This window comes from Rhinoraja longicauda, chromosome 8, assembly GCF_053455715.1.
Source record: "Rhinoraja longicauda isolate Sanriku21f chromosome 8, sRhiLon1.1, whole genome shotgun sequence".
In the NCBI taxonomy this organism is placed as follows: domain Eukaryota; kingdom Metazoa; phylum Chordata; class Chondrichthyes; order Rajiformes; family Arhynchobatidae; genus Rhinoraja; species Rhinoraja longicauda.
Window position 1 is genome coordinate 53,725,890 of NC_135960.1, and position 144,179 is coordinate 53,870,068.

The window sequence follows — 144,179 nt, forward strand, 5'->3', positions numbered from 1 at the left end:
TTCATTATTTACTTGAAAGAAACAAATCTATTTAATTAATTGCTCATTTGGTTCCATCAGAAACAATATTCAAAAGAAGTTATTGATCATCTTTAATTTCACTTGCAAATATCACAGCCAAAAATAGGAAACACTTTTCAGTCTATTTCATTGTAATGTGTTTCTTCCATCTGCATTAAACGCTGATGAAATTATTAATAAACTCACTTAATTCCTTCCCCAAGTCAAACGTTGTGCTTTGGTTCCAGTGTACACAGATCACTCCGTCCAGCTCGTTCACAGAAACTCGGGCCATTGGCTCATTGGGTTATGAAGATTTTACCGTTTTATTTAGTGGAAAGCAATAAATGCTTCCCAAAAATATTAAACTCCCCCTCAGAAAAAAAAGGGAGTGCGTTGTTTAGTGTTCTTGGCAATAAACAGCAGCTCTCCAGGAACCCTTAAGCAAACGGTCACGTGACAGCAAAATCAGTCATCATATTTCATGTTTATATTGACAAGTAGCTGGTATATTTACAACCACTATTTCCGTTTATTTTACAAACGTGATGGCTATAAAAGCGCAATTGCAAATGAAAAGGAAGGCTAATTTTGGAAATGGAAACAAGGTTCTAGCAAATAAGGAGTTATGCTGAAAGACTCGCAGCTAACTCTGGATGCAAGGCTGTCAGTGGGGCATTGTTAAGAGTTCATCAATCATGAAATCTACACTTTTCCCTCGACAGCAGTTCCTCCTACTTTAAAGCAAGCCAAGGCCAGCTGGGATCCCTCCAGCAACCGCTGCCAAAGCGGACAAATGCGAAAACGAATAACACTCCAGTCTAATCACACCACAGACGAAACCTTCTGTACGGCCAGTCTTCGGCAAATCTGGATCCCTCGTTACTGCTCGTTAAAGAGGGTAAAGCATTTCAAGGACACCAACAATACTGACTTGGATGCGAAAGCTATGTGTGCTTAAATTATTTTCATGTATGACTGCTTTGGTGGTATTGGGTCATTTGCATTAACCTCTTAAAATGTGGCATTGTAGGTTGAAGGAATCCCTAATGTATAAAAACTCACTATATTTTATTTACAACCTTGCGTTTTCTCTTGTCGATTCACAGTACAGTTAATGGAAAACTAGTATAATTGTCATTTCTGACGGGGATTGAAAGAGAATCCAGACTTCTATTTTTGGTGCTGAATAAATGAACTTAACTTGGAAAAATAGAATGCGTGACATGATTCTTGATTAGCATGGGTGTCAGGGGTTGGGGGTGGGGTGGGAGGCAGGAGAATGGCGTTGAGAGGGATAGATAGATCTGATGGGCCAAATTGGTGGGACTTGATGGGTGGAATGCCTAATTCTGTTCGGAGAACTTATGAACATTATTTCAATTGCCGCGAACGATAAAGTGAAAGCTAAACTAGTTGAGGGGCAGTCCTGGAATTCCTGATGGGTAACAAAAAGCAAAGCAATTAGCCCGAACGGTTATGTTTCCAAACTGATCCTTTCATCTCCAGATGTCGAAGTGGCCCACCACGTCTCCCCCCCCTCCCCCCCCCCCCCTTCACTCCAACTCCGCCCCATGTGATTACAGCATTAAGATTGAGGCTAGCCTCCTACGTATCCAGGTTTTTATTGGAAAGCGTGGGAAAATTTCTGACATGGTTAGCTTATTTCACAAACCCCGAACCAACTCCGAGTAATCTGCACCAGGAAAACTTTTATCTCCAAATGGTCGGTTAAATACTGGCAGAAAATTCACATCCTCTGCGTTAGTTGCTTTAACTGTGTTAGTATCAAGTAAAACGATATGATTAATCGGCGTCACATGAAAAATGCGCCATTCTTTGAATCTAGATTCAGACTTTAATTTGGGCATAGTCCCACATAATTTAGTGGAGTGAACACAATCTGTGATTTTTTTTTAAAGTGTATCATCCACTTCTGATATGTCACGCAATGCATGGGTCAGTCAATTTCGCCCAATACTATCCAAATAAAAGGATCTGTTTCAGGATTTATTCCAACTATTTGCGGGAGAGATCATAGACGGGTTGACAGTATTGCAAGTAAGACTAGTTGCCTGTGTGTTTAAGTAACTAAGCACGTGGCTCTGATACTGCTCCTTCATTTAAAAAAAAAGTAAAGTTGCGATTACATTAAATAAATATTGAAGGGTTTCCTACTCATTCAAATAATCAATCAAAACCTTTTGGCAGACTTGCGTGCAGCGGTTAAAAGAAAACAATATCGCAAAAGTTTCAACATTATTTGGATGTGGAATGCATAGGTTTTTGAAGCTTTGGGAATCGGAGTTTACTTTTTGCATTTGCAAATCACATTATTGTCGGTAAGATAAACGATTCGAAACTATACAGTGTTAAATTATGCAAAAGGTGTTCTGAAGTGAGCGTCTTTATATCGCTGGCTGCTAAACATACAGACGTGTACTAATACCCTGATATCAGCACAAATGAATAGGCACTTGCTGTGAATCCCTATTCCATGCACTTGGAAAGTTGCATATCAAAGTAAATCTAAATATATCGAAATAAAGAAAATTATCGTGATTGCACCGCATATATAGTTCTGAAAAAACAACAATATGGAAAGGGAGTATTTTAATATATAATTTAAACAAGGCACACTGTGTCAATGTAACTTATCTGTGACTATACTTCAAAAGTATTTCACTGGCGTTGAAACATTTAGGGGCATCCTGAATGGGACCAGAAAGGCGCTATATAAATGCAAGTCTTCAAAACATTGACTTATGATGTTTTTCTTTTTTTTAACTTTGGAATGCTGCGTATATCCTTCACAAAACACGGAAGAAGCATATTAGCAAAAGACAAATGTGAAGTGAATGAGAATGCGCATATGCTGAATTGTGTATGCAGGAATTTAGTCATTTGCAAATCCCGTGGCAACTGTATGCTTTCAAAGCTTTCAAACTCACTTCCCTCTGAATTATGCATAACAGGTTTTTTTTAAAGATCTGGCCGCAACGTGGTCTGGAAAAGCTTTTCCACGATGAACCTTTTAAGGTAAAACCGCAAAATAGCAATGAGAAACTTTATTACTACTCAGACCCTCAGGGACATCCGATTGCGAGGGGGCACGAGAGCAGAAAGTAAGGGAACGACTCGGATGGCCGACTTTGAACATTCAGGCAGAGGGATTACAATTCACTTGTAGATCGGTACAGACAAGAAAAATAGCAGAAATGTGGACACAGGGCAAACACACTAAGCTGCAGTTCTTTTTTAATTCAGAACCCTATATATCGATCATTCACACTCTTTTTATATGATTAAAGAAGTTTATTTCAAACAAAAACAATTGTATCCATTAACACAAACAGGCTTCAGACACTGTGCCAACAAGCTAGCGAAATGAATAAGAATGCATACTGCCCCTGGCGATTAAAAAGAACAATTGCCAGAAAGTGCTTTGCCAGGTCAAAGGCTTCTTACTCAGTTTCTACCACGGAAATGTCCCAGGACAGAATTATATGTGCACCCATTTGCCAAATGAATCACAATATTAATTTGTAGTATCGATTTCTCTGAACAAATTTAATTAGTTAATTATGCAGTCGGGAAAACATTCTGTTTTTGTTTTTAAAACGTTACTATCTAAAAAGTGAATATGATAACCATCATAATATCATCTAAATATGAATCTATATATTAAAATTCATATTTATCACTATTGAAATATATAATCCTTGTGTCACAAAACGATATATGTAGCAGGTGGAGATAGCAGAGTGTAAGTATTCAGATTCAGCAACGGGTCATACCCTTCTCGCCTCTGAGGTCCCCCACCTCCCCGCCTGCTCACCCACCCCCCTCCCGCTCATTCAGTCCGGATGAATGGCCCCAACCTGAAACGTCGACTATCGATTTCGTCCCACATATGCTGTCTGGCCCGTTGAGTTCCTCCAACGATTTGCTTTTGCTTAATACTGTCCAGGCGGATGAGCAAAAAGGAAGTTCTTATCCTGCTTCAGTCTCTTATTTATATATTACATATTATACTTATTTCAGGTTTGATGCAATTTTGCATCTTTTAGAGCCATTAATAAACATTGACAAGTTTCGGTTTGGAAAGAAAAGGACATCTACTTATTTTTTATATCTCCAGTAATAGAGTTAATTGTTTAGTAGGCCCCGGCGTTAGCAATCAAAACTCGCGAACTCGGGATTTCCGACATAATTTGGTCGTTTTTAACCGTTTTTAACTACTCCCTAAAATCATTTCTAAATAAATCTGACCATGATGTTGTTTGGCAATACTCTGAAGTAAAACAGCGCCTACCAGAGAAAAAGGCTTTAAAAAATAAGATCTATTTGCATCGCGTTGCAGAACGGGACCCTGCCAGGAAAACCTGAAACTGTTTAAACGGCCTTTAGACGTATTCTGTCATTCATTTGTTGGTGATGTAACTATAGTAACTCAGTCCGTGACTCTGTCATGATTGCACCCCCTATCTTGATGATCACCCTGCCATAAAACAAGTGCTGGCAGCAAAGGAAGGGAGTGCCTTGCGCCACCATCGCCCTCTCCTTGCTGTGTATCGGTAACACGCGTCCCCGACCCCAGTAACAGCGAGCGCTTACCTCTCGGAGCATCGACTGCTGCATGGGCTTTGCACCGCGGACGCCTCTGCGCGCTGTGCTGATGATGTGATCCTAATGGAAGATGAGCGCAATGAAAAGTCCACTCCTTTCGGAGATAAGCGGGGTCCTCCGACCGCCATGGAATAGCGCTGCTAGTGGTTGCTGTGATTGGGCGGGCGTGGTAACGTGACTTCCCTGCTCTATATTAGGAATATTTACTTCCTCTACATTGGAAGTGAAGCATCTGTTATGTTGTTCGGGAATAGACAGTAATCAACCCACGCCAAGCATCCCATTCTCCTACAGCCCGTCATTGGAAGAATGAACTCTTATTTAGAATATATCCCGGGTGCAGATATTCTGACGTTTTCTCCAAAGTTCTATCGCAGCGATTCCCCATGTGTCCCGTTGAAGCAGTGCTCCGGAGAAGGTCGGTATGGAGCAATTGGACCGGAAGGTAATTCATCTCTCAGCCATCATCACCTCAATCATCTCCATCAAGCCGTGCCTGCTTGTTTCGAACTTAATTACAACTACAACTCCTCTCCAACTGCCGATGTTAACGTCTTAGCTCAAAGTCACCAGGGCTGTGACTTTCCTTACACTGATAACCAAGAGCCGGATGACACTGGTGGACTTATCTCCTACACCACCTCTGTTTACTCAGGAGGCACCTCTTTGCCGTTCAGTGCGCGCCGGCATGAGTACAGTGTATTTGGTGATCAGGAGGAGGAACAATACCAAACTTATGGCAAAGAGTTCCCAAACTTTTACTCCGGGCAATACCAGAGTCTATCCCCTTCTCAGGACCTTTACCAAAGTCCGGAGTCTCCCAAAGCAGTACAAATCCCCACAGCGAACACCTTCGAATGGATGAAAGTGAAGAGAAATCCTCCCAAAACAGGTCAGTTTAACCTATAGGTGAGAATGCTTAACCTCTTCATCTCACGCATCTGCGTTCGCGTGGGTGCCGTCTGCGTTCAAAACAATAATGTATGTTAACCCTTTCTGGACAGCCTCATTACACCGAGAAAATGTAATCGGTGAAAGGTAAGGTTCTTGGTGTACGTTTTCACTTCCCACGTTCATATTAATGGCATTAATGTTGTTTTAGAACACTAGAATAGTGAAGTGGAAAAGTGCCAGTGGTGAAATGTGCAGACGATAACTCGTTTCTGCTTCAAACGAAACAGTACTTAACTCTCCTCTATGTGTTTTGTAGCCAAACCAACAGACCAGGGAGTCGTCAGCCCCCTCAACAGTGTGCGCACAAATTTCACCACCAAACAACTGACAGAATTGGAGAAGGAATTCCACTTCAATAAATACTTAACGCGGGGCAGGCGTGTGGAAATAGCAAACGCTCTACAGCTCAGTGAAACCCAGGTGAAAATTTGGTTCCAGAACAGAAGGATGAAACAAAAGAAGAGAGAACGAGAAGGCCTCGGCAGTCTAGTCTGCTTCGGCGGTAGTCAGGACTCACCGCTCACAGAAACTTCTGAAAAATCGGACTCTTGCTCGCCATTGCCTTCCCCACCGACAAAGAGCATATCAGAAACTCCCAACCTCGCTGGATTGAAATAACTGTTGCAAAAAAAAAAGGAAGACTTGGTTTTGAAGCCACGTAATTTAGACAAAGTATCTGCCTCAATGCATTGTTCTCACTTCGCACATGACAATGTTTTTCACATTTATTGTACAGCTGCCAGAAGGTGAAGCGTTTGTATATATTGGTTTGAAATGATTTTAAATGCTCTAGTTATTCAATTGGGCACAATGAGGTTTGCTCAGTATTTTCACTTTGATCTGCAATGTACGTCAAAATATACTATTAAAAGTTAGGAGCAATTGTGAAATCATATCTGTGGTATAACTCTAGTTGTGATAGTTAAACGTTCTTTACTCGTTTACACAAGCAGCAGGTCCGTTGTTGTAAGTGAAGTCTGACCGTGTGAGGCTGCTACAGATTTACTGGTTTATTTCTCTATATACTGCCTTGCTGAGATTGTTACTTTTGTGAAGTAAATTGTTTACATGTATGTTTTTTATTGATTTATGTGTGATGACAATGAGAATGTAACCTAGCATGTTGGACACAGAACCACAATGAGTGGAATTTGCACAATTTATGCCTCAGGTTAAAAGGTTGTGGTTGCTGCTATGTAACACTGTGCCTATCTACAATTTCTTTACGAGTGAATATACTACATAGCCACTCTACCTCGGTTATACCATTGTAAATTTAAAAAAAGACAAAGATCAGGTTTATTACATGCAAGACTTAAAATGCCTGTAATTTTTAATCTGTGACAAGTAATCATTTTTCAGCTTTAGTAATTGTTATTGTACAAAACAATAACCAAAGCTAAGAACATTAAAAATAACATGAGCTTGGAAAACAATGTGCTTGAAATAAAATCTTTCAAATTGTAAACTAACTGGTCCAATCATCTCAATTAATTCTCCCTATGTATTGTACTCCTATGGGGCAAATCGACAGAGAAGGTATTTTCTTTGATCTGAATGTACTTCAAGGAAGAAAACCTCCAACGGTTCAATGCATAACTCAACTGTTTAACACACTGCCAACTAGAATAATCAAGAGGACTGCAACTTGTAGGTGATATATGGATGGTCTCCATAAATTGAAATGACTGCCATTTACCTTTTATTGTCATTGATACCCTAATGTTTGTGCAGTCAAAATATTTGATGGATATAGAGCATTCTCTTTCTGTATGAGGGGAGGAAAAGGAAGCAAGCTTCTGCATTATTAACAAGTTATAATGAGTTAACTTGGATAGAACATCTTTGCTCAGCAAATGTCTACCCAATGATCAATATATTAAAAGGGAGAAAACATTCAACGACTTCCTGTTCAATTTAACAATATACATTTGTTTGTTTTTTTAGATCTCTGTATCCTGTGCTATTAAGCCCACCAGGACTTGCCTATATCACCCAGTTATAAACATAAGCTTTCCATAGTTGCCGAGAGTCAGGAGAATGTGTCAATGGGTGGTGACAGCATACATTTATTTTTCAAAAGGAAAGATCAACTCAAGATAGTATAAAAAGGCATAACATGTAAAAATGAACAGTTTTGCTCTAAATAAGAAATAGCAGTTGTATAATTTGTCAAAATTACACACAATTTCTTAATTGATATTTCTCACGTTTATTCTTGGACAGCTGTATTTGTATGACAACATATGCTGGCATCTTACTGTTGATACGTTGTCATTCGGCGTTTATTTTGCAGCTCTAACTACATTTAAAGCACAGCTATATGTAGCCAGCAATCCATGTTACAAATTACGGTTGATTTTATAGATGCTGATGGTAATGATGACAATAATAATTTTGCGCAGTTATTTGCTAATCCTCGATATGCTTGACATAACATTAACTAAGCATACAGAGCATCGATGCAAAACAAGTTGCGATAAGCAAAATAACATTCTTTTACACTACGCCTTTAGCTGGACCTCTGCACTCCGCCATGTAGTACTTTTGAAATATAAGAACGATGACAAAGTATTTACACTTCCACGCATGTCATAACCTTTCAAGGAAGCTTGTGATTAACGGTATATTCAGTACCCCCAAAAACTTTATTTGGGTTCAATTTGAAGGTGTATTTTAAACATTTGGCTATTTTTAAAAAAGACGAGTAAAACTGACCATTTTCAACATGAATTGCTTACAATGTGATATCCCATTAGGTTTTAATTGTCTGATTTTCTGCATAATTCAAATAAGAAAATCGCAAATCAAAACAGGTTTTGAATAAAGCTAGTAAATGCGAAGAACGCAATCAGCATGCCGATATTTTACATCCAAATGTTTCGACCATTTGGTTCTGTTGGCTCAGTGTTAATTACAGTTCCACTGAAATAACATACAACAGTCTCCAAGAAGCGGCATTTCAAAGAATGGCTGAAGCCGTAAATTGTACATTGACCTCCTTGGGAATCAATTCGGAGATCTTTGATATGAATTCCACGATCCTTTGATGATGACTTGTAGTGGACAGTGGTTGTATTTTTCTACGCACAGGGAAATGCTTCCTTCAGAACTTTATTGTACATCTTATTTATTTTATTTTTAGGTAACGACATATGTTAGACCCAGACAGGGAGAGTGGTTTATAAACGTGGTACTTTTTGGAGAGCATAAATATGTGATGCTAGGTTACGCCTCGGGAGATGGCATATCCTGGTGCGATTGCATGTTATAAACTTGCAGGTCTTTTGTTTTGTCCGTTGCTGTTCGGCGCCTATTGTTCGCTTTTATGTTATCATACCTCTGATCCCAGTCGTGATTACTCCCCAAAGTTCCCGAAGACGTGGGGGATGCGAGGGATTTTAAGAGCACAATGCTAAAACTGTTCGTTACTGTGCCTTGTATTGTAAGGGCCACAATACTCGTTTGCACTTGTTTGATATCCCGTTTTACTCCTGCTCACAGCGGAAGAACTATTCAATATTTACTCTGCCTGAATGGGGTTGTGGAAGGGTGAACCATAGCAGGCATCCCACCGACCCCACCCCCAGAACCAGGTTCACTGAAAGTTCACGGGAAAAAAAAAGAACCAAATCGATCCTCAGTCTTCTTTGGTTCCCATTCTGATCACAGTCTCTGCCCTTTCTTTCTTTCAAAAATAACCAGCACGAAATATAATCGTGTATTTATCTAATCGAAAAAAATATTTTAATATTCGGGAACATCTTTAAATGAAGGTGACGCGCGCTTCTTATCTTTCAATAGACTCAAGGGTCAGAGTTCACTGTGGCACTGCATAAATGAATATTTAACCTTACTTTATGGCTGACGCACAATTAATATGCCGGCAATTCGTTGCGTTCGTGGAAATGTCAGCCATGGACTATTCGCTGATATCGATTAATTTTGAGCATTATGCCCCACGATAACACATTTATCTAAATGACAGTACATGCTGTACCTCTAAAACAAAAAACAGATCAGTATATTGAAAGTGTGATTTCCGATGCTGGACATTGAGGGGCTGAGTCCGATGGGGTCACCCCTCAAACAAGGGAATGCTTTTCACCCGAAGATGGACACAAAAGGCTGGAATAACAGCAGGACGGGCAGCATCTCTGGAGAGACGGAATGGGTGACGTTTCGGATCAGGTGTCGTTCGGGTTCGGGTGACGTTCATATCACCCTCTGGGGCCACATGAGCGGCAAGCGTGGATCTGCTTACAGATAGGTGCGAACACTACTGAGTATGAAGAAGGGTCTCGACCCGAAAAGTCACCTTTCTTTTTCTCCAGAGATGCTGCCTGACCCGCTGGGTTACTCCAGCACTTTGTGTCTATCTTGGTATAAACCAGCATCTGCAGAGTATGCAGACACTACTGAGTATGATACTACTGAATGCACGGACACTGAGAATGTATGAAGAGTTTTTTTGTACAATTTTTCTTTGGTATATTAAAAAAAATTCGGAATAAATTTTATTTTGGGGTGAAAAAGATAATATTAAGTTTGTTGCAACTGCCTCCTATCACATAAAGATATGAAGAACGTGTTTCAGTCAGCGCTGCAGGGAAACCAATGTTTCTGCGAAATTTACTACTGACAAAACTAATGCAATAAAGAAGCCCTTCGGCACAGACAAGATTGCTGCGGCGATGATAACATCATTCCGTGGCAGCCCTGCTCCGTTTTGTGTCGAATTTATCACTTTGCCCTGGAAACATGTAATGAATATAAAGATGATCCGCAAATTCAATGGTCCATCTTTTGTCATTTCTGCCACCCACAGCACTGGGACAAAAAGTACATCTGATGATGATGATTGTCAGTGAAATGCTTTATTTCTCTTCCTCGACCTTCGGTATACCGAAGGGACCTTTCCCTCAACAGCCCCAGTGTCCGTTCTTGATGCACCTGGCCTTCCCGTGGCACTAACCCTTACATATGCAGGAGATGGAACACCTGCCATCTTACATCCTGATTTTCCATCGTCAGTACTAAACATTACTGCAAAGTGATCAACGTTTCTCCGCAGCCTGTAGCTCCTTCCTGGCTTCGTGTATTTTGCCCTTGATGTGATCAGGAAGAATAAACACCAGATTACCTCCAACCCTTTGCTACAACACTACACCAAGCTCTCTACAACCGCGTACACTGTTCGCACGAAACTGAATTTAAGTGCCATGGGATAATACAGAAAAGAAACGGCCCCTTCGGTTCCTCGTGTCCATGCGGGCCATCAAGTACCCGTCTGCACTAATCCAATTATCCGGTGCTCGGCACAGAGTCTTCTATGCTTTTATGCCACGGCATTTCCAGTGGTTATCTAAATATTTCGTGAATGCTATGAGACTATCTGCCCCCAACATTGCAACTCGCCCTACTCCCCCGCCTCGGGCACTGCATTCCCAGATTTCAATGCTCGCTCGGCGAAAAGAAAACTTCATCTAAATCTCATCCCGACCTAAACTTTTACCTTCCGATTTTAAGGGGGAGAGGGAGAGGACTCCTAATTTTGGACAACCCAATTATTTCCCCGCACAGCTTTTTACGCTGCAAGGAATATAAATCCCGCCAAACTAAATTCCCTTCAAAGTTGGAATCGTGCATCCCAGATGTAACTTCTTCAAGCACAGCACTTCACATTTGAATTAGACACTTCTGCACTATTCAATGAATGTAACCTTTCGGGTTAACAACTACATATATTGTTCTTTAGCTAATAATAACTAGAGATTATTCCGCTTTCAATTCACCTTTCGTCTCTTTAACTTTTTCCTTTGACTGACCCTTTAAAAAAATCTGCCTTCTCTTTATAATTTTTTCAATGTTATCCTTCCTAGCGTCCTCACTTGCTTAAAGATTATTACATCTATTACAGTATCCAGTTCTGACGAAAAGCCATTAACCAGAACAAGAACATTAATTTTGTTTCCCCTTCCAAGACACTGGCTGACCGCTGGACATTAAGAGCATTGTCTGTATTTGCATTTTATGAACACAGCAACAAATGAAACCAATGTGTAGGAAGGAAAGGCTGGTTTCCACCGAAAATAGCCACTAAATGCTGGAGTATCTCAGCGGGACAGGGGTTTGAAGAAAGGTCTCGACCCGAAACGTCACCCATTCCTTCTCTCCAGAGATGCTGCCTGTCCCACTGAGTTACTCCAGCGTTTTGTGTGTATCTAAAAATGAAAGCAATTGCTTGTTCTGGTAGCACCCCATAACTTACTCAGAGAACGAAGAATCGGATTTTCTTGAGTGCATGTTGTTTTAACATGTAAATTATCCACGTGACACTTGTAGGCGAATAACGCTCGCCATTGGCTTGGCCTGATATTTATCTGAGTATAATTATTAGATTAAGGTGCTCCATGAATAATTATTTCTTTAACTGTTGCTCCTTCACGACTTATTTCACTCACCGTCACTTTTACAAGAACGACAGGAAAGTCAACTTGTTGATACAGGAAATAAATCCTAAACACAGTTCCAAAATGTTATATGTAGGAAGGAACTACAGATGCTGATTTTCTATTTAAATGTAAATAGTTTAGAAGTTATTTGACATTGATACTTATTGACCTGGTAAGAGGCAAGCCCAGTAAATACAGAATTGTATATCCATTACTCCATGTGTATGGCCCGCTGTTCTTAATGGAACGATGTAACATTAATTATTCGAGCAGTCTTACTGCATAGATATTGAATCTATGCGACAAAAATCGTGGTAACATTGTCCTACAATGAACTTCAGAACAAAGCGAAGAGACAAATATAAACTGTATCTTCTGCATGGTTCCTTCGTTAAATATGCTTGAAGTTATTGAGATCTGGAAAACAAGTCGCGCAATCTTGGACACATTTGCGTTGAAATTAAGATTAGTGAAGAAACAATAGTTTCTTAGGAAATAATTTAAATTTAGATCTTATGTTTTGTTTGCTCATTGCATTATATTTTGTTTGCTCATTGCTCATTGTTTTGTAGCATTGCATTGAAATTTGAGATCCTTTCGTGTAAAATCTTCAAGCCATGTTTAGATATGGGGCATCATTTACGAACGAGCATTGGTGAGTTAACATAGTATAAACGATTCCCAAATTTGTTGGGATAGAGATCCAGCAGTTACAATTGAAAAAAATAACTTAATATAGGTATGACCATTCCCTTTAGCGAGACAAGTTGCGAAGTGTTTACGTAAAGATAGACACATAAAGCTGGAGTAACTCAGCGAGCCAAACAGCATCTCTGGAGAGAAGGAATGGGTGACGTTCCGGGTCGAGACCCAGTGTTTCGCTACGCGTGTTCCTTTTATCCTTCGTAGCATAGTTATGTGCAAATGCATGTGAGACTTTACTGGCTGTGAGAAAAACCGTTAATTGTAAGGGTCCAAGCGAAGAGCATAATTTTTTTCCTTTTCTAAAGTATTTCGGAAACAAAAGCCACCGCCAATAATTGCAGCCGATTGTGGAAATCAGCCAGGAAGGCCCCAACCTTCATCGGTTACGCTGCTTTGAAGCAAACGAATAAAAATAAAATTGGCAATGTCTGTTTTAAGATTTAGTTAAAGCTATGAAAAGGTTTAGACAAAATGACAATGACTTCTATCTTTACATCACTATTCTGTTCAGGCACCAAGAAGGATGAACAGACAAATTGAAACGAATCAATTCGCTTTTGTACGTTTTGGTTAAAAACTGGTCATTGAGGATTAATTGGGTCAATATGTAAACACAACATATTTAATAACACTTTTAATTGATAAATATCATAACATATGTATCATAAAACTTGTTAGTATAGTAAAAGTGCTAGAAATTGATTGAAAATTGTAACTGTGGAACTGTCAAATTTTGTGTAACGATATTGTGTGAGTAATATTGTCTGATTTACACGTGGAAATATTATACTGAATCTGATACTGAGTTATGCAACAAGTTATCCGAATTGAATTGTTTCAGTGTGCTTATTCCATTTGATTACCTCACAATATTAATAGCAGTTAAATGCAAAGCGACGTCCCACACTTCCATGCTTGTTATTCTGAAGGGTATGTCAATTTTCGATATCTCCTAAATGCATTAGTGTAAATCTCATTATTGATAAGTTTGGAATAGACAAGGAAATGAGAAAACTCGCTGTATACTTGTTGTACATACTGATATTAATAGATATCTTACGTATATACCCATCGTTGTTTTGTGTTCCCAGCCAATTTATGTATGTGAATCGGAATCCGATCCAGCCTACAGCAAAATAATACAATAGATTTTCAGTAGAAATGGCGGCTATCTAATCGTGAATCCCAGTGCACTGATAAGAAGATTTTGCGATCAATACATTTCATATTTTCTTGAACAAATTATTTATTTGGAGAATCGAAAGCATCAACATTATTCGGAGCAAAGAAGACTGAAGATCCATTCTACTTGCCATTTTATAATAGGATTTAAATCACTTTTCACTTTCTTTTGTGCGAAAGAGGATTTCATGTTTGAGTACATATATTTCCCTGGAATATTGATCTACAAATAACCAGGAAACCAGGATTTATGCTTATTTGACTCGACAGCTATTAAAATTGGCCCACAAATTATTTTGAATTATGTTCCCTGTCATTAACGAGGTGCAATACTAAACATTATCAAACTATGTCGGGGAAGCCTATATTTGGCGAGAATGTAATCGAGCTGTCTTTTAAAGGCATGTTTAGCACTTACTAGTTAAATAGGCAAGATGCATTAACCATCAATTCTCATTTCACTTTTCATCTCTGAGAACGGTAATTTTTTTGTGGAGAAGAGGACTGGTTGACGCACTTGGCTAGAGACTGACCTACCGCCTCTGACAGTCTTGTTGAAATTCAGTGCTGACAGAATAAATGAATTTGTCAGTGTCAGCGCCCGAGGTGAGTTTGGTCAGTCTGCATCGGGTAACTAGTTAACGTGGGCCTGCGGCACAGAACTCTCCAGTTCGGTACGAATCGACAGCTTCTCTCGGAGAAGCCACATATCTGGTGTGATATCCACATATTGGAAAACAAATCACGTCAGCGTAACAACGCACGATGTTGGGACCAAATAGAACTGAGCTTTCTACACGACCTGGAAGTGTTTGACGATGACACCGGACGCCTGAAGTGAAATCAATTCAATATCCCAGCAATGAGGTGCAATTCCAAGATCCTATTGATATCTGCGTTTGTTAATGGCAGAAAAAAAAGTAATTTTTCGGAGCTTACATTTTATTTATTGATTTAAATACGCGCTTTTTAAGCTGTTCATCAAATAAGAGTGTTCCAATTCTAGCTATGATTTGAACACCACTTTTCATTATTATCGCCAATAAATCCCTTTAGAATTTTCCAAATCGGTCCCAGCTATTAATTATAATTTCTTTATAATGCTCCTAACTGCTCTTTCATTTTATATCCACGATGAATCAAAAGCTTGGTGAAATGTACGAGTTGTAAGACGGTTCATGGAAATTATAGAATTAAATATGATGTGTTACAGACTAGCCAATGCGTGTTTTCGTGGTCGAGTAGGTTGTTATTGCGAGTAGGTTGTCCAAGTTATTGCGAGTAGTTTGTCCAAGAACCTGGCAGACTGGTGCTCAGTTAACAACATGTCCCTAAACACCTCCAAGACCAAGGAGCTGATCATCAACTTCCGTAGATCACACAAGGGGGAATACGCTCCGATCTTCACCCATGGGGACAGTGTGGAGAGAGTGTCCAGCTTCAAGTTTCTGGGCACTCACATTTCGGAGGATCTCACATTGTCCACTAACACCGCTGCGCTGGTCAAGAAGGCGCAGCAACGACTGTTCTACCTGAGAACATTGAATAAGTCTGGTCTGCCCCAACAGCTGCTGACGACCTTCTACCGCTGCACCATAGACAGCATCCAAACGCATGGCATCCCTGTGTGGCACCTCAGCTGCACGGAGGCAGAGAGAAGAGCTCTTCAGCGGGTAGTGCAGGGAGCTCAGAAGACTATCGGAACACAGCTACCAGCCTTGGAGGACATCTACAACATACGATGCCTCAGAAAAGCCTCCAGCATTCACAAAGATTCCTCACACCCCTGCAATAGTCTGTTTGAAATTCTACCATCGGGCAGACGCTACAAGGCCTTCTACACCCGCACCTCCAGACTCAGGAACAGCTTCATCCCCAGGGCCATAGCTGCTATGAACCGGTCCTGCTGAGTCGGATGGTCACATCGCACAGTGAACCGGCACTGACCTACTTGAACTTTATACTGTCTTAAAACTGTTTCTAATTTTGTTTCACTGGGTTGTATAAATTTATACTGATTAGCTAATTAATTTATTGCATCGTATGGAAGGCGCATTCCCAATCTCGTTGTACCCCTGTACAATGACAATGAAGATATATTGTCTTGTATTTTATTGTTAGTTCTACATTGAATCATTTTTACATCAGAGCTTCACGGATTTGAAGATAGGCACAAAGTGCTGGAGTAACTCAGCGGGACAGGTAGCATCTCTGGAGATAGGGAATGGGTGACGTTTCGGGTCGAGACCCTTCTTCAGACTATTTGCCGGGACCCGCCCCCCTCCCCACGTTTTCTTTTCTCAATCACGAGGGATAAGAGATCTTCCACAAAAAAATGCGGCTGAGGCTGTCGTGACTGAATTGAATCCTTCATCTGAAACTCTGTTCCTCCCCCCCCCATAATGGACGCTTGTGGTCATGTATTGGTCGTAATAGTTTTAGGGAGTGGGTCTGTCAACTGTTTGATGGGGTGATGGGGTAACTCAGCGGATCTGGCACGATCTCTGGAAAAAAAGAATGGGTGACGGATGCTTCGGGTCGGGACCAGTCTTCAGAACCGAAACGCCACCCGTTCTTTTTCTCCAGAGATGCTGGCTGACTCGCTGAGTTACTCCAGCACTTTGTGTCTATCTGTGGTATGAACCAGCATCTGCAGTCTTTTTTCTACAGCTTATCAATTGTTTGATACGTTGGGTTTAAATATTCTATCTTATAAAAGATTGACACAAAATGCTGGAGTAATTTAGCGGGTCAGACAGCATCTCTGGAGAAAAGGAATAGGTGACGTTTTGGGTCGAGACCCTTTTTACAATCTCCATTAAAAACATTTTTTTTCAGTAGCTGTCAATTCCCGATGACTGAATTGTTACAACATCTGAGAGGGGGCCAATCAGCGACGCCGCTCTACCAGAGCAACTTTCGAGATCCACCTCGGCTCTTTCTCCGTTGTCTTGCAAACTTTTCTGCACTGTTTTCTGTCCAATTCCCCCTGAAGGTGTAAAGTGGAAACTATCAGATCTGCAGGCAACGCATTGTAGCTGCCAATGATCTCACGCGGCTTAACCACCCCCCCATCCCCTCTTTCGCAAATAACTATCAATTCTCTACCACTTTATTTCGTACTCAGAACACCGACGTCTCGATTCCCCCACCAACGGGAAAGCCTCTGTGCAGACCTTTCTTCATACGGTACACATCTAAATCATCTCCCCACAGACAACTTTCCCGAGGGAATAGTCCCAGGCTCTCCGATCTATCCTTGTAACATCCCTTCGTTCCAGGAATCTTTCTCAAAACTTTTCTGGACGCTTTTTAAGCTTTCACATATTTCCAATCGGAAGCGATCGTTAACATTTCTGTTTGCAGCATCTTTCCAAGAGCCCTCTGGACGTAATGGGGTGGGGGTCAGAGTAACTCTCTATGGAGGACCAGCGCGCATATGGGTTACAGAAGTGAAGGGCGAAGGATTACTCGCCATACATTCGATTGGTTAAAAGATTAGGAGGCACAATTTCAATGAATAAAAGTCTTCTCTCGCACATTTAAAACACAATTTTGGCGCATTCACCTAATTATTAAACGTTAGCGTCAGAATTACAACATGTATTTCAGAGAAGTGGCAGAAAACGCGAACTAAACAAGGTCGTGCTATTATTTCTCGAATCCCACAGAGGGCAAATTCGCTGTTGACGATATTACATTCAACGGGGAATATATATCATTCGGCTGAAAAACATTTAAACTGTACGAGGGCAGTAAAATACTTTGCATAGGTGCACGTTGATGGTTCTTTTTTAATATTCTGTATTGGATTGGACATAGAAAAAAAAAAAAAGTATAGGTAAATGAGTTATATTAATTTGCAATGGCTATTTCAAATAGGCCATTCATTATGTAAAAACGCTTTTTCCGGAACATTTTTCGTGACATTCATCCTGAATAGGACAGGTTTGATGGACCGCAGTTTGTTTTCCTATCTACTGCTGATGAAAACCTGTCCCTAAAGGTTTGATATTAATTTGCTCTCTTTAGATTATTCACTTCGAATTGCGGTGTTTACTTAGAAGTTTGGCAATCGGTCGTCTGTCTTGGCTCTCCAAAAACAAAACCGACGCACAATTATTTTTATCGCATCCATAGCTTTTACCGTCGGTGTCTGCAGTAATTAAACAACGTCGGTCCCATGAACTGCTCACTCCCACGAAATCCAGATCACTTTCCAATTGTGCAGAATCAAATTTTAAACCACGCGAGTCGAGTTACAATCAGTGCTTCGATAATCACAGCACGCAAAAAGGCCAGCCAGCCCAAGTCATCCATGCCGATCAAGAAGCCCAATCTAAGCTAGTCTCATTTGTCCCCAGTTGGTCCATATCCCTCTAAACCTTTCCTATACATGTACCTGTCCAAATGTATTTTAAATGTTGTTATTGTACCTTCCTCGACTACCTCCTCTGGCAGCTTGTTCCATGTACTCATCCTGAGTGAAAAAGTTGCCCTTCAGGTTTGTATTCAATCTTTCCACTGTCACTTTAAACCTATATCCTCTGGTTCCTGATGCCCCTACCCTGGGTAAACGACCCTCATGGTCTGAGAAACCATATGCAGGATGATGGGGTTAATTTAAATTGGCATCATAGTCATCTTGGGCTCAAGGGGCCGTCCTGGTTTGCACTGTTCCATGTTCACTGTAAGAAAGACATGGTAGCATTTTTATTAGTAACTTTATTAAACACAACTGGTGTTTTTCTTTCATTCGGTAGCGGATATAAGCTAATTTGAGTTTGTGTATGTCGTAAGGTTAGAAATAGTAAGATCTACTTGAGTCTTGAAAATATATTTGAGTATGCCCCAGCATATCCATAACAGTCAAGCTGAGAGATCAACTCTGGTTCAAAGAGAAATAGGAAGGGCATGAAGGAAGAGCACAGAGATACCCAAAATTGAGTTGTCAACCTAATGAATTTGCAATAAGAAATGATGTGCTCTATAAACAGTGAAGGCAACATGCAAACCCACCCTACAATTCACTGATCAGATCAAAACTCTGCACTTGTCACATCTAATTATGAATAGTAAAGGACACTTAGACCATCCACAGGAAGAGAAGAATGCTCCCTGAGTATCCCCATTTTTAAAGACAATGCTGAAGAACCATGTTCAGCCAGAAGTGCTGACTGAATGATCCATCTCAGCTTCCTCCTGGCATACCTAGGTTCACACAAATCAGTTTGCGGAGTATTATCATCAATAAATTACTGAGAACAGAAGGTACAAGAAAGGCAATGGGACCAGAGAACATCTCAACCGAACTGCAAGACCTACTCTGCAGAACTAACCATACTTCTAGGCAATTTGTTCCACTACAACCACGTTCTGGCAATTACATACAAAGATAGGGGTGGCACAGTGGCACAGCGCTAGAGTTGCTGCCTAACAGCGCCAGAGACTCGGGTTCGATCCTGACTATGGGTGCTGTTTGTGCAGAGCTTGTACATTCTTCCTGTGACCACGTGGGTTTTCTCTGGGTGCTCTTGTTTCTGACTACATTCCAAAGATATGCAGGTTTGAAGGTTAATTGGCTTTAGTAAAAATTGTAAATTGTTCCTAGTGTGTAGGATAGTGCTAGTGAACAGGGTGATCGCTAGTCTCCGTGGACTCGGTGGGCCGAAGGTCCTGTTTCCGCGCAGTATCTCCAAAGTCTAAAGTCTAAACGTATCTGCCTTTTTGGACTCACTTAAAATAACTTCTGACACTATTTAGGTGTATTGTCCTAGTTCTTAATCATCCATTATCAGAATTTAAAGATATATTTCAGAGAAAAGGCAGCAAAAGCAAGAGGTTCATTGAATTAATTCAGGCTAATTACTGCCCAATCAGTTAGCAAAGTGATAAAAGTTTTCGTGAAACTATGCAATTAGGTGGAAATATCCAACCATTAGCTTACTGATGCACACTTTGAGTTTTGCCAGGACCAAATCTCATCACAGCCTTTAACCGAGCATGGACCAAAGAGTTAAATTTCAGATTTGATATATAATGATGATGATGCTGATACTTTATTGTCTCATGTACCCATGTACCTAGGTACAGTGAAAAAGTTTTGTCTTGCATAAAACCCAGTAAAATCATACCATAGATAAGCACAATCATAGATCAGTACAAAAGTGCAACGATTATACTGTAAAAGTAGACTTTACCAAGACAGTACACAAAGAGACGTCACGTTTGTGGCATCCACAAAGTTTAAAAGTTCTTAAGAGTGCAGTCTTATCTTAGCCTTAAAGGCCCGTAGTCCTGGCGACATCCCGATCCTCTACCCTGTCCGCTGCCATCTTGAAAACAGCCCTTTGTCCAGCGTTTGCCACCTTTGCCAACTCCCTCCACCCTCCTCCCCAGCCTTGGATGACTCCAGGTGGGTTTCTGGTTCCACGGCAGGGGAGCCAGGCCTGCTGTCTCGGTATAGCTGCCCCTCGCTGGGAGCTTCTGCCGCCCCGAGTCTCGACCCAAAACGTCTCCAGAGATGCTGCCTGACCTGAGAGTGATGGTCCTTGATATTACGGTAGCATTTGACCAAGTGTGCCATCAGGAAACTCCTACAAACTAGTCATCAATTGATATCAATAGAATGCAATGACTGGAGTCATAGATGGTTGTGCTCATTGAAGGTTAATCATTCCCAGAACATCACTGCAGGAGGTCCTCAGAACAGTCTCTTAATCCCAACTATCTTCAGCTGCTTCGTCGATTATCTTCCTATCAACACAAGGTCAGAAGCAGGGATGATTCCATAATGTGTGATTTTATTTGCATGCTCTTCATGCAAAAGCAGACAAGCAGAAAACCTGGGCAATATATTTAGGCTGATAAGCAGTAAGAAACATTTATTACACAGAAGTGCCAGCCATCAAGAGAAATTCTAATATCCTTCCCCTGACATTCAGTGGTATTACCAATGTGACGACCCAACCAACAATGTTCTGGTGGTCACTTTTGATCAGAACCTTAATTGTATCAGCACATAAATAGGGTGTTTACAACAGAAGATGAGAGTCTGGATCTTCAGGGATGGCACAGTGGTGCAGCAGTAGAGTTCCTTCCACCATTTGCTGCAATGTGTACCAATTACAAAGTGAATTGCAGTAATTTGCCTACGCTACATCAATAGCACCCGAGGCATGAAAACAGCAGCAAACATTCCTCTGTTGGATCATCCTGACTTGGAAGTATAGCACTGTTCCTTCATCATAACAAGTTCAAATCCTGCAATTCCCTACAAATGGATTGTAGTGATAAGATGCTGGCATGTTCTCAATGGAGATGGGCAATATAGACTTTGCTGGTGATATCCAGATGTTGAAAACTAAAATTGGGAATAAATAAAATTTAAGAGATTACAGCTGATCTCAAAGAGTAGATTAAAAGATATGCTTTTTAAAAAATTGCTGCCATCTAATCTAACTTATTTTAGGTTCAGATGTTTTGTCAGAAATAACTATTTGCTCTCGAGTCAGGGTAGTGAATAACACTTCAGCATATTCAGTTCAAAGTAGCTCAAATGCATGATTAATAACAAACCAGATGACCTTCACTATCTCATCCCAAGCTATTTTCTCCCTTCTGACAGCTAATGATCAGGCAATGGTAGAATCAAAGGGAAAACAGAAATTGACAATTACATTATGGTTATATTCTGCTTGCAAAACAATATAATCTCATTACCATCTGCTCTACATTAGTGCTGCGATCTGACTGAATTGTGCACAAAGGCTGGAATGTGAAAAATTAGTCTCTTTGATTCATAAATCAGGAAAATCTGATAACTTATAGAAAACAAAGTTGGACACATGCATGGATGAATTTTTCAGGTTGACCTTTTTAGATCACCTGTACTTTGCTTTTTCATTAGTATTCAATAACATGGGAATATTAGTTCTTAACTGTGTCTCTGTAATCCATCAGCAGTAATTACAAACAAATTCTAGCTTTAATTATTTCTTTAACAAAATCTTCATTTTCTTTTAATCCTAGGAACACTGTTTCTTGCTCCATTTCTGTCTTTGCTTTTTCATTACTATCATGTTATTGACTTGCATATCCAAGCAAATGGAACTGGCAATCATGAGCATTTTAAAAGACTACTTAAAATAAAATGAATAAAAACATGACTTCTACATAGTTAATATCTTACTCATTCATTTATTTTCAAGATGTGGACATCACTGGTAATACCAGTATATAATATGCAGGTCTAATTGTCTTTGAGAAAGTACTGAGAAGTACCATGAACCAAAAGTTGGTAAACTGTGCCTGAGTAAGGAGGAAACATTGGCAGGGATCACAGTGCTCCTGATGGGAAAATTAGTTTATGAAAGTATAAGAAAATAACTGCAGATGCTGGTACAAATCGAAGGTATTTATTCACAAAATGCTGGAGTAACTCAGCAGGTCAGGCAGCATCTCGGGAGAGAAGGAATGGGTGACGTTTCGGGTCGAGACCCTTCTTCAGACTGAATTAGTTTAGATCAGTTCAGAAATTCAGCATGGAAACAGTCCCTTCAACTCATTGTCTACACTAACCATTGATCACTCGTTCATACTAGTTCTAAGTTATCCCATTTTTATCCATTCCCTACAAACTAGGGGCAATTTACAGAGGACAATTAATATGCATGTCTTTATTGGATAAAAGTACATTTATTGACAGCATGGAGTTTCATCAGTTAAGAAAATTTAAAATTGCAGATAAGCTTCCAGGCTTTTCCACAGTGATTTTGTTGGTTAAACTGATAATTCATTTGTATTTTCTTCTTCAGGCAATAGTCATCATTTGTGCAAACCCTCCACTCACTCCCACCCCATCGGTAATGTGTGATTGGCAGGAAAGAGTAAGGAAGGTTAAGTCGAGTGGAGTCTTGACGTAATGCATGGAGCAGAATATTGTCATGACAAACACCTTGTTTCATCACAATAACAAGCAAAGATTTCATGGTAGCATAGCTTGTGCAAGCATTGGCATCTGTGATATCAGTGACCATATTTAAAAAGTAGACAATCTGAGTAGAGCTAACCTCAGAACTAATGGAAGACCGGTCAACGTACATTGACTGCATGACTGAACTAGGTTCACCTGAACCTGCAGTTCCTTTGAGTCATCATAGGGTCATAGAGTGATACAGTGTGGAAACAGGCTCTTCGACCCAACTCACCCACACCGGCCAACAATGTCCGAGCTGCCCAAGTCCCACTTGCCTGTGCTTGGTCCATATCCCTCCAAATCCATCCTATCCAGGTACCTGTCCAACTGTTTCTTAAACAATGGGAAAGTCCCAGCCTCAATTACCTCCTCTGGCAGCTTGTTCCATACACTCACCACCCTATGTGTGAAAAAGCTACCCCTCGGATTCCTATTAAATCTTCACCTTGAACCTATGGCCTATGTCCTATGGTCCTCGATTCCTCTACTCTGGGCAAAAGACTGTGCATCTACCTGATCTATTCATCTCATGATTTTGTATATCTCTATAAGATCGCCCCTCATCCTCGCACTCAATGGAATTGAGACCCAACCTACTCAACCTCTCCCAAAAGCTCACACCCTCTAGTCCTGACAAATTCCTCGTAAATCTTTTCTGAACCCTTTCAAGCTTGACAATATCTTTAACATATGGTGCCCAGATAACATGGTGCCCAGAACTGAACACAATATTCTAAATGTGGTCTCACCAATGTCTTATACAACTGTAACATGACCTCCCAACTTCTATATTCAATTCTCTGACTGATGGCCAAAATGCTAAAAGCCTTTTTGACCACCTTATCTACCTGCGACTCAATCTTCAAGGAACTATGCACCTGTACTCCTAGATCCCTCTGCTCTACAACACTACTCAGAGGCCTACCATTTACTGTGTAGGTCCTGCCCTTGTTCGCCGTTCCAAAATGCAACAGCTCACACTTCTCTGTATTAAATTCCATCAACCATTCCTCTGCCCACCTGACCAATTGATCCAGATCCTGCTGCAATCGTTCACAACCATCTTCACTATCTGCAAAACCACTAACTTTTGTATCATCGGCAAACCTGCTAATCTTATATGTTCTCATCCAAATCATTGATGTAGATGACAAACAGTAACGGGCCCAGCACCGAACCCTGAGGCACACAGGCCTCCAGTCTGAGAAACAATCTTCCACCATCACCCTCTGCTTCCTTCCATGGAGCCAATTTTCTATCCATTCGGCTACCTCTCCTTGGATCCCATGCGATCTAACCTTCCAGAGCAGCCTACCATCCAGAACCTTGTCGAACACCTTACTGAAATTCATGTACACAACATCTACAGCTCTGCCCTCATCAACCTTTTGGTAATGTCTTCAAAAAAATCAATCAAATTTGTGAGACACGACCACCCACATACAAAACCATGCTGACTGACACAAATCAGCCCTTGCCCATCCAAATGCCTGTATATCCTATCCCTCAGAATACTCTCCCCAGCAACTTACCAACTATAGATGTTAAGCTCACCGTCCTAGAGTTCCCAGCATTTTTCCTGCAGCCCTTCTTGAAAAGTGGCACAACATTTGCCACCCTCCAGTCTTCCGGCACCTCTCCTGTATTTAAGGACGACCCGTAAATATCAACCAGGGCTCCCACAATTTCCTCTCTAGTTTCCCGCAAAGTCCTCGGATAGATCTGATCAGGGCCTGGAGATTTGTCTACCATGAAACACGACAGTACCTTCAGTACTTCTTTGATGGTAACCCTGACTGCTCTCAAGACATTTCGAGTGACTGCTCCAATTTCCTCCGTCCCACTGTCTTTCTCCTTAGTAAATACAGACTAGAAATACTCATTTAGGACCTTGCCCATCTCCTGTGGCTCCACTCAGAGGTGATCGCTTTGATTCCTGAGAGGTTCCACTCTCTCTCTAGTTGCCCTTTTCCCCCTAATGTATTTGTAAAATATTTTGGGATTGTCCTTGATGATACCCTCCATAGCTATCTCCTGGTCCCTTTTTGCCTTTCTGATATCCTTTTTTAGTTTACTCCTTAGTTCCCGAAACTCCTCCAGGGATGCACTTGATCCCAGCTGCCTACACCTGTCCCATGCATCCTTCTTGTTTTTGACAGACGTCTCAATTTCCCTCGTCAGCCAAGCTTCCTTACGTTTGCCTGCTTTGGCCTTCACTCTAACGGGGACGTACACATCCTGAGCTTTCTTCAGTACACTTTTAAAAACATCCCACTTGGCCTGTTCCTTTCCCCTTAAATAACCTGCTCCAGTCAACTTGAGGGAGACCTTCTCTCATACCCTCAAGGTTGGCCTTACCCCAGTTGAGCATTTTAACATGTGGACCCTCTCTATCCCTATCCATAACTATCTTTAACCTAATCGAACTGTGGTCACTGGTCCCAAATATTTTCCGTTTCACTGCCATATTTTCCGTTTTACTGCCTATCTAGCTTTGAAAGGTTCACGTTGGTTCTTGGCTCTTAATAAATTTGGGGCCTGGGTGTTTGGGCCATAAGTGGACTGAAGAATCTCTGAAAACCTTACTTGTCAGTATGCTCTTGGACTTCCTACATTCTTTTCATCTATCATTTGTTTTTTTCAGGTTTTCTGTTGGTCTATTGGCACCCGAAGGCGGAGCTGTGCACTTATGGTTAATTAACACCTGGGTCTACTAATCATTCTCATCATGACAGTCGTAATGCTTTCTGGTGGGGAAGCTAAGAGCATCTTCACGGGTGCTAATTATGGTTTTCAGCATTGTCTTTGGTGCACCAGCACAGCCTCTGGCCAACTGAGGAAAAACATATTTATTTTCAAGACTTTAAACCTGGTACAGAACTTATGGTCTACTCAATAGCAATGATCCTTGCCTTCCAACATGGTCTGAGACTTTATTTACAGCAGATATTTCAAAGCAATGGAGAGGTACCATTGATGAATTATTTTCCACATAACCTTATATTGTCAGATTAAGTGAACCAGATCACCATCCTTTCCTGCTATCCCAATATTTTTGACAAACCACGTAATCTCCAGTGCAGAAACAAACTTTGTAACCAGTGGATTTTCACAGGGATCTCTGTTATTTGTGATATATATAAACAACTTGGACAAAAATGTAGATGGGTTGGTTATTAAGTTTACAGATGACACCAATGTTGGTGGAATTGTGGATGGTGAGGATGGCTGTCAAAATATATAGCGGGATATAAATCAGCTACAGAAATGATTGGAGAAATGGCAGATGGAGTTTAATCTGAGCAATTGTGAGGTGCTGCATTTTGGGAAGTCCTATGTAAGGTGCAAGTATACAGCTAATGGCAAGATCCTTAAAAGCATTGACATACAGAGGGTATGGGGGGATGGCAGGAACGGGGTACTGATTGTGAATGATCAGTCATATATATATATATACAGCCGGAAACAGGCCTTTTCGGCCCTCCAAGTCCGTGCCGCCCAGCGATCCCCGCACATTAACACTATCTACACCCACTAGGGACAATTTTTTACATTTACCCAGCCAATTAACCTACATACCCTGTACGTCTTTGGAGTGTGGGGGGAAACTGAAGATCTCGGAGAAAACCCACGCAGGTCACGGGGAGAACGTACAAACTCCTTACAGTGCAGCACCCGTAGTCAGGATCGAACCTGAGTCTCCGGCGCTGCATTCGCTGTAAAGCAGCAACTCTACCGCTGCGCTACCGTGCCGCCCTGATCACAGTGAATGGCGGTGCTGGCTCAAAGGGCCGAATGGCCTACTCCTTCACATATTGTCTATTGGCTTTTAGGGTCAAAGTCTACAGCTCCCTGAAAATGGCAGCACATGTAGATAGATTGGTATTGAAGGTATATCGTACACCAAAGATAGATATAAAAAGCCAAAGTAACTCAGCAGGTTAGGCAGCATCTCTGGAGAAAATAAATAGGTGACGTTTGGGTCAAGACCCTTCTTTAGACAATTATCAGCATTTATTTTGCCTGAAACATCAGACATTGAGGGGAGACCTGATAGAAGTATATAAAATTATGAGATGTAGATAGGTAGACAGCCACAACCGTTTTCTCAGGGTATAAATTTAAACAACAGTGAAATTCTTACTTGCAGCAGCACAACAGTTGATGGATGTATGGAACAAACTGCCAGAGGAGGTAGCTGAGGCAGGGACTATCCCAACATTTAAGAAACAGTTAGACAGGTACATGGATAGGACAGGTTTGGAGGGATATGGACCAAATGCTGGCAGGTGGGACTAGTGTGGGCAAGTTGAACCGAAGGGCATGTTTCCACACGGTATCAGTCTGTACCAGACAAGTGGACGCCATAACAAACATAAAGTCCATTATGGAACACTATCCGAGCTTATGGACGTACCGTTAACAGAGGGAAAGACATGTCCTCCTGCATAGTTACCGAGAGCATCTTTTATGAACTGAGAGACAACCGGCGTTGGTCACGGGGTCGACGTGCTGTCGTCAGCAGCCGCCGCTGCCGGCCAGCGAGTGCACTGCGCAGGCGCGCCTGCCCGCTCCTTGCCGGCAGGAAGTGGTGCCGCTGCGGCGGCGGAAGTGGGCGTGCGGCGCCGGTGACATTGTGCGTGTGTGCGAGCCGTTATTGCCGCTCTCAGCCGGCTCAAAGTTGGCGAGTAGCGACATGTCAATGGCGGCGGATGCCTTCGTTAGCCAGATGGCAGGTAATGACTTCGGAGCCGCTTATGATCGTGAGGGGGAGTCAGAGTAGCTGCGGCGGGTTGTTGGGCCCGGACCGAGGGTGCAACAGGTGGACTCGGAGCAGCGCTGGTTGCGCCGCCTCCGCCATCACCTCCTCCTCCGCCGCTCGCGAGAACAGCTACTGTGTGCGGTGTCGTTCATTCTCCAACAAGAGTGCAAACCCCAAGGATAGAGTCAGGGTGTCAATGCTTTAAGGAGTCACAAGAGATGCTGGAATTTAGAGCAAAACTGCTGTAGGAACTCAGCGGGCCGAGCCCCACAAGTAAAGGGATACTCGACGTTTGGACTCCAGGCTCTACATCACCCACCAACTTGCACCTGCCTATCGAGTCCACACTGTGCCTACTGGTTCTCCTGACCTCTCTCCAACTGCCCATCATATACGGTTTTGCTTAGCATCGTCCTTGTCCGATTCTAGCCTCTGCAGTCTCTTCTGTTTCCACTTATCATCTTCTGGACTGTCTGCCTCCACCCTCCCCTACTGCATTTGCACCCTCTTTTTCTGTTTCCACCAGCCTCTAAATCCCAACATGATGCTGTGGACAGAAATAATTCACGTGGACTCTGGGGTTTATCATCAGAAAAAATCCTTTATTACAAGTTGGCCTATTTGGGCGAACCTGTCCCAAGGGCCAGGCAGAGCTCTTTGATCTAGAGCGTATTTTATTTTTATGCATTTCTTTATTCTCTTTCCATTATCGCTACCCTGTGTTAGCTATGAGTACATATGATGAGCTGAATTTGTTTTGCTGTTCTATGCTCTAAAACACATGGGACTACGTAAGTTGTGTGTAGTCCAGTTTTTACCAGGTAGGCACAATGATAAATTCTTCCATGGAGTCTGATTAATGGTTGCTATGCATGGATTCACTTTAGTTCACTTTTACCTTAATGTTGATTGAGACTGATATCCAGTTTCAACCAGTTTTCATTGATCCTTATCGCCCAGTCTTGTGAATCATCCCACTCTCTTCCTTATCCCATTGTGTCCCCATAAAAATCCCTCCAGCTCCCCCACTTGGCTCAATACAATAAAGTATTCATTCATTCATATACTTCTCACCTGCCAGTCCTTGCATCACTCACCCTCTCACCTTTCAACACTGGCTATCTCCCATCCACGCCTCAATCCTGGCAAAGGGTCATGACCTGAAATGATCACTATCCCTTGGCCTCCAGAGTTCCTGCTTGACCTTTTGAGTTCTTCCAGCAGTTTGTTTTTTGAAGTTTAGGTTTATTATTGCCACGTCCACCGAAAAGTTTTGTTTTGTATGCTATCCAAACAGATCAGGTAATACTATACATAAATACAATCAAGTCAAACTCAAGCACAGTACATGGAGCAAAGGGAAAATACAGAGTGCAGCAAATAGTTCTCATCACGCGTCGTAACAGTTCCATAGATAAAGTCCAATGTCTGCAATGGGGTACATGTGAATCAGTCAGTACTCTGGCTAATGGAACCACTGCTCAGAAGTCAGGTAACAGGGAAAGAAGCTGTTCCTGCATCTGGTGGTGCACGCATTCAAGCTTCTGTATCTTCTGCTGGACAGGAGGAGGGAGAGGAAGGAATTACCTTTGTCAGTTCCTTAAGTTTGTTATTTACCATCTGCTTTCCTTTGGGCAGTAGATTCTATTGAGCATTCTTGCTTGTGCTTTGCTTTAAAAAAAATATTTGTGGCAAAGCTAAGTACTTGCAGATTTGTACAATGAAATAAGTGTTTGAAGTTTTCATCAGCTGAGGGAGCAACAGTGGCAAAACTGATTTCGGGTCAATCACATTTCATCACAATGTCTTCAGCATTTTCAAAGGTTTTAAAGGAAGGTTTCAAAGGTCTTTTATTGTCACGTGTACCAATTAAGGTACAGCGATATTTGTATTATCATACAGCCATACTAAAAAAAGCAACAAAACACACAACTACATAAAAGTTAACATAAACATCCACCACAGCAGATTCCACATTCCTCACTGTGATGGGAGGCAATAAAGTCTAATCATCTTCCCTTATTTTTTTGCTTCTAATATTGTTTCATGTGGAAAACAAAAAAAATTGCAAATGTTGGAAATCTGAAATGAAAAAGAAACTATGAAATAACAGGTCGGGCAGTATCGGTGGAAAGAGAAACAGCTAACGCTTCAGTTCGAAGATCTCTTGTCAGAGTTGACATAACAAGTAGAGAAATTGAGGGTCTCAGACATGAAATGTTAATTTTGTTTCTCTTTCCCACAGATGCTGCTAACCTGATTGTTTCAACCATTTTCTTTTTATTATAAGAAAGAAAACGCGTTTAGCTTGAAGGTGCAGGGAAGGTAGTGGAGGAAATATCTGATTGGATGGAGTTGTGGGCATTAGATGTTGAAGAAGTTATCTGGTCAATTGGACAGTTTATTTTGTGTAAGAAAGAACTGCAGATGCTGATTTAAATCGAAGATAGATGCAAATGCTTTATCTATGGAACTGTTGCAGCGGGACAGGCAGCATCTCTGGAGAGAAGGACTGGGTGATGTTTCGGCGAGACCCTTCAGACTGAAGAGGGGTCTTCACCCGGACAATTTATTTTTATATACATTTGTCAGTGAGTGCTCAGTGCTTCATCAGGCTCCAACTACCAGTAACATTGCTTGAGGTTAACTAAAGTGGTTTTGTTGCACAATTTTACCACTCAATTCAAGGAACCACCTTGATTCTTTGTAATCTTCCTTACTGCCAATGAATAAAATTGCATTATTTTTGTTTTAGACAGAGCCAAGCAAACTAAAATTGATCCTAGTCATGATGTGACTTTATAATTTTAATATTCTAAAATAAAAATCATTTTCCATTAGCATGTGATGTAAACATGACTAACCTTCAAATCACTTCATGATTCAAATTGGTAATCCTAACATTTAGCACTAAATTCCCGTTTAATTTCCAATGATACATTGGTGCAAACAATGGGAATAATCAGCATTATCAGAAATAATCATTCCATAAAAAATTGTAGATATTCTGTATGGTCGCTATTTACAAAATGCTGGAATAACTCAGCAGGTCAGGCAGCATCTCGGGAGAGAAGGGAATGGGCGACGTTTCGGGTTCAGACCCTTCTTCAGACTTTCGCTATCACTTTTGACTGCTGATTTATTTCTGTGCAGAGAAAGTTTAGCTTGCAAATGTGGCAAGATGATCTTTCCGATTAATATGAAGATGTAGAGTGAAAGAACAAAAACAAAATACTGGAATTGCTCAAAATCTAAACAAAGCCCAAAAGTGGAAATGTATAATTTATGCTGAGGCAATATGCATTCTGAGTACAATGAACGAACTTGGATAAAAATCACTTGCCTATAGTAAGAAATGCATCTGACAAAGTATTCTAATGTTAGTAGGGTGTTGTATATTTGACAATATAACAAACTGCATTTACAGGATATTCTGATCAACGACCTTCAGAGGAGTGACAATAGCTTGTGGCACTAACCTATGTTAGTTGTACTGAAACGTTGCCCTTAAAGATTACGGCATTGTTATGTATTAAGTTTTCACAGTGGGAGGCCCAGGATGTTGTCACATTGGAGTAATTGCAATTTCAGTCCTGCAAATTAAAACCAAAGTTCCCTGGATGAATAAGAATTTATAGGGTAAGTTAATACGCAAAAAGGAGATATTACATGCCAAAATGTTAATATAAGCAAGAAATAGGGGTTCAGAGGGAAGTGCAGAAGGAAGTGAACAAAGTGAGAGCATGAGAAAAGACTATAAGAGACACAATTTAAAAAAAACACACTTAAACAGTGAAAGGATTGTAATAGGAGAAGTGGAGTGAGTCAATGAGCAAAAAAAATTTAACCAAGATGCTAAAGAATGACTGCATTAGTTTTCACCCAGGCGTATAATGCTGCTGGTGTGGGATGGCTAAAAGTGGCGAAGTGATAGAAATGATAGTTAGACAATAGACAATAGGTGCAGGAGGAGGCCATTCGGCCCTTCGAGCCAGCACCGCCATTCAATGTGATCATGGCTGATCATTCTCAATCAGTACCCCGTTCCTGCCTTCTCCCCATACCCACTGACTCCGCTATCCTTAAGAGCTCTATCCAGCTCTCTCTTGAATGCATTCAGAGAATTGGCCTCCACTGCCTTCTGAGGCAGAGAATTCCACAGATTCACAACTCTCTGACTGAAAAACTTTTCCTCATCTCAGTTCTAAATGGCCTACCTCTTATTCTTAAACTGTGGCCCCTGGTTCTGGACTCCCCCAACATTGGGAACATGTTTCCTGCCTCTAACGTGTCCAACCCCTTAATAATCTTATACGTTTCGATAAGATCTCCTTTCATCCTTCTAAATTCCAGTGTATACAAGCCTAGTCGCTCCAGTCTTTCAACATACGATAGTCCCGCCATTCCGGGAATTAACCTAGTAAACCTACGCTGCATGCCCTCAATAGCAAGAATATCCTTCCTCAAATTTGGAGACCAAAACTGCACACTACTCCAGGTGCAGTCTCACTAGAGCCCTGTACAACTGCAGAAGGACCTCTTTGCTCCTAGTTCAAAGAGATTAAAGTGGATGGAATCCATCTTGGGTTGCTGAGGGAAGTAAGGGAGGATATTACAGAGTCCACAGCCATAACTTTCCAAACATTCACGAATGTAGGGGTGATGCCTTGGAACTGGAAAACTGCACTGGAAAGCACCTGTTAGATCCTTGCTTAATAAAGGGTATAACCAATCACTGTTAGGTAGTGTCATGGAAACAGTAGTTAGGGGTGCAATAAGCAGTCACTTGAACAAGAATGGGTTGATCGAGATAACCATTATAGATTTGTTAAAGGCAGACTATATTTAACTAACTTGATGGAGCCTTCTAATAAAATAACGAAATTGGTCAATGTATGAACTGACTTTCAAAAGATATTTAACAAAGTGCTACATAATGGGCCTGTCGTTGCGGCGCAAGCCATGGAACAAAAGAGAGTAGCAGCAAGGTTGGAAAATTGGCTGATTGACAGAAACAGAACAAGTAGTGCTAATTTTCAGATTGGAGGGAAGTGGGTGCATGAGCTCCTCGGGAATTGGTACCAGGGCTTCTACTTTTTGTAACATTTATTAATGACGGACTTGATTGTGCAGAATTAGAATTTCCAATTTTCTGATAAGAATCACTTGGAGTCATAACAATCTGAAAGGAGGATAGTGATAGGCTTCAAGCAGATATGGACTGGTTGGTGGAATTGCCAGATAGGTGACAGACGAACTTCAATACTAAGGAATGTGATGTGCCACATTTTAGTAGGAAGAAAGAGAAGCAATATTAACGGAAAGGTTAATTCTAAAAGGGTATAGAAAGGGAACAGAGATCTTGGGGTACATATGTATCTATATACTAAAACTTTCGTTTGTTTGATCCTGAACTACAGCCAAAACGGTACACGATAGGCCCACCTTACTCACCGTGGTCCCTTTGGTGCTAATGGAAGAAGTTTAATTGAAATCGGTGTTATATTTTTAGTTATTCACATTTTAAAGTTTAAATCTATCTCCTAGGGAGGGAGGGGGGAGGAGGGAGGATAAAGGGGGTTGAGGGGGATGGGGGAGAAGAGGGGTGAAGGAAAGGGAGGGTGGGGAGGGAGGGGAAGGGGGTTGGAGAGGGTGCTGCACCAATGCAGGAGAGGTTTGGGCCCAACTTGGTCTAGTAGTTTGTTAAAAGTGGCAAATTGGGTTGAGAAAATGCTTAAGAAAATCTTTGAAATTCTGTGCTGTACAAGTAGAGGCTCAGATGTCCAGAGCAAATAGGTTTGAACAAACCTTCATAAACTTCACTTCATAGTGTACTGATGCAACGGTCATAGCTCAATTCAGCTCCCCTGACATGGAACACCTATTCATAAAATGCCGTCCCTTTTATTTACCATGGGAATTCCGGCTATCATCTTGTTAGCGGACCTACAAACCAAATCAGCCCAAGCTGATGCCAAGGTGGTACTGGACGAATTATACTTTAGAGATGCAGCACCGAAAAAGGCCCTTCAGCCCACCGAGTCTGCAGCGACCTGCGATCCCAGCACATTAACACTATCCTGCACATACTAGGGACAATTTTCACATACCAAGCTAATTAACCTACTAACCTGTACGTCTTTGGAGTGTTAGAGAAAACCCATGTGGTCACGGGGAGAATGTACATGCTCCGTACAGAAAAGCACCCGTAGCCAGTATTGAACCTCGGGTCTCTGGTGCTGAAAATGCTGTAAGGCAGCAACTCTACTGCTGCGCCACCATGCTGTGAAAATACTTGCTCATCAGCACTCTTGAGACATCAAGCGATACCCTGTTCTTTATCGGCAGTGGCTTCAATCAAGCATCTTAAGAAATGTACTCCCAAATACCATCAGTATGTCTCCTGCCCCACACAGGTTGTTAACACCAGAACATTGCTCTACCGCCATCAAGTATGCCTCATTCCATCTGTCATCCTTATTTCAGCCAGTGTGATTGTTTATTGGTGCTGCTCCTGCCAGTTACTGATGGAGATCGAAGTGCTTGGCACCAACAAGGAAAGTAATACGGCAGTAGTCCAGGGAGGATGAGGACTGCCTTGTGTCAACTTAAAAGTGGTTACATACAGCAGCTAACTAGGCTAGAACCATATTTTTAGATACATGGATAGCAAAGATTTAGAGGGATATGGGCCAAATGTGGGCAGGTGGGACTAGCATAGATGGGCATATTGGTTTGCACGGGCAAGTTGGGATGAAGGGCTTGTTTTATGCTGTATGACTGACTAGTTGATCAGGTGAAATTCCTGACAGACCCATCTATGTTACATGTTGATCTTTTGGTTTGAAAGTAATATTAGGGGATGAAGATGCCAAACCATGATGTGACAGATTGTGATTGTTCTGTTGGTGCTCTCGGAGCACCTTATGGATGCTCAGTTTTGAGTTGTGAGAGCTGATCCAAGACTATTATTTAAAACAATTTTAATGATTGTCCACATGATGGAGGTGTCCTTGGTGTGAAGGCAAAATATTGTCTTGCAAATCCTGTGCACTGGTCCTTTCTATTTATGTCTCACGGACAGGTGCACTACAGGTAAATTGGTGAAGATGATATTTAGTAGGTTCACTCACCATCTGCTGCAGACCCATTTCTGACAGCCATCTTCTTGAGGACTGGACCAGCTTGGTCTGTGATGGCGCTACTGAGGCACTCTTGGTAATGGGCATTGAAGTTCCTCACCAAGAGTACAAACTGTGCCCTTGCAACTGTTGCTTAATATGGAGAAGCCCTGATTCATCAGCTGAGAGAGGATGGTAAGTTGTAATAAGGAAGAGGTTTCTTATTGGCCATATTTGACTTTGTTTCATTAGACTTCATGAGGTCTGAAGTTGATGCTAGGCACTACTCCCAAAGTGTGGTTACTTCTGCTGGCTGTTTTGCTGTTGATTCAACCCAGAAATTGTGATGGAAGAATCTGGCACATTGTATTGAGTTACCATTTTATGAGTATGACCATGTTAGTCTATTGCTTGACTGGTCTATGGAGGAGCTGGTCTATGGAGGAGCTCTTAAAATTTAGGCCAAAGTCTGCAGAGGACGATATTGCAAGGCAACAACTTTCCCAGTCCAAATTTAGTGTCTCAGTCAATGCCAGGTGATCTGTCCAGCTGTATTCCTTCTCTGTCTAAAAATAGTGGTATTGGTTCAACCAATTGACTTACTATGTGAATTCAGAGGCCATGTCGACCACACAGGGTAAATCTGGAGTTGCATTTGGATCAGATGAAAAAATGATAATAGATGCTTTTACTCTATAGATAGTAATGAATCAAATGGGTTTTCACAATATTTTGGTAACTTTTCATGGTCACCGTTGCTAAGACTAATTTTTTTGTTTTCATCCAAATAATACAGCAGGTTATGCTAAAAAGCCTATCTGATGGAAATTGGCTTTTTGGTCTTTTGAGCCTGCTCCACCCATTCAATATAATCGTGGCTGACCATCCAAATTCAACACCCTTTCTCCCAATATCTCTATCTCCTTAGCCATTCGTACCATATTTAATTCCTCCAATATATTAATGATTTGGCCAGAATGCCTTCAGTGGTAGATAATTCCTCAGAAATTTCCTCCCATATCCACCCGAAATGTTTTAGCCCATTTATTTGGACTGTGACTTGCGGATATCTACTTCCCCCTCCCTGCCTCTAATCTGTCCAGACCCATCATGATTTTTAAACGTTTTTAGTGAGGTTCTCGTTCATTCTTCTTAGATCTGGTGAAACAAGTTCAAATATCCGTATCTCTCTTCATATGCAAGTCCTGTCATACATGAATAATCCTGGGGCACCTTGCTATCCAGCAAGAACATCCTTCCTTGAATAAGGAATTCAAAACTTGCATAATACTCGGGTCTCGTCAAGGCCTACAATTGCAGCAAGACATGCCTGCTCCTGTATTTGATTTCACTTGCTTTGATGGGTAATATCCTACTTGTCTCAACTGTTTGTTGCACCTGCATTATATTGATTGCACAAGGATATCTAGATCTCACTGGACCTCTCCCTTTATCTCTCACTGGGTGCAGGTAATAATCTCCCTGTTTTTCCCCAAGACCAAAAACATCCAAGACTTCAAACCAAAACATACCTTTCAACTTGGTAATTGAAGTAAGCCTGCAGCAGATGTTTTCTAATTTCCCAGGTCAGTAATTCTAAGCAGCTGTCTTGCTGACAGTTTTACAGGTATCAGTTTTGAAGCTTGGTAAGAAAGATCTCTCCTACTTCATTATTTTTTTAAAAAATTGCATATACATGCAAATTAAGATTTTAAAATGTGTTTTTAATTGCCACAAGAAAACTCTGCTAAAAAAACCCACGTAGACCCAAGAAAATCGAATACATTTGGAAATGCAAGAGAAAGATTAAGGAATTCGGCAGTGAGCTAATGAGGACAATTGGGGACTTAGCTGGGAGAACCTGCACAATGTAAGAAAAGTGATGAGTAATGTAGAAGTCAGTCTCAATATGAGTGACCGTCATCGTCCTTTATGTAGTCCAGGGATCAATGGTGTGTAAGCTAAATAATACTTGTCAGAAATTCACTTGATTCAACAGTAGGGATTGCTACCCTTTCAGATTTTATTGACACCTGTCAACCATAAATCTATAGTTCCAGCAGGAATTGCTGTGCAGAGGTGAAAGACAGTTTGTTTTTATTGTCCAGGAATTCCTTTGGAGCTGATCTGACTCCACACATAAATAAGGTTTCTGCTGCTATTGTAATATTCCAATAGTAGAGGGGAAGCTGTCTTAAGAAAATTCTCACCTTTTGTTATTTTGTACTGTACTATCCCAAGGGTTCCAAAGCCATTTTATTGTAAGTTGGCTTCGAGTGTGAAACTGTAATTTTATAATTACTTCTTGTTGAGAGATTTTTTTACCAGAGGTAAGCAGGGTATTGAGGAATAATGAAATGGAAAAGGATTTTGGACCAGTAAGAGGAGTGTTTAGTCCCTTTGGCAGCAGCTGTGAAATGGCAAAATAAATCAACTCAGAAATTCACTGAACAGTGAAGGCAGAGTTGTTTTAAAAGGGAATTTAACATTCATTTAGGTTAGTATAAGCAGGCAAATGGAAGTTATAAAGAGACAATTTTCTTGTGATCAGGATAGCTTTGTACTGACCCAGTCCATGCTCTGTCAGAAACCTCCTGTAAGGTGCTCTTGATTACACTTTGCAACCATGGTGCTCTGAACATCTTTGCTGCTGAGGCCATTTCCTGAGGCAGAGTGGTTCTTGAGTGGTGACTTGGCTGCGGGTGGCCTCTGCACTGGACCACTCTGATGGCCACCTGTCAGCTTGTAATGTTTGAAGGTTTTTACAGTTTGTAAATGTTCTTCAACTCTTCAAGTTAAAGAACATTTAACAAATTAATTTAGGAATATTTAATTTTATTTAAGGTACCTCAAATTTTAGAAAAGCAACACCTGGAATATTCATTATAACTTTTTCTGCATTTTAAATTCATGTAGAATTTTAGTGAAGGGTGCTGATCCCGTTCAAATGAATGGGGCCACAATACCTACAGCAGGAATGGCTGGCATAAAGGACCAGATCTGGCAGTGAATCTGCTCATCAACTCAGTATTTTAATGAACATCCCAGATTCCTTATTGAAGTAAGGAGTAGAGCAAGGACTTATCTAACTTTTAGAGCATTGTACTGAAGTTTAGAGATACAACATGGAAACAGGCCCTTTGGCCCTCCGAGTCCATCGATCACCTTTTCACACAAGTTCTATGTTATCTCACTTTAGCGTCCACTCCCTGCACACCAAGGGCAATATACAGAGACCAATGACACTACTTTGGAATGTAGGAGGAAACCCGAGCACACGGAGGAAACCCATGCAGTCACAGGGAGAACATGCAAACTCCTCTCAGACAGCACCAGAGATTTGGATCGAGGCCAGCTACGCCACTGTGCCCCCACCAGTCTGGAATATGCCATTTTACCCACTGCAGATGCCCTACAATTTTGTATGTGATTGCTTCCTAGGAACCAGTGCGATCCACTACAATGTCTTGTAATAGAACAGTGTAGAAGGAAGTTTAGGTTTAATAATGAACAGTGGGTCGGAAGGTGCACGAGTATTTAGCTAATTGCAATTGCAACATGACTAGGTATAATATTTGAACGGAAGGGTGATTCACTATTATGGTGAGGCTGACCTCTGTGGAATGAGTAAGAGTAAAAGGCCTGTCCCAGTTACGCGATTTTTAAGGCGACTACCGGCGACTGTCAATTTCGTAGCAGATCGCCAAAAGTTTCTTTTACCCTACGACAATGCTGAGTAAAGTTTTTTGTGAAACTAGCACCTGGCTAAGAGATTACACAATCTTCGGAAACATCGTGAAATTTGCACACTTACCAGACCGTCAAACTGTCGCCTCCAATCTACCTGTCAAATGTCCTGACGGTAAATAAATTGGTTAAACAAAACTATCTTCTAGTATCTTCAAATGCCTTTTCTTAATTTAATATTACGTGCTTCTAAATGCATCTGCGACAAGGGTTTTTCAGTGAACCTCCAGCAGAACCAATGCGTTCCCATGGGAGACTTGGAATCTGGTTTTAACGTGACGTTCGGGACTTTTTCAAAAGACAGCGGGAACCCGAATACCAATACTGTTGACCCCACTGTCTTTGTATCAGCCTCCCAGGTATCAACATCTTTTACTTATCCAGTCCCGCTGAAAATCCCACGGCCACTCTTCCTCCCACTGTTGGGAGATCCGATGCCTCGTAACCTGCTGCAGTCAGGTCGAAGAAAATAGACACTAAAAAGCTGGAGTAACTCAGCGGGACAGGCAGCATCTCTGGAGAGAAGGAATGGGTGACGTTTGGGGTCGAGACCCTTTCTTCAGACTGAGAGTCAGGGGAGAGGGGAAACGAGAGATCGCTGGACGTTGGTAAGGAACAAATGAATGAAGGATGAGTTGCTCCAGCTTTTTGTGTCTATCTTCGGTTTAAATCAGCATCTTAAGGCAGGGTGAAAGTACGAAGGTCCCTGACCAGAGACAACTCTGCTATTCTAATTACTAACGTTAAACCACAAAATAAGCCACTCTACCATCACTCGACAATCCCCTGCCGTTACAGTACGCTCGGCAGTTTATCAGGATATCGGGACAGAATCATTTGACCAAATAGTTATTGACTGAAAGCAGATTTATGTAGTTAAGCATTTGATAATAATCGCTCTATTGTTTAAAATCGACCAATTACTGGTGTCACTAGACTGCAATTTATTCAATTAAAATGGAGGAGAGACCGCATCGCGGTCTCCGCCCCCATTCCACAGCTGGACTTCTGTCAAAACAGGTTTTGACAGTTCCGGTCGGACCTTGTCTTCTCCTGATCCCGGTACCTGTCTCCGGTTGATGTTGGTAGTCGACAATGAAATTCATCCATCCTCAGTACTGGCGACAACCTAACAAACCTGGGGACAACATGCGACAGCGCCCGCAATAAGCTATGATACTTGGCGACAAGCCAGCTGTCGCCGAAAAATTTAGAGCAGGTCACTTTTCCGCGACGCGCCGAGATCCGCTACGACTCATTGAAGACTCCTCACGATCATGCCCGCGACACCCCGGCGAACGTGCGGCGACAGCCTAATCGCCTAACTGGGACAGGCCCTTAAGAGCTGAAAGCTGGGCAGATCTGTCAATGGGAGTTAAATGGGGGGGGGGGGGGGTCAATAAATTTGTGATAAAGAAATGTAGGACACAGCATATCTTGTCAAAATAAACGCTGTGTTAGATTCAACTTTTAACCTGTATATCCAATTATCCAACTGTCCCTGGATCCCAGGTGATCTAACCTTCCAGACTAGCCTACCCTCCCGTAACATTAGTGAATCTGCTTCCCAGGGCATTGATCCCCCTCCAGTTCAGGTGTATCTCGGCCCTCGTGTATGGGTCACAATGATCCAAGAACCTGAATCACTGCAGTGTGCACCATCTTCTCACCCATGCATTCATCTGGCCTACCCTGTTGTTTTTGTCCTCACGAGCACATTGTACTGGGAGTAATTGGAGATTACTGCCCTTGCGGTCCTGCTTTTTAACATTTTACCTCACTCCCTATATTTGTTCTGCAGGACATCATCCCTTTTTCTATCATGTCGTAGGTACCAAGGTGAGCATGACCTTTGGTGACTCTCCCTTGAGAATGTTCTGCAGTCACTCGTGACATCCTTGACATACCATTCAATTGTCCCAATTGTGGTCACAGAATCTCCTGCATATCGTACAACAGATTAAAAAAATTCATAGTATTATGGGAGCTCACGTGTGTAGAGGTGTCCATGAACTGGGTGTTCTTAACAGGAATGGCCTGTATACTTTTTCTGTGAAAATAGCAGTTCTTGCTTGCAAACAGTTTCTTGGCTTTCACCACTTTTTGGTACCACAACCAGCTAGCTGCTGGATATGCCTGAATCAAGGCATTGAATACTTATCCATTGGAAAATCACGTTTTCATTCTTGTCTGTTCTCAACATCCAAGTATTTATATGCCCTGTAATTGTTGCATTTTGATTAGGTTTGGATAAAGAACGGCAAATATATTTTTACTCCTCTTACTAACCTAATGTACTGGGATATTGGAGCACCCCTTGTACTACTAGTTACCTAACTTCGTGATTATTTCTGTCATTTCTTTATAAATAGCAAGCAAATCAGTGGTACTTGAATGATATCTGGCGGGCCTTAATTGTAAATGGACAGATGTGTATATTTGTTATAGTTGTAATTCTCTTTATGGCTGATTAACCTATTGAAAGTTGCTGTTTGAACTCTTATGTGAACAATAGGCACATTTGTGGTGCAGTAAAGGGCCCACTCTGCACGTGCAAAAATATACTTGAGCAAAATGACATTTTCTGCACAAAATAAGAGATATTAGGAGCATTTTTAAAAAAAAGAATAAAACATTAGGTAAAAGGAAAGTCTTGAAATTGTACATTACAAAATCAAATTTTGATATGCTACAGAGACCTCTATTGGTGATGTAAAGACCTTGGGGAAATCTCCTTTTATGCCCTGCTAGATGTGGTGAGCTACAAACTGGAGTCCACATACTCTGGAAATGTACAGTCCAAGAATAAAAGGTTTGATTTTAGTGGAAATTTCTGCATTAAAATGTTGCACACATTCAGCATTTTTAAGATGCATGTTTTGAATAAGGCAGTTATTTTAGCTAAAAAACTATGGCTGCAACTGTCAGCTATGGTATTGATTGGCTTTAAACAATCTGTTAGTCAGAAGACTGGCTGACATTAAACCTTGGAACTATTTTAATGTTAAATCTGTTGTATTATAATAAATAGGAATGTTTTGTATTATTTTCTCCCTGAAATGTAGTGTTGAATTTTATCTATGAATGACACATAAATAACTGATACTAGTTTCAGAATAGTTTATAATACTAAGGGTTAAAATATAATATTTGTTTGGCCATTCCGAAGAACTTCATCGATGCTGACTTCAGATTTGATTTAAAGTTGAATTAAAGACAATATCAGAATGGGATAAATTAATAATTGGGGAAAAATGTGTTTCTTGTTTTTCCTCCATTCACCACCATGAACCTTGCAAGAAGCTAATGGGCTTCACACGGTCATAAAATACCTCAAGTATCATTCAACAGAAATTCAGGTAAAAACATAATAAAAAGAAAAGAAAAGGATGTTTATGTAGCATCTTTCCTGTGTTCAAAGATCCATCTCATTTTGCAATAAGGGAATTACTTCTGTAAATTGGTAGTTGCATTAATCGACGGAAATATCTAAGTAGGGACCCATAAACAAATTGTTTATAAAATTCGTGATGTTAGTAAAGGGTTAAATGTTGCCCAGTTTACTCAGAGGATTTCCTTGGATTTTGAATAGCTGCGGCTTGTCCTGAAGTTTGTATTACATTATCAGTCCAATATAATCTGTAGGCATCAGGTGAAAATCTCACAACAGAGATACACTGTGATTGTAAGAGTACAATTGCCAGCTTCACCATTATTGCCCAGTGCTACTTACTATTATCTCAAATGTTTGTACATGACTTAGGAAGTCAAAGATTCTACTCATGGCTTCACGTCTTACATCCTCCATAAATTGCAGTTCCTCCATAATTTTGCACTTTAATACTTTGATGCCAGTGAGGATCTATTCTGAACTTTCTGAATGGGTTTCAAGACGTTTATTCCCCATTTATATCTTCAAATCCATCCCTCTATCTTATTTGAGCTCTTTTAGCCCTCTCTGCTCCTCCAATACTATTTAGCATCTATTACTTTGATATCGTTCTATGCATCTCCCATGCACCTTGCCTCACCATTATTTTCTCTTATTTTACTATCTTGGTCCTTCATTTTTTCTTTCCAAGACATGCTTTTTGTCCATGTCCCTTAAATACGTCATATAGAAATGAAGGGAAATGTACACATTAATTTATCCAATTCCTATAAAGATCTTTTCAGTGCTGTGATTGAGAAGTGAAAACTGATTTCTAACGTGCACATGCTGTTCGAGACATTATTAAGAATGATACATTTGGTGTCTGGCTTTGGCCAGACATTACACTTAAAAGCAATTTAAAAATTCAGAAGCCATCCTGCTCTTATCTGAAGTGGTCCACACATTACAAACTTGCAAGTTCTTTTATTTAAGTATCTTGCTTTCAATATTTGTTCACTGTCAATCTTTTTGTTTCCATTGTGATCACAACAGTCTGGATTTTTTTTGTTGCTGTGAAGTTAGAACATTAAAAGCAGCAGTGATCTTAGTATTAACACAATCTGTAAGTATCGGGCGAGTTTGCCATGATAGAGGCACATTGTGAGCATAATTGTACAATTGCCACCTTAAAAAATGCCAAAAACTCATTGTTTTCAAGTATAGTGTCATAGTTTCACACAGCACTGAAACAGACCCTTTGGCTCAGCTTAACCATGCCAAATAAGGTGCCCCATCTACACTAGTCCCACTTGCATGTATCTTCCATCTATAAATATTACTAAAACTCTCTGTGTGCATGTGTGCACCATGCCCTTGCGCTTCTACACAGCCAAAATGGTACACGGTAGCGCCACAATTTTTGGCCCACCCTACTCACCATTCCCCTATGGTGTGAATAAAACCACTTTCGGTACTTTTTAAAAACAATTTACCTTATAAACTTTAATAAATCCTTACCCCCCCCCCCGGGTGGAGGACCAGCGGGAGGACCGGCGCCCGTCCCAGTCTGCCCCGTGCCTGACCTTCCTCCCATACTGCAGCGTGCTGCGGAAGCTCTGGCAGAGGGTCCAACAAGATGGCCGTCGCCAGCCGCTCGCAGCAGGAGAAATGCCGCCAAGGTCAGTGCCTTCTCCCTGTCCACTCTCGCCCATCCACGGCCCCAGGAGACGCACCCCGCCCAGCAACGGGTCCATGCCTTCCCTCCTGTTCCCAGCCGCAGATTGCAGCTGAACTGCAGGAGATGCTTCGGCTCCGCAGGAGAAACGGGGCCAACGTCACTGCTTTTCCCCCCTTCCCCCCTTTGCTGGCACACGACCATGGGGGCACTCCCCGCCCGACAATGGCTCCACGGTTGGGCCGAGGGGGGTGGGAGGGGAGGGGTGGAGTGGGAGGCGGGGGCTGGGCGGGGAGGGGGAGGGAATGGGGGTGAGGGTGAGGGAGGGGGGAGGGGTGAAGGGGGTGGGGGTAGGGAAGAGGGGAGGGAGGGGGAAGGGTGAAGGGGATGGGGAGGAGGGGATAGGGGAGAGGGAAGGGGAGGGGGATGGGGAGGGAAGGGGTGAAGGGAATGGGGAGGGGTGAGGGGGAGGGGTCAAGGGGAGGAGTCAAGCGGAGGAGGGTGTGCTGCACCAATGCAGGAGAAGTTTGGTCTAGTATATTATTAAAACTCGTTTTTATTGTGTGTATATGTTTATGTGTGTACCATACTCTCTACAGAGCCAAAACGGTACACAACAGCGCGACAATTTTAGGCCCACCCTACTCATCATTCCCCCCCGTGGTCTGAACAAACCCACTTTTGTTACTTTTTATAAATAATTTACGTAATAAACTTTAATAAATATGCCCCCCCCCCGGAGCACCAGTGGGAGGACCGGCGCCCGCCCCGGCATGCCCCGCGCCTGACCTTCCTCCCATGGTGCAGCGCGCGGCAGGGGATCCACAAGATGGCGTCCCCGCTGATCGCAGCCGAGCAGTAGGAGAGGTTTCGGCTCCATGCCCGGCCCGCAGGAGAAATGGGGCCGAGGTCAGTGCCTTCTCCATGTTCACTCACGGCCCTGGGAGACACTCCCCGCCTGTCAATGGGTCCATGCCATCGCCGCCACTCGCCGCAGATTGCAGCCGAACTGCAGGATTCGCTTCGGCTCCATGCCCGGCTCTCAGGAGAGACCCGCAGGAGAAACGGGGCCTAGGTCAGTGCCTCTTCCCTGTCCCCCCTTGCTCGCCTATGGCCACGGGGGCACTCCCCGCCCGACAACGGGTCCACGGTTGGGCTGAAGGGGGAGGGAAGAGAGGGGGGTGGAGAGGGGAGGGGGGGAGAGGGATGGTGGGAGGGGAGGGAGGGGGGAAGGGTTGAAGGGGGGGAAGAGGGGTGAAGGGGATGGGGAGGGGTGAAGGGGATGGGGATGAGAGTAGTGATGGGGAGGGGAAGGGGTGAAGGGGAGGGGAAGGGGTGAAGGGGAGGGGGGGAAGGGGATAGGGGGTGGGGTGGAGAGGGGGGGAAGAAGGGAGGGGAAGGGGGAGGGTGCTGCACCAATGCAGAAGAGGTTTGGACCCAACGGATCCACTCGGTCTAGTATCCCTCTAAAACTTTCCAGTCCATGTAGAACCAAAGAACTGCAGATGCTGGTTTATATCAAAGATAGAAACAAAGTGCTGGAGTAACTCAGTGGGTCAGGCAGCATCACTGGACGTAAAGGATGATGTTTTGGGTCAGGGCTGAAGAAGGATCCTGACCCGAAATGTTTCCTATCATTTTCCTCCAGAGATGCTCACCCCCTGAGTTACACCAGCACTTTGTGCCTGCCTTTCCTATCCATGTGCCTGTCGATTATAATCCTCTTGCAAATGTGTAAATGCAGTTAAACTCAACCCGAAATGGAAAGTGGCAACCCTAGAAAAATCATTAAATGTAATTTTGGAAACTGTTGTTCCTTAGCTGTGTTTTGTGATCTTGTGGTTTTACCCTTCAAGGGAAACATGCAGCACACCAAGACAGGCAGCCCTCACGCTACTGGGGGTTGGCATTCCTAGAAAATAATTTGGATCGTGATTTTCTGCGTCAATAAAGAAGAGTTGGCCAAAACATTTTTTTTCCCCAATAAATTTAGAGTGAATTTTATTCCTCATTTCAAATGTTTGGATTGTGAATTTTGTAGGGATCATTTTCTGTTACCCCAACGGCCACCTGTATTGAAATCTGTTCTAAATTGCTATGTGGAGAAACTGCAGAGGATGAGGCAGGAAAGGTTGCAAGCTTCTAGATTTACATGCCTCCTCCTCCTCCTCCTCATAGTCACCAATAGGCAGGCATTACCATCTCTTGCTTCCTGACCCCTGTGCTCCAGTCAGAAGGGGACTATCTTTGGCTGGAGACTGAATGCTGTGGAGAAGATGATTCTTCTGGACTCTGGGGCAGTTAAGCCCATCTCGGCTTCATGGTTAATCAGCATAGTATCTTCATACTTTGTGAATACCTTTTCCTGTATGACTTCCTCCCTCATTGAAATAGCCCATTCAACAAAAATCTGTGGGATTTTTTCAGCAAAAACAAAACATGGAGTATTACGGCCCTACTGTATCGCTCCTTATAATTGTAGGTTCAGCTGAGAAAAGCTGCGCAATGCTCTGGGTGTACATATCGAGGAAGAGATTACAGTTGAGAAACCTCTCGCTTTCAGATGGGAATGTACAAGGCATGATTATTAATTTTGCATACAACACTAAAGTAGGTGATATTGTAGATATTGAAGATGGTTATCAAACATTATAGCAGGATCTTGATCAGCTGGGCAAATGAGCTAAGGAATGGTTAATGAAGTTTAATGCAGATAAGTGAGGTGTGCATTTTCGGAAGTCAAAGCAGGGCAGGACCTACACAGTGAATGCAGGGCCCTAGGGAGCAGAGAGATCCAGGTTTTCAGGTACATCGTTCCCTGAAAGTGCGTCACAGTAGATTGGGTGGTTAAGAAGGCATTTGTTTTTTTTATCCCAACTTCTATACTTATTATCCTAATATCACCTAGGACATTGAATATAGAAGTTAGGATTTTATGTTACAATAGCACACGACGTTGATGAGGCAGCATTTGGAGTATTGTTTTCAGTTTTGGTCATCCTGCTGTAGGAACGATGGTGTTAAGCTAGAAAGAGAGCAGAGAAGATTTGAGGATGTTGCCAGGAAGGCCTAAACTATGGGAAGAAGTTGGGCAGGCTAGGATTGCATCTCTTGGAGTGCAGGGGGATGAGGATAATAGATAGGGTGAATGCACTGAATCTTTTGCCCAGAGTAGGGAAATCAAGAACCAGAGGACATAGGTTTACAGTAATGGGAAAAAATGTAATAGGAGCTTAAGGGGCTACTTTTTCACTGAGAGTGGTGGATATATGGAATTAACTGCCAGTGGTAGTAGTTGAGGTAAGTACTATAACAACATGTTAAAAAAAACATTTGGACAGTACATGGACAGGAAAGGTTTACAGGGATACGGCCACACGCAGGCAGGTGGGACTAGTGTAGATGGGGCATCTTGGTCGGCGTAGGCAAGTTGGGACAAAGGGCCTGTTTCCGAGCTGGTCGACTATGACTAGTTTGATGAACCCTGTGGGGAATGTAACGGTGGGAAGACACTCTGGCGATTGCACTGCTAGCACCGGCTCATTTAATAGCATCTCGGGTTGGAGAGGTGTGCGGAAATAGCTGGCATAAGTGCGCTGTATTCAGGTAGGACGAAATAAAATCTTATTCTCTGAATGCTGACTGACTGCACACAATTTGACTGTTCTTGAAGGATCTGGTGTGTTAGGGTAAAGGATATTAGAAACGTACAGTGAAGCACTCAACGCATTATTTGACTTGCCGGACTGATTGCACGAGGTGACAAGGCATGGAAAACTGCATGCCGATGTCTTGCAAGAGGTTCAGTGGACCAGAATTGTTATCGACAATGGATGTGGTGTGCACTTCTATATCAGCCTCTAGTAACCCAGGGTGATGAAGTATGTTTCTGCTTCCCAAAGAGCTCTTCTAAATGTGAGGAGAGGAACAGCATTGGATCATGCTATGGCCATCAAGGAACAGCATCTGTTTTCCAGCAGGTTTTCTCTCCGCTTTGCAGGGTTCTGGAGCCTGCTGTCTTAGTTGTGCACATTGGTACGTAAATATCTGCTGAGTTCCTTGAAGAGTTCCAGTGATGTCCTGTCTTTTCTCAGGATGTCATGGTTTCTCCTCCCTTACAGACAGTGCTGCCTTTTGTCCCCCACAGATAGCTTTTCAAGATTGCAGCCACTCCTGAAAAGTAGTAGAGCTGGTAGAACAAGAGATAGTTATTGTTTTTGGCGTGTATATGTATGGGTTAACTTTGACCTAATTGAAAGATCTTTTATTTTCAGATAATATTTGTTTATATACTGAATAAAGCATTTTTGTTTAACTTTTATACAATGCAATATGGCAACATTTTCCAGAACAATGACTGGGGATTCTCAAGAGGGATGGATTCAGGCGTTGTGCACCACTACCTTCTTGCAGTCTGAAGCACCAGATTCTGTAGGGAGAAGGAAACCTCAGAACTTGTGGTTCATGAGGCAGCAGAGCCATCATCACTAAGACATTTGCAGTCATCACAGCAACAACTACCACTGCATCTGGATATGAGGATAGTGTTATTGATGAGTCGATATCTGTTGATGGGGAGGGATGGAACAATGATTCCACATTAAAAGACAGTTAAGTAATACGGGTTAGGAAATGCAAGCTTTTATCGAGTGGCTTTTAAACACATTGTATCTGACTGTGGAGAATTCCAGCAGGAATAGACTTGCATAATTTATGCTTAATGTGGAATAATGTTGAACAATTTTGAACTAATAAGATTGAAATGTTAAAGCAACAATGAGCTTCCTTACTACTAAAAAAAGATAAGCAACTTGAAGGTGTACTTTAGCAAGGAACATAGAAAAGTGCAGCACAGGAATGGGCAATTCGACCCACCATACCAGTGTTGTACGTGACGACAAGGTGAACTAACCTCATCTTACTGCACATGATTCATATTACTCCATTCCCTGCATATCCAGATGCCTATATAAAAGCCCCTCAAACGGCGTTATCATATCTACCTCCATTATCTCTGGCAGCACATTCCACGCACCCACAGTGTGTAAATGCTCATTTAAACATTGCCCCTCTTACCTTAACCCTATGTTCTTTTGTCTTTGATACTTCACCCTGGGGAAAAGATTTGACTGTTTACCTTACTATTGCTTATATACTTCTTGACAAGAGAATCTGTTTCATGTGGCTCATCTCCCTTTTGAAATCCTGCATATCTGAGAAGTAACAAGATTACAAAAATAAAAACCTGAGAATTAATGGTTCATGAGTCAGCACAGCCATTTCATTTCCAACGCAATGTCATTATTAGCAACGTCTTTGATTGGAATGGTCAGAGATTTGATGCACAGTTCTGATGAAGGGTCGCTGACCTAAAATGCTGCTTTTTTTTTTCTGTTTGTAGCACTTTAGATTTGTGGCTGCTTCTTGGCTGCAAGCAAGAAAATCACAATATTTTGAAGGAATGGTGATGTTTTGATGAGTTTTGGCACTTTGCATCTAAAATAATTAATATTTGTCCATTATGCTGTAATGTTGTAGTTAATCTACCAGCGAAATGATGAATATTATCGCATCACATCTTACTGATTCATCAATTTCCAAAAAGGAACGGTTAGCTTTTATCACATTCATCATGACAGTGTGAACCCTGACACATGATGTGAGAAAATGAAGAGTTGTCTGACTCCTGCGGGATGCCCTATGTTAACCACTGGGAACTTCTGCTTGTTGTCAACAATGACCTGAACATTGAGACAATACCCTTGGGCTTTATAAGGAGTTCTGTATTCTGAATGGGACTCCATAGTGGATAAGTGGACCAGTGGGTGTAGTGTGCGCTGACCTAAACTTTGGGGAAGCCAATAATGTTGCATATCCGCTTTGACTGCACAAAGGGAAAAGTAGGTGGTTATTTCTCTTGGAATATAGAGAAATAGTGACCTTCATAAACAATGCGATATACCATGGATCACTCAGTTGGGGTTTAATGTGAAAATGTGGGCTTGTTGCTTGAGGAGTGGGTAAGCAGTCTATACTCTTGACTTTTGAAGCAATGAGGTGGTCTCATTGAAATGTACAATTCTTTTCAGTGGCTTAACAGCATTGATGTAGAGTTAATATTTTTCTTGGCTAGAGTGAGGGGTTGATGTCTCCAAAATTTAGATTTAACCATTCAGAACAAAGATAACGTTTTTCACATTGAGCATGGAGTATCTTAGGAATTTTCAACTCAAGGGGATAGTGGAGGCTAAATTGTTGAGTATATTCAAGGCTGGTGATACATTTTTAGATGCTGGAGAATAAAATGATGACTATCGTGCAGCAAAGAGGTCAAATGTAGTCATGTTCTTATTCAATGGAGTAAACAGGCAGAAGGGCCTTTTCATGTACCTATTTGTCAAGTAATGTTCTTATTAATGAGTCCAGAATCACAAATGGACAAAGTAAGGATGACTCATATCCTTCCATGAAATACATTAATGAACCAGGTTGGTTTTTAAGGAGTCATTACCATTATTGACACTTTCTTTAAAACTCCATATCTATTTAATTGAATGCTAGTTCCTCAATTGCTGTTGTGGGATTTGCGTTTTTGGCTGAATGATCTAGCATGGAAGGTAGTCCAGGAACATAACCACAATGCAACTTTTTGCCTGCTTTTGTCGCACTTCCTTTTTTCTGAAAGTGGGGTTTCAGTCTCGGGAGCAACTTTTGGAGCTGCATGGCTATTAAGTAGGATGCATTTTTTAGCTCATATGTACTATGATTTTTTTGATAGTTTAGAGAGATAATGTTTTGAACAAGGGATAGGATACCAGTTAGGCAGGCAGCTTTATTTTGGATAATGTTGAACTTCTTGAGTATTATTGGAGTTGCATTCATTCAATCAAGTGTTTATCCCGTAATTTCTACATACCATATCTGCACAGTTGAATCAAAGGTTCTGGGGAAAGAGGAGGAATGAGGACTTGAGATGTGCCGAATCAGTCATGATCCAACTAATCAGCAGAGCTGTCTCAAGGAGCTGGGAGGCCTACTCATATCCCAACTTTTGTGGCCTTCTCTTTCTGAGATGCAAGACTATTTTTGAGAGAGATTTCCCCCCTCAATTCCTCTTACTTGTTGAATCTGGGATTCTTGGTGCCATATTTGGTCAAATGTTCACTTGATACAAAGGGCAGATGTTCTCATCATGCTCTCATTTTATCTCTCACTCATGTCTAGACCACAATAAAGAAAGGAGCAGACAGAACCTAAAATGAATCTTGGTAATGTGACTGGTCTTATGATATTATTTTCCATTAGTTTGCTGATGATTGGGAGGATACTGTCCATTATTTAGCCAGATTCGACGTCCAGCAATTTGTGGACATGACGTAATTGGGCAACTTTCTGCATTATATGTCTGTGTTTTAAAAGAGATGCACTTCTAAAGCACATCTTTGACTCTTAATGCAGCCATTATATTGTTAGGTCCTTAGCCTTTTTTTTATCCAGTACTCTCAGCTATTTCTTGACAATACGTGGAGTGAATTGAATTGGTTTAGACCATAGGAACATAGAAACATAGAAAATAGGTGCAGGAGGAGGCCATTTGGCCCTTCGAGCCAGCACCGCCATTCATTGTGATGATGGCTGATCATCTAGAATCAGTAACCTGTGCCTGCCTTCTCCCCGTATCCATTGATTCCACTAGCCCCTAGAGCTCTATCTAACTCTCTTTTAAATTCATCCAGTGAATTGGCTCCCACTGCCTTCTGTGGCAGAGAATTCCACAAATTCACAACTCTCTAGGTGAAAAAGTTTCTTCACACCTCAGTTTTAAATAGCCTCCCCTTTATTCTTAGACGGTGTCCCCTGATTCTGGACTCCCCCAACATTGAAACATTTTCCCTCCATCTAGCTTGTCCAGAAGTCCTTTTATAATTTTATAAGTCTCTACAAGATCCCCTCTCATCCTTCTAAACTCCAGTGAATACAAGCCTAGTCTTTCCAATCTTTCCTCAAATGACAGTCCCTGAGGAAAGATTGGAAAGACGTGATCCTAATCCTCTGATTTGGGATCATGTAGAAGCTGAGATGGATTGTCCATTTGGCACTTCTGGCTGAAGATGGTTTCAAAAGTGTTGTTTTGTATCTTTACCAGGTTGGCACTTCATTTTTAGGTTTGATTGATGCTGTGCCTGCATGTCCTTCTGCATTCCTCCCGGAACCTTGGTCCCTGCATGATTATGGTGGAGCAGGGAGGTATATACTACACAGGAGTTTACAGGTGGTGATAGAATGCATTTCTTACATTGTGGTGGGACGTAATTATGATACTTTTAATGTAAGGTGTGTGTTCTGAGGGGGAAAATCAGTTCAATGCTGTCCCATTTAGTATAATAGTTGCGATGTGCTATGTCGGTAGATCGTTACTGAACTTGGGTTGTAAATCCACCTATAATGTTCATGGGCAGAAGTTCAAGATTTCCACCACCTTTTATAAGGAAGTGCATTCCATCATTATGTGTTGGCTACCTCAACATTTGTTCTTCCTTCTGGATTTTTCTGAGAGGAAGTAGTTATGTCGATCAATTAGATCACTTAATCAATATTCCAGGAAATTCGGGCCTCATAAATTAACACTTTTGTGGCACAAAACAGTTGTGGTGAATCTGCATGCACCCATATCCTTCTGGTTAATGCCTGAACTGAAAATGGAGCCAGATGGAGTCTAACCAGACTCCGACACAATTCCTCACTCAAGTGGAATAAGAGCCAACTTTTTAACCATTTATATTATTTTGGAAAGCTAACATAATCATTTATGTATTTGGACAGCTAAACCACTCTTCATCCACTAACCATTTAGAAATTATTCTGATTTTTCTTGAGTCCATAGTAGCCTTACCTTTGACCAGTCAATATCAGTTTGCAAATTTTCATTGCCATCTTCACTACTTATTGTGCCTCCTAACTTAAGAGTCATCAGCAAACCGATAACCCAAATAATATTAAAATTGTTCAATCTGTTTATCATTAAAGACTCTTGATGCTTCTATCAACTTCACCAATTTCATGAATGGAATGTAATTGACTATTTCATTTCTGTGGCTGTACCAAATCTGTTAAGACCTAAAAGTGATAATTTAAAACATCAGGAGTTAAATATGTTTTTCTATGTAGGATGTTGTAGAGTTAAGATTTTCTGGTTAGGATGTTGTAATGTCGTGTAATTATTCTTTAAAACAAATCAAATCTTTTTTGTTTCAACATTTAGGATTATCAGCTGACGTTTTCAATGATTGAAATCATGGAATGTAGTGTATAATTAAGATCTGGGAACTAAGTAAATGCAGCTTGTACTGTACCATTTTGTTTCAACAAATATGGACAATTATCCTCGGAAATAGGGTCAACTGTATCAAATTCAGAAATATATTCCGTGCCTGGGCATTTCACTTGCTGTACTAATTCAGTGTATTGTATTTTCACAGCAGCAGAGCCTTGGCCTGAAAATGCAATACTTTTCCAACCATTGAAAGGTAGGTATTGTGTTTTGGAATTAATCCTCTTCTTTCTATTGTGATGCAAGAACAACAAATGATTGCCACCTATTTTTCTTTGTAATTATTATTTAGTAAAAGCTTCAGAATGTTCTGGTAAGTTTTAATATTTGGTACCGTTTCATCTTACCATGAGTTTTTATTGACTCGCCATTTACAGAAAATAAAATCATGAAATCTAGCTCTCATAATTCATTATTGAATTATTATATCAGTTGGTATTATTAGCTGGGTGTAAAATGCTATGATAAACATCTTCTTGTTGGCTTTTCCAACAGTTGAGAAATATGTTGGATTTCTCAGATATTTAAATGTTATGGCAAACATGGCTCTTGTTATAAAAAACTTAAATGCTTCACATTGGCAGAGACAGTTCAGGTTTCCTTTAGCAGCTCTTCATATATCATCAGCTCATGTTATGGCCCCCATTTGGGGCACGCAGCCTGCTCCAGTTGTCAGAAGACTGCAAAGTAATGAAGACTAATAGGTTGCTGCCCCAGTCCTCTAAACCAAGGATTTTTTATTGCAGTGAACTTGTCATCTTTCTTTCTTCTGACAGACTGAAATGTTTTATAATATTAGCTTCAAATAGATTTTAAGAACAATATGAGAGACTTTTCCTGTTTCAAGCAGTGCAAAATAGATTGCGGCGTATTAATGAGCAGATACAGGTGATAAAATTACCTTCCAAATGACTTTTGCCTTCTCATTATCATGCAGGGGAACAGATTTTGCTGTCAGATAATGCTTCATGCCTCGCTGTTCAGGTAAGAAAATATGATGGCGTTCTTGGTATTAAAGATCAATTAACTGGGTGTGATGTAAAATCTCCCCTTCATTGCATGAATTTAAGATAGAAAGAAACCCAAATAGTAGGATAATTCTCAGGAAACATATTAAAGCTTGCTTACATTTAAAAACATGTTCAATTTGTTGAAGAACGGCTGGAAAAAAATGCATTATGTTGTGACTTGGTGTTTAATAAGAACAAACGATAATCCTAAAATGTGAAAATTGTATATAATTTTATAGGGCTTTTTATTAAATATTGTCAATCCTGAAAAGTTGAGGATTTGCAATTACTAAAAAAAAATGTCTATTGCTAGATGGCAGTTAAGTCTTTTAGATATCATTTGTATTAAACCTTTCAGGATATGTTTTCAGTTGGGCTTTACAGCCACATTGAATTTTGGCAAGCTTGTATTTTTTTCTATGTAGGCTTAAAGGGAGCTGAGATTTTTGTTTTGTGTAGTAAATTATTGGGATCTGGATTTCAGTAATTGATAGAAGCAGATTCATTAGCAGCATTCATGGAAATTAGCTCTGTGCCCAAAATGGAAACATTTGCAGAACTATCAGGAAGGAGCAGAGAAGATGACTAATTGAAAAACTCTTTCTAACAGCCAGCACCGGCACAATGATGTAAACAGCATGCTCTCTGCATGATTCTAAATATAACAATGTATTTTAGAAATAATTGCTTATTTATAAAGCTCATAAAATTTATATTGCATACAATTTATCTTGTGCATTTATTGATATAACTCTGGTTTCTTTTGTCGGGGTCTATGTTGTGATACCAATTGTCTTAATTTGTTTTCATTTACATAAGTAATTTTTATAATTAATTTCAATTATGATTATTGCATATTTAAGAGACTGGAGTAGGATAAGCATTGGTCTTGTTCTTTTACAAGATTATCATGAGATATTAGGCCATTCCGCCCATCAAGTGTAAGCCATTCAATCATGGCTGATCTATCTCTTCCTCCTAGCCCCATTCTCCTGCCTTCTCCCCATAACCTCTGACATCCGTACTAACCAAGAATCTATACATCTCTGCCTTAAATATATCCTCTGACTGCCTCCACGGCCTTCTATGGCAAAGAATTCCACAGATTCACCACCCTCTGATTAAAGAAATTCCTCCTCAATTCCTTCTTAAAAGAATGTCCTTTAATTCTGCAGCTCTTACCTCTAGTCCTAGACCTCTCACTGGTGGAAACATCCTCTCCACATCCATTCTGTCCATGCCTTTCACTATTCTGTATGTTTCAATGAGGTTTCCCCTCATTCTTCTAAACTCCAGCGAATATAGGCCCAGTGCCATCAAACGCTCATCATATGTTATTTTTATATAATTTTATAATAAAGATGTACATTAAGTTAGAAGAACTGTAAAATAAAAGAATCCCCAAACCATTCCTTTTATAGGATCTTTTTACGTGTCATCTCTTGAATTCCTTTGAAGGTTAAAAAAACGCATATTCAAAGCTTCTGTAAAAGTTTCTCTTTTTGCAAAGATTTTAAGTTATTAAATGGAAAAAATTCAAAACTCTCAATGAACTTTAAAATAATATGAGATATTTTCAAACTTACCAAACCATTTTATATTAAGAGCATAAACGATAGAATTTAGGAGGAGGCCAGAAGACCTTTTGAAAGCATGCTGCACCATTCAATAAGATAATGAACTCACTGGTCATGACAAATCTACTTCATAAACTTTCCTAACCAATTTCCATATTCCTCAATTCCCATTGGGCTTCTTCCATAATTGATTATACATATAGTAGATGAGAAAAATGGAAGTTAAAAAAAAAAAACACAGGAGAATATAATAATTATGAGATATAAGGTACTTCTTAACCAGAAATAAAAATAGTTGGAAATATTCAGCAGGTCATTCAATGGAAGTGGAAACAGAATCAACGTGAACCAAGGATAAAGAAGCCATTGAATGACTTATTGGATGATATTTTAAGAACCAATGGGGAGCAGCGAGCAAAAGGGAAGGCTTGTAATAGAATAGATTGCCAGATGGATTAAGCAGCAGTAAAAAATGATAGATCATGGACCGATGAGGTATGAAAAAGAGAATCATTATCCATGTTTGCTCAAAATCTGAAATAAAAACAAAATATGTTGGAAATGCTCATTATCCACAATTATTGAAATTCATGTTAAATCCAGAAAGCAGGTGTATGTCTTTTTGTTAAGTGTGATATTAATCGTTAAGCTTCTGTTGAGCTTTGTTGGAGCAGTGTCAGATTGAGGTCAGTTTCATCAGTGTGGGAACATTCAAAAAGGAATTGGATATGCTGTGGAAATGGAAATAATTTCAGGACTAACAGGACAGAGCAAAGAAGTTAATTTATTAAAAAGCTATTTTGAAAAGCCTACACCTGCATGAGTCTAGTACCAGCATATTTTGCAGCTTATTGATTGCTTAAGTAACCCATCAAATATATATTATGCAATTATTTTTCAAATGTAAGGCAATCTGAAGCCTGGGGCTATTTTTGTAAATTAAACAGGGGATGTTCTGCAAAGTGGTCACCCAGTCTATGTTTGATCTTTGTGGTTTACTTAATTGAAAGAAGCCTTTGAATCACTGATTCATCTAGCATGTGCATTTCTGACTCTGCTTGATGAGAAGTTGCACTGTTGGACATCTGACATTTTCTTTTTTTTAAACTTCAGATAATTTTGTTTCTTCCATGCAACTCCTATATATCGGTGCGACCAAGCATAGACTCGGCGATCGTTTTGCCGAATACTTAGGCTCAGTCCGCCTTGGCCTACGTGATCTCCCGGCTGGCAAACATTTTAACTCCCTTTCCCATTCTAATATTGACTTATTTGTCCTGGGCCGCCTCCACTGTCAGAGTGAATCCCCGCTCAAATTGGAGGAACAGCATCTCATTTTTCGCTCGGGCAGCTTACAACCAAGTGGTATGAATGTTGATTTCCCTAATTTCAAGTAACTCCCCCATTCCCTCCCCTCCTCCTCCACCCTATTCATCATACCAGTTCCACTGTTCACATCCTGGTATTGGTCTTGTTATCAGACATTCCCCAGCCCACAATGGGTCATTTATGGGGTCCACCCTTCCTGAGGTCATCTGTGTCGGCCCTGATTTGTTCTGGCCTTTTCTCGTCTCCATTTTAAATGATAGAAAAAGTTTGCACATCCTAAGCTAAATACCTTAAAAGGAATATGATAGCCAGCTGAAGGACTTTGTGGAAGGAGTTTGAAACAGAGTCGAGGATAAGTTAGCAATAGTAGAGTGAAAAGAATGTAAAGCGGAGAATAATTAGATATCGGGAGTGGAGACCGTTTGTAGTAGAAAGTGTTGGAGATTAATCAAGCCAATGGATGGATGGAGGTAAAATTTACTTAGTTCTTTGGGATCTGTAAGCCAGGGTGAAGGGAATGAGTGTACTTAATTTTGTGAGAAAGATGTAAAGTACTGGAGTAAAGCTGCATCTCTGGAGAACACGGATAGGTGACGTTTCGAGTCGGGACCCTTCAGACTTCGAAGGATGGTGCCTGACCTGCTGAGTTATTCCAGCACTTTGTCTTTTTTTGTAAACCAGCATCTGCAGTTTCTTGTTTCTACTTCATGGACTTCGTGTCCTGTAACATGATTTGTATTCTAAATTATTTTAACAGATAGGGTTGGGATGTGTGGAGCATTTCATTGAGAGATTGAGAGAGATTACATCTTGAAATGATTTAAGAGATAGCACTTAAGGATATGTAGAGAACGAAATAACGCATAGGACAGAGTAAACCACTTTAACACGAATATGTGGCAGGAAGTGGTGTTTTGAATTGAACAATATACCATATTTCTTGTGCTCAGATATATCTGGAGGTTATCACCGAGTGAAGTAACTGTGGAGAGGAGGTGTGGGGTTGATGCCAGAGATGATGAGCTGAGATGGCTAATAACATCCAGATAGAGGTGTTTAAATGACAGTCAAAATTGAAAGACAATCTACTAATTTTTCCACCCGAAATACAATGCAAACTATGTTAAATTGTGTATATATGGATTCCCAACTAAAGCCTCAAAATAGCAAAATGCATTCATTATACATTGCATTCCCTGTTGTGTTATATGCAGTATTTAATCTGGATTTGAAAATCTGTTTCACTAAATCAGAATTCTTATGTTTAGGAAATGATAATCTGTACGTATGTACTGTATGAGATGACAAAACAAATATGGTAATCCTAAAATTACTGGTGAATGTACAGTGTCTTAATTTATCATTTCTAGACTTCATTTGTCCAAATACAGAACAGCAAAAAGATTGCATTATATCATTTGTACAGGTCGTGGTGACATAAGCCAGATTGATTTCATATATGATTGTAGCTTGATGGTAAATTACATTCACACGATTGTAGAAATTTGTTACATTATTTAAAATAGTATTTAATGTAATTAGCTTCTTAATTTGTGATAAACTGCAAATACAGCCATTAGACTAACCAGATCAGAAATTTATTCTGACTCAGAAATGAAGAATGATGCAATGCGTTTTTCATTTGTATCCATAAACACATTAGTTTAATTATAGTCCACATTATGGTAAAATCTGAAGTGATGTTTGGAGAACAGCAGATGAATTATTTTTAGTAAGCTAAAACTTTCAAAATTGTGTTTGATTAACTGTTATATGCATACCTATAATAAACTTGAATATAATGTGACATGCATTTTACACCCTGTAGTGTAGAACATATGGTACATGAAAATGACTCCATAGCATTTGGATTTGCTTTGAGTTTCCATTCTGCTGCACTGTTTGAAGCCTCCCAGTGAACATTCAAGACTAATGAGCTTGTTCACCCCAACAGTCCTTTCAGGTTAGGCAGAGGTTCACTTGCACCTACTCCTACCTCATCTACTGTATCCGTTGTTCAAGATGTGGACTCTTATACATCGGCGAGACCAAACGTAGACTGGGCGATCGTTTTGCTGAACACCTTCGCTCAGTCCGCCTCGACCAACCTGATCTCCTTGTAGAATAAAATGACAGTATGATTGGATTGGAGGTGTGTGTCATTAGTTCTTTGGAAGTTCATTATGCTCCCTTGTTCGGGTCTCGACCCGAAACGTCTCCAGAGATGCTGCCTGTCCCGCTGAGTTACTCCAACATTTTTTGTCTACCTTTGATTTAAACCAGCATCTGCAGATCTTTCCTGCACATACCTGATCACCTGGTTGCCAAATTCCCATTCCCATTCCAACATTGAACTTTCTGTCCTAGGCCAAATGGAGATTGTCGGAGTGAGGCTAATTGCAAATTGGAGGAAGAGCATCACATATTTTGCTTGGGCAGCTTACAACCCAGTGGTATGAATATTGATTTCTCTAACTACAATTAATCCCTGCATTCCCTCTCTCTCCATCCTTCCCCCACACAAGTCGCACAAGGTTCCTATTTTCACCTAGCAAACAGCTAACAATGGTCTATTTCCTTTAGCATCGTTACTTTTTTGCATAACTTTCATTCATTTGTTCTACATCCCTCTACATCACTGTCAATATCTCTCTTTTCCCTGACTAGTCTGAAGAAGGGTCTTGACCCGAAACGTCACTCATTCCTTCGCTCCAGAGATGCTGCCTGTCCCGCTGAGTTACTCCAGCATTTTGTGTCTATTTTTGGTTTTCACCAGCATCTGCAGTTCCTTCCTACACATTTTATCCTCCTCTACTTGTTTTACTTTATTCAAATAGAGGCTGTGTGCTAGAGTTTGTTAACGGTGTTGGTAGGGTCAGAAATGCTGTTAGAGCGTGGGGCTATTCTTGTGTTGTCAATTCATTGAGGCTGTTTGTTGAACCTCAAAATTATGGTGCTACTATGCAGTTTCCAGTGGATACTTTTGCCGTCTTCCCTGCAACAGCATGTATTTTGTGAAGTAGTACATTCCAATTTGAGACCTGCATCTAATTTCAAGATTTATGTCCCATTTTCAAATTAATATGAATATGGTAAACAGTGACTTTTAATATTGGAAATTAAGTTTCTCGCTGATGTTCATGATGTTTACTTATTATTGGTGACAACTTTGTTCCTTGTGCAGACAGGTGATTTATTTTATTTAAAGCAAATTTCTGGTGAGAGGTTTTATACATAAGACTTGTTATTATTGTTCTGTTGTTAAATCAGTTGGCTGTGACAAGTTGTGTCGGAAGGAACTGCATGTGCTGGTTCACACTGAAGATAGACACAAAATGCTGGAGTAAATCAGCGGGTCAGGCAGTATCTCTGGAGAAAAGGAATAGGTGGCTTTTTGGGTTGAGACCCAAAACGTCACCTATTTCTTTTCTCCAGAGATGCTGCCTGACCCGCTGAGTTGTTCCAGCATTTTGTCTATCTTCAGCTATGACAACCTGCTTATTTCACATTGTGAGTTTTAGTCAAACTTTTTGTTTTCTACAATGTTTACAAACTCCATTTTCTTTGTGGTGCTGAGTATTTAATAGAATTGTTTTGTTTTCTGGGAAGTGTTTTTCCTTCTCCTGCAATCAGATTTAATTTCCATGTAATTGTAGAAAAATAATAACAGTATTGTTGGATTGGAGGTGTGTGTCATTAGTTCTTTGGAAGTTCATTATGCTCCTCATTTGTGACATTTACAGTGCTGCAAAAGCTTGGTAACTAGTGAAAGCATCTAATCGGCTGATTATGAAGATATATTGAAATTTGTAATGACTGATTTGTGAAGATTATCTTTAGGGAGTGTCACATATCTAATGATTTCTGATTACTTTATGCAAAGATCTGATGTTTTACCATGTAAGAATTATGTTTTAAATTTCAAAATAACTGATAAAACCAAGATTTTTATTGTAAATCTCTACCCAAAGTGCAATTTTAAAGGAATTGCAGATTCTTTAGTATTTAGCCTAGAAAATAAATTTTATTTGGGCCTGGACCATCAGTGCCAAGTATTTCTTTACTCACTTGCTCACACACTTCTCTCTCTGTTTGGAGGTCTGGTTCAAAAACAGCAATGAGGCACGGTGGGGAGAGCTTGTGGACAGATCATGGTGCATGGGCTCATTTCACAAGTTGGTGATTGTAGTGGGGCCAGGTTTGCTGACCTGCCTGAGGAGCCCGACAGTGAGAAATTGTTGCTTGCTTGTTGGGACCGGCATCTGGGGTTGGATTACATAAAGTAGTGAGGCAAGTGTCATAGGAGTGAGAGAGATTGATGTAGTGCTCTTGCCAAACTATCTTCTGGCCAACATTGCATTGTGCCTTTCCATTCACTCCCTGATCCTTACTGAAGCTGATGAATTGAGAGGGACAGTGTTTTTAATAAGAGCAAGAGAGATTATTCGCAAGTATAAAACACAATTAATTGGTATAATAAATTTCTAGTTAGGGTAAATAATCTTGCACTGTACTTTCCCCACCTGAGCATGAAGTGAATGCCGTTGTTTGCAAATAATTTATATTGTCAACAAGTCAATATTAATTTTCTGTCTGTCTGTTGTTTGCAACACAAATGAAGTTCATCCTGCAATTCAGGAGTGGTCTTGCATGAAGGTTGTTACATGAAGAATTTTGATTGTAAATTTCTACTCTGGATATTTTGAAGTGAAAGGGAGAAGAATGAGCAGTTGGCATTATTTAGCTGTACATAATGTTTCAAAAGTAGACTACAATTTTTAACACTACTATCTTGATGGATTCATTTCTGGAGATTTTGTGTAGGTTGGCTTCTGGAATCTGAGATTCACTGGCAAGATCAGTCAGCACATTGCCCATCTCCATTTGAAGCTGCCTGTTTGAACCATTGCAGTTTTCTGAGAAAATAGTTTCTAGATCATTCAAGAACACTGATTAAGAATCTTTCCAAATAACGTGTTAAATACGTGCCTCGGTGGGCATAATGGTCGATGTTGACGAGTTGGGTCGAAGATCCTGCTTCCTATATGGCATTTGTCGCTTCCAGAGTTGGAACAGGTGATGATGACTGAGTCGGAGGGTTATGAGATATTTGCATATCCCATTGGGGCAGTTACTGAGATGCCAGGCTTTTTTCTTGACAACAAAGATCTGCCCATTACCTTCAATTATCCATCAACTCTCTCAGGAGCTTGAGAACAGAAGTATTTCTTTAGCCAGAGGATGGTGAATCTGTGGAATTCATTGCCATAGAGGGTGGTGGAGGTTATTGATTATTTTAAAGACGGAGAATGACAGATTCTTGATTAGTAAGGGTGTCAAGGGTTACGGGGAGAAAGCAGGAGAATGGGGTTGAGAGGGAAAGATAGATCAACCATAATTGAATAGCAGAAGGAGGTCTTGAACCACTGGTCGAAGTGTCTGGAGACCACGCTTTTCGGCATTATCCAAAGACACATTTGCTCTCTCTGGAGTTTGCACGTTCTTCCTGTGACCTTGTGGATTTCCTCCAGGCACTCTGGATTCCTCCCACATCCTAAAAACATGCAGGTTTGTACGTTAATTAACCTCTGTAAAATTGCATGTAATATCTAGGGAGTGGATGAGAAAGTGGGATAACATAGAACACGTGTAAACGTATGATAAATGGTCGGCATGGACTCAGTGGGTCAAAGGGCTGTGTCCATCTAAGTAAACATTTATAATTGGACAGAGTAATAGATTGTTAATGACTATTTGAATTGGTGTTGGACAAAATTATGGGGAAAGCCTTGTACCGTCGTGAAATGGAATAAAAATATGTCCAACTTTTCTCAATGGAGGGCTCTAGAAGGAGGGCTATGTATTTAATACATCAGATGTATGCTTTCCTAATGGATTATGTTTAAATTAGATAGATTTCTTTTTGTTTAAGGTGTTTTGAGAGCTTATTGCAAGAGATTGAGGGAAAGGTGGCTGCAGTAATAACTAATATAAGGAAAAGGAAAAGGAACAAGTAAATTGTTCGGGGGTAAATTCCAGGCTTGAATTTTTTTTAATTTTGAGAGAGAGGTGTGTGTCTGAATGTCTTTAGACAACAATTTGCTTCCAATAGACTAGTGATTTATAATTTATTAAGTTTGGTTGCACCAATTCCACACAATCCCCATTTCACTTACTGCTTGATACTGCAAGAGAAAAGTTACTGCTTGATACTGCAAGAGATACCGGAAGAGAGAATTGACAGACCTCCATTATACAATTCAGTATTAATAAGCAGTAATAAGGTAAACTGTGTTGTGTGTTCTTAAAACAATTATTTCAGAAAGGTGTTAAACTATTTTTTATTGGGGTTAGAATTATTTTTGTCTTATGTTAAAAATGCCTTGTATTGTGCTACCCCTCTTATTTATCAGCTTGTTCAATGATCAACTCAGCAGGAAAGATAAGCCTGAAGTAGAGGTTATTGCCCACGGGCGTTTAAAGTGCAATTTGGGATTTTCCTGCTTGGCAAAATCTATCCATTCGAGGTGCACAGTTTGACAGTTTTGAAACCCAAGGAGGTATTTCTAAAGTGTATGACTAACTTTGTGAAGTTGAAATTTGTAGGTAAGTAAGGTAGCTGCTCTGAGCACTTGAAAAAATCTTCTGGCATTGATTAGTTGGTGGTTAGTTAATTTTTGGCAAGTCTTGAGTGTTTTAGTTTCTATGAAGTGAGAGTTCCTGATTTGATGTTTATTCTACCTATCTATATTTGAGCCACAAGAAACTGCAGATGCTGGAATGGTGCGCAAAGCATGAAGTGTTAGTGAAACAGGTCAGGCAGCATCTGTGGAGGAAATAGCCAAAGAGTGTTTCAACTGATTGGGTAGAGGGTGAAAGCTGGAAAGGGATGGTGTGGGACAAATCCTGGTAAGTGATAGCTGGATACAACTAGGGGAGGGGCAACTGACAGATAGTGACACAAGGTGAAAAGGAGACAAAAATGGTGACAGATAGGGAAAGAAGAGGAGGAGTGAAATATAAAGAGGAAAGGATAAAACGAAGTATTGGGATTAGGAGAAGGGAAAGGGATCGTGGACAGAGTGGGCTGACTGGGATGCATGTGACAAAATTGGAAGGGAGCAAGGGAAAGAGGGTATTACTTGAAAATGGAGAATTCATTGTTCATACACTTGGGTTGTGAGCTACCCAAGCGGAATATGCGATGCTATTCCTCCAGTTTGTGTGTAGCTTCGCTTAGACAATGGGGAGGCCCAGGGCACAGAGGTTGGTATGGGAATGGAAAGAGGAGGGTAAAATGGTTGTCAACTAGGTGCTCCTTGGCGGACTGAGTGCAAGTGCTCAGCAAAACAATTGCCTACTCCATGCTCGGTCTTGCAAATGCAAAGGAGGCCATGCAATAGACACATATGGCCTGACTCTTGCAATGGGGGAACGTGTGACCCCACTGGCAATGGTGAATGTCATGGATAAAGTAACTGAAGACAACTAGCAGGAAGTTCATGCATGCCCACAAGACTGCTTAGTTGTGTGAGGAGTTGGAAGCGGGAACGAGCCAAAGGCAGCATATGGGGAGATCAAAAGTGTAGAGCTGTATAGAAAAATAAGACGTAATATTCATCCCAGTCATCCTGACATTCTGAGCTCCTCCCACAGTTTGTGTTTTGAACTTGATTGGGCCAATATGAATAAATGTGAAAGGCAACTTTCTATGTAATGAGTAAAATTGGAGAGACAAATTTGGTGTACCTCAAGCAATCATTTTGATGGTAATTTTTTTGTTTAATAATACTGTATTGAACATTTAAAAAAACCAGTATCTTGTGTGAAATAAATTAACTGATTTATGTTAGTATAAAAAAAATTGTGATTTATTTTCGTGTGGGAAATAGAGTGTATGCTACTAGATGGCTATGAACAAACTAGTAGCTACTGCATTTCCTGGTCACAAAACATGCCCAGTTTGAAGAGTCCATTACAAGAGTGACTCTGTATTTAGAATGGCTGATACCATGGAATTAGTTATTTTGTGTTTGACCGAGGGTATAGAAACCTTGAAACCTTGAAATAAGATCACTGCACAGTGGTAAATCATTCATTTACAGTATTTTTTTAAAACTTACCATTAATCATATGGCACAAGCATAATCTATGAACAGTAAACCCTCGTTATTACAGACCACTTTACAACAGATTTTGGTTATAGTAGACAGACCTATCAACCTTCCATGCTGACTGACACCACCTCCGGCCCACTCTGCATCTCTGGCCCCTTCCAGGCTGGGCTGTTGACACCATCCCCGACCTGCACCGCTACCCGGGCTTCTTGCAAGCTGGCCCACCATGACAGCCCGGCTGCTTCCATGCTTGACCTGCAGATCATCATTGCCCGGCCGGGCTGCCGATGCCTGTCCACAGCTAGTAAGTATTTACCAATCCTGCACATTTCAGATTTTAGCTGTCATTTGAACTTTTTCCCTCTAGCATGGTTTTCCAAAGCTTTTTCAGCCCTGCAACTAATGGGCAGCATCAATTGCTGGATTTACTAATTAACCATTTCCAGCTTTGGTATCTGTAATAGAAGTGTGGTTCCCTATTCTGTCAAGCTAATTCATGTATTCTGCCTCCTTCAGATTCTGCTTCCTTTCTGATCTAATGCCAATCACCCTAATGACTCTCCCTTATTCCACCGGTCTTTGACTGTAGGCTTTTCTGATACACAGCAAGGGTTTCAAAGCGGCTTGAAAAAGGCGCATAAGGTTCTGCCAAAATTATGTTACCCATACTTTAAGGGTTTATTTTCGTCAAAAGATAATCCCTGCTCTTTCCTTGAAATACTAATGCCTGTTGTCCAATGTTGACCTTGGGTCTGTTCTATATTTCTCAAACATTATTATTGTAATTCTTTTGCCATATAGAAGAGGACCTCTCAGGAAGAATAATCATTCAGCCAGGCTTCAACTCAATTCTATTTATTATTTATTAAAAGTAATAGCAAAATTTGCAGAGCTCGAAATTAGAGCATCAATGTTTGTTAACTTGAACATGAAACTCTCATTCCTGGTCAGATAACTACCTAGGGTATTAAAAAAACGAGTTTGAAATACATTCTTGAAAACAAGGAACATTCTGTGGGGGAAGAAATAGAGTTGTTAGTACTCTGGATTGTCCAAAACTCAGTGAATGTTATGCTACCTTTTACCGTTGCAAAATGCTGTGACATATAGGCACGGTGGTGCAGCGGTAGACTTGCTGCCATACAGTGCCAGAAACCCAGGTTCGATCCTGAGGACGGGTGCTGTCTGTAGGGAATTTGTACGTGTGGCCGTGTGGGTTTTCCCCGGGTGCTCCAGGGTTTTCCCCAGTTTCCTCCCACACTCCAAAGATGTACAGGTTTGTAAGTTAATTGGCTTTGGTAAAGATTGTAAACTGTCCCTAGTGTGTAGGATAGTGCTAGTGTAAGGGGATCGCTGATCGGCCTGGACTCGGTGGGCTGAAGAACTTGTTTCCGCGCTGTATCTCTAAACTAAACTAATATCGTCTCTACTCTTTTTTTTGCTGATTATGAAACAAATGCTTTGTCGATTGTACCTTCTTCACGTTAATTGATCAACGCATTGATTCACGAGGTTAATTCCCAGAATGGCGGGACTGTCGTATGTTGAAAGACTGGAGCGACTGGGCTTGTATACTCTGGAATTTAGAAGGATGAGAGGGGATCTTATTGAAACATATAAGATTATTAAGGGATTTGACACGCTAGAGGCAGGGAACATGTTCCCGATGTTGGGGGAGTCCCGAACCAGGGGCCACAGTTTAAGAATAAGGGGTGGGCCATTTAGAACGGAGATGAGAAAAAACTTTTTCACTCATAGTTGTGATGCAGTGGAACTCTCTGCCTCACAAGGCAGTGGAGGCCAATGCCCTGGATGCTTTCAAGGGAGAGTTAGATAGAGCTCTTAATGATAGCGGAGTCAAGGGATATGGGGAGAAGGTGGGAATGGGGTACTGATTGTGGATGTTCAGCCATGATCACGGTGAATTTTCGGTGCCGGCTCGAAGGGCCGAATGGCGTACCCCTGCATCTAATGTCTATTGTCTATCGATTACTACAGCGTAAGTGCTGATGGTGTTGTGTGTTCCGTTACTATGTTGTTACAAATCTTGACCTGCCAACTTGTAGGCCAGAACTCAAGAAATCAAGCAAATATTCTAGGTATAAGTATAAGTAAAGTTGCAGAGTCCTTTTTCTTTTGTGTTTATTCTTGCAAATGTGAATTAATATAGAGGAGTTTCACTTACTGTATTGCAGAAGAAAAAAAATCTACTCTTTAGAGACAACAAATTGGCATTACATTTATCTTGTAACAATATAAATATCTTGAGAATTCCTTGTTGGCAGTTTAGCACATTTTCCCATCCTCAAGTGTGCCACTCAGGGCCAATGCTGGCTGGCAGCGTAAATACACCAAAGCTCAAACAGTGCTCCTCATACCTGTGGCAAGCAACCCGGTGACATAATTTCAAACTTTACCTCGGGCTAGTTGTGTTGAATACAGTTTGGTTTCATAGTGGTTGGTGGAAAAATTGAGATGTGGTTCAAGATTGGCAGCGTTGCATGCTGAAGCAAAGTGCTAGCAAATTGTTTGTCTCTAACATTATGCTCCTGTGAGTCTTCAGGGAGCACACACAACATGCATGCCAAACAAAATAATGATAAATCTGCTGTGTGTCAAACCTATACATTTTGTTACTTTCCAGTCAGACTTTCCTTTTTCAAGCCTGAAATAATTTAGAATTGCAGTAAGAAGAATTAATGATCCACTGTTTATAGCCCCAGCAATTACGTGGAATTCTCTGAAGCTTTAATAAAAATTATTTTTGGCACCACCTCTAATTATGAAAGTAATTAAACACACGGCAATATTTAAAGTAAAATCTGGCATTGATAACTTTATGAAATATGTGGTTGTATTTTTGTTGTACAATAATTGTAAAAATAACACCATGCAAAACAGTTTTTTTCCAGAACTGTCAAAGGATTTTATCATTGTTATTTTAATTAATCTGCTCATTTTAATTAGTGGCATAATTTTTAATTTCTATATTTGATCCATTAAATTCAAAAAACGCTTCCACACATTTACCCCGATAATCATAAATGAAGCATGTTTTTAGTTATTGATATCCATATGGTGGGCAATGGACAAATATTATCTTGATAACTGAATCTTTTTCAATTGTTGAAACCTCACCTCTGCTAGCTAAAGGTACGTTGATTCTTTTTCTTTGTCTGTATTGTAGTCTGATCATGAATTAATTAAAATCTCTTTCAAAAATGTTTTCCAGGCGTTTCTGCGGATGTGCAATCTGCCAGTCCAGGTGATTTGTAGGGCAAACGCAGAGTACATGTCCCCATCTGGTAAGTCTAGAGCTGACTTAAATTCCTGGAGGGGTTGTTTTGTGAGATGCCATGGCAACATATCTAATCCAGTAGCCTGTAAAAAGCACTGTTCTGGCCATCGGCTTTTCTCCCCCATATAACCTCGTCTTCATTTTCAGCCTCGCTTATTTGAGGAATAAGTGACTTTAAAGGTCACAGCTGATTGTGAATTTTCATTCTGGTCTGTATGTAAACTGGGGTCATTCTGTGCTGATATGGCTTATACATGTAATGCAGTGCAGTGGATTCTTTTACTGCTAACAATTTGTTCAAATATAAGCTCTGGATACCTCCCACACTTATTTTATTAGCAGAGTTCACTGCTAATGGTTATATTTACTCTTCCAAATAAGGAGAGAGCAGATTGTGTGGTTGATTCGTCCAAAATTCCTAAAACTGACATTTGGATCTTGTCTATGTGATGCTCTTGGCCTTTATTGAGGTTTCCTTTGTGCTTGAACAGATATGAATAAAAGCTCAGAGATCACTATGTTCAAAGAGACCTGCAATTCTTTTGTGAAACACTTATCGTATGGATGCAGATGAGGCTTTTGTTCATACATTTCACCTCATCTATTACCCTAAGGCTGCCTGCGAAGGCAATGAAGAATGAATCTATTCAAAAGAAGCATGACGGAGCCTGCTGTTAGTGTGAACTGTATATGAACTGGCCTTAGCAGCAGGTTCCATGCATTTGGGTGACATGCTTTTCCTTATCTTTTTCTTTCCAAGGTATGCAACACAAAATAATTTGCATGCATTTGTGCAAAGGCTTATTAGTAATTTTATTAATATCTAGTTCTATTAAATATGATTTAACTGAATACTTATTCCCACAGCTGTCAAAGAAGAAAAAAAATACAAGCATGCATATATCCTACAACGACCATTGTTCTAAAAAGGAAGAAACAAATTGGAGGATGAAATCATTCTAACCATGCCTCCGTCTCCAAGCTGTTGGTTACTGATTAGAAATTTAAAAAAACAAAGTAAATCAGCTGCTTGCCTCCTTACACAGGGAGATACTGCTTTATAGAAAGGGCTCCAAAGAGTAACTGGTAATATTATGTTATTCTTTGAAAATTACTGAGGGACTATGTTCTGTCATATTAAATATTTTAATACTTCACAAATCTACAGTACAACTACATTTATATGAATCCAGAATTCTCTTGCAAACAGCAAAAATGTCAAAGAATATTAAGCAATTTCTTAATATTTTTTCAAAAACATAAATTTAAATTTGGAATGCTAGGTTCTGATGTGATTTTATTCAAACTGTCTCCCATTGTCACATACAGTATAGCAGCTCGGACGTTAGACCCTTGGGTGTTTACAAGTGGTAGTTGGTTCCAATTGTGTTCCCTAAGCAATACTATATTTCTTCCATCTATTCACTGCGTTCGATAAAAAATAATCTCAACAAAGGTGCAAATCAAAAGGTGCAAAATCTAACATTGAGATATAAAATGGAGGTATGCAGAAGACTGGAAAATGTGAAAATCATGACATACTTATGAAAGAATTCAACGTTGGTTCCTTGATTTATGACATAAAATTACAAAGTGTAAAGCTTGAGTTCTTTCCTCCCTCCATTCCTCACGGGGAATGCTCGGGGGCGGCACAGTGGTAGTGTTGCCAGAGACCCTGGTTCGATCCCGACCACGGGTGCTATCTGCATGGAGTTTGTAAGTTTACCCCGGGTCCTCCGGTTTCCTCCTCCAAAGATGTACAGGTTTGCAGGTTAATTTGGCTTCCGTAAAAATTGTAAATTCTCCCTGGTGTGGAAGATAGTGCTAGTGTGCGGAGATCGCTGGTCGACATGGACTCGGTGAGTCAAAGGGCCTGTTTCCGTGCTGTATCCCTAAACTGAATTGTTGAGAATGTACTGCATTTGGATCATTGGTGTATTTTGTATTTTAACCCACAATTATTTCAAAGATAGTATAAGTTCACATGTCTACTGACATCAGGACTTCAGATAAAACCAATTAACATGAATATATGTTATAGAAGGGGAAATAGTAGGTGTGATGATGGTGTTATATGATTCCATAATTCATCGGATCATAGCCCCATGTAATGATTATTTCAAAAGAACTTGTCTAATCCATTCACTCAATGATTCTCTGTAAATTTGATATCAAACATGTTATCAAAAATGGACATTTAATACAGTACTTCTATATCACTGCAATGAAAATAAACTTTCAACAAACTATATCTCGACTATTTCAGTTAGTTCCCAAAGCTGATTGTTAACTGGGAGATGAAAATAAAACAAAAAATAAAACAAAATTGTTGATACTGGACATTGCACATAAAATCTGTGGTAAAAGCAGCGTGTGGAAAAATAAACTAGGTTAATGTTTTAGATTGAAGTTCTGGCAAATGGCCTGAAACATTAACACTACACAGATACTTCCTGACCTGCTGAGTATTTCCAGTTTTTGCTGTTTTCGTTGGAGGCTAAAGTTATTGTATCTTATGGAATATCAATATGCTTGGTCCTCTTCCCCTCTCTTGTCGTTCTCCGGAGTGCCAAATAGAGTGAACACCCAGGGCATTGAAGATGCATTCTGCATGGGAGGAAGCGTTGTAACTGTTTGTGCTTATGCCAGCCCTGTGAAAAAGATATCCAATTGGTTCATTTCCTTGCTCTTTCACAGAGCCTGCATTTTTCCCATCTAGAGGGTACAACTTGTTCCCTATTGGGAGTTGCTTTTCAATAGATTTCTACCACTTTTTTTGACTCTGTTTAAATTTCACATCCGTTTCCCAGCCTGCATTCGTAATTTGCTAAATATTTTAAATTCAAAGCTTCATGCCAATGGAAATTGTTCTCCCCATGTAAACATCAAAATTCTCTTCATGCTTTTGGGCAACTCTTATGCTCCACAATCTTCCCAGTTCCAGGGTAACAATGAAAGTGTTTTCATCTCTTCTCATTACTAAAAATCCTCATCCTTCTTCCATTCTAGTAAATTTTCCAATCTCTTGAAGCTTTGATACCCTGCCTTAAAATATGGTACCCGGAATTGGACACGATACTCAACATTAGACTTAATTTAAAAATATTTACCCAAATATATTTGTTTTTGCATTCTTTGTCTAAATAAATACAAGGACCCTGCATTCTTTTTCTTTAAAATCTGTATCATTTAATCTTGCCACAGTCAAAGATTTGTGCAAATATTCAAATCTCTGCCCCTGCACTCCCTTTAAGTAGCACAATTGCAACATGTCATCTGGTTCCCCTCATGTGATTGCTTCCGGGTTTGTTTTTTGCATGAGCAAGGTGTCATGACATTGACAGGGGTGATATAATCCTGTGAAAGCAGCTACGAATCTGCATATGCATTAACATTTAATTAGTAAGGTGTGTCACAATAATGTAATCAGCAATATGGGAGGGAAGTCAAATGTTTGATCAGGGTTGAGTTTTAAAAATAAAGTGGTAGGGAGACAAGGGTTTAGAAGGTCTGTCGATCTGGGGACATAAGTCAGGGCACAATTATCACAGACAAATGAAGGGAAAGGAGGTGGCACATGAGGTTAAATTTAGCGGAAGGTGGGCTTCTGGATTTGTTGAACAGCTGAAATAAGTTTTGGAGATAGTAAGAGATGAGGCAATAAATGGGGTTAAAGTTAATATGAATTTTAATTTGGAAGGGCTCGGCTATGGAGTGAATAATTCAGCAAAGTCCCAACTACTGCTAAATGACACCGTTGCTGTAAGAGAATGTTGAAGTGCCAAACTGGGCATATGCCAACCATCGGTGTTTCATACTGACAGGAAATACTTCTGAGGAGCTTTTGTCTATCGGCATCTGCTAATGAAAATACACATTTTCATTACCTCCAGCACTGTACCCTGAGTCACCCAGAATGTTTTGACAGCTTTATTATGAGAATGCTCCGACTTTCATGCAAGTGTGAGGTCCCAAGAAGGTGCACACAAATATTATGAGAGTGCTCCAGAATGCTCAAAATGCTCTCATAAATTATCAAGCTATTCTATAAATGTTATAAAATTTCCAATTGCTTGGTTGTGCATTTGGCAATTGAAAGCATTTATTTGTAATTTTGCTTCAGTATTGAAATCAGATTTTTTTGAAGCTCAGAATAAATGTGGGATAATAATAATTTCCAACTATCGAAGCAAAACAAGCCGAAGCCACCATCTCAAGTTTTCTTATTTATTTAGTTTTTTGAAAAAGCCACATTCATGATAAATCCTGGCTGGATTTGCTCTTCGAGGTAAAGAAATTACTTCTGTTCTTCTGTTGCCTGGAGACTCATTTAATGTAGATTCATAAATATGACATTAAGGGAGAAAGGTGAGAAAAAGAGAAACAAAAACTCTCAATTTCTTTTTAAAGATCCATGACATTGTTTTTAATTGTTCCGATCATATTAAGCACAGAAAATGGTCACGAATCCTGCAATTTTATAAAAATTAATGGGCTCCAGCCCCAGTGTCAAGCAATATTTAAATTGATAATCCCAATATAGGAAGAAGATACTCAAAGATCCCAGTTTAATCTTCACAGCAGTAATCTTTTTAACAACTGGCAGTTTAAATTTGATCTTGGCATAATATATCATGCCACTGCCAAGGAACTTATGTAATCTGTTAAAATCCAAGTAGTAAAGGTGTTGAAAACTGACTTAATCACAGCAAAATGTAGACACATGAAACTGCAGATGCTGGAATGTTGAACAAAAAAGCAACAAAATTGTAATCATCATTGACTGACTTTAATGGAGCTCCAATATTTGCCATTTAATTTTTCGGCAAAGTCAGTGGCAAATCGCAAAAACACCAAGGAATACATGAAACAAAATTAACAGTGTATATTGCTCTATAATTTTTATTTTCTTGATCACTATTGGAAGGTGCATGTCATGCAAGTCACTTCCATTATGAGATGCACAAGGCTCTGGAATATGGCCCAGCAATTTTAATGGTCTTAGCAATCACTTCCTCACATTCCTTTGGATCTGACGATATATTCCATGAGCCGCTGCTGCATTGTATTCCTTTATTCCAATTAATTTATCTAAAATGAATTGTTTTATCATGTCATCATTATATTGCTCATCACATTCTGAATACATGGATTTGGTTTCCCTCTGATGTTCTTGGTAAAAGACCAATGCAAAGTTCTTATTAAACACACCGATTTTTGATGATCATTTGATTATTGGCGGTATCACAAAATGCTGGAGTAATTCAGCAGGTCAGGCAGCATCTACGAGAGAGGGAATGGGTGACATTTCGGGTCGAGACCCTTCTTCAGACTAATGTCTGGGGGGCAGGACAAAGAAAGGATATAGGTGGAGACAGGAAGACAGAGGGAGAACTGGGAAGGGGGAGGGGAAGAGAGGGACAGAGGAACTATCTAAAGTTAGAGAAGTCAATGTTCAGACCACTGGGCTTATTCACAAAATGCTGGAGTAACTCAGCAGGTCAAGCAGCATCTCAGGAGAGAAGGAATGGGTGACGTTTCGGGTCGAGACCCTTCTTCAGACTTCTTTCATACCGCTGGGCTGTAAGCTGCCAAAGCGAAATATGAGGTGCTGTTCCTCCAGTTTCTGGTGGGCCTCTCTATGGCACTGGAGGAGGCCCATGACAAAAAGGTCAGACTGGGTGTGGGTGGGGTGGGGTGGGGGGGGGGCGGTGGGGGAAGTTGACGTGCTCAGCCACCGGGAGATCGGGTTAAGGTGTTGAGCGAAGGTGTTGAGCGAAACGACCGCCGAGCCAGCGTTTGGTCTTGCCAATGTAGAGAAGTTGACATCTAGAACAGCGGATACAATAGATGAGGTTGGAGGAGGTACAGGTGAACCTCTGTCTCACCTGGAAAGACTGTTTGGGTCCTTGGATGGAGTTGAGGGGGGAGGTAAAGGGACAGGTGTTGCATCTCCTGCGGTTGCAGGGGAAAGTGCCTGGGGAGGGGGTGGTTTGGGTAGGAAGGGACGAGTGGACCAGGGAGTTACGGAGGGAACGGTCTCTGCGGAACGCAGAAAGGGGAGGAGATGGGAAGATGTGGCCAGTAGTGGGATCCCGTTGGAGGTGACGGAAATGTTGGAGGATGATTTGTTGGATATGCTGGCTGATGGGGTGGAAGGTGAGGACAAGGGGGATTCTGTCCTTGTTACGAATGGAGGGAGGGGGAGCAAGAGCGGAGCTGCAGGATAGAGAGGTTACGGAGGGAACGGTCCCCTTCAATCCCCTTCACAAAGGAATCAAAACTCGCTCTTGGGAATGTTTTAACCTTGCCTTTGAGTTCTTGAAATACGCTTGACTCTTCAGAATCAACTGAATTCTTCCTTTTCCTGATGATTATTTGCTCTGCACAATGAAATGCAAGTATCTTAGTTTCAAAAGGCATCACTAACTTTATTTTATAGGACCTTACCCGAATGGCCGTGACTTGCACAAGCCAACAAATATTTTTCCAAGATATTTATAATTTAAAGCTCGGTTATATATAACTTTGGTAGAAATTTGAGTATTTCTATGCCTTTTCATTATCCAAGACAATATTGAAATTTTGCATGTCTCCCATAGCAATTAGTAATTCAGAGGGTAGCAATTAGTAATTCAGAGGGAGAATTCCACAAATTCACAACTATCGGGGTGAAAAAAATCCTTCTCACCTCAGTTTTAAATGGCCTCCCCTTTATTTTAAGACTGTGGCCCACTGGTTCTGGACTCCCCCAACATTGGGAACATTTTTCCTGCATTTAGCTTGTCCAGTCCTTTTATAATTTTATGTATCTCTATAAGATCCCCTCTCATCCTTCTAAACTAAAGTGAATACAAGCCTGATCTTTTCAATCTCTCATATGACAGTCCCGCCATCCCAGGGATCAATCTCGTGAACCTACGCTGCACTGCCTCTATTACAAGAATATCCTTCCTCAAATTAGGAGACCAAAACTGTACACAATACTCCAGATGTGGTCTTACCAGGGCCCTATACAACTGCAGAAGAACCTCTTTACTCCTATACTGAAATCCTCTCGTTATGAAGGCCAACATGCCATTAGCTTTCTTCACTGCCTGCTGTACCTGCACGCCAATTTTCAGTGACTGGTATACAAGGACACCCAGGTCTCGCTGCACTTCCCCCTGACCTAACCTGACACCATTGAGATAATAATCTGCCTCCTTGTTTTTGCCGCCAAAGTGGATAATCTCACATTTATCTATATTATACTGCATCTGCCATGTATCTGCCACTCACTCAACCTGTCCAGATCACCCTGCAACCTCCTAACATCCTCTTCGCAGTTCACACTGCCACCCAGCTTTGTGTTATCTGCAAACTTGCTAGTGTTACTTCTAATTCCTTCATCCAAATCATTAATTTATATGGTAAATAGTTGCGGCCCCGAGCTTTGCGGCACTCCACTCGCCTGCCATTCTGAAAAGGACCCATTTACTCCTACTCTTTGCTTCCTGTCTGCCAACCAATTCTCTATCCATGTCAACACCCTACCCCCAATACCATGTGCTCTAATTTTGCTCACCAATCTCCCGTGTGGAACCTAATCAAAGGCTTTCTGAAAGTCTAGTTCTGTTTTAATGAAACCAGAATTTACTTTGATGCAACTCACCCTGGTACCAATGACCTTGCTTTAAGTTTCATTTACAGTTGTATGGTGTTTTGCATAATCAGTTCTTTTAACTGGTGCGAGGCTAGTTAGCTTTGAATTCAGTAAGTGGGAAATATCCAGTAATGCCTTCTCAGCATATTTTTTAACAACTTCAAGTCCTTTATCGCACATGGACCACTGGTACGAGAATTTATAATTCCTTTGTTAATCATTTAATATGGCTCATGTTTAGTTTAAATAGGGTAAACGGATCTCATATTTTAAAATAATATTTTAATTATTTGAATGTGATATTAAGCTTTATATTAAAGAATCTCCATGGTACTTGGTGAGCCATGATAGATGGGAAGAAAATTGAAGCTATTCTAACTGATCTGTAACCTCCCACTTGAGCTTGTGTTAGCTCTGTTACCAGCAGAACTATACACACTTATTATCATTTTTTATTAGTGAACTTGGCTGGATATGGTGGCAGATAAATTCAAATACATTACATAAAGTTTAAAAATAACAAATGAATACTTTCCATAAGTGTTTTTGAGAAACTGCAATCTATATACTAAAACTCTCGTTTGTTTGTTTGTTACTGAACTACAGCCAAAACAGTACACGATAGTGCAACAATTTTAGGCCCACCTTACTCACAGTCATCCCTTTGGTGCTAATGGAAGATGTTTCTTTGAAATTGGTGTTATATTTGAGGTTATTCACATTTTAAAGTTTAAATCTATCTCCTCGGGAGGGAGGGGGGGAGGAGGGAGGATAAGGGGGGTTGAGGGGGATGGAGGGGAAGTGTGGGAGGGAGGGGGGGAGGGGTGGGGGAGGAGTGGTGCTGCACCAATGCAGGAGAGGTTTGGGCCCAATGGGTCCACTTGGTCTAGTGCATACTAAAGTTAAGTCTATTAGATTACTCTAATCTTTGATTCTTTTGGCTTTTCAAATAATTTTATGATGGTTATTTCTCAAAATAGTTTGTATTTACATTGGAAAATTCTTGCAATAATGTATATGATCTTGTTTTATACTAGGAAAAGCACCGTTCATACATGTGGGTAATCATGTTGTATCAGAACTTGGCCCTATTGTGCAATTTGCAAAAGCCAAGGTAAGAAAAATTGAACCTATTAGTTTCCTTTTTGACTGCAACAGCATGCATTTCAGAAACTGTGTATGGATAGAATGCTTAAATGTTTTTGAGATATTAAATTAACTATTTTATATTTGTATTTCTTCACGATTCTATGTGTATATATTGAATTGTTATGTTTCAAATTAATTGGTAACATTGCCAGTTTAATTCTCCGTCTGCATACAATTTAATTAAAAAATAATGCTTGCATTGAAAGGATAGTTTTGTGAACCACAAGTTAAGTGTTTTAGAGCATATAGTGTGATCTACAGTTAGAACTGTTTTGAGTTATTTCTCAAGTTATGTAAAGTTGGTAATAAGAGTATTTAAAAGGTAATCAATTATTACAATTTTGCATTGTGAGCATCAATAAATTGCACTGTGGATTAACCTATAAGCACTTACATCTGCAAACCATGTCTCTTTAGGGTCATTCACTTACTGATGGACTGGATGAAATTCAGAAGGCTGAGATGAAAGCCTACACAGAACTGGTAAATAATATGCTGTTGACAGCAGAGGTATGTCAGATCAAAGGATTATTATATTGCATGGCTTTGTTTAAAATTGTAAAGCAATGACAAACAGTCCAGTTGGTCTTCCTTGTTTTTGTGATTAATGATTGCACCTGAAGTTGTCATTTATATATGTATTTATTTATGTGTCAATTTGCAGTTTTACATGCAATGAATTTTTTCTGACTTTGGCATTATGTTTTATCCTGTAGCTTTACATACAGTGGTGCGATGACAGCACTTCAGCAAAGGTGAGACATCCCTCAGCATTTGTAATGGTTAAAATGGAATGAGAAAAGCCTTGAATTTGCAAATCACCAATATTGATGGGTTAGTTCATCCTACAACCATCAGTATAGACTCTTTGCATTTTAAAAGGTGCCTCTATCACAAATATAAGGGATTGTTGTGCCAGTTAGGTTAAAGGAAATTTGCCCATAAAGTTTGGGATACAGAATAAAATTGACTTTTGTAAAATTCATAAGAGGAAGTAAATAAACACACTTTTCATTTCCAGATGCATGCACAGATGCTGCTGCTTTATGTTATGGAAATTTGCGATGCGGACTGTTTACTAAGAACACCACCCCACCTAGCCTGGTGATGTGGGAGTCACGTGTATTTAAATGTGGGATATCATTTATTCACTATATTCAAATATGGCGTGATTTTTTTCACTGTATTTAAGTATAGGATAATTTATTTAGCATTCTGAATATTATTGTATACATTTTGTCAAGATCAAGAGAGTAAAGCTGCAGCATATCATTAATTTTTACTTTGACTTTAGAAAATGAGCACAAGCCCATCTCACATTATTTACACTTAATTAAATTAGAAACATGAAATTCAATGATGTGACCCATATCATGTTTCTGAATAAAATATGTTTTATTATTATCAATCATAGGTTTAAGGCTGGTAAATTAATAGTTATATAACATTCATACTGTTGGTAAATACTAACCAAGTAAACACCATAATTTTGCAGAGTCAATAGAACAAGACTGGTCAGATTAATTAAGTGTGCCACATTCATTTACTAGACATAGAGTACAAAAACAGGTCCTTCGGCCCAACGGCCCAACTTGTCCACACCGACCAAGATCCCCATCTATGCTGTTCTCAGCTGCATGTATTTGGCCCAAATCCCTCTCAACAATTCATATCCATGTACCTGTTAAAATATTATTATAGTACTTGCCTCAACTACTATATACCTACCACCCTCTGAAAAAGTTGCCCCTCGGGTTTCTATTAAATCTTTGCCCTCTCATGTAAGATCATATAATATTTAGGATAATCCGAATAGTTGTTAATTCTATTATTTCTTAAATGGTGCACAATTCCAAATAAAAGACTACTTGGAGCTTTATGATAATTCGTGAATATTTAAAACTTTTAAAAAACTAATAATAATCTGAACCTTTTGATCTTTTAAGTTAACTCGTTCTAGATACGGTTCACCATATCCATGGCCTCTAAATCATATCTTGGCCTATCAAAAGCAATGGGAAATAAGACGCAAGATGAAAGCAATAGGATGGGCTGGAAAAACTATTAATCAGGTTAGTCATGTAAATTTCTCCATTCTTACATCCATAACTTGTTTTCTAATATAATTAATATGTTTGAATTGCATGTGATTTTAAAATAAGTTTTTTAAAGCAGAAAAGTATGTGAATATGTGCATATTTAACGTTGAAGTAAATATAGCCAGCATTCATATTCTACATTTGCTTCCCTATTTGACCTGGTGTTCAGTTATCTTCCTGAGTACCTCTTCTTTGGCCTGGAGTTTAGTTTTTAATTAATTATGTATAGTGAAGATTTGTGTGCAAATGTAAGATTTGGCAGTTTTCCTATACAATTTCAATAATGTACTTGCATTTTTTATCACCAGTCAATATAGAAGATAAAAATACTAAAGTAAATAGTGTAAATTGTTTACAACCTAAAACTACATGAGTGAAGTTCGAATATTTTTACAAATGCACAACTTAATTAAAAATAGAACAAGACACAATTTTGATCAACAAAAAAGTATTTGAGCAAATTTGCTATTACAATTTATAAACTGGTCCTAGACTTTGATTAAACACTATAGCCTGCGGCCCTGGCAGCTAATCTACTGTGAAACTGTTTATTGCCTTCCATACTTCTGACAATTTATTGCTTAAGTCTGTAATATGATCCACACAATATTAGTCATCACTACATGATTTCAACATGCAATCCTTTAACTTGTGATCTATTGACTTCAAAATATACTTTGGCATTTATTTAGTTCGTTAATTTTTACTCAATAATGCAAGACATGCAGCTGTTCCCTTCATCTTCCATTTCTAACAGCCAATTCAATACCATTTATGGAGCATGCATGCCATCTTTTCTTTAAAAATAAGTTATACCATCTTCTCAACTATGCAAAATGTTATCTAAAATTGGTTTTATCTGACCAATTGCACTTTCACTGGCTCATTTGCTAATTACTTTGCCTCATCAACCTTAACTGTAACTGTCCCTCTATTGAATGTCATCTGTAAATTATTCATTTTGAATTATGTTTCTGAATACAATTTTCAATCTAGACTAGAAGCTGGGGAAGACCACAACAGTGGCGATAGCCGCAAATTAGGGAATGTCATATGAAAGTTTACAGTGTGTCCAAAGTACTGTGTTTAGTTTTGCTCACCAGGTACAGAAAGAACATTAAAATTCTGAAATTAAAACCATGAACGCAAATTCTCTCAGCCAGAAAACAGCGTTGAGCAAAAAGTTGGAGACATTTGGGTTCTTTAGTGGGTTCAGTTCAGTTTAGTTTATTGTCATGTGTACCGAGGTACAACGAAAGGTTTTGTTGCATGCTAACCAGCCAGTGGAAAGACAATACATGAGCTTTCCTTCAAAACCATGCAGAGGTAAATTTGTTAAAATATGTAAAGTAATAAATAATACATGGATAAATAAGTCTAAACTATTTCAATGTAAGCTGAAAAAGGAAGAGAGCAACTTAATCTACTTAAAACTGCTCTTAAGACTTTGTGTGAGTCTTTGATTAATTCTGCTGAATCAGAAGGCTGTGGATTCTGATTTCAACACAGACCCGAGTACATAAATAGACACATCTTAGCATTATGGAAGGAGAGTTCTGCTGTCAGTGGAACCAGTTTACAGGCGCAGCATTAAACTATGATCCCTTCTCCCCTGTTAGTTGAACACAAATGTACAATGGTACAGTTCGAATCAAGAGTGGTGAACATTTCAAATGTCCTGGGCAATTCTTGTCTGTCAGTAAACATCAGTAGAATTAATTGCTCTTTTATCTCATTGTTCTCTCCCGCCCCTCTATTTGTTGTATTTCCTTTATTGCAACTACGTTTCTACGCCAGTACTGTTTTAAGGTATAGTGTCGTGTCGTTACCAATTTTACTTGAGAGGAAGAATATTCTTGATAGTAAATTGTTCATGTACAGATAGGATAGGTGGAGATAGTGTTCATAGAAGAGCAGAATTCATGGTAATGTTGTGAAATGTATTACAGAAACCAAAAGCAAATGCATCTCATTCAAGAATGGATACACATCAAACGATGCTGTCTAATGAATGTAGTGGCTTGATTTGGAAAACCTGAACACACATTGGCATTTTTTGGTCTGGTCTGAAGAAGGGTCTTGACCTAAAACATCACCCATTCCTTCTCTCCAGAGATGCTGCCTGTCCTGCTGAATTACTCCAGCTTTTTGTGTCCGTCTCTGGCATTTGTTATCCTTGTGTGCATGATGAAAATTGGTCAATTGCAAATGGTCAAAATTCTGAGAGGTCATGTGATTGTCTGTCAGAAATTATTTAGATTTCAGTCCAGATTCCTCTCAAAAACATTGTGTACTGTTGATATTTTTTTTTTAAATTAAATAACAGGAAGATAATTTTAGTGAAGAAACAGAAGAATGAATTCCATTCTTCCATTTGGAAATTAATGGGCTCGTATGACATTGGAAATTACGAGTACTCTTACAAAAAAATCAATGAAAACTTTTGTTAGGCATCAGGAGAATCCAATCAAAAATGGCAATATTGAGTTAGGATTCAGATTATACTTGATTTTGAGCTGTATGATAAAACTATTTGAAGAATTGCCTGGCTGATCATGTCCTTATGTTTGGGGAATCTATAGAACAAGATATTTTCGTGATAATATCTCAAGGGACAATTATGTCGATGGGAACATATCACCAACATTGTCTCTAAAATACTTCCGTTTACTGGAAGAATAGGCAAACCAATATCAGTGATCTCTCCCTGGCTAATGCGCTAGGTACTGAGGTGTTAGTTATCCTGAGGCAGACTAGATAGAATCACTCGTATGCCTGATACCAGACTGCCGTTCCATATCCTGTAATGGGACTAGATTACTCGCGAAAAGATTCTAGTATGTGCCTAAAGCTTCCATGAAGTAGATTATCCCCATTGACCATAGAAACAAAAAGCTGGAGTAACTCAGCAGGACAGGCAACATCTCTGGAGAGAAGGAATGGGTGACATTTTGGGTCGAGACCCTTCTTCAGACTGGTTAGGGATAAGGGAAACAAGATATATAGACGGTGATGTGGAGAGATAAAGAACAATAAATGAATGATATGCAAAAAAGTAATGATGATAAAGGAAACAGGCCATTGTTAGCTGTTTGTAGGGTGAAAATGAGAAGCTAGTGCGACTTGGGTAGAGAGAGAGAGGGAATGCCAGGGCTACCTGAAGTGAGAGAAATTAGCATTCATACCACTGGGCTGTAAGCTGCCGAAGCAAAATATGAGGTGCTGTTCCTCCAATTTGCGTTTAGCCTCACACTGACAATGGTGGAGACCAAGGACAGAAAGGTCTGTGTAGGAATGGGAAGGAGAATTAAAGTGTTCAGCAACCGGGAGATCTGGTTGGTTCACGCGTGCTGAGCGAAAGTATTCCGCGAAACGATCGCCTGGCCTGCGTTTGGTCTCGCCGATGTATAAGAGTCCACATCTTGAACAACAGATACAGTAGATGAGGTTGGAGGGGGTGTAAGTGAGCCTCTGCCTAACCTGGTGGAAAAGTCCTTTCCATGACCACTCAAAGTTCAAAGGTACATTCAGGATAGTATTGCAAACTTCGGACCATGCGTCGGAGAACGGAGGAATAGTGCCTAAGTAGTGGAAGGTGAACACAACCTCATAAACTACACAGTCGCTTGCCTCATCAGCCATTCCTGCTCCATCTGTGGAAGAGTATGTGGTTCCAACATTGACCTCGTTAGACACCACACTTCCACAAAACCGCCAGGAATAAACAAGTTACTCTCAATCCTGGGGGATTGCATAAGAAGAATAATGTACCAATTCATGATAAATAGTTTGCTTTCTTCTGGTATTATAATTTTACAACATGATATATTTACCCATTAACTCGACTTATCTAATTGCCAAAAAAGTCTTTGCATCCACCATCCATTTTCCCCATTCAGTTTTGTGTCATCAACAAACTTTAAAATAATTCATTCTGTTCCCTCATCTAAATCATTGAGATATAGATATATAGATATACATTGAGAGATATCTGTGGACCAAGACTCACCCTTGTGGTACGCATTAGTCACTGCCTGGCTTCCCATTAAAGACCCTTTAATTCTTCCTCTTGTTTCCTGTCTACCAACCAGTTTGCAGGTCATGTCAGTTTATTGCTCTAAATCCCATGTGCTTTAATTTTGCACACAAACCTTATATGAGTAATCAAGGGCCTACTGAAAATCAATATATGCCTGATCAACTGGTTCCCCATTCTACCAGTTTCCTCCCCAAGGTAGAGCTCTTAAAGATAGTGGAGTCAAGGGATATGAGGAGAAGGCAGGAACGCGGTACTGTTTGTGGATGATCACAGTGAATGACAGTGAAGGGTGAATGGCCTACTTTCGCATCTATTGTTTATTGTCCAATAAATTTATTGGACACTATTTCACTTTTATAAAGCCATGTTAATTTTATCTAATTCGATTGATATTTCAGATGCAATCACATCCAATAAACTGGCATTTACCCTACTACTGATGTTATGCTAATTAGTCTGTAGATAATTTTTCATTTTTTCAAAATGGGGATACATTTGCTATGTTCTAATCTGCAGAATCTGTTCCCTGATATACAGAACTTTGGAAGATGGTAACGAATGCATCCACTATTTCCACGACAATCTCCTTTAGTACACTGGGTGGAGAGAGCTTTGGGCCCTGAAGATTAAAAGATGGTCTCAGATTAAAGGAAATGATTTATATAGTTTACTTAAGGACTGAGAACATTTACGCTAAAACAATTGATAATTTAAAATTAAACTAACTAGAAATATAAAACCAAAGTTGGCTTCTGCAGGTATGTGAAAAGGAAAAAACTAGCAAAAGCAAGCATTGAACTCTTAGAATCTGGGACAGTGGAACTAATAAGAGGGAGTGAGGTAATATTAAAATGTTGGTTTAAAAAAAAAATCTATTTTCAGGGTAGAAGATACTAAAAACGTACCCAAAACGATCACATGACAAATTGGCAGAAAAGGTTGAGGAAATTGGGTAATTTCCTTGGGGGAGAAAAAAAAATGAGGCAAACAGATAACTTAATTGTGATCATTCGAAAATCCCGAGATATGCTAAGATTCAAGTAGAATGGATAGCAGCTAATGTGACATTGCTATTCAAGAAAACAAGGAGCCACAGACCAGTTAGCCTAACATCTGTCAAAATAAAGTTGTCTAGCTATTAAGGTAATGATTACAGAGCACTTAGCGCATAACATAATTTGGTAAAGTCAATGTGATGTTATGAAATAGAAGATGTGTTTTAACAGATTTATTAAAAAATTTGTGGGTAGATTAATAGTTCTGTGGATGTATGTGGATAGGGCGGCACGGTAGCGCAGCGGTAGAGTTGCTGCTTTACAGCGAATGCAGCGCCGGAGACTCAGGTTCGATCCTGACTACGGGTGCTGCACTGTAAGGAGTTTGTACGTTCTCCCCGTGACCTGCGTGGGTTTTCTCCGAGATCTTCGGTTTCCTCCCACACTCCAAAGACGTACAGGTATGTAGGTTAATTGGCGGGTAAATGTAAAAAAAATTGTCCCTAGTGGGTGTAGGATAGTGTTAATGTACGGGGATCACTGGGCTGCACGGACTTGGAGGGCCGAAAAAGGCCTGTTTCCGGCTGTATATATATGATGATATGATATGATATGTACTGTAGTTAGATTTACTAAAACTTTCATGTGAGTAGAGCTGAATATTTGAGGGAATTTCATCTTTAAGGTTGTGAATGTTTCGAAATCTGTATTCTGCATCTCTCAGTTCCAACATGTTTATACTCTCTCTACTGCCCTCATTAATCTTTCTCTTTTTACACTCCTGACAGATGAGCTATGATTAACAAGTCACTCATTTCCTTCTTCTAGATGACACTGAAACCCATTGCGTCATTTGGAAAAGTTTGGTCTCCACCCTATCATATACATTCCTGTTATTCTCTTCATCCTTCCACCTCTCTGCAACTTAAATTGTGCTTCTTTCCTCACTTTTCCAATTCCAATGAAGGATTAAGTCAAAGGTCAAGAATGTTTAATTGTCTTATGTACCAACAACGGAGCAATGAAATTTTAACTTGCAGCAGCCTACAGGCCAGTAGACGCAATAACTCACAGATAATATATTATCAATAATACAATAAATTAATACCAAACTATCAGGTGACCATAATAGTGCATAAACTAAAGTCCATGGTACAACTAAGACACAGTCCATAGAAGATCATAATTGTTGACGTTAGTGTTGTGTAACGTTCAGTAGCCTGAGAAATTAAGACATCAAGAACATGGTTGGCTCTTAAAGGAATTTACATTCCAGCAACATTTGGGTAAATGCCTGAAAGGGGGCTGGTGTTTGGAATCAGTACACTGTCTGAAGAAATCCTTGCTGGAGTAACAATATTGATTAGCACAACAACAACAGAATCAAAGGCAATGTAGAGCTTCAAACAAAACTTCAGACTGCTGTTATGAGTACTCTTTCTACTCACACATCATATGCACTGGTTTAGGGATTACAAAAGACCTGAGAACACTAAAGTTATAAACATGAAATAGGTATTTTCAATTATTTCTTTGGAGAGTCACCTGGGAATCATCTTTGCCTGAAGTTCCATTGCAGTCTTGTTCGGCCCTGAAGACTCTGCATCAGAAAATTGTATGCACTAGATGCTATGCTTCCCACCAATCTATGAAAAACTGGAGTTAGTTTGGGTACTAACCAAATGTTAGCATGTAATATTTTGTGGCTTTACCGAGTTTCAACTGTATGAGTATTTCCCATTGTGTATCTCAGTGTGCAATGCTGTAAAACCTAAGGATCACCTCCTGCGCAACCTTGGACTTGTTTTCTATTGTATACTCTGCATTAATGTCTTGCTTTTTTGCAAAATGTCCATTTTTACCGCATTGTAGAATTTGGGTAATTTATGTAGAATTTAGTTTTTTTGTGTGTTGGCCCGTGTCTGTGGCGCTGCTGCAAGCAAGATACCAACACGCCTGTACCTCACCTTCCTTGTGCATCTGATAATAAACTGGACTTGATTTGACATGAGAATTCAGATGTGGAAATCTGAAGCATCCATCTACTGTACAAACTTGGCAGTTTGAGCTTAAACCGCTGAGTTCCTCCAGCAGATTGTTCCATAATTTAGTTTCGTTTGGAGATACAGCACAGAAACAGGCCTTTCGGTCCACCAAGACCACGCCAACCAGCGATCCCCATAAACTAGCACCATCTTACGTGTACTAGGGACAATTTACATTTTTTTACCGAAGCCAATTAACCTACACACCTGTACGTCTTTGGAATGAGGTTGGAAACCAGAGTACCCGGGGAAAACCCACGAGGTCACGGGGAGAACGTACAAACTCTATACAGACATAATTTGTAGTCAGGATGGAACCTGGATCGCTGTTGCTGTATGGCAGCAACTCTATCTCTATGCCACCGTGCCGCCCTATTATCTGAGATGCACATTAACATTCTATCGCATTTTAATATATTTGGTGTAGAATAAAGTGTGATATACCACTTACAGAATAAATGCAGGGGTAGTTATATAATAAGCTGAATATTGTCATTTTTGGTTTTGGTGTATTCGATCAGAAAGGGATTATATTTTGGATATACATTTCGTCACAGCATTTGGTTGCATATTATCTGTGTAATTTTTTTTATTTTTCTCCCCCTGGGTAACTATAAGGTACATGAAGATGTAGATCGATGCTGCCAGGCTCTCTCTCAAAGACTGGGATCACAGCCCTATTTCTTTACCCGACAGTAAGTTACATTGTTAAGATAACACTCACAGCACAGATAATAGACCAATGCCGTATTCACTTGATTTTCATGCCTTCTCTATTTCCATTTGTTTAACCGTAAGTACAAAGGAATGTCGGGGCATCAGTGCCTTTGGCAGATGAAATGCCCTGAAGCAATGTAGTTTGAAGAGCAGCATTCTATTTTAAGGATGGTTTTGTTATGCACAGTGGCTGCAGCAGGGGAGGCAGACTTTTCAGAGGTGGACAACTGTCGATGGTCATAAGATATTATCCTACATACTTTTTAAAATGTACTCTTTTGGTCGGTGTAACTTATGTTCATTTGGGAAAAAATGTAATTAATCTGTTAATGACAAGATTCTTTTTCATAAGAACAAGTACCTGTATAATAAATGACTGTAATAAAACTTGAGGTGATCTGCGTCGATGAAACCTTTCGAGATTGGCTTAATTTAGTTAAGAAATTACAGCAATTTTTGGGAAACAAAAGTGTTATGCTAATATTCTCTGTAATGACCTTATTCTGTTCTTTGTTACAGTGTGTTGATACACGTGTCCGTGTTGCCTTCAAAAAATAAATGGTCGGCTAACCTTGTATTATTTGTGCTGCAGGCCAACAGAACTGGATGCCCTGGTGTTTGGCCATTTGTTCACAATCCTTACAACTCAGTTGACCAATGATGCACTTGGTGAAAAGGTGAAAAATTACGATAACCTCATAAAGTTTTGTACAAGAATTGAACAGAACTACTTTGAAGAGCAAGATCGCGAGAGTGCTTTGAGTTCAGCATCCAGGTGCTCAAGAGGCTCATCCACAAAGTAATTTTTATTTTTTTTAATGCAAAATGAGTAAATTCTTGGAAACAAAATATTGCATTGTTGCAAACCAAATGGAGAATATGCAACAAGCTGATGGCCAAATTTGGTGTGGTTAGTACAATTACAGTCCATAACGTTTTAATTGAAGCACTAACACATATCTGATCTTATTGTCAGTACGATGACCCATTTCCTTGTTTTTGCAATGAATATAAATGTAACATACACCATGATGGAGCTGTACTGACATTGAATATATTAAAGAATAATGCAGAAAATCTATTGGTCCTCCCATCTTCGTCTTTTTAAGTATTTTAAGTATGATGTAAACATGGTGGCTTCTGATTATTCCCAAAGGCACAAGGGAACAACCATTTTGCATTGCACAGAGGAATATCGTGTCAGCAGTTGCAGCCCCAACTGCAATCACTTCCCTTTATAATTTAACAACTATACCCAAAGAAGATTGTTATTGTTACACATTGTTTAGTCCTGTTTTATTTTACATTCAAAGGGTGTCTTTCTCCTGCAATTAGCCAGAGGATCATCTCTCGGGAGCCATTTGCGGGTCCAAATCCAGTCAGCTGTCATAGGTCCTGCTCATTTGATGGCTGTATTGGGTAGTGCTCTTGTATCTGATCTGGTTGGTCTGGATTAAAATCTGCATAAACTAATTGCTTTTGAAAAGCTGCACAGTACAAATATTTTCAATGCAATTTTAACAGATTTTGGTGTTAACTTACAAATGGAGTTTAGTTCAACCTTGACCTTGGACTCAAAAACCACAATATTGTTTAGTTTGACTGTAAATGATATTGGATATAGAACTATTAACTACGTAGCGGGACTTTTTATTGAAGCCTTCTTGACTTCAACATTGGATAAATGAGTGAGTGGTAGAGGTGGGGTATGGTTTGTGTGACTCTGGCACCAGTACCGGGGAAAGTAGGAGTTGAATAACTAGGATAGTCCCAGCTGAACCACTCTCTAGGAATCCACATAACCAGAGATGGAGAAGATTTTTAACAGAATTTTGTGATGCAAATGTGGTTTGCATAGAGGTGAGAAACTAAAGCCAGAAGTCACTTGTGGGAGTGGTGTACCAGCTCCCTAACAGTAACCAAGTGGTCAGGTGACGTATAAACAATGGGAGCGCGTCTGAAAAGTGCAGTGATTTTACTTCGCAAATAGACAGGAAAGAGCGGATGGTCAAAAGTAGCCCAGATGAGAGTTCATGGATTTGTTTTAGATTGTTCCTGACAGCAGCATGTCGAATCTAACACAGCCGGCCATACTGACCAGCAAATGTGTAGTGAGGTGGGATAGAAATTAATAACCCCATGGTTAAAATGCCTTGGGTAGCAGCGATCATAATACAAATGTATTTTACATTCTATTTGAGGGAGAGAAGTATCCACCCAAGACCAGTACTTAAGGCTTATCGTGAGATCACAAAAGCTAATAACTAAAGAGAACTTGCAAATTAAGTTAAGGGATTGTTCAATTGAGGTGCAATGGCCAATATTTATGTGGATCTTTTGGAATACACAATAACAGCATGCCAATGAGAAAACAAATTTGCTATCCTTTGTTAATAATAAAGAAACAATAACAAAACATTTAGAAAAAAACAATTTTACATAAACAGGTTACAGGTCAGAAGCTTGTACCGAAAATGAACGAGCAATGAATGACTAAAGGATTAATAGGTATTGAAATAGCTGGGTAGAAATATTAGACTGACGGTAAAAGTCTATAAATCTTTCAAAATGAGAATTAATCCTATAGAAAGTAAATATGAAAAATGCACTGAAGACAGGTGAATTAAATGAGTATATTTGCATCAAACTTCACCGTGAAGAGTATAAGTAACATCCCAGAAATAGCTTTAGTCAGGAATTGCAAGGGAGCGATTAACTCTGGAAAATTACAATCACAAGAGACGCGGCACTGAGCAAATTATTGGAGCCTTGGGGCTGACAAGTCCCTAATGAATACTTAGAGTTGCAGAATGTATTTGATAACATGCTGCATCAAAGGTATTGCAGTAATAAAAGCTCATGGTGGGAAAGGCAACATGGATAGAAGATTGGCTGGCTGACAGGAAACAGCATAAATGGATCTTGACTGGTAAGCTCGGCTACAAGAATTGGTGATGCAACATTTTGTTTTATAATTCATATTAAAAACATGGATGAGGGCACCAAAGGTATGGTTGCTAAATTTGCAGCTGAGTCATGGATAGGTGGAAAAGTAGGTTGAGAATAGTCAAGTCAAGTCAAGTCAAGCGGGATACTGATCAATTAAACAAGTGGAAAAAGATCTGGTAAATGGATTGTTATGTGGGAAATACATAATTGTCCATTTGAAAAGAAAAAAGGAAACATTCCAGAGGTTTAAGATGCAAGGGAACTCTGTCCCTGTTACAACTTGAGGGAGGGGGAGCAAGAGCGGAGCTGCGGTATTTTGAGATCCGAGTGAGGGTCTCATCTATGATAGGTTAAGTGATCAACAGCTATGTTAACTTCATCTATTATTTAGTTACAGTGCCTTCCATAATGTTTGGGACAAAAACCCATCATTTATTTATTTGCTTCTGTACTCCACAATTTGAGATTTGTAATAGAAAAAATCACGTGGTTAAAGTGCACATTGTCAGATTTTATTAAATGCAGAGGCTACTCTGCAAGATGCAAGCCACTGGTTAGCTGCATAAATATGATGGTTGGGTTACAGTTTGCCAAGAACTACTTAAAAGAGCAACCACAGTTCTGGAAAAAGGTCTTGTGGACAGATGAGACGATTAACTTGTATCAGAGCGATGGCAAGAGTAAAGTATGGAGGAGAGAAGGAACTGCCCAAGATCCAAAGCATACCACCTCATCTGTGAAATACGGTGGTATGGCCTGGACTTGTATGGCTGCTGAAGGTACTTGCTCATTTATCTTCATTGATGATACAACTGCTGATTGTAGTAGCATAATGAATTCTGAAGTATATAGACACATCCTATCTGCTCAAGTTCAAACAAATGCCTCAAAACTCATTGGCCGGTGGTTCATTTGACAGCAAGACAATGATCCCAAACATACTGTTAAAGCAACAAAGGAGTTTTTCAAAGATAAAAAATGGTCAATTCTTGAGTGGCCAAGTCAATCACCCGATCTGAACCCAATTGAGCATGCTTTTTATATGCTGAAAAGAAAACTGAAGGGGACCAGCCCCCAAAACAAGCAGAAGCTAAAGATGGCTGCAATACAGGCCTGGCAGAGCATCACCAGAGAAGATACCCAGCAACTGGTGATGCGCATGAATCACAGACTTCAAGCAGTCATTGCATGCAAAGGATATGCAACAAAATACTAAATCATGACTACTTTCGTTTACAAGGCATTGCTGTGTCCCAAACATTATGGTGCCCTGAAATGGGGGGACTATGTATAGACACTGCTGTAATTTCTACATGGTGAAACCAAAATGTATAAAAATGGCCTTTATTAAAATGTGACAATGTGCACTTTCACCACATGTGATTTTTTCTATTATAAATCTCAAATTGTGATGTACAGAGGCAAATAAATAAATGATGGGTCTTTGTCCCAAACATTATGGAGGGTACTGTAACTTCAACTATGAAGTGTTATTATGTTAGTCTGATTATTGTATGCATTATAAAATCTACATTTTTAAATGGGTAAACATAGTAAACGATTGTGTTCAGTTTTGTTCACCATGTTATAGGAAATATGTTGTCAAGCTGGGATGGATGCAGAGAAGATTTACAAGAATGTTACCAGGACTCGAGAGCCTGAGCTACTGGGAGCGGTTGAGCAGACTCGGACTTTATCCCTTGCAGTGCAGGAGGATGAGGGGTGTTCATATAGAGGTATACAAAATCATGAGAGGAATAGATTGGGTAAATGAACAAAATCTTTTGCTCAGAGTAGGTTGAATCAAGATGTAAAAGATATACGTTTAAGGTGAGGGTGGAGGGGGGAAAGGTTTAATTGGAACCTGAGAGGTAACTTTTACTAAAAGGCTGGAGGGTGTATGGAACGAGCTGACTGAGGAAATAGTTAAGTCGGGCACTATCACAACGTTTAAAAAGCATTCAGACAAGTATATCGATAGGATAGGTTCAGAGGGATATGGGCCAAACGCAGGCAGGTGAGACTAATGTAGATGGGGCATGTTGGTCGGCGTGGGCAAGTTGGGCTGAAGGACCTTTTTCCATTCTGTATGACCCTATAACTGAAATAGGATACCATGGGGGAAAAAAATGCATGTTCAGATCTTTTTGGGTTAAATGAGACAAACTATTCACAAGCTGGAATACAATTCCAGTCCATTGTGAAACTTTGTGTAAAAACTGCTCAGGTGATCTACTGAATCCATTAGGCACGTTGTGTCTTGGACCAGTAATATTGCATCCAACACTTAATGAATTATAAGAAAATAACTGCAGATGCTGGTACAAATCGATTTATTCACAAAATGCTGGAGTAACTCAGCAGGTCAGGCAGCATCTCGGGAGAGAAGGAATGGGTGACGTTTCGGGTCGAGACCCTTCTTCAGACTGATGGGGGTGGGACAAAGGAAGGATATAGGTGGAGACAGGAAGATAGAGGGAGATCTGGGAAGGAGGAGGGGAAGGGAGGGACAGAGGAGCTATCTGAAGTTGGAGAAGTCGACGTTCATACCACCGGGCCGCAAACTGCCCAGGCGAAATATGAGGTGCTGCTCCTCCAATTTCCGGCGGGCCTCGCTATGGCACTGGAGGAGGCCCATGACAGAGAGGTCAGACTGGGAATGGGAGGGGGAGTTGAAGTGCTGGGCCACCGGGAGATCAGTGGCGTTAATGCGGACCGAGCGCAGGTGTTCAGCGAAGCGATCGCCGAGCCTGCGCTTGGTTTCGCCGATGTAGATGAGTTGACATCTAGAGCAGCGGATGCAATAGATGAGGTTGGAGGAGGTGCAGGTGAACCTCTGTCTCACCTGGAAAGAATGTTTGGGTCCTTTGATGGAGTTGAGGGGGGAGGTAAAGGGACAGGTGTTGCATCTCGTGCGGTTGCAAGGGAAAGTGCCCGGGGTTAGGGTGGTTTGGGTAGGAAGGGACGAGTGGACCAGGGAGTTGCGGAGGGAACGGTCTCTGCGGAATGCAGAGAGGGGAGGGGATGGGAAGATATGGCCAGTGGTGGGGTCCTGTTGTAGGTGACGGAAATGTTGGTGGATGATATGTTGGATCCGCTGGCTGGTGGGGTGGAAGGTGAGAATGAGGGGGATCCTGTCCTTGTTGCGAGTGGGGGGATGGGGAGCAAGAGCGGAGCTGCGGGATGTAGAAGAGACCCTAGTGAGAGCCTCATCTATAATGGAGGAGGGGAAGCCCCGTTTTCTGAAAAACGAGGACATCTCGGAAGCCCTAGTCTGAAACACCTTAATGAATTATCATTGAAATGCAGCATGTTTAAACAAAATATATGATTGCCATGTGTTGGAAGTCTAATTACTTATGAATACAGATTTTCAGAGAAGAATATATTAAAATGAACATTTCAATTAACGTTTTCTAAACTTGGAGCATTTTCCAAAACCGCTCAGTGAAGAGGCTGTCAGGAATTGAGGATCTGAACTATAGGGAGAGATTGGGCAGGCTAGGAATGTACTTCTTGGAGCATAGGAGGAAGAGAGGTGATCTTACAGAGGAGCATAAGATCATGAGGGGAATACAATGCATTCAGAAAATATTCAGACCCCTTCACTTGTTTTGTTATGTTATAGCCTTATTTTTAAATGGATTAAATTCATTTTTTATCATCAATCTACACACGATACCCCATAATAAAAAAGCAAAAACAGGTGTCTAGAAATTTTTGCAAAGTAATTTAAAAGAAATAACTGAAATATCACATTTACATAAGTATTCAGACCCTTTACTCAGTACTTTGTTGCAGCACCTTTGGCAGCGATTACAGCCTCAAGTCTTCTTGGGTATGACGCTACAAGCTTGGCACTCCTGTATTTGGGTAATTTCTCCCATTCTTCTCTGCAGATTCTCTCAAGCTCTGTCAGGTTGGATGGGGAGTGTCGATGCACAGCTATTTTCAGATCCCTCCAGAGATGTTCGATCGGGTTCAAGTCCGGGCTCTGGCTGGGCCACTCAACGACATTCACAGACTTGGCACAACGCCATTCCTGTGTTGTTTTGGCTGTGTGCTTAGGGTCGTTGTCCTGTTGGAAGGTGAACCTCTGCCCCAGTCTGAGGTCCAGAACACCCTGCAGCAGGTTTTCATCAAGGATCTCTCTGTACTTTGCTCGGTTTATCTTTCCTCGATCCTGACTAGTCTCCCAGTTCCTGCCGCTGAAAAATATCCCCACACCATGATGCTGCCACCACTATGCTTCACCGTAGGTATGGTATTGGCTAGGTGATGAGACGTGACGCTTGGCATTCAGGCCAAAGAGTTCAATCTTGGTTTCATCAGACCAGAGAATCTTGTTTCTGTTGGTCTGAGAGTCCTTTAGGTGTCTTTTGGCAAACTCCAAACGGGCTGTCATGTGCCTTTTACAGAGGAGTGGCTTCCGTCTGGCCACTCTACCATAAAGGCCTGATTGGTGGAGTGCTACAGATATAGTTTGCCTTCTGGATGGTTCTCCCATCTTCTCAGAGGAACTCTGGAGCTCTGTCAGAGTGACCATCGGGTTCCTGGTCACCTTCCTGACCAAGGCACTTCTCCCCCGATTGTTCAGTTTGGCCGGGCAGCCAGCTCCATAAAGAGCCCTGGTGGTTCCAAAGTTCTTCCATTTAAGAATGACAGAGGCCACTGTGCTCTTCAGGAACTGCAATGCTGCAGAAATTGTTTTATACCCTCCAAATCTGTGTCTCAACACAATCCTGTCTCGGAGGTCTATGGACAATTCCGTCATCTTCATGGCTTGGTTTTTGCTCTGACATGCACTGTCAACTGTGGGACCTTATATAGACAGGTGTGTGCCTTACCAAATCATGTCCAATCAATTTAATTTACTACTGGTGGACTCCAATCAAGTTGTGGAAACATCTCAAGGATAATCAATGGAAACAGGATGAACCTAAGCTCAATTTTGAGTGTCATAGCAAAGGGTCTGAATACTTATGTAAATGTGATATTTCAGTTATTTATTTTTAATTACTTTGCAAAAGTTTCTAAACACCTGTTTTCGCTTTTTATTATGGGGTATAGTGTGTAGATTGATGATAAATAAAATGAATTTAGTCAATTTGAAAATAAGGCTGTAACGTGACAAAATGTGGAAAAAGTGAAGGGTTCTGAATACTTTCTGAACGCCCTGTGGATAGGGTAGATGTACAGAGTCTTTTATCCAGAGCAGGGGAAACAAGAACCAGAGGACATAGTTTTAAGGTGAAAGGGGAAAGATTTAATAGGAATCTGAGGGGCAACGTTTTCATATAGACGGTGGTGGGTACATGGAATGAAGTGCCGGAGTAGGTGGTTGCGGCAGAAATTATATCAAGAATTAAAAGGCATTTGAACAGGTACAATGATAGTAGATGTTTAAAGGGATATGCGGGCAGATGGGGCACTTTGGCCTGCATGGGCAGGCTGGGCCAAAGGGCCGTTTCCGTTCTGTATGACTCTATGACTATGACATTCAATCATTTCTCTTTACCGACTGTTTTGTACTATGAACTGTAAACTCCAGCACATTTTTATTGAAATCTTCCTCTTTAATATTTATTTTTTAAATTTTGTGGTCAGAGGTTCTATTGATTATCATAATAATGTGTGAAATAAACGAAGTTTTGTTGCAATACCTTTTGTAGTATGGGGATGATTGGATTATGTGCTTCATTTAATCTTGCATGATATTAAAAGTTATTATAAAACCATTTCAGTTGTGTATAAAAGTTTGAAGTTAGATGTTTTACACAAGCTCTGTTTTAGTATCATACAGATTCAATGATTTGAAAAGCAAATTACTATTTTGAAATTATTTCTTCTCCGTTTTAGACACAGCCAAAGAATTAATATTTTAATTCCATTGCAGCCTTTCTAAAGTCTGCCAATATATTGCAATGATAGATTAACAGTACAAATTAATAGAAGAATATTGTTTTTGTAATATGACAAAATATTAATTTTACATGCAGCATAATTAACCTATATTAAATGGTATTGCCTGCATATTTTGCATAGTCCACATCTGGCACTAAAAACTAAGCAAGAAAGCAAATGTTGCAAATTGTGCCTCAAATGCTTTAGGAGTATTAAAAAATAATTGCAGCTCAAAGGCCAAGAATTAAATTAAACATTTCTAAGCAAACAATAACAAATTTGGATTCATGCAATTTAATACCAAATTATTTACAAGGAATGTAAAGGTTTTTATAAAAGCATCCAGACATCTTTGATTCATGGGAATTAATTCCTGAGATCATGACATGTTATCCTAAAGGAAGCTGCACAATAAAGATAGCTAGACTGATATCTCAGTACAGATGTCCGCTGATCAAACCTCGTGACTAGAACAAGGCATAATTGATAACAGTGGTTATTATTAGTACAGCCATTTTATGAGCAATGTAGCCCTTGTGTTTGAGAGTAATTTAGTGAATTTTAACCAAAGAGAAAAATCAACCCCAGTGCAAACTTATTTTTGACCAATTGCTTGAGATATACAATTAGGGCAGGAAAGAAAGGGGATGTTCAAATGATGGTGCTTGTGATGTGTCTCTAATGATGCCTCTTAGGATCAGCTGGGCTTCTAGTGTGCGCTTCATTTCCTGCAGCAGCTTTTACATGCAAGACCACAGCTCCCATGGCTCTCTCAACAATTATCACCCACTTGTTCTGCAGGTTTTGGTTTTTACATTAGTCTGGTTTTGAAATTCACTGTATTAATCATGGCTGAAGTTGTTATTTATCACCTGCTGGGTGAGAAATAATAATTTTGACACTAGTGGGGCAGCAGGCCAGAGGTAAGGAATTAAGTAAAACATCTAAACACGAGCAAGGATCATTTCTTTGATTAATGATTCACTACAGAGAAAAACTGCTGCTCATTATCTGGTCTTACAAATCCAAACTGGGTTACGAGCTTGAAGAATTGTTTCTGTTGTTCCCTCCAGACAGTGACAGTAGCTTTCTGTAAAAGTTGGGTGTTTTTGAAAAGAGAAATCCACAAATGTAATGTATGGATACTAATAGTCCAGCAGACACATTGTTTTAGTTAGCCAGCAGCAGAGGTTTGTTCAAAAATCTATATACCGAAATTACAACAGAATGCCACCTCCTCACTGAATGTCAGAAGCCATCTTAGTGCGAATACTTCACCCATGTTGGAGCACAGCTCCTGGAACTGATGAGGTGAAGAGTGTTGCACCACAGCCCTGAGTTGGTAATCACAGAACTGAAGAAACACATACATCATCTGCCACATAGGTTGGCGTTTAAAGTGAAAAACCTTCAGAACATGTGCAGTCTAGGACAAATGACAGCCCCTGCGTACGTTCATCCTTGTACAGATTGCTCAGCACCCAACTCTGGGAAAAGGCTGAGTTCAGCTTTTTTAAAAATTCCGTGGCGTTCCACTGGCAGGCGGTGTATGTCTGCTGGGTTGAAACGGGGAAAAGTGACACAAATAATTTGTAAATGGTTTGAGATTTACAGGGCATCATTCACACAATATGTATCAAAATGGCACTTTAAAGTATTGACAGTGCCACTGAGTTTGCAATATTTGGTAATGCCCTCAATTTTATCACTGGCAGATTTTACCTCCATCTGTGCTTACTTTCCAGGCTTTTACCATAATAAGTAAACACGGCCAGAGGTAGCTGACACACTGCTTGAAGTAAGTGTTAAGGAAATTGTAATGGTGTTACCCCCTAATACTCAACAGAGAGGTAAAAAGAAGCTAATAACAAAACTCTGCATGTTGTGGAACCAGAATAAAAATACAATTGATAAGTTAGTTGAGGCCTAGCCATTTATCTTCACCAGTCACCTAAAGGCTAAAGATTGAACAATGTTACAGTAACATCAGAAAGATGTCAATTTAAAAAAAAATCTGATTTCAGTATTATCACATTTTTGAACAAATTATAGGAAGTTATAATCTGCTCTGCTGGGCCCAAAAACCATGAATCAATAAAATTTATTTATCGGGTTTTTCATCTAATGCACAATATTTTATTGAGAAGAATCTGTCAATATTATTGGAAATTATTCACAGCAGAACTATGCTGAAAATATACAAAATATTGAAAAGATAGTAACATTGAGCTTGTTTACAGCAGTATTTTAATTTTGCCTCATTTGGAATTCCACCTCTAACACAAACAATTGTACTTAGATGTCACAAAAAATCTTTGTGTCTGGAACTAAAATTGGCAACTGTTTCAGTAAACATTCTGCAGTCCTGTCTTTTAGAGATGTGATGCTATGAAAGATGTAGGCAAGGACTGGATCTGCCAGATCTGTTGGCAAATGTCAAAACCAGTTGTCCACCACATCTATTCACGTCTCTGTCTTGGGCCTAAGGGAATGGAAGTGAGAATCATACATGGAAACGCAAAGGTGGGGAGAGAGGGATTGTTTTAATAATTGCCAGAGCATCATAGAAAGATAAATCAAGAATGCATACACAAGGATACAGATAAGAACTCGTGACCAAGGAGCATTTCAGAATCAAAATCTGAGTTTGACCTTAGTTTATTGTCATGTGTACTGAGGTACAGCGAAAAGCTTTTGTTGCAGGCTAATCAATCAATGGAAAAACAATACATGATTGCAATCGAGCCATCCACAGTGTACAAATACATGAAGGGAATAACGTGAATAATGCTTAGTGCAAGATACAGTCTGATTAAAGACAGTTTGAGGCTCTCCAATGAGGTAGATAGTAGCTCAGGACAGTTCTCTAGTTGTTGGTAAGATGGTTCATGTGCCTGTTAACAGCTGGGAGGAAACTGTCCCTGAATCTGGATGCGTGCATTTTCACACTTCTATACTTCTTGCCTGATGGGAGAAGGGAGAAGAAGGAGTGACCGGGGTGAGACTCATCCTTGTTTATGCTGGTGGCCTTGCCTAGGCAGCGTGAAATTTAAAGAAAACACCCACAACCCCTCTAATCCAGCCTTATAGCTTCAATTGTCATGCAACAAACAATTCTTGTCAATCTTTTCTGGGCCTTCTCCAATGCCTTCAAATCTTTCCTATCATGAGGCAACCAGAACTGAACGTAACCATTTTGGACCAAGGTTTTATAAAGGTTCAGCATGACTTCCCTTTTTTTTTATACATTATGCTTAGAATGAAAAAGCTCAACATTAAGTGCCTTAATGGCCACTTTCTCAACCTCCGCTGCCACTTTTGATGCGCCCACATACCCCAGAGAGACAGTTTAGAACAGTTTTCCTTATATTGACTCTCCTTATTTTTCCATCTACAGTGCATCACCTCACATTTCTCATCATTAAACCTCTGTCATGTGTCTGCCTATTCTACCGGCCTGATTAGATCCTGTTGCAATTTAATCCTGTACTTTTTACAGTTCATGGTCCTGCCAATTTCATGTCATTTATAAATTTAGAAATTATGTCTTGCACCCCCAAGTCTAAGTTATTGATATAGATTTGAAAGAAACAACAGCACCAACACTAATCCCTGGGGATGCCAGTATTCATCTCCCTCCAATTCAAAAATAGCCATTCCACAATAACACTCCATTGTTTTACTTTGCTAACGTTGTATTCATACTTTCAATGTCCCTTTTATACAGCATGCTTCCACTTTGCTGAATAGCCTGTTCTCTGTCATTTTATCAGAAGTCTTGTGAGAGTCCATGTGTATTAATTGCATTAACTTTATCCATTACCTCATCAAAACATTCTATCTATCTATCTGGTGAGGCATGATTCACCCTGAACAAATCCTTGTAGGCTTGCCTCAATTAATCCATTAATAGTCGCCAGGCAGCTATTAATATTTTTCTGGATCAATGTTTCTAAAAGCTTTCCTACCACTTTCAAACTGACTGGCCTGTCTACTGGGTTTATTCTTACTCGCATTTTTTTCATCAAACATTTGCTATTATCCGTTTCTCTGGCACCACCTCCATATTCAAGGAGTGTTGAATGGTTATAGTCAGTGCTCTTGTGACTTCCTTTTATACATATCTCAGAATCGAAATGTGCATCTCACCTGGACTTGGGGACTTACCTAATTTAAGTCTAGCCAATATTTCAAATGTCCCTGCGCTGTTAATTATTAACGTGTGCAGTGTCTTAACTATCTCCTGCTTCACTATTACTTTGGAAACACTCCCTTTATTTATCTGTCTGTTTTAAAAAAAATCTATACTGAACGTTTTTGTTGGTTATTACGGGTTTTACAGAGTACTACGTTTACATAATCTGATGTGCTCCTGCAAGTAAGAGTTTCATTGTTCCGTTTCGGGACTTATGACAATAAAACACTCTTGCCTCTTGATTCTTGATGCTGGTGATATTTGTGGTTGCAGGATGCTGGGCTTAACAGAATAGCCTGTTGTCGGAACAAACAATGCTCATTAACTTTTATGTTTCTATAAGCTGTGGCCATCAGGCCTACTTCAGATAATTTTCGGATACAGCATGGAAACAGGCCCTTCGGCCCACAGAGTCCATGCCGACCATTGATCACCCGTTCCAAATTGCTCTATGTTAACCCACCTTTATGTGCACACTCGACACACCAGGGGCAATTTTACACAGGCCAATGAACCTCCAACCCATCATGTTTTGGGGATGTGGGAGGAGACCCACACGGTCACGGGGAGAATTTATTTATGGAGCATCCAAACAAATGTATTGCACAACACACGTCTGGTGCAGACCATGTCAATGCAAACCTCAAACCTGTTGGGTACTGTAATGCTTAAAAAATAAGCTGTCTGATGGAATTTCAAGTGCTGTGATTCCTTGTGTGTTTACAGTAAAGCAGCAACCAAACTTAGCTTCATTATGGTGGGAAAGCAAACCAGGTTCCCAGTTTGAATTCATAAACTAATACTTTTATGTTTCTCTCCATATTGGTCAGCAGATATCTGTATAGCTGATAACAAGTAGGCTCTTTCTAGTATTTACTCAACGTGTAAGAAATACCTTTTTCTTAATGTTTTGCAGTTACAATCGAGCTGGGGAGAAAGCAATCTTTCTGAAAAGGACAGGAAAGGTACTTAGCACTGAAAGTGTTTCCATCTGCACAAAGCTTCTCCTTTTAGTTTAAAAAAAAGCTGATGCTCATAGAAAAGATATTGACTTCTCACGTCATGTATTGATGTTAGGAAAGCACATTACAAGTCAGCTTGGTGAAGCCCTCTAATTGCAGCAGCCAATTTCCAGTGACTTACACAGAGGAAGGGCAGTAAAAGGCTTTCTGTGCAACCAGTAAAAGCATCTGAATATATAAAAATCCAAATTATCAGCAAAATCCATACGGTGTACTCATGTAGGAAACAATTATCGATAAGAATAATTTATACACTTAATTGCATTTCATAAAAAGCCTTCTTAATTTATAAAAGCATTTGTATCCGTTTTACCCTGTGCTCTGACTCCTGCATCCTGACCAGAATGATACAAGGTCATCCTCTCGTGTGTTTTAGCTAGCAATCCTACTAATCACTTCCATTTTACTACCACATCTGAACCACACCTAACTACTATTTTGGTTGGTGCATTATGTCAAGCTTTTACTGACAAGACAGCAGCCATTTACTACGCTGACCTCTGATCTCGGATATAAACTGATTTGGAATAAATTTGAATTGTCAGTTTCCCACGTTGTTTTGGAACTCAATTTAGTGACAATGTGATAATTCTAAAGGAATCCTATAATATGTTTTTCTGTTGCAATAAAACTGTCAGTAATATTTAAATTTTTTTCATTGCTTCTGTTTATTTTAATTGGGTCTTTTGCATTTGTGAAATGTGTTAAAGTGAATATTGAAATTGTACCTAATATCTCGAGTGAGGTTCTATGGAATATATTTCGCACCTTCCATGACCTTGGAAATCACTGAGGTGGGAGAAGGAAATGGGGGAGAGAGCTGGAGATTTTTTTTTAAAGGAGGTGATCAGGCAAGAGGCTGCTTATATTTTGAATTGAGTGTGGCCCATAATTAGAGGAGAAATCTGCCTAAATGTCACCAGCCAATTAGACAAATATAAATATCAAAAACCTGTTTGTCCCACTACAGTTATCTAAAAGATCTGGTTGCTTTGTTGCTCCTTAATCCAGAAAATGAACTCTATTATGGTTTCATGACCATAAACCTTTTTTCACAACCTTCTCCTTACATTAAAGTGACTAGAATAGTCTTCAGACTTTTCAATACTTCATTGAGTTTCTGCAGTTGCTTAGAAGTACTTCTCTCCTTGTCATTTCTGTGCCTCAGGCAATTCGATGTAGTATTTTGTTAAGTTTTCATTAACCCAACTATTTATTGTGCTTTGTGTATCTCCAGATCCCCTGTTCTGCTAAAATCACTGAATTATTTTCCAGAGCGATATTCTTCTGACCAAACTGTATCATGCATACTTACATTAAAATAGATTTTCCAATTCGATCCCATTCTGCAAATGTATTAATATTTTCCGTCATTTTGTCAGTCAACTTATGCATTAACTGGAAAAGGATAAAGAGGGACCAGAGGAAAGAGGTAAATTTCTAAATTGGGGCAAGACCGATTTTAATCTGATAAGGCAGAAGTTGGCCCTGGTGGACTGGGATCAGCTTCTCGTGGGGAGGACCGCATCAGAACAGTGGGAGTCATTCAAAGGAATAATTGAAAAAGTACAGAGGAAGCATGTCCCCCTAAAGTTTAAGGGTGGGACAAACAAGTCCAAAGAACCTTGGATGTCGAACGATATAGTAGGATTGATTCGAAAAAAAGGGGGGGCTTTTGGAAGGCATAAAGAACTTAAGGCACAGACATCATTAGAGGAATACAGAAGGTGTCGGGCGGTTCTTAAAAAAGAAATTAGGAGAGCAAAAAGGGGCCATGAGATAGCACTAGCGGGCAAAATAAAAGAAAATCCCAAAGTGTTCTATAAGTATATCAAGGGTAAGAGGATAACGAGGGAAAGAGTGGGGCCCATCAGGGACCATAGTGGAAAGCTGTGTGTGGAGCCAGAGGATGTAGGAGATGTTTTAAATGAATTTTTTGCATCTGTTTTTACGAGGGAGGAGGGCGATGCGGACTTAGAAATGGAGCAGGAGGGTTGTGATGTTCTTGAGCATATTGCTATTGACAGGGAGGCGGTGCTGGAGGCTCTGGCAGGCTTAAAAGTGGATAAGTCTCCGGGCCCTGACGAGATGTATCTCAGGATGCTGAGAGAGGCAAGGGAGGAGATTGCGGGGGCTCTGGCACAAATTTTCAGAGCCTCTCTTGCAACAGGGGATGTACCGGAGGACTGGAGGATAGCTAATGTGGTGCCATTATTTAAAAAGGGCAGTAGGGATAAACCTGGGAACTACAGGCCGGTGAGTCTGACATCGGTGGTGGGGAAGCTGCTAGAAAAGATACTGAGAGACAGAATCAGTCTTCACTTGGAGGATCGAGGGTTAATTAAGGATAGTCAACATGGCTTTGTTAAGGGAAGGTCGTGTCTGACTAACTTGATTGCATTTTTTGAAGGGGTGACCAAGGATGTAGATGGGGGTAGTGCAGTGGATGTGGTATACATGGATTTCAGTAAGGCTTTTGACAAGGTCCCACACAGGAGACTAGTCAAGAAGGTAAGAGCCCATGGGATCCAGGGCACCTTGGCAAAATGGATAAAAAAACTGGCTTAGTGACAGAAGGCAGAGGGCGATGGTAGAAGGGTGTTTCTGTGACTGGAGGCCGGTGTCCAGTGGGGTGCCGCAGGGATCGGTGTTGGGTCCCTTACTGTTTGTAATCTACATAAATGAACTGGATGTCAACGTACAGGGCAAGATCAGCAAGTTTGCAGATGACACAAAGGTAGGGGGGGGTGGTGAATAGCGAGGAAGGGATCTGCAAGCTGCAGGAAGATATAGATGAGATGGTCAGATGGGCAGAGCAGTGGCAGATGGAATTTAATCCTGAAAAGTGCGAGGTGATGCACTTTGGCAGAAATAACTTGGAGAGGGCGTACACCATGAATGGAAGGACCCTAGGGAAGACAGGGGTACAGAGGGACCTTGGAGTACAGGTACACAAGTCCTTGAAGGCAGCAGGACAGGTGGACAGGGTGGTCAAAAAGGCATATGGGTTACTGGCCTTCATTAGCCGGGGCATCGAATATAAAAGTAGGGGGGTAATGATGGAATTGTACAGAACACTGGTGAGGCCACAGCTGGAGTATTGTGTACAGTTCTGGTCACCACATTATAGAAAGGATGTGAAAGCTTTGGAGAGGGTGCAGAGGAGATTCACCAGGATGCTGCCAGGGATGAAGGGCCTCAGCTATGAGGAGAGACTGAGCAGACTGGGGTTGTTTTCCCTGGAGCAGAGAAGGCTGAGAGGGGACATGATCGAGGTGTACAAGATCATGAGGGGCATAGATAAGGTAGATGGCGGGGAACTTCTTCCACTGGTGGAAGGTTCAACAACGAGGGGACATAGATACAGGGTAAGGGGAGGGAGGTTTCGGGGGGATGTGAGAAATACCTTTTTCACCCAGAGGGTGGTTGGAGTCTGGAACTCACTGCCTGGGGTGGTGGTGGAGGCGGGAACACTCACAACGTTTAAGAGGCATTTGGATGGGCACTTGAAATGCTACAACATTCAGGGCTACGGTCCAAATGCGGGAATATGGGATTAAAATTAGACTGTGTTGGTAACGGGCGGTGCGGACACGATGGGCCGAAGGGCCTCTTTCTGTGCTGTAGGACTCTATGACTCTATGACTCTAACTGCTTTCCCTAAATTGGTGTCACCAGTGAATTTTGATTTGTACTTAGTTTCTGAGTTCATTGCGCTTATCCAATGGTTTATTTAATGTCACATGTACAGAGGTAGATGATGACGATGTTGATACTTTATTGTCACTTGTATCTAGGTACAGTGAAAATCTGTGTTTCTGCTTACAAAGTACACAGAGTTGCCACAAAGGCACCGCCAAATTTACAAAAAGTACTCATAAGTTCATAGGGATAGGAGCAGAATTAGGCCAATTGGCCCATCAAGTCTACTCCGCCATTCAATCATGGCTGATCTATCTCTCCCTCCTAACCCCATTCTCCTGCCTTCTCCCCATAACCCTGACACCCGTACTAATCAAGAATCTATCTATCTCTGCCTTAAAAATATCCATTGACTTGGCCTCCACAGCCTTCTGTGGCAAATACTTCTACAGAGTCACCACCCTCTGACTAAAGAAATTCCTTCTCATCTCTTTTCTAAAGGAACGTCCTTTACTTCTGAGCCTACGACCTCTAGTCCTAAACTTTCCCACTTGTGGAAACATCCTCTCCACATCCACTCTATCCAAGCCTTTCATCCCTCCGCCCCCATGTCGATCCCCCTTTGTTCTCGACGGTGTGGCCCATCCACCTTGGCCCGACTACGACTTGGTGGCTCCAGCCTCAGCCCAACTCCCTCTGACCTCGACCCGAGTGAAACACTTGTGTGCAAGTTATTCATCAAATTATGCAAATTATTAATACAATAGTAACACTAACAACAGTATCCAATAACAGGATCAATTCCCTGGATTCTAGATTACCACTTCTCAGCTTTTTAACATCTACACACTGAACCTGATTTTCCACTGACTTGAGTTTGTGATCCTTAAAATTCACAACCTTAGCTGTGTTATCCTGGAAGGACATTGTAATAACCAGCAATCCCAAAGCAGAAGCATAAAGAAAGGCACAAAGTATTGGAGTAAAATGGCAGGTCAGGCAGCATCCCTGGAGAACATGGATAGGTGACGATTCAGGGGTTTCAACAGAGTCATAAAGAAGGTTGTTCAAGACACTCCACAATCACTCCTCTTGGCAAGTCCAAGAAAATCCATGAGTGAGTCCTTATTATTTCTTTCAGTCATGCACAGTGCAAGGAGCGGGGAAATTAAATCAGAGAAAATAACAAATGGTATCATGTTTCAGTATGATACGAGTTTTATCCATTTTTATGATATTGCAATTGGAACCAGTCTATTTTGACTGTTGCCATAAATCTACTATATTATAGTAGTCACACATCTGCCCTGTTATATTCAATTTGAACAATACTTTCCTGTGTGGTATCTGGTAACATTTTTGGCAGCATATTACAACTCATGTTTCATACAGATTCTAGAAATAATCACCGAGTTTTATTAACTGAGCAAATCTCTCATTTGATTTTACTCTTACCATCTAAACATGGCCAGGTCATCTCAGCAATGGAGATGTATACTCTGCCCATTGCAACCCAAGAATCTAGGGCTCTTCTTCTTTCTCATCACTGTGGTGACTGTTGGTAACACCATCAAAGGAGGAGTGTCATTTTCACGTTCTTTACAATACCCATCTCTACCTCTGCACCCATTTTATTCCTCCCACTGTTTTTCTAACATTCCAACTTGAACAAGTAACAATTTCATCTAATTAAAGACCAGGGAAAGCCATTACCTTGCCTGCTCTGTAAGGATCACATGCTCCTTGAGGTGACAATGTACAAACCTTTAATGTTCATTTCCTCTCAAATATAACTTCCATCATAAACATCATCTGTAACAATGGAGCCTGCAAACTTACCTGTGCAGGAAGGAACTGCAGATGCTGATTTACACTGAAGATAGACACAAAATGCCATCATAACTCAACGGGTCAAGCAGCATTTCTGCATTAAAGGGTCTCAACCCAAAACATCACCTATTCCTTTTCTCCAGCGTTGCTGCCAGACCCACCGAGTTATTCCAGCACATTATGTCTATCTCCAATCTTACCTCAGGTGTGTTCCGATTCCTGCATCCTGACCAGAATGATACCAGCTCCCTCCTGGTTACGCTGTCTGAAGAGCATTCGAATGGATCCCAATGATTTGCATGAAGGTGAGTAAATGTATAGCCCATATGATTTTAAAGTACAGGAAGCATCTTGCCACATTGAGCTTGTGCCATTACTCTGAAACATCCATCCATTTGCCTGACTAGAGTTTAGTTTAGTTTGGAGATGCAGCAGGGAATGTTGTATCCCCTTTTCCCACCGAGTCCATGATGACCACATCACCCATTCATACCTCAGTCTGAAGAAGGGCCTCGACCTGAAACGTCACCCATTCCCTCTCTCCTAGATGCTGCCTGACCTGCTGAGTTACTCCAGCATTTTGTGATACCTTCGATTTGTACCAGCATCTGTAGTTATTTTCCTACCCATTCATACCTGCTCTATGTTTTCCCAGTTTCTCATCCACTTACACACGAAGAGTAATTTACAGAGGCCAATTAACCTACAAACCTGTACGTCTTGGGATGTGAGAGGAAGCCAGGGCAACCAGAGAAACCCCACACAGTCATAGGGAGAATGTGCAAACTCCATGTGAGCTGCGCTCAAGAACAGGATCCAACCCAGGTCTGTGGCAGTGTGAGTGAGGTAGGAGATCTACCAGCTGTGCCACCGTGCTGTACTTTTCCCAAGTTTCAAAGAGTGGCATTATCACTTGCATTCACACAAATACAGACACAAGGAACTGCAGGTGCTGTTACAAAAACAGAAACAATGTGATGGAGTTTATGTTTTTTTAATGAAATTCACTCTCCATTTCAAAGTTATTATGGATGTTGTGCTCATCACTGTTCCATGCCCTGGAGAGCAAGACACAAGATCCAATAGCAAATAAAGTACATTAACAATGTACAAATTAGGGACCCCAGGAAATTCATCATATCTTAGAGATACAGCACAGAAACAGGCCCTTCAGCCCACCGAGTTCCCGCCGACCAGCAATCCCAGTACATCAGTACTGTCCGACACACCGGAGACAATTTACAATTCTTGCCAAAGCCAATTTACCTACAAACCTGTATGCCTTTGGAATATGGGAAGAAACCGGAAAATAGGTGCAGGAGTAGGCCATTCGGCCCTTCGAGCCTGCACCGCCATTCAATATGATCATGGCTGATCATCCAACTCTGTATCCCGTACCTGCCTTCTCTCCATACCCCCTGATCCCTTTAGCCACAAGGGCCACATCTAACTCCCTCTTAAATATAGCCAATGAACTGGCCTCAACTACCTTCTGTGGCAGACAATTCCACAGATTCACCACTCTCTGTGTGAAAAAAACGTTCTCATCTCGGTCCTAAAAGACTTCCCCCTTATCCTTAAACTGTGACCCCTTGTTCTGGACTTCCCCAACATCGGGAACAATCTTCCTGCATCTAGCCTGCCCAACCCCTTAGGAATTTTGTACGTTTCTATAAGATCCACCCTCAATCTTCTAAATTCCAGCGAGTAGAAGCCAAGTCTATCCAGTCTTTCTTCATATGAAAGTCCTGCCATCCCAGGAATCAATCTGGTGAACCTTCTCTGTACTCCCTCTATGGCAAGAATGTCTTTCCTCAGATTAGGAGACCAAAACTGTATGCAATACTCCAGGTGTGGTCTCACTGGGAGAAAACCTATACAACACAGGGAGAACATATAAACTCCATACAGACAGCACCCTTTCCACCCAATCTGCTCCTATTTCTGCCAGCATTAGGTGGTCAAACGTGAGGCGGAACCCCCATTCGTGCTCATCTATAGATTTTCTTTTGTATGTCCCCTGGAGTAACACTCACAAAGTGGGAACAGATCACATACTTTCTGTTCAGGGAATTATATTGTTCTAATTCTACTTCATTTGTAGGTGAACAAAATGAAAATATTTCCTATGACAAATATTTCCTGTGACAAAGTTTCAAAGAGTTGCATTATCACTTGCATTCATACAGATGTAGACACAAGGAACTGCAGATGCTGGTTTACAAAAAAAAAGAAATAATGTGTTGGAGTCCAGTCATTCCAGCACTTTGTGTCTTTTTCTTTGCAGTCATACGAACTGTAACTGTGAAACACTGCTTCTCAGTAGAGAAGACCCAGAGGGCAAAAAGCTTGGTCATCACTGCTGCTGCCGTTCATGTTTTCTGGAGTTCTATTTTCAGGATTCAGTACAATTCATTAAATGAATCTTTTGAAATTTGTTGGATTTAGAGTGCATCTAACTAAAACAGAGAAGAAAGTTATCTTTGAATAAAAATGTCAATAAATAATGATTACAAACTTGCAAGGTTTGTAAAATTAAATAGTGTTAAATTCTAGTCAGCAAGTGAGCTTAATGTTCCAGTTTTACCAATCGGTTTGTCAAATGAAGATGTCAGATGTTCAGTGCACTGACTGAGCACCCAAAAAGAATGACAGGAAGCAAGGAAATGAAGTAAATGATGCCAGTCTTTCAGGAGCTGCAGAGACAGGAACTTAACCATTTGCCTTGTTCTATGACCCTCTGTTTCCCATTGCACAGCCTTTCTGTAGCAGCTGTCTTTACAAGAAAGATGCTTTGTTTAGAGTTTGAGCTAACCTCCATGCTTTTTACTTGAGCTGGATGACAAATCCTCAGGAAAAAAAACCATTTGCGTCTAAAGGAATGTTATCACCATCCTAATTTTTTTTTTAAACCTCATGCCGTTGAATCACAGCTTGCCTGCACCTGTGACAATGGAGCACTGCGCTCAAAATAGTAATAAAAATAAATTGATTTCTATGAGTGATTAAATGATATATGGATTAATGGCCAGGAAATGAGCTATTATCACAGCCTCAAAGCTGTATTGCTTTTTAATGGTCTCGGAGTTCTTAGTACATTTTACTTGAACTTGGAAATCAAAGAGGTGCTTCTGTAGCTAAACATTAATGCAGTAGTAAAAGGCATGACTACGCCCCTTAGTGACACCTTCATGTTAATAACCACTGTGGTCTCAGAGTCATAAAACAGGAAACATAAATCAATTCCATATTCTGCTCCACTTACAAGTCACGGATCTTCTTTGCGAAATAATGCGGGGGGTTTTTTTACAAAGAAAAATCAGAAATAATCAAACTTTTAAAAAGCATTGAGTTTCCAAAATTCAGTAATGTGGCAGAAAATTAGAGGCTTGTACAAAGCAGAATACAACTGGATGTGACACATTTATGCATCAATCACCAACATAAAAACACACAACCGATCCCACACAGAAAAAAAACCACATGCAATTTAATGCTTCATGTTTTATGACTTTAATGTTCTTAATTAAATTCAATAATGCTTAAGGAGTGACATAATGCAATAGACATATGAAAAAATGCCACAATTTTTCTTATATTTTGCCTCTAACAGCATTAAAGTAACCAAATTTATGTCAGTAGCCTGCATCCTTCAACTTTACATTGTTTAAATAATTAATCAGAAGTTATAAAATCTTTTCAATTCTTTTAACCTCTCATTTTTTCCAACTATACTTTGTAAGTGAATGAGCTGCATGATATGATATTAATCAGTCTTCTACAGTAATATGTATGTAGACTCAAACAGGTCTTTGCGATCATTTTTCCCCTTTAGTGCTTGATGGTTTCCTTACTGATTAGAGCTCTATACCATAGGTGTGTAGGCTTTTGAATTGGCCAGAAAACATACTGTTCAATAGATTACATCCCTGATGTCTGGTAAGAAGACCTCATCAGAAGATTTTAATGTAGTTGAACTATGTCTTACACATCACAATTGGTTTTACAGATTCATTGTATTTGCATATACTGTAATTATGAGGTAGAACATTTTCAGGCAGAAATGTAACAGCATATAAACAAGCCCAGTGGCTGACTGAGCCGGCATCATGTATTTGGAGTGATACTACCCAAATACATTTTATTTAAACCCCATTCCCATCAAATCCTCCTCAAATTCTGTGACTCATCTAAATGCTGCTGTGGTGACATACTCTAACAGTTTTGTTTGGCTGAAAGTTTGGAGATTTTACCCAACACTGGCGAAGGAACAGCAATCCATGTCAAATTCAGATTAGTGTGTGACTTGCTGGTAAAGTTGTAGGTGGTGATATTCCGAAAAAGTTTAGCTTTGTTCAGAGATGCAACATACAAATTGGCCCTTTGGCCCACCGAGTCCATGCCGTACATCGATCGCCCATTCACAGTAGTCCTATGATGTCCCACTTTCTCTTCCACTCCTTACACACTCGGGGCAATTTTCAGAGGCCAATTAATCTACAGGCTCATACGTCTTTGAGATGTTAAACGAAACGGGAGCATTCGGAGAAAACCCACACGGTTTCAGGGAGAACATGCAAACTTCATATAGAAAGCACCTAACGTCAGGAATCAACCCAGGTATCTGGCACTGTGAGCAACAGCATTACCAGCTGTGCTACTATGCAAACTGTTCTGATGGAAACTTTGACATGACTGGAGTGTATTTTGTATAAGATACACACTGAGGCCACCATGCATGGGTGGTGAAATGGGAGAAAGTTTAAGACAGTGGATTAAGTGGCAACAAGCAGGCTGCCAAGTTCCAGCACTTATTGCGTTGGAGCTTGCGTTCTCCTGGCAAATCATATTGAGGATTCCTTATTGAGGAATAGTGAGGATTCTCATTGGCCGACCAACTTGTGTCTTGGAAATGGTGGAAAGACTTTGAAAAGTCAGTTAATGTAACAGGACTTAAGATATGGTAGGAGGGCGGCCACAATGGCTCAGCGGTAGAGTGGCTGCCTTACAGCGCCAGAGACCCAGGTTCAATTCTGACTAAAGGTTGCTGTCTGTACGGAGTTTGTACGTTCTCCCTGTGACCGCATGGATTTTCTCCGGGTGATCCAGTTTCTTCCAACACTCCAAATACGTACAGGTTTGTAGGTTAATTGGCTTCGGTAAAGATTGTAAGTTATCCCTAGTGTGTAAGATAGTGTTTGTGTATGGAGATTGCTGGTCAGTGTGGACTTGGTGGGCCGAAGGGCCTGTTTCCATGCTGTATCTCGAAACTAAACTAAACTAAACTAAACTACACTAAAAAGGAGGAGGCCAATTCGCTCCTCAAGCCTGCTCCACTATTCAGCAAAATCATGGGCGATCTTCTACCTCAACACCAAGTTCCTGCCCCTTTCCCATCTCCTTTTATTGGTCTAATATTCAGAAATGTAGTGAAAAACGAGGAACTATCCTTGTTCCATTTGGGGGGAGAGAGAGTGAGAGCTGAACTACGTTACACAGAGGAGACAGGGGTGAGGGATCCATCCACTAACCTTGCCTGCAACCTCAGTAAAATGAACGAGTTGGTTGTTAGCTTAATGATGTGAGGGGCTGAACACTACCCTGTCCTCCTTTTTCAGGGTTGCTGTACAGATAGACGACAGCTTGAAGTTCCTCAGCATTCATATCACCAGCAACTAAACCTGGTCCCTTCACAGTGATGTGGTGATCAATAATATACATCAACATATGAACTTTCTTTGGTGTTTGAGAAGATTTGACATGTCCACAAAGATTTTCTTGAACTTCGACAAATGCACTGCAGAAAGTATTCTGTTGTACTGCATCTTTTCATGGTGTGGCAATTGGCCTGCTGTTGGCCTCCTGAACCTGCAGAGAACAGTGAACACAGCCCAGTTTATCACATGTCTGCCATTCTCTTCCAACCAGTCCATCTTCATGGGAGTCTGGCAGTATCGTCAAGGAATACTGGCCATTCCCTTGCCTCCCTTCCACCTTCTCAGAGAAGATACAGGAGCCTGAAAGGTCTGATGTCCAGACTTAAGAACAGATTATTCTCCACTGCTAGCAGATTCTCTTTCACACCCACTTCTCGGAGCTGCTGCTCCATACTCATACTCGTAACTCTCTTCTATATGGTTATTCCGTTATCGTACATTCATATTTTTTGCAATGCTTGACTTGAAACCGCAATCTTACACATACTGCTGTTTTGCACTCATTATTATACTGTATATATCATTAGTGTATGTATACAGTTTACTCTAAGCTTCACGTGAACAAGAAATTTAATTGTACCCTTGTGTATGATGGTAAACTAATCAGAATCAAGATTACTGTATTATTCCTGTTCCATGCACCTTTCATTTCCTTACTACATTGTTCCCTGACCATTTCTGTAATATACACTTCCCACCAAAGTGTTCTGCACCCTGCTGCTTTTCAGCTCAACTCAATCCATTTCTAATTCACAATCTGCTGAACCAAATTCCTTTCGAACTGATTCCTCATTACCAGTGCCACCCCACCTCCTTTTCCCTTTTGCCCGTCCTTCCTAAACGTCAAGCACACTAGACTGTTTAGTTCCCTGATTTGGCCTCCTGCAGTCATATTTCTGTAATGGCAATCTATTCAGAATCTTTGATGATGTTGTTAAATTATCTGCTATGTTGTGGATACAGCCGACAGTTAGATATAATGCTGTTAAATTATGCCTTTCCACCATGACCCCCCTCTCTTCGGCTTCTATTCATTGCTGGCTACCCAAGCTTTGTAATTGTGTGGCCGTTCCAGGGAGGTTTCTGGTCAGATCGTTATGATGAAGAATTTAGTGATGCTAATATGAAGATGAACTTTTGGTTTACCATTTAACTTTAATTAGTTATTGTTTGGCATTTATGTGGTATCGCTCATTATGTTGTTCACTCTCACCATCTCCTGACCCCACCACTCTCCCAAATGGTTGCATTCACCCATCACTCCCTCCTCACCTGATTCCACCTGATTTTAAGGTGAGAGAGGAAAGATTTACTAGGAAGCAGAGGGGAAAATGTTTCACACAGAGAGTGGTGGGTATATGTTTATAGTGTTTCCTCTGACAAGACAATTCAAGATCTGATGGTATATTTTGAGTATTAGCGAAGATGTCCCTAGAGAAGCTAAACCTCCTCATGTATTGCTCTTTAGATGAGCTTTAGAGTTTAGACTTCAGACTTTGGACTTTAGAGATACAGGGCGGAAAATGTCCTTCGGCCCATCAAGTCCAAGCCGACCAGCAATCAACCAATACACGAGCACTATCCTACACACTAGGAACAATTTACAATTTTACCAGAGCCAATGAACCTACAAACCTGTATGCCTTCGGGATGTGGGAGGAAACTGGAGACACAAGATACTGCAGATGCTGGAATCTTGATAAAACACAAAGTGCTGGAGTAACTCAGTTGGTCAGGCTGCATCTCTGGAGGACATGAATAGGCGACGTTTTGTGCCGGGACCCTTCTTCAGACTGATTGTAGTAGGTGAGAGAAACGTGGAGAAGAGATGTGGTGGGACAAAGTCTGACAATCCCTCCCCTCCCCTTTCTCCCTCCCTCCCCCCCTCCCACCCTGGTCGTCCTACCAGTTCCACTGTTTGCATCTTTGTATCCCTCTCGTTAGCATATCTTCCCCAGCCAACAATGGGCCATTATGGACCACATCCCTCCCGAGGTCATGCATTACCGGCCCTGATTTAGTTTAGGTTAGTTAAGAGATACAGTAATGTGTGCGTCCAGCGGTGGGAGGACACAGGAAAGACAGAGGGAAAAGGGGGGTGGGTGTTACTTAAAATTGGAGAAATCAATGTTCATACACCCCCCCCGCCTGTACCCACTTTTATCACTTCCGGCTGTCTTCCTTCCAAAGCCTCCAACCTTTTTGTTCCCCAACCCCGCACGGCCCGGTTTTATCTTCTCCCAAAAATCCATAAACTGGACTGCCTTGGTAGACCCATTCATTGTTTCTGCTTGCTCCTGTTCCACTGAATTAATTTCCACATACCTCAACTCCATCCAATGTCCTCCCAACCTATGTCCAAGACACCTCACATGCCTTTCATCTCTTCAATTTCTTCCATTTTCCAGGCCCCCACTCCCTCATCTTTACCATGGATGTTCAGTCACTCTATACCTCCATCCTCTACCAGGAAGGCCTTAAAGCCTTATGTTTCTTCTTCGACAACAGGCTCAGTCTGAAGCAGGGCCTCAACCCGAAACGTCACCCATTCCTTCTATCCAGAGAAGCTGCCTGTCCCGCTGAGTTACTCAAGCAGTTTTGTGACTACCCACTTATGACTCGATGTCTGATGCTGCCAGTCTGATGAAGGGTCTCAACCCGAAATGGCACCTATTCCTTTTCTCCAAAGATGCTGCCTGACCCGCTGAGTTGCTCCAGCATTTTGTGTCTATCTGTCCACTTATGACTCACCAGGTTTTGTCCCGCCCCGACCTCTGCTTGTCCCGCCCCCACCTCTGCTTGTCCCGCCCCTACCTCTGCTTGTCCCGCCCCTACCTCTACTTGTCCCGCCCCTACCTCTGCTTGTCCCGCCCCTACCTCTGCTTGCCCCGCCCCAACCTCTGCTTGTCCTGCCCCTACCTCTGCTTGTCCCGCCCCTACCTCTGCTTGTCCCGCTGAGTTACTTCTGCACTTTGATTTGATGTTTAATATTTGTTAAAAAGAAATTTCAGAGGATTTAATTCTTCTCAAGATCAGTTGAAACATGGGTGTGGCTTATTATTGTATGGGTCCAGCATTGTGACTTGGGTTATCATATTCCACAAAGAAAAAATGCATCCGTCTCTCTTGTGACTCTCATCAGACAATTAGAGTTTCTTTACATCCCCCTGAGAATAGCCTCACACTATCAGGGAAGGGAAAAGCATTAACTTTTCACACAACATTAATAAAGTGCAGACAAAGGACTGTGGAACAAAAACTAATGAGTTGACTTATGTTCAAATTAAATATCCTACAATTTCAGATAACCAAATATTACATGCTGCAAAATCTCCTGTCATATTTGCCTTACTAAATGCTGTTTAAAAAGCACATTTTTAAACGCTGTTAATGATTGTTATAAACAATTTTTGGCCAATAAAATGAAATATTACAGTGATCATCCGCCACCATAGCTCATCAGCTATGACTTTCTACCCACACAGTGAGTTCCAAATCTAAGGCAAGCTATTAGAAGGAGATAGTGAATAGAGGTGATGTCAAAGCCCTTGGCAATGAGTTATGACCAGTCATTTACCAAAATGCTTTTGTGAGATTTTAAATATCCTTTGTGGACTCTCCTTGGGTCCTGTCAGAAACACAATCTAAAATAATTTGGAAACATTGCAGTTCTGCTGTTATTTTTCCAGGTTACAGCTAGTTATTATCTGTAGATAATTTATTGAAAAAGTACACTGTTCTGGATGAAGTTCAGCCTACTGTACCTGAGCTGGACCAAGCTGAACTGGAGTTTAGAGTTTAGTCTGGAGATGCAGCATGGAAACAAACCCTTCGGCCCGTCGGGTCCGCACTGACCAGCGATCACCCGTTCACACTAGTTCTATGTTATCCCACTTTTGCATCCTCTCCCTACACACAAGGGGAAATTTACAGATGCCAATTAATCTACAAACTCACACGTATTTGGGATGTGGGAGGAAACCGGAGCACACGGAAATATCCCAGGCGGTTATAGGGAGAACGTGCAAACTCCACACAGACAGAATCCAACGCCAGGATTGAACCCAGGTCTCTGGCGCTGTGAGGCAGCAGCTCTACCAGTAGAAAACAAATTTCACTGTACCCCGGTACATGTAACTATAAAGAAACTATAAGGCCTTGAAGAAATGTCCTGACCCGAAAGTCACCCGAATGGAGGGAGAGAGAAAACGGGAAATTATAGACCAGTTAGTCTGACATCAGTGGTGGGGAAGATGCTGGAGTGAATTATAAAAGACGAAATTGCAGAGCATTTGGATAGCAGTAACAGGATCATTCCTAGTCAGCATGGATTTACGAAGGGGAAATCATGCTTGACTAATCTTCTGGAATTTTTTGAGGATGTAACTAGGAAAATTGACAGGGGGGAGCTAGTGGATGTGGTGTACCTCGACTTTCAGAAAGCGTTCGACAAGGTCCCACATAGGAGATTAGTGGGCAAAATTAGAGCACATGGTATTGGGGGTAGGGTACTGACATGGATAGAAAATTGGTTGACAGACAGAAAGCAAAGAATGGGGATAAATGGTCCCTTTCAGAATGGCAGGCAGTGACTAGTGGGGTACCGCAAGGCTCGGTGCTGGGACCGCAGCTATTTACAATATACATTAATGACTTGGATGAAAGGATTAAAAGTACCATTAGCAAATTTGCAGATGATACAAAGCTGGGTGGTAGTGTGAACTGTGAGGAAGATGCTATGAGGTTGCAGGGTGACTTGGACAGACTGTGAGTGGGCAGATGCATGGCAGATGCAGTTTAATGTGGATAAGTGTGAGGTTATACACTTTGGTGGTAAGAATAGGAAGGCAGATTATCATCTGAATGCTGTCAAGTTAGGAAAAGTGGACGTACAACGTCCTAGCAGCGTTGCAGGGTTGGCCTGGCCAAGAAAAGTTGTGGGTGTCCTCCACTGCTGCCCCACCGCCGTGCCACTGCAGGCCGCATCCGAGGGTTTGCTATTGAGATAGATAGTAGATCAGGGCCACTCTTTCATTGTTGAGGATGGTTCAGATAACATCTGGGAAGAAACTGTCCCTGAATCTGAAGATGTGCGTTTTCACACTTCCGTACTTCTTGCCTGATGGAAGAAGGGAGAAGAGGGAGTGAACGGGGTGAGACTCATCCTTGTTTATGCTGGTGGCCTTGCCGAGGCAGCGTGGTGTAAATGGTGTCAATGGAAGGGAGGTTGGTTTGTGTGATGGTCTGGGCTGCATCCACAATTCTCTATTTCTTGTGCCGTGGATGGAGCTGGTCGCAAACCATGTTGTGATGCATCCCGATAAAAAATCCTTGATTTTCAGAGAGAATATTGGGAGGTGAATGAGATAGATTTTAGAGATAGAGCATGGAAACAGGCTCCGTGGTCCAACAAGTTCACCCTGACCATCGGTCCCCCATACACTGTTTCTATGTTATTCCACTTTCGCATCCTACACACTAGGGGCAATTTACAGAAGGCAATGAGCCTACAAACCTGCACGTCTTTGGAATATGGGAGGAAACCGGAATACCCGGAGAAAATACACACAGTCACAGTGAGAATGTACAAACTCAACACAGACAGCGCTTGTAGTCAGGATCGAACCCGGCTCTCTGGTGCTGTGAAGCAAGAGCTCTACCACTGAGCCACTGTGCCGCCCAATAAGGTGGAAATGTGTATGTGATTGTCATGTGCACTGGCACCGGAACAATGACATTCTCATTTCCTGCAGCTTCACAGGCACATTAAAGTCAACAAAACAAGGAACAAATATACCATGTTATCAGTGTATTGGCTTGTGGGATGAGGCACTTGAAGATGCATCCTTGACCTTGATCATGTGAGTGGGGAACTTCTTCCTGCTCTGCATTCTCAATACGTAAACATAAACCTCCTCCCACTTTGCCTGTGGCTGGATGAGGTGGGTGGAGGTTTTGTTTTGGAGATGGTGGTGCTCTGGACTGCAGGTAGATCATCTCCACCTCCTCTATCCAGACTCCCAGTGCAGCAGAGGCTGTTCTCTTCATGTCCATGGCCCGTTGAAGTTTAGAAAGTCCACAATGCATGCTAATTTTTAGAGATTTTGCCATTCATGATATTGGGCTCTTTTCCAGTCAGCCTTGCAGCTCGCAGTTAGCAATGGCTGAAATGCAACAGCCCTGCAGTAAGCAGGCAACCTGGTGCTGTTGCTACCAGAGAACCATAGGTTTCAGATGAGAGGGGGAAAATTTAATTGGAAGCCGAGGGGTAACATTAGCACACAAAGAGTGGTGGGTGTATAGAACGAGCTGCTGGAGGAGGTAGATGAGGCAGGTATTATCGCAATATTTAAGAAACATTTAGACAGGTACATGGATGGGACAGGTTTAGAGGGTTATGGGCGAAAAGCAGGCAGATGGGACTAGTGTAGTTGGGAAATGTGGTCGGTGTGGGTAAGTTGGGCCGATGGGCCTGTTTCCACACTGTATCAGGCTATGACTATACTGGCTGCATGTGAATCATGCATCGCAATCTTGCACCTGTTAACAGGGGCAGTTGAATTTTTCCCCTTTAACGGATGGTCAAAAGGACACTTGAATGAATTAACGTTCACTTTTAAATCACTTTCCTTCAGGCAGCACTGTGGGGATATTGATGGCTAAATTATATCAATCAGGTCATAAATAAAGCACTGCTCCAGGTGAATGCAAGGCTAGAATTTTTTTCTGAACTCTCAGTCCTGAGCTTGGGACAGAATTAAGCGTGGAGCAGCAAAATAAATGCTCCCAGCAAAAGCACAGAGAAACACAAATCAGCATCATTTAAGTGTGGTATATTGATGTGCTTTATGATTATTGTAATGCTTTAAACATTCTACTCCTTCATATAGGCTATTGCATCCTGCTGCAATGGAATCTGAAGGGACTCCCTGTACTGCTCCAGGTTTCATTGTTCCTTAGTCTGCCTCTGGTTGCACTGCAACAACTTGAAACCAAATTGTTTAATTGTTCATAAATATCAGCTTTCAAGATTAAACAAGGTGTTTCTCTGAGATGTGGCAATAGACAATAGACAATAGGTGCAGGAGTAGGCCATTCAGCCCTTCGAGCCAGCACCTGAAAATATACGCGAAGCCAAAAGGCTACTAAAATTCCACGCAATCGCTACTTGTTAAAAAATAAAAATGGTAATGTTTGACAAGACATCTGTTCTATTATAATTTATAACAACTGGTTATTTTATGAAATATCAATGGGCAGATCATTAGTTTATTTCCAATGAAATCCATTAGGAAAAGTTAAAACTATAGTAATTTTGCTGTGGTGAAAAAAGCTTTATTTACTTAGATGCAATAAATACTTCTTACTACTGTACTGACTTGGCAATTACTCATGCAGAAGAAGAGGCTCTTCTGACTGGACTAATGGTGTTTCAGAACAAAGCGTTTCCATCTCCTGTGTACCAAGGGACATACCGTACTGCTTCTGTGCTGAATAGCCAGTTTCACCCTGCATTTATCATGCTCCAGTGAAGTCTGTGAGAGATATCATGGGTCACAAAGGAAAAGGTTTTTTCTTCTTTACTGTCTCCTCAAAGGGATGACTTCTAACTATCTTTACTAAAAAATGTTTAAGCTGTTGCGCTCAATATTGACCAAAATCGAGAAATTATATTCACTTTTTATGAAAAATAAATCACCACAATTGTCTTTTTATGCAAAAGTACCATTGAAAGAACTTTTTAGTTTAGTTTCGAGATACAACACGGACACATGCTCTTCGGTCCCTGCTGTCCAGCAATCATCCCCTACACTAACATTATCCTGCACAGGGACAATTTACAATCTTTGCCAAAGCCAATTAACCTACAAACCTGTACGTCTCTGGAGTGTGGGAGGAAACCAGAGCACCTGGAGAAAACCCACACGGTCACAGGGGAATGTACAAACTCCGTACAGACAGCACCCGTAGTCAGAGTCGATCCTGGGTCTCTGGCGCTCTAAGGCAGCAACTCTACCGATGCACCACCGTGCCACCCTTTTATAGTTGGATCATTTGGTTGGCAATGTTTCTTATTTTAATGTGATCTTTTTTCTATCTTATACTACCAAAGTATTTGTAAGATTTCACTTTTAGTGGCGTTTAAGAGGTTTTTAGATAGGCATGTGGGTATGCAGGGAATAGAAGGGTATGGAACATGTGCAGGCAGATGAGATTAATTTAGTTTGGCATCATGTTCAGCACATACATTGTGGACTGTAGGGCCTGTTCTGTGCTGTACTTTTCTATGTTCAATGTTCTAAGAATTGAGTTGTTTAGAAAAGTCAATAGACTTCAAGTGGGGTGGAGCTGAAGATTCACCCCCAAAGTATTTTCAAAGTTTGCAAGATACTATTTCACACCCATAAAAAATCAAGCATCTATTTATCATTTATCTCCTTTAACTTAGGTTCACATCACATTCAAAGTGTTTCCACTCATACCTTATAAAGTAAAACAGAGCTTAAAACAACATCTTTCTCCTTTAGAATAATGCTCAATATTTAGTTTAGTTTAGATTAGTTGAGAGACACAGCGTGGAAACAGGCCCTTTTGCCTACCGAGTCTGCACCAACCAATGATCCCCGTACACTCGTTCTATCCTGCACACCATGGACAATGTGCATTTTGCAGAGGCCAATTAACCTACATCTTTGGGGGTGTGGGAGGAAACCGAAGCACCTGGAGGAAACCCACGTGGATACAGGGAGAATGTGCAAACTCCATACAGACAGCACCCAGAGTCAGGTTCAAACCCAGGGCTGTAAGCCAACAACTCTATTGTTGCACCTCTGTGCTGCCCTATGATCATCTTGTGAACATGGCAAAACACTAAAGCACAGACTGAGGCAGGGTGTATTTTCATACACAGGAAGTTTTGTACAGTGATCATTTCAAATGAATTAAATATTAGATCTCCAACTGAATTTACAACATGACAATGCAGGCATTAAACATACCCCAGACCTTATCATGAGGAAAAACCCATTTAAAAGAAAATCTGCACATCACCAAGAGAAATAACAGAACATTTAAATGCTCACTTCTGTAATTTTGTATATATTTTCTTTCTTAGCTTTTTCACTTAACAGCGCAATATCAAAATCTTAAAAGATAATAATGTCACCTGTGATATCCTGTCATCGGTATGTGGTACAGATTAATATGTTCATAATGGGTGCTAAGAAGAATTTCCCGGACTTCCGGTGATTTATTATTTTGAAATGCATTTAAAAAGGAAGCGAATGTTTTAATTAATACTGATATAGCTACTTTGGACTACCAAAGGGCCATTAGTTTAATACCTAGATCAGATTATGCTGAGTAAGCACCTCTCAACTCCACTACAGTGGGAATACTGCAGTTTGGAATAAATATTATGTTTGCTGCAAAGAGACAAACTTTGTGAATTGTTTCTCTTGTAAGGGCCCTATGCAGGGCTTCTCCTGGAAGGTGCTTGTTAATGGATGTTGCATGAAGATGGACAGATGCTTGGCTGATGACCTCCGGCGGCACGGTGGCGCAGCAGTAGAGTTGCTGCCTTACAGCGAATGCAGCGCCGGAAACTCAGGTTCGATCCTGACTACGGGCGCTGTCTTTACGGAGTTTGTACGTTCTCCCCGTGATCTGCATGGGTTTGCTCATGGGTTTGCGGGACTGTCATATGTTGAAAGACTAGAGCGACTAGGTTTGTATACACTGGAATTTAGAAGGATGAGAGGGGATCTTATCGAAACGTATAAGATTATTAAGGGGTTGGACATGTTAGAGGCAGGGAACATGTTCCCAATGTTGGGGGAGTCCAGAACCAGGGGCCACAGTTTAAGAATAAGGGGTAGGCCATTTAGAACAGAGATGAGGAAAAACTTTTTTAGTCAGAGAGTTGTGAATCTGTGGAATTCTCTGCCTCAGAGGGCAGTGGAGGCCAATTCTCTGAATACATTCAAGAGAGAGCTAGATAGAGCTCTTAAGGATAGCGGAGTCAGGGGGTATGGGGAGAAAGCAGGAACGGGGTACTGATTGAGAATGATCAGCCATGATCACATTGAATGGCGGTGCTGGCTCGAAGGGCCGAATGGCCTACTCCTGCACCTATTGTCTATTGTCTATTGTCTATTGTGAGGAAGTCGGGAGAAAGTTGACAAAAAAATCAGCAGTAATAGGTAACATTGGGGAGAAATGGAAATCGAAGTGTGTAGTATAGCAATTGTAAAAAAAACCTGTAAGTATTTGAGTTGTACAATCAGGTAAGTATTGAATCGTACACACAAAGAACTGCTGATGCTGGTTTACCAAAAAACACACAAAATGCTGGAGTAACTCAATGGTCAGGCAGATCCTGAAGAACATAGGTAGGTGACATTTTGGGTCAGCACCACTTTTCAGAATGTTCCCACTCTTAGTTATAGTCATAGATTCAGACAGCATGGAAACAGGCCCTTCAGACTAACTCCCCCCATTTAAGCTAGTCTCTTTTGCCTGCGCTTGGCCCATGTCCCTCTAAATCGTTCCTATCCATGTAACTGTCCAAGTATGTTTTAAATGTTTTTATAGTAACCTGCCTCAACTACCTGCTTGGCAGTTCATTCTTATCAGAATGTTTCACCTCACATATATATGCATTAGGTTTCATCCTGCTACATTAAAACCCACACTGCCCTTGGCAACTTCTTCAGTGCTGTCTGTATTTGTACATGTTTTCTTGTCCATATATTTTGAAATTATCCCTTGTATCCCCAAACCCAAATCATTGAGATATATATATATATATATATATATATATATATATCATAGAAACAAGGTACTACAGGTGCTGGTTTACAAAAATAGGCTCAAAGTATTGGAGTAATTCAATGAGTCAGGCAGCATCCTTGGAGAAAATGGATAGGTGACGTTTCGGGTCAGAAACCTTCTTCAGGCTGATTGCAGAGGGGGGAAAAAAGCTGGAAGAGAGGAGGGGCAGGACAAAGCCTGGCATCTAGTTAACCACCTCCTCCCCAAGTACTTTCCCCAGCAACCGCAGGAGATGCAGCACTTGTCCTCCAACCAGGGATCCCAGCAGTTCTTCCAGGTGAGACAGTGGTTCATATGCACCTCCTCTAACCTCATCCACTGCTGCTGGTATTCCCAACATGGTGTACAACAACGAGTTCAAGCGTAGAAAAGCTAACGCTTTGTGTTTTTTTAAATCAAAGAATTATGGTGGCCCTTTAACTGAAACTTGGAAACATGTATATTATATCCTTGTCTTCTTTGAAAAAAATCCATCCATTCAACAAATATTGGTCAAACATGTGTGGCTCTTAACAATCTCATGTTGGCTTGCAATTATTTGCACATTCTTAAATAGATTTTGAAATTATTACTCCTAAAAGTCACCGTGATGTAACTTTAGCCAGTTTGTAATTGTCAGATCTATACATCTCCATATGTTTGAACAGGGATTAATGTTTAGGTTTAGATTTAGGTTTATTATTTTCGCAAGTATTGAAGTGCAGTGAAAAGCTTTGTATGGCAGGCTATCCAAACAGATCTGATATATCATACATAAATATAACCAGTTCAAACTCAAGTACAGTAGATAGAGCAAAGGGGAAGGTACAGTGTGCAGATGTTTGCAATCTTTCAGTTCTTTGGCACTTTCCCTGTATCAAAGGAGGATTTAAAAGATTATGGTCAGCCCTTGCACAATTTCTATGCTTGGATCAATGAGCAGCCTAAGCCCCATGTTGCCTGGATCAGGTAAATTGTTACTTTCAGGCTGAACATACTGCCAGTTTTCTACTATCTTCCTTTATCCTTCTTTAAGTTGCCTGTGGTATCTTGACAAATCTCCTGAGTTACCTTGGCTTTGACACAATCATTTTCCTTGTTGACGACAGTCAGTTTAGCTAGGCATTAGCTCATCGTTCTTTATTTTATGCCTAATGTGCCAAAGGGCACAATTTGGATGAGAATGTAGAATTAGTGATTTTGCAGATGACACAAAAGTAGGTGGTTTCGTAGACAGTGAATAGGATTATCTAAGATTACAGCAGGAGCTTGATCAGCTGGGCAATAGTGAGGAATGATTAGTGGAATTTAATGCAGATAAGTATGAGGTGTTGCATTTTAGAAAGTCAAACAAGGGCAGGAACTTTACAATGAATGATAGGACCCTGCGGAGCGTTGTAGAGCTGAGGGATCCAGGAGTATAGGCACAAAGTTCCCTGAAAGTGCCGGTAGGTAGTGCTCACAGGTAAATAGGGTGGTAAAAAAGGCTTTCAGTACATTGCCCACATTAGTCAACGTAATGTGTATAGAAGTTAGGTCATTAGGTTACAGTTGTACAAGACATTGGTGAAGCCACATTTGGAGTACTGTGTTCATGTTTGGTCACCCTGCTATAAGAAGGATGTCCTTAAGCTGGAAAGACTACAGAGAAGATTTGCAAGGATGCTGAAAGGACTCAAGGGCCTGAGCTACAGGTTCAGCAGCCTAGGACTTTATTCCTTGAAGCACAGCAGGCTGAAGGGGTGATCTTCTAGAGGCGGAATAGATAGGGTGAATGCACAAAGTCTTTTACCCAGAGTAGGAGAATCAAGAACCAGAGATGCATAGGTGGAGGATGAGAGAGGAAAGATTTAGTAGTAAAATGAGGGGCAGCCTTTTCATTCAAAGGATGGTGGGTTAAATGGAACGAGCTGTCAGAGGATATAGTTAAGGCAGGCACTATAACAGCATTTAAGGAACACTTGGACAGGTACATGGAGGGGAGATGTTTGGAGGGATATGAACTTAGTTTCAGGCAAATGGGACTAGCTAAGATGGGGCATCACAGTCGGTATGGATGAGTTGAACCAATGTGCCTGTTTTCCTGCTCTATGACTTTATGACTATGACTACCTGTATTTTCCTTTGCTAACCTATTCCATCTATGTTTCTTTTTTTATTTTTCATGTATCCTCAGCACTTTTTCACATTCAACCTGATTCTGTCTTGTATCAAAATTGATGCTTTTACACATGGTTTTCATCTTCCAGATCTCTTTAACAATTTGAACAATTGGCACAGATGTCGGTCACACGACTCACGGGGATATGCTGAAAGTGTTCTTCAAGTGTTTATCCGTATCTCCATTGATCCGCTCAGTGTCCAAAAATGTAATTAAAGGAGGACTTGAACGTACACAAAGGTTGATAATCACAGTCGTCCGAAGCAGATAATATAAACAATTCACCAGCTCTTGTAGAAAGAAACCTCCCCTCATTTTATTCCAAGTGATCAAGGCCACCAGCATAATCAAGGATGAGTCTCACCCCGGTCATTCCCTCTTCTCCCCTCCACCATCAGGCAAGAGGTACAGAAGCGTGAAAACACACACCTCCAGATTCAGGGACAGTTTCTTTCCAGCTATTATCAGGCAACTGAACCATCCTATCACCAACTAAAAAGCGGTCCTCAGCCACCATCTACCTCACTGTAGATCCTCGGACTATCTTTAAACAGACTTTACTGGACTGTATTGCACTAAATGATATTCCCTTTATCCTGTACACTGTGAACGGCTTGATAATCATCGTGGTTTGTCTTTCCACTGACTAGATAGCACTCGACGAGAAAGCTTTTCACTGTACCTCAGTACACGTGACAATAAACTTAACTAAACCTAAAATTAAACTATTTTTGATCCATCTCATGCTCCCGCCTTCTAACACTTTTGACCCCTCGATCATCTGACTGCGCAGTTCTGATTAATTTCAGTTGCTTGCAGCAGGACAAGAACAAACAATATTGGTGTTCTGATCATCCCAGTTTTGTTGCCATGATGCAGTTGCAAGTTGAGATGATCAATGTGAAGAAGTCTGGACAATCCCAGAGGAAGCTGAAAGGAAGCTGATTTGGAAAGATATGATGATTCACGCTCTACTTCCAATAACTTAGCCAGTTCTATGCCTGTTGTTCAAAAACACGCCTACATTGTAACATCAGAGTTAAATATGTTTTGTTACTAGTATTGGTTTATTATTGTCATGTGTAGAGATAAACAGTGAAAATCTTTTGTTTGTGTGCTATCCAAATAAATCAGATCGTACTATATATGAGTACAATCAAGTCACGCAAAGTACAAAGAGAAAAAATACAGAGGTCAGAACATTGTCACAAGGGACTGCAGATGCTGGTTTACAAAATATAGGAATAACTCAGTGGATCAATGCAGAATATTGTTTTACAGCATTGTACCATTACACTTACAAAGAAAAAAATCCAGTGTCTTCAATGAACGTATGTGGGAAGATCAGAACAATGCCCTAACTCATGGAAGGACCATTCAGTTGTCTGTTAACTGAGGGGTAGAAGCTGCTCTTGAGTCTGGTGATACATGCTTTCAAGCTTCTGTATCTTCTGCCTGACGGAAAAGGGGAGGCAAGGGAATAACTGGGCAAAAAAGGTCCTTGATTATGTTGGCCGCTTTTCCAAGGCAGCGGGAAGTGTAAATGGAGTCAATGGTGGGGAGTCTGATCTGTGTGATGGACTGGGGTACATCCACAATTCCCTGCCGTTTCTTGAGGACTTGGGCAGGGAAGTTTGTGAGCCAAGCCGTGATGCAACCTGATGGTACATTTTTCACAGTACATCTAGAGAAGTTGGTAAAGGTTGGTGGGGATATGACAAACTTCTTTAGTTTCCCGAGGAAGTACAGGAACTGGTGTCCTTTATTGGCCGTGGCCTCAATGTGGACAAGTTGATTATATTTACACTTAGCTGCTTGGAAGTTCTCAACCATTTCCATTTCAGCACCATTGATGCTGATGGAGCATCTACTCCACTACACTTCTCAAAGTCAAGTGTAGCTCCTTCATCTTGCTGATTTAGGGGTGACCGTATTGGCTTGACACCATGCTACTAAGCTCTCTATTTCCATACTGTACTCTGTCTTGTTATTGTTTGAGATTCAGCCTTCAACATTGGCGTCATCTGCAAACTTTTACATGGAGTTAGAACAAAACTTGGCCACTTGCATGATTTCTAGCGATCCTTTAAAATGAAGCAATCCTAAAACATATAAGTCACTTATTGTTTTCTAAACCCTAGTGTTCCAGTCGAACTGATGGGAGATTTCATTATTTGTTTATATTTATATCTTCAGGGTGAGAAAAAGGTCTTTAAATCCACGAGGGAAAAAAGAGACCTGGGAGGTAGACGCCCACACAAAATCTTGAAAAGTGAGAGGACAAATTAAGAAGTAGATAAATATAATGTGATCCTTGGCTTTAGTAATAGGTTCAATTAGCAAGGAAGCTTTGCTGAACATTCATCAGACGTGGTCATACCTCAGCTGGGTTATTTATTCAGCATGGGCATTTTCATCGGATTGGCAAACGATAGTTTATGGAGCTAAAAAGACACAGAGTTCGGAAGCAATTCAGTAGGTCAGGCAAAATCTCTGGGGAACATGGATAGGTGATGTTATGAATCGAGATCCTTAGAGTGTCTGCAGAGAACTTTACTGGAATGGTAACAGAGTTGGCCAAATTTGCTTACTTGGAGAGCGTGTAGAAACAGGATTTGGTCTTTTAGAGAAGTATATTTGATAGAAGCATTGAATGGATTTGAAAAACTGATTATTTATTTTCTGTGGCAGAAAGGTCAGTAACTAGAAGATGGAATATGAACTTGATTGTAAAAAAGATTCAGAAACAATATGTGGAAATATCTTCGGTACAGAAAATAATTGAGATCAATATTCTGTTGTCAAAATGAAAGGGGGACATATTCAATAATAGCATTCAGAAGAGAATTCAGTAAGTGTCTGACAAGGAAAGTTTAAAAGGTTGCAGGAAAACTACAGTTGAGTGGGACTATTTGGATAGCTCTAATAAGGAGATTGATGTGCGAACTATATTCCTTCTGTGCTGTACCACTTTTTGATTCTTTATGCTCACCTTATTCATGGATAGATTCTATCCCAGGTGCTATGGGAGGCCAGAAAATAGCTAGTAGCTAATTCAAACCATTTTTCCAATCCTGTGTAGGTGGCTCGGCAAGCCCCAGTAGCCCCAAGGCCATTAATTACTGTTAATGTGTCTCAATAGAGTCAGGCTGTAGCAAAGCAACTTCTGTGTTTGAATGTGCTCACCTGGTTACAGAACATAACAGCAAAGTGCCCGCATGTTCCAGCAAGTAATAGATGGGGCAGCACGGTGGTGCAGAGGTAGAGTTGCTGCCAGAGACCCGGGTTCAATCCTGACTACGGGTGCTGTCTGTATATAGTCTAATGTTTTCCCTATGACGGTGTGGGTTTTCCCCGTGTGCTCCGGTTTCTTCCCACAATCCAAAGACATACGGGTTTGTAGGTTAATTTGGCTTTGGTAAAGATTGTAAATTGTTCCTGGTGCTAGAGTACAGGGATCGCTGATCTGCACTGATCAGTACGACGAAGGGCTTGTTTTGGCACGATATCTCTAAACTGAACTAAATTAAAGATCTCAAATAATTACACTGTAGAAACAAGGAACTGCAGATGTTGGTTTACAAAAAAGACTCAAACTGCTGTCGCAACTCAGTGGGTCAGGAAGCATCTCTGGAGAGTATAGATAGCTGACGTTTCATGTTCTTTAAATTCGCTTATTCCCCCATTAGGTGCTACCAAATATTTATGTTGTGTGGGTGGGATGTTCTGTGGTAAAGGATGCATTTCCTGATTCATCAAAGCTTTTCCACCAACTATAAGAATAAATCAGGAGAGTAACAGAATACTCCTTACTAATTTGGACAATTATAGCTCCAGGAATGCTCAAGTAGCTTGAGGACATTTAATAAAGCAGCCACTTTGCTATTACTTTAACCAACACTTTGAACACTCTTTCTCTTCTTCGAGAGTACTCTGTGGTTGCACTGTTTACCATGTCTAAAACCACAGCAGCAACCTACCAGAGCTTAATCAATGGAGAAATAAGAAACTACAGTAACCAGCCCAAAATGTTGTTGGCCAGTTTGAAGAAGGGCCGCGACCTGAAACATTGTCTGTCCATTCGCTCCATGGATGCTGCCTGACCCATTGAGGTCCTCCAGCACTTTTTGTTTTGCTCAGGGCTTAATCAAAGGTGCCACCCACAACTAGACCCCACCTCTGAAACCAGAGCAGCAGCCCCACATAAACGCCACCAAGAGCGCGTTTCCCTTCAGGTGCATACCACGCTGAAGTTTCAGCATTATTGCTAGATTAGGATCACGGAAATGCCCAGAATAGAGTGGGAGGACTGGCTCAGGCAACAATCACATACAGTTTCTCAAGGAAGTATAGAGTTGGGCAATAATACATGATGGCCTTGTATCCCATGACAGTGTTTTAGTCCATCGTGGAATAATGATCATTCCTGACAACTCCAGGATTTATTATGTGTAGAAAAGAACTGCAGATACTGCTTTATACTGAAGATAACCACAAAATGCTGGATGAACTCAACTGATCAGGCAGCATCTCTGGAGAAAAAGGATGGGTGACGTTTTGGGGCGAGACCCATATTCAGACAAAAGGATTTATTATCCATGTCTAATTGGTGCCTCTCACTCATGGTGGTTTTCTTGGGAATTTCAGTAGAGAGTAGAACAAAGTAAGTAAATGCGAGATTAACAAAGCAGAAGACAGAGACAGAAAGATCATGATCCTGTTGTTGAAAATAATTAATGGCATAAATATTATAAAGGTAGTTAATGAACTTGAGATCACCAAGTTAGGCAGAAGTTACCCATACAAAACGGGGTATGATTGGGAAAGACCAATAATCTGGAAACCAAGGGTCAACTCAAGGAGATTGAAGGAGATTAATTTGAGTCCTTCATGGGGCATTCTTTGATTTCTGAAGCACATGAAGTAAGTGTGTGGATCTTGGATTTCCTGGATCTTTTCTAAGTATGTTTGCAACAGTGGAATGAATTTTTAACCAGGAACTTCTGAACTGGCTCAAAACACAAAGTACTGGCAGAACTCAACGGGTCATGCAGCATCTGAGCTATTAAATCCTTCCAGCACTTTGTGTTTTGCTCAAGGTTCTAGTTTCTTGGGTCTCCACTTCTGAACTTGCTACTTATATTTTGTTTTGTTTTGTTGACTTGCAAAAGCAGGGCCAAATATAATTGTTTGGTGGTATAAAATCATTAATTAATTATGATAATTAAAATAATTATGTGCGGCACGATGACGCAGTGGTAGAGTTGCTGCCTTACTGCGCCAGAGACCTGGGTTCGATCCAGACTACGGGTTTTGTCTGTACAGAGTTTGTACGTTTTCCCTGTGACTGCAAGAGTTTTCTCCGGGTGCTGCAGTTTCCTCCCATACTCCAAAGATGTACTGGTTTGTAGGTTAATTGGCTTCTGTGAAAAAAATTGTAAAATGGCCCATAGTGAGTAGGATAATGCTAGTGTACGGGGATCGTGGTTGACAGGGACTCGGTGGGGCAAAGAGCCTGCTTTTGCGCTGCATCTCGAAACAAAGTTGAAGGAAAGTAAATTAAATTAGTCAAAGAATTAGTCAAAGAATTAGTAAATTAAATTAAGTTAGTCAAAGAAAAATTTAGTCATATGCCCATGCATATAAGGGCTTGGTGACTTCTTGTTTTACATGTACAAGCATAATTAGAAATTTTTTTACACAATACGATAAGGCATTAAACTGAGCCAAAAAACCCCACAAAAGTAATACAGTCATTGGAAATTTGAAATAAAAATGGGAAATAGACAATAGACAATAGGTGCAGGAGGAGGCCATTCGGCCCTTTGAGCCAGCACCGCCATTCAATGTGATCATGGCTGATCATTCTCAATCAGTACCTCATTCCTGCCTTCTCCCCATACCCCCTGACTCCGCTATCCTTAAGAGCTCTATCTAGCTCTCTCTTGAATGCATTCAGAGAATTGGCCTCCACTGCCTTCTGAGGCAGAGAATTCCACAGATTCACAACTCTCTGACTGAAAACGTTTTTCCTCGTCTCAGTTCTAAATGGCCTACCCCTTATTCTTAAACTGTGGCCCCTGGTTCTGGACTCCCCCAACATTGGGAACATGTTTCCTGCCTCTAACGTGTCCAACCCCTTAATAATCTTATACGTTTCGATAAGATCTCCTCTCATCCTTCTAAATTCCAGTGTATACAAGCCTAGTCGCTCCATTCTTTCAACATATGACAGTCCCGCCATTCTGGGAATTAACCTCGTAAACCTACGCTGCATGCCCTCAATAGCAAGAATATCCTTCCTCAAATTTGGAGACGAAAACTGCACACAGTACTCCAGGTGCGGTCTCACTAGGGCCCTGTACAACTGCAGAAGGACCTCTTTGCTCCTATACTCAACTCCTCTTGTTATGAAGGCCAACATTCCATTGGGTTTCTTCTCTGCCTGCTGTACCTGCATGCTTCCTTTCAGTGACTAATGCACTAGGACACCCAGATCTCGTTGTACGTCCCCTTTTCCTAACTTGACACCATTCAGATAATACTCTGCCTTCCTATTCTTACCACCAAAGTGGATAACCTCACACTTACCCACATTAAACTGCATCTGCCATGCATCAGCCCACTCACATAACCTGTCCAAGTCACCCTGCAACCGCATAGCATCTTCCTCACAGTTTACACTACCACCCAGCTTTGTATCATCTGCAAATTTGCTAATGGTACTTTTAATCCCTTCATCCATGTCATTAATACTGGATCTGTGGAGAGAAAGAAAAATTCAATAGTTTAACTTGAGATAATGTATTCACATGAAAGGTCATGAATCTGAAACATTTACTCTGTTTCTATCATCTTTGATGCTGTCTGACCTGCCGAGTATTTCTAGCATTCTCTATTTTGATATTATGTTATTTTAAATTGATCCTGCTCACTCTCTCAATTGGTGTAACACAAACTGTGACACTATTCTGTATAAGAGCAGGGAAGTTATTCCCTGTCCAGGCCAACATTTAACCTTCAATGCACATAATTAAAAGATTTTAAAAATCATCCACCAGTTATACTGCAATGTGGGACGTGACGTGCAAACAGACATCTCATTTCCTACTTTTCAATTTGCTCCAGTGGCACATTTAAGAGGGCATTAATAATGCTGCACTTCTCTCAACATTTCCTTCTTTACTTCTTTCGCTGATTTTGCTCATCCACTTTCCAATATTTTTTGGCTGAACCATCATCCCAATGCAATCTAGATGGAAATTGTGCTAAATTACGAATCAATTGGCCATATTATTGCCATGAAGGGAGGATTAGCATTGCAATTCCATTCTTCGTCCATCTTCTAACACCATAACAGGTACTAATCCACTCCCTGGTGCACATGCAAATATAATGTTCTACATCAATCAGTGCATGCAATCCCTCTTCACAGTAGGGCGGCACGGTAGCACAGCGGTAGAGTTGCTGCTTTACAGCGAATGCAGCGCCGGAGACTCAGGTTCGATCCTGACTACGGGTGCTGCACTGTAAGGAGTTTGTACGTTCTCCCCGTGACCTGCGTGGGTTTTCTCCGAGATCTTCGGTTTCCTCCCACACTCCAAAGACGTACAGGTATGTAGGTTAATTGGCTGGGTAAATGTAAAAATTGTCCCTAGTGGGTGTAGGATAGTGTTAATGTACGGGGATCGCTGGGCGGCACGGACTTGGAGGGCCGAAAAGGCCTGTTTCCGGCTGTATATATATGATATGATATGATATGATATGATAATCCATTTCATTCTCCATGGTTTATTATCTGCATTCTTCCATTCAGGTAAATCTTCAGTCTTTTAATAGAAATATAGGTTTGGATTTATGTTAAGGTCCATTATTGTCATGAGCTTTGCTTTGCACGTTATCGAATCAGATCTGATAATACTAGAGATAAATACAAGCAAGTGAAACACAAGTACAATCATTTATTGTAATTTCCACTGGGGTGCAATGAAATTGTTTGTTCACATGAAACTCATTGAGTAAGCAGTACACATACAGTAATGATAATGCAAGATTGGATACAACGATGAGAGCAAAACAGCAGAATGGTGCCAGACTGTAGAATAAAGCCAAGTATTTAGAGACATTTTAGACTTTAGAGATACAGCGAGGAAACAGGCCCTTTAGCCCATCGAGTCCACACTGACCAGCGATCACCCCATACACTAGCATTATCCTACACATTTGGGACAATTTATAATTTTACCTGCCAATTTAACCTCAAACCTGTATGTCTTTGGAGTATTTTGGTGCCATTTTCAAAGTCCAGTCCATGCTCTAGTTCTTATGAGTGATCCCCAATCCACTGTGGGGCTCTAGTCATAGCCTTCCTTGGACCTAACCTTCCCCTCCTTGCCCGTCCATCTTTGTGCCTCAGGGGTGTCTTGAGGATGAGGTAGGCCAAACCCCGGATCCCTCTCCCACCGGCCTTGCTCCTCGCCCATCATGTTTATTGCTGTCGTTGTCACCGGCTTCCATCCTCCCAGTATCCGGTCATTGGGGGATGAAGAGGAGCCGTATCAGCAGCCTCCCCATGTGGGGCCGCAGTCCACTGGGTGTTGCATTCAGCCACGTGGGACCAGCACGGGCCAGCTTGGTGGCTCTTTCCCCAAAGGCCACGGTCTGCCAGGTCCACCAACCGATGGCAGAGGTAGGAGATGGTAGGACCAGTGGCAAGGATGAAGGAGTCAATGTTTTTTGAGGAAAGGGGAGAGGATACCAAATTTAAAGGCAAGGAGATACACTACCTGAGAAGAGAAAACTGTTAACTTTCAGCTAACAATGAAACCAAGAGTCAAGAGTCAAAGGTTTTTAATTGTCATAGAACATAAACCATCGAACACAGAACAGTACAGCGCAGGAACAGGCCCTTTAGCCACAGCATCCATGCAGAACATGATGCTAAGATAAACTAACCTCATCTGCCTACATACGATCCATATCCCTCCATTCCCTGCGTATAGATGTTGCCTCTCTCAAAGCCTCTTAAACACCACTGTTGTATCTTCCTCCACCACCACCTCAGGGATCCACAACCCTCTGTGTAAAAACCTTGCATCGCACATCAAAATACTAAAACTCTCATTTGTTTGTTTGTTTGTTCCTGAACTACAGCCAAAATGGTACATGATAGCGTGACAATTTTAGGCCCTCCTTACTCACAGTTGTCCCTTTGGTGCTAATGGAAGAAGTTTCATTGAAATTGAGTTTATATTTTTAAAGTTATTCACATTTTAAAGTTTAAATCTATCTCCTAGGGAGGGAGGGAGGGGTGGAGTGAGAGGGGAGGAGGGAGGATAAGGGGGGTTGAGGGTGATGGAGTGGGGGAAGGCGAGGGGGAGGGGGAGGGGGGAGGTGGGAGGGGGAGGGGGGAGGGGGAGGGGGGAGGGGGAGGGGGGAGGGGGAGGTGGGAGGGGGAGGGGGGAAGTGGGAGGGGGAGGGGGGAGGGGAGAGTGGAGGGGGAGTGGAGAGTGGAGGGGGGAGGGGAGAGGGGGGAGGGGAGAGGGGGGAGTGGAGAGGGGGGAGTGGAGAGGGGGGAGTGGAGAGGGGGGAGTGGAGAGGGGGGAGTGGAGAGGGGGGAGTGGAGAGGGAGGAGTGGAGAGGGGGGAGTGGAGAGGGGGGAGTGGAGAGGGGGGAGTGGAGAGGGGGGAGTGGAGAGGGGGGAGTGGAGAGGGAGGAGTGGAGAGGGGGGAGTGGAGAGGGGGGAGTGGAGAGGGGGGAGTGGAGAGGGGGAGTGGAGAGGGGGAGTGGAGAGGGGGGAGTGGAGAGGGGGGAGTGGAGAGGGGGGAGTGGAGAGGGGGGAGTGGAGAGGGGGGAGTGGAGAGGGGGGAGTGGAGAGGGGGGAGTGGAGAGGGGGGAGTGGAGAGGGGGGGAGAGGGGAGGGTGCTGCACCAATGCAGGAGAGGTTTGGGCCCAACAAGTCCACGGTCTAGTTTCCTTTAAAATTTGCCCCCCTCACCTTAAAGCTATGCTCTCCAATCTTTGATATTTCCACCATAGGAAAAAAGTTCTGACCGTCTAATCTATCTACACCTGTAATCATTTTATACACTTCCACCAGGTCACCCCTTAACCTCCGATGTTGCTGAGAAACCAATCCAAGTCTGTATAACCTCTCCTTATAGCTAACACCCTCTAATCCAGGCATTGTTTTGGTAAACCTGCACCTCCTCCAAAGATTTAGGTTTTGCTTTGTTATTGTCATGTGTACTAAGGACCTGAAAGGCTTTGTTTTGCATGCAATCAAAACAGATCCAATATGCCATACACAGATACAATCAAGTCAAACTCCAGTGCAATGGATAAAGCAAAGGGGAATATACAGGGTGCAGAATATAGTCCTCAGCATTGCAACACATTGTAGTACATCAGCTCCATAGACAAAATTCAATGTCAATTATGCGAAAGAGGTGAATCGAGCAGTACCCTGGCTTATGGAAGGACTGCTCAGAAACCTGATAACAGGGGAAGAAGCTGTTCCTGTGTCTGGTGGTGTATGCTTTTAAGCTTCTGCACCTTCGCCAGATGGGAGCAGGGAGAAGAAGGAATGACGAGAGTAGGACAAGTCTTTGATTATGTGGCTGCTTTTCCAAGGCAGTGTGAGTGTAGATGGAGTCAATATTGGGAAGTCTGGTCTGTGTTGTACATCTACAACTCTATTGTGGTCTTGCGCAGAGCTGTTGGGTCTTTGGAGACATGCCAAATTTCCTCAGTCTCCGCAAGATGTGGAGGCATTGGTGTGCCTTCTTGCCTGTCACATCAATTTGGTTGGTTCATGACAGATCATTGGTAATGTTAGCGTCAAAGAACTTGAAGCTCTTGATCATTTCCATTGATGCTGATTGGGGCATGTATTCCACCATGCTTCCTGAAGTCAAAGATTAGCTCTTTTGTCTTGCTGACATTGAAGGAGAGGAAATTATCCTGACACCATGTCGCTAAGTTCTCTATCTCCTTAAGCCTCCACATCCTTCCTGTGATGGGGTGACAACAGAACAACGAATTCTTACCTGCAGCAGCATAACAGCATAAACACAATACACATAGATAGTATATAATAAGCAAAATTTAAATAACAATAACCACAATACTAGTGCAAACCCCCCCCAAATCCTTAGTGTGACTAAAGCAGTTCACAACTGAGGTTAGTGTTGTGTGGTGTTTAAGAGCCTGATGTTTGCTGTGAAAAAACTATTCTTGAACCTGGTGGTCACCATTTTCAGACTCATACCTTCTACTCAATAGACACAAAATGCTGGAATAACTCAATGGGTCAGGCAGCATCTCCGGAGAAAAATAATGGGTGATTTTTCGTGTCGGGACCTTTCCTCAGACGTAGTCTGAAGACTGTATAAAGAAGGGTCCCGACATGAAAAATCACCTATAATTATTCTCCAGAGAGAATAATAGCCTGACCCACTGAGTTACTCCAGCATTTTGTGTCTATCTTCGGTATAAACCAGCATCTGCAGTCCCTTGTTTCTCCCTTCTGCAATAATTTGATTTTGGAGAATGAAAAACTGCTTGGTGCCATGTGAGGTTATCTCAATGGGAACATTTTCTTTGTACTTGGGGGAATGATAAAGAATAGAATATTTCAGATGAGAAGGATAGAACAAGGTGAGATATTCAAAGGAGGAGAAAGTGTTTAGGAGCAGGATAAAGACTAAGTTGTAATTTGATCAGGAAAACCACGCTTGTTTGAGTATATCCAGGTGGGGAGCTTTCGTTTAGTGGGAACATATCATCATCACACAGCCATTGTCAATGGAATTGAGCTGCTGCCCCAGTGCCAGAGGCCTGGGTTCAATCCTGACCTCAGGTGCTGTCCATTCTCCCCGTGATTGTATGGGTTTCATCTGGGCGCTCCACCTTCCTCCCATATCCCAAATTCATGTGGGTTTGTAGTTTAATTGGCATCTGTAAACATTGCCCCTCATGTGTAAGGAGTGGATGAGAAAGTGGGATACATAGAACTAGCAGGAATGGGTGATCAAAGGTCATTGTGGACTTGATGGGTCAAAGGACCTGTTTTTTTCATGGTGTAACATTAAACTAAACTAAACTCAACTCAACTCAACTCAACTCAACTCAACTCAACAACTATACTAAAAAAGCACAAAGGGCTGGAGTAATTCAATGGATCGGGCAGAATCTCTGGACAACATGGATAGGTAATGTTTTGGGTCAGGAACTATACCAAACCAAACTAAACTATAAACTTAATTAACTAAAAATAACACAAATACTGGAGTAACTCAACGGGGCAGGCAACATCTCTGGAGACCATGGTTAGGTGAACTTTTGTGTTGGGAACTAAACTAAACTAAACTAAACTAAATTAAACTAAACTAAACTAAACTAAACTAAACTTAACTAAACCAAACTAGAGCATTTTGGAGTCGTGGTTGAACTCTAGTAGTGTCCGTCTGCACAAATAACATGGCCTCAGCTCTGGCTCTTGCCAGCCTCTATCTCTGGATAAATATAGCAACACCTGAAAGGGGAAAGATGCTGCATACTAGGCTTGGTAACTGCTATCTATTGTTCATGGGTTTCTTTGTTGTCAAATGTCCAGACAACGTTAAATAAGTCAAATCAACTCAAGAATCAATTGGTTAGTAAAATAAATACTGGACAATTCATCCCCTGTTTTTTAATCTTCTGGTTATGCTGAAGAAACTTGGAAGAAAAAATAAATCTGTAAACTTTAGCTTCTGTAGGCCATAATAAATCACAACTATCATCTGTATGCGCCCCCTAGAATATCAATGAGTTTTACTTTTACCAACTGCCAAGATAATATTTTGGTTTTAAAGTACCACTAATCTCTAAGATGATAAATGCTACACACAGTACATGCTCGAGATCTTTGCGTTTGGTTTGTACTAGTACTAAGCCCAAGGCAAATATGTTATTTTTATCCTCACTATTTCCAAAAATAAAATTGTAATTTATATTAACATTGACCCTGGAGGTAAAACTGTGGTTTGTACGAGCACAAAGCCTAAGATAAGACTGTAATTTATGCTGGTAATAACTCCTAAGGCAAAACTCATTTGTACAATCACTAACCTCTAAGATAAGGCTTTAGGTTCTACTAATATGATACCCTCGGGTAACACTGCGGTTTGAACCTATTTAATTAAAAAAATGGTTATTCATTTCTTTCAGTGAACAAGTTTCTTCAGTATTGTGAATGCCTCATAACGAAATGAAAAGCATCGCTTCAAACACATCTATTTGAGTTTAATGCGGTTATAAGTAGAAGTGAGCGATTCATAATCATGTTCGTTTTAGGTAGGTAACGAATTTAAATGATTCATGATTTTTTTCTGAATTTGTATGAATGCTATTGGGTTAATGCATTAATATTTCCAAATAGCTTTTTTTTTTCAATGAAGAATGGTCCGCTATCAATTCCGAACCAAACATTCACAAATAGAAAACACTCAGCGGGTGGAAACGACATCTGTGGGCAGAAACTCTCTACAAATTGTCTCTGTAAAATGATGCATTTATTAAAAATCAAATCACAAACCACGTCATCATTCCCATCGAGGTTTGCTATCTCTTGGAGATGGAGTTTTCCATAGTGGGCGTACCTCTCTTCCCATTGTGGACAATTAATATGTGAAGTGGCAGCACATTGAATTGGGTTCTCCAGAGTAAAGGCGACAGATTTGGATATTCTTTTGGATACAGGCGCTAGTGACCTTGGAGAAGAAAAGGGATATACATAGGTTTTTGTTTAGTTTGGCAATAGTTTCCTTTACACGCAACCCGTTTACTGGAGAAAGCGTGAGTATGGCTCGCATAATTGGATCTAAAACATAACGAACGCACGTGGAAACACGAGAAACTGCAGATGCTGGAATTGTGAGAAGTGGGAAGAATGATCCTGACCCGAAACGTCGCCTGTCCATTGCCTCCACAGATGCAGTCCGACCCGCCGAGTTCTTCCAGCACCCTGTGCCTTATTTAAGATATATATATTTGCATCTTCCCTTATCACTGTTTTATTAAAGTGTAATATTCGGAACGAATCTAACTGGAAAGGAAAGATTCGAACATGGGGTCGAGGCAAATGAACAGGAATAAAATGTGTTTTAATCAATATGGATAATAGCCTGAAGGCAGGAACCTGACCTTGAAACCTTGAAACCTTGAAACCTTGAAGTGCAGTTTCCGTGTTAAACTAATTTCGGGAGTTCCGTCGCACTTTCATTCCGTTTGGAACATTGTGTCTCTGTACTTTCTCCGTGGTAATATGACACCCGTATTTTAAAGTGTGTAAGTTATTTTAACCGCCAGCTTGGGTCATATGAATATGATTATTGAAGGTTTATCTGCTTTTATTTACTATGCCCCCTCCCCTCCCCCCCCCCAATCTATTCAAAATCAACCGAAGTGTAAAACACCCCGAGCTAGATAATGTTTGGTTAACGAATGTTGGCTTCATTAGTTAGCCAAACATTGGAAATTGTTAAAAAAATTAATGAATTCTGCTATTCAGTTTAATCGTATACTATAATAGTTTTCTTTTAATGTGAAAAGGGTGTTTATGTACTTAAAACTATATCTGCAATATCCAGGGAGTATTTGGAGTATTGAGTGCAGGTCTGGTCTCCCTATTACAGGAAGGATGTGAAAGCTTTGGAAAGGGTACAGAGGAGGTTTACCAGAACGACTCCTGAATTAGTGGCTCCTAGCATAAGGAGAGGTCGAATGGACTTGCAATGTTTTCTCTGGAACGCTGGAAGTTGAGGGGAGGCCTGGTAGAAGTATAGAAAATTATGAGAGGGATAGATAGAGTAGACAGTCGGAATACTTTTCCTAAGATGGAACTGTTAAATACTAGAGGACATAGCTTTAATGTGAGGGGAGGGGGGAGGGGGGAGGAGATTAAAGAAGGTAGACAGGGCAAGTTCTTTTACACAGAGGGTTGTGGGTGCGTAGAACATCCAGGGGTTGTGGGGGAAGCAGATACGACAGTGGCACATTTTTAGAGGCTTTCAGATAGGCACATGGACATGCAAGAACTGGAAGGCAAAGGATGATGTGCAGGCAGATAAGAGTTTGTTGGCATCATGTTTCGCAAATACATTATGGGCCGAAGGATCTGTTCCTATGCTGCACTGTTCTTTGTTCTATAACATGCAAGAACAGGCCATGGTAAATGAAGATGTACGAACAAGGAACTGCAGATGCTAGTTAATACACAAAAGGACAGAAATGCTGGAGTAACTCAGCATCTCTGGAAAACAAGGCTTGTTTAGTTTAGTTTAGTTTAGTTTAGTTTGTTGTCACGTGTCTGAAGCAGAGTCTCAATCTGAAACGTCACCAATGCATGTTCTCCAGAGAGACGCCGCCTAACCTGCTGTTACACCAGCACTTTCTGTCCTTCAAAGCCAACCGACGTGTGAAACACCCCGAGCTGGTTCATGTCCTGAAATGGAACAATTAATTCTTATTGTAGCAACACAACAGATAATGTATGGAAACATAGTACGCTGTAAGGACCATAATCAGCAATATAATATTTAAACTATAACAGTGCAAAGCCAAAAACAATGCCCCTTGATCTATGTAGTTCGGAGCTTATTTGAAGGTTATAGTGCTTAACAGCCTGATGGCTGTTGGGAAGAAACCGTTCCTGAAACTGAACGTTACAGTTTTCAGGCTCCTGTACCTTCGGCCCCATGGCAGGTGTGAAATGAGTGTCTGGCCAGGGTGGTGTGGGTCTCTGATGATGCTGGGTACCTTTTTGAGGAAGCGACTCTTGTAGATCCTTTCGATGGTGGAAAGGTCAGTAACTGAGATGGACTGGGCAGTATTCACCACTATTTGCAGACATCTTCGCTTTTGGGCGTTCGAGTTGTCGAACCTGGCCCTGATGCAACCAGTCAATATGCTCTCCACTGTACAACAGTAGACGTTCAAGAGAGTATTCGTTGACATACCGAATCCCTCCAATCTTCTAAGGAAGTGTAGGCGTTGGTGGGCTTTCTTTATGATTGCATCAGTGTGCTGGGCCCAGGACAGACCTTCTGAGATATGCACACCCAGGAATTTGAAGTCTTTGACTCTCTCAATCATCGTCCCGTCGATGAAGACAGGTTTGTGGATGATTTATTCACCGGTGTAAGTTACACGACCATGTCACATGTTACATGGATAGGACAGTTTTAGAGGGATATGGGCCAGACGTAGGCAGTGGGACTAGTGCAGATGGGACATGTTGGTCGGGGTGGGCAAGTTGGGCCGAAGGGCTTGTTTCCACCCTGTATGACTCTATGACTCGCTGACCACGGTAGACTTAAACATAAGTTTGCAGTTGTTAAAGTGTTCCTTCCGTGTCGAATGTAGAATTGTCTCTGTGTGTCCAATGCCGGAGAACATCATTTCAAGGCAGATAGTCGCTGTGAGGAGAAGCGACGATCTCAACTCATGGTAACTGCAGAAACAGCTCCACCAACTGGCCATTGTGCATTAGAGATTCAGATGGGAAATGATTGCTGGTGACTGCGAAAAGATTTGGAAGGTGTCCAAGGCGAGGAAACGTATGTATGTAGCACTTGGCACGCGTAACAGAACTCTCAGTGTCTGTCTGTGGATATTGATAGCCTGTTGTAAAGAATGCAATATTACACTGGAGGAGTCTTCTTGTTAATATTTTTGGCAACTGCTAGTTGCAGTTCGTCAACAAAGTTAAATGCTTTCAGTATTGGCTCCCACACTGAAAGCTTCTGAAATTAGTGGGAATTAACCTTTGGAAATTTGCCAGCAGGCTTGTTTTCAAATATTTATACACTGCAATTTGAAAGCAATTTGGAATTTGTGGGAGAGTTGAAGTGCGGAATTCATTGCCTGGGAAGCAGTTACATTTTATGAAGGGAAGTTAAATACACCTTTATGGGTTTTGTGCCCCGCTTGAGACCGAATTAAACAGCAGAAACAAATGAGCCAGTACGGGAAAGAATGTACTGATAGTTACTGAAGGATTTATAACCCCTTTGCTGACACAGGATGTTTGAGTTGCGGCTAATCGGTTGTCATGGCCCTTGGCGGAAAGCGGGAGGAGATGCGAATGTGAACGGTCGGTCTCCGGGCATGAGCGGCGGGCACGGTATCACGGTATCACGGTACCACCAGTTCTCCCAGAAGATCGCGCATTCCTTCGGGACGCCGCCAATTCCTCCTGCACCGCGGAGTCCCCGGTCGTGGCTGGATCCCCAGCGATTACCGGTGAGAAGCCGAAGATCAGATCCTGGATATCGGGGACGGTCTTGACATGATCAACCCCGCAGAGTACAGACTGTGCTCTGGACGCCTCTCTCCCCCCGAACATTACTAACTCCTCAGCATTTCCTGATTGCCTAGAAAATCAAGTACTCGCCAAACACGGCTGCATTTCGAGATGTCCTCTGCTCCCTGCAAATCCCTGGATTATTTCATCTCCCTGGATATTGCCGATTCACTGGAATTTAGATGAACATCGTCGATTCCCTGATGATCAATTACTAACTCCCCAGAACTCACCGTCTCACTGAGTCTGCAGATTGCAGTGTCTACCGGAGTCGTTGACTGCCTCTGTGATTCACTAGCCGTCACTGTGTCACCACACATAACAGACCCTTTCCATATTTCACTCTCTCCCTGCACAATACCCAATCCACAGAACTCATTGGCTCAGATAGCGGCAGAGTTGCTGCCTTACAACGCCAGAGACCAGGGTTCGATCCTGACTACGGGTGCTGTCTGTATGGAGTTTGTACGTTCTCCCAGTGACGGTGTGGATTTCCCCAGGTGCTTCAGTTTTATCCCACACTCCAAAGATGTACAGGTTTGTAGGTTAATTGGCTTCTGTAAATAGTAAGATTGTCCCTAGTGTATGTGATAGTGCGGGGTGATCTCTGGTCGGCGCGGTCTCGGTGGGCCGAAGGGTCTATTTCCACGCTGTATCTCTGAACTAAACTGAACATCGACTGCAGGATATAGTTGACTCCCTAGGTATCATTGATTCTCCTGATCAATCACTCACTCCCGGACCATCACGGACTCTCCAAACGTCGCCGGTATTTAGACTTTCATAACTATCGCGGCCCCATCTCCCTGACCATCTCCTCGGCCAGCCCGGGTTTCCACGGAATTACAATATTTCGCCTGACCTGACTCGTCGAAGATCAGCGATTCCCGAATATCCCTCCCACCGCCGCCCATCCCCATCCCGGGAACCATCCACGACTTCAGGGTCATCAGAGAATATCCGCTGGAACCCCGAAAGCCTGAAAATCACCCCCAGACTTCCCAGAAATAATTGGCTCCACGGGATATCAGCCCCCACGGGTTTCTCGCTCACTCTACTGAAACCACTCGAGACACAAGGAACTGCAGATGATGGAATCTTGCGCATAACACAAGGTGCTGAAGTAACTTAGCGGACCAGGCAGCATATCTGGAGGACGTCGACAGACACCGAGAGGCAAAGCCGTGCCCTTCAGAAATGCTGCCTGGCCCGCTGAGTTACTCCAGCACTCCAGTTCTACTATTGAGAGCATTATCCCCCTGCATGTCAGCGATTCCCGAAAACCACGGATGGCCTTAATATCACTGTCTTTTTGGACCTCACGGATTCCAAGCATATCACCGGTTCACTCAGCATTATTGATTCCCCCGTCTTTGCTTTAACTAATCCATGAATACGACTGATTCCCTGGGTAGAGAGACTGTGGACATCTCCCACTCTCCGAACGGGAAACATGCTGGGGAACACACTGAAGCCTGTACATCAGCAATTCAGGGGCATCGTTGATTTCCTGCAGATAGGCACAAAATGTTGGAGTAACTCAGCGGGTCAGGCAGCATCTCTGGAGAAAATGAATAGATGATCTTTCGGGTCGGAACCCTTATTCACACTGAAAGATATAGGTGTTTGGGGGGTGGGGGGGGGGGGGGAGGTAGGGGGGGGGAGGTAG

General features: G+C 41.1%; 2 protein-coding genes across 3 annotated transcripts; both read left to right on the plus strand.

Moving 5' to 3' along the window:
• The first annotated feature begins 4,938 nt into the window (after window positions 1–4,938).
• Window positions 4,939–6,201, plus strand: LOC144596311 (homeobox protein Hox-D1-like). The gene is made up of 2 exons (XM_078404559.1): window positions 4,939–5,521; window positions 5,840–6,201. Exons 1-2 carry the CDS (start codon window positions 4,939–4,941, stop codon window positions 6,199–6,201), a joined length of 945 nt encoding a protein of 314 aa, XP_078260685.1.
• A 21,238-nt stretch (window positions 6,202–27,439) lies between these two features.
• On the plus strand, window positions 27,440–88,010 carry mtx2 (metaxin 2). Of its 2 annotated transcripts, none has more exons than XM_078403992.1 (10): window positions 27,440–27,638; window positions 53,060–53,107; window positions 53,849–53,895; window positions 68,177–68,249; window positions 76,925–77,001; window positions 77,454–77,546; window positions 77,753–77,791; window positions 78,983–79,108; window positions 86,833–86,909; window positions 87,524–88,010. In XM_078403992.1, exons 1-10 carry the CDS (start codon window positions 27,599–27,601, stop codon window positions 87,732–87,734), a joined length of 831 nt encoding a protein of 276 aa, XP_078260118.1. In that variant the 5' UTR covers window positions 27,440–27,598; the 3' UTR covers window positions 87,735–88,010. The 2 variants fall into 2 exon arrangements, with proteins under 2 accessions (XP_078260118.1, XP_078260119.1); XM_078403993.1 differs by having other exon boundaries at window positions 53,063–53,107.
• Window positions 88,011–144,179: the final 56,169 nt, after the last annotated feature.

Coding starts and splice junctions, on each gene's coding strand:
- LOC144596311 (XM_078404559.1), top strand. CDS start 4,939: ATGAACTCTTATTTAGAATATATCCCGGGTGCAGATATTCTGACGTTT. Junction 5,522..5,839: donor GAGAAATCCTCCCAAAACAG/GTCAGTTTAACC, acceptor TGTGTTTTGTAG/CCAAACCAACAGACCAGGGA.
- mtx2 (XM_078403992.1), top strand. CDS start 27,599: ATGTCAATGGCGGCGGATGCCTTCGTTAGCCAGATGGCAG. Junction 53,896..68,176: donor CTTCATGCCTCGCTGTTCAG/GTAAGAAAATAT, acceptor AATGTTTTCCAG/GCGTTTCTGCGGATGTGCAA. Junction 79,109..86,832: donor CTGGAAAAACTATTAATCAG/GTTAGTCATGTA, acceptor GGTAACTATAAG/GTACATGAAGATGTAGATCG.